Here is a 138,273-nt window from a genome sequence, read left to right on the forward strand (position 1 = left end):
GGCAGCAGGGAAACAAATTCATTTCGTCCAACCTGCCCCGCCCACAAAGAACTCTAGAAATTGCCAGCAACGCCACCAGTAGTTGGATGGAGGAACCTCTGCAAGCATTCATAGAGATTTGGTCATACTCTACGAAGACCAATGGCTTCGGATTAGCATCTCCCACAGGTATTGCATAGGTTTCATAAGTCATCCTAAACCTCAGTTCATCCCACCATCCCTGTCTGCTTCACCTCCCAATATCACTGTAACATCACTGGGACCACACCTTTCTTGGTCTGCAACACTGATTCCACTTCTGTTTGCCCCACTGGCTCTGTGGTCTTTACTTGTTGTAGGAAATAGGTTAACACTATTCTGAGTTCCAGACTGTTCAAGCTTGGCAAATATGCAAAACGGAGGAGGGGGCAGCCCGTTTCCTGAAATACCTATTCCTGCTTTCGTCCACTAGACGTGCAAGTAAGCCCAACCCAGTGATGCTGCACTGGACAAGCAAATCTACCTTTCAGGTAGGTACAATGGTACTTTTAACTCAGAGGAGATCCACTGAAATAAAAGCATGTAAAAAGATAAAGGGACCCCTGACCATTATGTCCAGTCGTGGCTGACTCTGGGGTTGCGGCGCTCATCTCGAGGGAGCCGGCATACAGCTTCCAGGTCATGTAATTTAGTTACATTCACTACTTTCAGTAAGCTTACTCTGAGTAAAACTTAGCCAAATACAACCCTTTATTGATAATAATAAATGACATGCATTATATGCTATCTCAAGTAAGTGGAATGTGTCCACTTGAAAAGGACACTTCTGTCTCTTAATTAAGTGATATCCATTCACTGCTGCAGTCATACATAAGCACAGTATGCTGTTTGAAGTTGCCTAAACAATAGAACTCCCTGCTACATCTGAAATCTCACCAGATTGCCCATTCTTTGATTTTCCTTTTCTGGTGATAACAGCAGAGTATTTCACCAGTAAATGTAGAAAAGGTTTGCAAGATATTTGTCTTCCCTGTATCGGGTATGTGAAGTTCTTCCAGCTTCCAAGGGAATAAGCAGAAAAATGAAATGGCAAGGGCTACAGTATTGGAATCAACAGTCCTGATCAGTATTCTGAAGGAAACTGACTGTAATCTCAAATGCTAAGTATAATTTTAGAATCTGCCTCTTCCTGGTTGAGAGGAGCAACATTACTAGTGTCAGAAAGACTTGACATTGGAAATAACTAGTTAATAATATGCTCTCCACATGTGCTGGTCAGAAGCTTGTTACAGCTATCTCTGCAATAAACATGAATAGATCACTCTTGGTTTCATCAATTTTTAGAGGTGATGTCAATAGTTTGGCAGCAGTTGATCTATGTTTCACACCTGTGCCTCCTCTTTCACACAGTTATTTGCAGGCTGTCTTTGTGGTCCATGCACTGTACAGCACCTGGTTTGTTTGAAAGTCAAAGCCTGATTTGATATATGTGGTTAAAAAACAACAGCCACCAAGTCAGGCCTGAAAGGTCTGAGAAACACCAGTGCTGAGCATATTCATGAAGTCAAATCACTAGTTACCAATGCATTAACACTGGGATGGTTATTAGAGGTTTCTGCAAAAACTGCTGCTTTGTTCCATACCTGATTTCTCCAACAGCTTGGCTGCCATGTCTGAATAAATATTTGCAATCTAAGTGTGACCAGCAAGTGATGGACAGTTTTCACTTCAGAACTCTCACAGCAGTACTCTCTTCTGTTTGGACACAGCACTCTTTCCAAACTGCAGCAAATAGTTATTTGAGAATGCATCAGTAATTTCACTCAGTGTATAAGTCTTGCGTTGCCAAAGCTTCCTGAACTGTGCTCATTCAACATCCTGCACATCGTTGAATGTCTTTGTAGTGTTGCCACCCTGAAGAGCTCTCTCTTCTTCAGTGTCTTCTAGAAAAGGTTTGTGCAGCTCTTCAAACAAAGGCATTACCCTCTTCACACCAGTGAGACAATTTTGTGCCATGAGTCCATTCTGCTTGTGGTGACTGGCATAATCCACAAAGGTTGGACCAGGACATTCAGAGATATCAAAAATCCTAGATATTTCAATCACAGGACTCAACATCTTGGCACCTAGTTCTTTTAATTGAGCTATGTATATACTAAGAATGGACAACTTGGAAACAGACCTTTCATGCTATCTATACAAATAGAGCAATACCACATAATGTGCTATCATTATGTTCCTTTTTCTGAAAGTTTGGCCTTGGAGTTGCACATCTGTATAACTTTGTAAGACCACTTGAGAGAATAACCTGCACCAACTGCAAGTGAATTGCTATCTAATGGCAGTTTTGTAAGACTTTGGAGTCTCTGAACTCTCTCACAATGTTTATCGCTCAGTAGTTAAGGTTGAATGTTGATGCTTTTGTCAGTAGAACCTTTTTACATCTATCACAATAAATACACTGAAGTTGGATTTGTCCATTTGCAGTAGAGTCCAATGATCTTATAGCATCTACAAGGCTTGGTGAACATGTTGGTAGCCCATACTGTCCCTGATATTGTTTCATGTCAGTACTGCCAATGATATCCTTGCATGATTTATTTCAGAATGCTGAATGGGATGCTCCATTTCCTTCAATTTCTAGACCAGGAAACAGCAAAGTACCAAACTTTGGAGCTGCAGTATATGCTGAGAAAATATGTATAACCAGCACCATCAGTCAGATCACACTTTTCCTATATTGCTGGAAGTTTTCTGTTCTCTTACTCTGACAAATCCTATGCTTTGTCCACACAAAATTGGGATGCTATTATCCTTGCATGGTGGTTCTATGATCAAAAACCTTGGCTTTTTTTCTGCAGGTGACATGTTGATTTGAGAATAATGTTCATTAGCAGCACTTGTTTAATTGCAAACCTGACAAGGTAAGCAATAAATAAAATTAATAAACAAATGATTGGAAACCAAACAGTTCAAAATGAATAGTACATAACCTACAATTAGTATGTAATAAATGTTAATACTAAAGCTATTCAAAATTAGAATCGGACCTATGTTGATATGTTGCCAGGAAGCGAAATTACATTTCAGGCAAATGATTTGCTGTTCACAGATTAACCTCCATCCTCAATATGCATGAGATAGTCACATACATCACATTCCCTAAGACCCATACAAAGTGACAATTAGAAGTGCAAAAGAGTCTGTTTTATGCATGAAGTTATATTTAATTAGATTAATGTTTTGGGGAAAGTGCTGCTAGTGGTCATCTTGTACCCATTGAGTGGGAATGTTAATTGGCAAGCAGTATGCAATGTAAAGCAACCATTGGGGGAAACTGCCAAAGAAGGGCAAAAGTGAGTTGGCCCTTTACACCATTTTGATCAGCATGACAAACACTATGTGCTTTGTGATGCTTCTGGCCCAAGTGAATGGTCTTCACCTTAATAGGCCCAGATGTTGATGAGTGAAGCCACACATGGCCTTCTAATTGATGCCCTGGGAGCAGACCAGGTTTCCCTTCGAATCTGGGTGAAATTAAAGAATGAGAGTAAAGCACCCAATCTAAGAGAATTACTGAACTGGGAATTGCTGGCCAACCTAGCCAGAACTGGATTAAGATTATAGCTGCATTGCCTGAGAAACAGGACAGAGCAGAAATTGATACTGCTGCTTCAGCAGTGGCTGGCTGATTGCCAAGCACATTTTGGACAGCATGGTGAGGCATTTGGCCAAATCTCTCCCCACCCCAGCCTTCTGGGTTCATGATTTGCCTTTGCTAATCCAGCCGCTGGCTAATAGAAAGAGTTAGCCAGTCTGCTCTGTAGCATACAGCTGTGCCACACTGGAACCAGCTCCAAGCTGTACTGGGTCTGTAGAGTGGATATCAAAGCCTGGTTGTTACAGGAGAGAAAGGGTCTTGTTGAAGCACTGAAGTTAGCTGGAGGGTATTTGACACACGCCTTTTTCAGCTAAATAAGTTTATCTGGCTCCCTTGGTTCACCATCTTTTGGTTAATGAATATATTTGTTCTGTCAGCAGGGCTCCCACCCTGGGTATTACTCTGGTTTCAAAGCAATTCTTCTTCTTGATGACTATTCTCAGTTATGTACTGAGCGCTGTAATCACAATTTAATTTAAGTTTTCCATTCCCGTCATTTTGGCAAACAATGACAGATCATGCTAGCAGTGGTATAGAACTTAGCAAAACTGAGCAACCAGATCTGTTCTAACTTAAAAACACTTAGACAAAACCATGGGACTGAAAAACAATGAGTGGAAATTAATGGGCAACCAAAACCATTCTCAGGCACTTTTGCATGCATTGCTGCGTTTAATCAAACCTTGCAAATATAGAAGTGTAGCCATTTTGTAATGTTTCTGGCTGCTGTGTGAAAGCTTCAGAATGCATTTCTAAACTAGCTTAATTCAGAATTTTCAGTAGTTTGACATTATGAGCACCTCAAATGAAAGTACTAGGAAAAAGTCACTGCAGATTATTTATGATCAGCTAATGCTGAGTATTTATTTTTCTATTAATGTTAACAGTATATTAATTTTTTAAGAGTGCTAAATTTTAACAGTTTTCAGTTGTAAAATCTTTTTTTAAAATAGAGCCTGGCATCCACAGTCCTAAACATCTTAGCAGTCTACCTGCATTCTAAGGTAAGAAAAACAGACTGGTGACACCTGCACTGCATCTTGTTTTATGACATTGCAATTCTTTTGGTATGACATATGGCTTTGACAATAAATTTGCTGTGACATTCTTCACATTTTGCTGGGGCAATTGGTCTTAGGATCATGCTGAACACTCAAGTTCCATTATACCCTCACATTTCCCCTCAGCGCTGGTATGATGTCACATTTTATAACATTGGGTAGATACGAGCTGGGGAATGTCAAAAGAGCACCAACTGCATCGTTTTGCCTGGTATGCCCCACGGAGGACCTTAAGGTCCACAAATGACAACACCTTGGAGGTCCCAAGTCACAAGGTGGTTAGATTAGTCTCAACTAGGGCCAGGGCCTTTTCAGTACTGGCCCCAACTTGGTGGAACGCTCTGTCACAAGAGACTAGGGCCCTGCAGGACTTGACATCTTTCCGCAGGGCTCACAAGACAGAGCTGTTCCACCTGGCCTTTGGTTTGGACTCAGTCTGACCCTTATGTTTCCCTCCCCTTATGGTTTTGATCTATGGGCTACTATTAAAATGAGGCTGCATTTTAAATTATATTTTAACCTGTATTTTAAATTGGTTATTGATTGATTGATTGATTGATTGTAATTTTACTGGTGTTAGCCGCCCTCTGGCCGGGAAGGGCAGGGTATAAATAAAAATTTATTATATTATTATTATTACCCACAGATCATTCTGTGCATTGCACATGAGGATCTCCCCACCCAAATAATAATAATAATAATAAATAATAATAATAATAATAATAATAATAATAATAATAATAAACAACTGCTATGATCAGCACCTAGACAGCATCTTAAAAAGTAGAGACATCACCTTGCCAACAAAGGTCCGTATAGTAAAAGCTATGGTTTTCCCAGTAGTGATGTATGGAAGTGAAAGCTGGACCATAAAGAAGGCTGATCGCCAAAGAATTGATGCTTTTGAATTATGGTGCTGGAGGAGACTCTTCTTGAGAGTCCCATGGACTGCAAGAAGATAAAACGCATCCATTCTTAAGGAAATCAGCCCTGAGTGCTCACTGGAAGGACAGATCATGAAGCTGAGGCTCCAATACTTTGGCCACCTCATGAGAAGAGAAGACTCCCTGGAAAAGACCCTGATGTTGGGAAAGATTGAGGGCACAAGGAGAAGGGGACGACAGAGGACGAGATGGTTGGACAGTGTTCTCGAAGCTACAAACATGAGTTTGACTAAACTGCGGGAGGCAGTGGAAGACAGAAATGCCTGGCGTGCTCTGGTCCATGGGGTCACAAAGAGTCAGACACGACTAAATGACTACACAACAACAACATGATCAGCACTGTCATCACTTGACATCTCTGATCACTGAGGGGGAAGAAGATAGGTAAGGAGTGCTTGGATTCTGTCCCCACCCCTAAATAAAGATGTTGCTTGAGATTACAATGCTAAACCTAATTTGGCTGGTGCTACTCACAGTTCTCTAACTGGAATGGACATGTTTCAAGATTGTGGTGCCTGCTTTGTTTTCTCTGCCCACCCCGTTGTAGAATACCATGAACACCCAGGAGCTGGGTGCAAGGTTTTATTCCTGGACCCTTTTTGCATGTACATGTTCAGAAGGGTGATGCACACAGCTTGCTTGGAAGTGAATAGCTATGTGAAATTAATGGAGTACTTTAAAAAACCAACAACCAGCAAAGTACTTTGCCAGTAGGACAAGCATTCAAAATCAGCACACAGTGATGTTACTATAAAGCCAGCATGGATCCTGCTTCCTTCTACTGACGTTTTACAGCAGTTATTTATTAAATTTGCCATGTAGTCTATTACTAAGGAGTGGTTTGTGTGCTGTCATTTTCTCTGCCATTGATATATGTGTCCAGAGGGGAATGTTAGCAAAATGTAAATAGGAGCTCCAAAGGTCAAATTTCTCATAAATAACTTCACTGACCTTCCGGAGATAAATGAGGGCTTTGCTGTGGATTTTTAAAGGCCTTTTAACATTTGGTGTCTCTCGAAAGTATGTCCTGGCTCACTTGAGGGCATTATGTTGGGAAAACTTTAAATAGGCGTCAGAGAGAAACCACTTTTGAACCTTAGATGGCAACAAATATAACCCAAGAGAGAGACGCATTATTCACACTTAGCAATAGCTACTCCAGAGGGAGGCCCATAATAGAAGGAAATAGATTGTAGGGGGAAATGAAAGGGAAACTTCCTAGCTCAATGTTTGTGCTATTAGTTATGAAAGAAGAGCAGGAGTGAATATAAATCCTGATCCGTGTTCTCACTTGAAAAGTGAGATTATATTTTATTTGTTGGCTGTGGGAGGTGGGAGTTAGCTAGCTGAAATATTTGTTGTAAATTTGCAGGGTACTTGTTATTTGTAAATGTTTTTATTTATGGACCCAACTTATGTCTCCCACAAACGATTAACACCATAATGGAGAGAAACAACCCACAATTAGGCAAAGGGTCACAGCTTAGCAGTAAACCACCTGCTTTGCATGCAAAAGGTCCCTGATTCAATTCCTGGCATCTCCTGGTAGAGCCTGAAACCCTGGAGAGTTGCTGCCACTCATTGCAGATAATTCTGATCTAGATGTAGCAGCATATGGCATTTTCCTGGGTTGCTATGCATTCTAGGGGCCTTTCATGCAAGAGTGGCTGTGGACATTACAAAATGAATGTGTGGATGAGCAACATCCACAGCTGCTTGAAGGCAGGTGCACAACTTGGAACAATCAAAACCTCTGCACTTAATTAATGGGGGAAAGCCAACATACTCCTTTTTTCTGAATGCAACAACAGAAGTCAAAAGAACTCTTTCCAATCATCCACTAGGATAGAAGCAAAAGAATACATACCAAGCATATGTATTCTCTCTTTCTCTCAATATAATTCTGTGTTTATAGCTTACTGCTTTTTTTAATAGCTTACTGGTAAATAACCTTTACACACAAAAAAGAATGTAACCAATAAGATGCTTAGAGATAATCAAAGGCTGTATTTGCAGAAAATCTGATTTATTGACAGAATTTTTTCAGTTCATTCACCACACACAAATTCCCCGGACTTTCATACCACCATAACACTTCCTCAACAAGCCACATATCTGGCAGTGTGTAGTCTTGTACCTCCTAATAAGAAGACTATAGAGCCTGGCACTCAACTGTGAGGGACACTGAATCATTCACAGTTCAGTGTTGGAGCGTATGTTTTGCATGCAGAAGGTTTCATGTTCAATCCCCAGGTCTCCAGGCATGGCTGAGAATTCCCCCATCTGAAACCCTGGAGAGGTGCTGCCAGTCAGTGCAGACAGTTCTGAGCTAAATGGACCAAAGGCCTAATTTGGAATAAGGCAGCTTCCTGTTCTTCTAGGGAGGCTAGCACTTTAACATCCCACAGTGGCTTGGAGGAGTGGATGTTTCCAAAGAAATTTCCCTCTGCCCACTTGCCTATCTGGATCCAGACTGCCTCAATCTGTGTGGTATGAGCTCCATTTTTACTTCCAGCTATTGTTCTGTTTTGGGCAATGCCTCAGCAATACAGAGGTGAGGCAAGGTTTCAATGATACCCTGGGCAAGGCTCAGGCTGGAGACTCTATAAGAGCAGAGCTCAGTTATTGCTTCAGCAACAGTCATCAGGCTGAGCCTAAAGTCAGCATTGCTACCTCTTCCTTTAAAAGGGGTCAACCTACTTCAGTCTCGCTAGGGCTGGATTCTGACAAGTCAGAGGCATGAAACACAAGATCCTCAGGCTGGAAAAGTACTGGCACAAAGGGTTCTTCTCGTGCAGGTACTTCTGTTTGGTTGGGTACATCTGGGGCTGCCCCTAACTGCAGTTCCCTGTCCTGCTCTGAATCCCCAGGCTCATCCCCTGCAGAGGGAGAGTCTGACCCTAAGTTCATGACTGCTGGGTCTCAACATCTGCGACCAAACTTGCAGTGTCAGTTCCCAGCTTTGTAACTTTGCCTATGGAGAACCTATAATTATTAAGTGAAACGACCCATAGTCATTTTACTGCATGTAAACATTTAAGTGCCTTTCTCTTCTGCCAGTTTTGTAGTAAGGCTGTTATTTTTCTAAGCTAGGCTCTCATCACCTGAAGCACAACTATGCTAATTGATGGAAGCCAGCATTCACAGCTATAGCCAAGAGTAGCATGTTATTCCGGTTGCTAGAATTCATTCAACGTAAATGGATCCTTTAAACAGACTGACTACCGCTTCAGTGCAATTGCAAGTCCATCAGAAAAGCATAATAATACCCATTGCACACCACATTTCTATTCATGCAATACACTTGCTGCAGGAGATTGTAATAGCTTTCTGACCAATGTGTATGTTGAGCTTTTTTTTAAAAAAAACCCACAAACCAAAAGTATCACCATTCTTCACATAATCACTTTCTTTGTTCCAGATTGTTTAACAGCGAACTCAATTCTCCCAGTGCCACTCCTTATATAGCTAACATGGCACCATCCATGCACAAGACAGAGATAGCAGCAGCTTTGGAGGAAACTCAAGGTTTGCAGAAGGACAAAGTAATTTGGGAGGGCTTCCCCATGGGAGCCCATGGCTATGGCTCAGTGGCCACTGAAAGACAGGTAGAACCCAAAGGGGATGGGAACTGGAGTGTCCTGGAAGTGGGCATGGCTTGCTGGAACCTTGAGTGGGAACACTTACTAATTCTTTCTAAGGTTCAACAACTGCTGGAAGTTTTTGCAAAGGATGTCTCACTGGTTTTATTTTCAAGTCATTGCTGTTTCACATGTTACATTTTTACACATGTAAAATTACATGCATGCAATTTGCACTCAATGAATGCATGCAATTGTACTTATTAAGCATGAATCAGTGGGCCAGGGCTGGCTGTAGTTCCCAGCTGCATATGTACACACAGCTGCAAAAACCTTTGCCGCAGTATAATATGGTAAGCAACCGTTATCTCCACTTCTTCCTAAAAGAAGGGCATTTAAAAACTCCTTTTTAAAACAAGGCCCTGCAAATTAACATTTCAAAGAATAGCAGAATATAAACACATCTCTGCTCTGAAACATGAAGATGCTTTTTGAAATGTTTGAAATAATAAAGAAGGTGTATCTCTGAAAGCACAACTGCATTGCACTATGCAGATGAAATAGCTGTGTCTTTTTTTTTACTCTTGTGGTTGTTTTGTCCTTGGCTGTCATGAAAATTCCTCAAGTTATGTTTTGGGGCTGCTGATTTTCCTTTTAGAAAAGAGACACGATTTTGTAAGATTGGCCTTAATATCTGGGTGTGTGAAATTGTGTAGCTTTATTCTGATCCCTTCACAAATTCTTGTGGCTGTCAATGTGCTGATAATTAACAAGTAAGTGTAGAACAAAGCGATACTCTCATGGCCCCATAGTTCCCAAACAATAGTAACTCCAAAGAGGAGACAGAACCAGGACCAGCTGAAGTAGATCTGCTGGCACCAGATTCCTGAGGACACATCTTTGTCTATGGATTCTGAGCAATTGACTACCAACTAAAGGGTTCTAGCCCTTTAACAGTAAGCTGCCTTGAGCCATACTGAGGAGGAGGAGGAGGAGGAGGAGGAGGAGGAGGAGGAGGAGGAGGAGGAGAAAGGCGTAGCACTTAGAAGGCACACCTTCAGTCTTTATCCTAAGCCATACAATAAACCTCTGGCAATTGCTGCAAGCCAAAGCTAAGGTTCGGTAACTTGTTTTCCCTGCTTTCAACGGCAGGATCACTGTCCATGGTACTCTTGCTCCTGTCCAGGGTCCTGATTTCACTTCCGCATGAATCCAGCCTAGGCATACTGTGGATGAGATCTGTTCCTACTTTGGTAGTTCAAAAATTCCACCAACACATAACCAATATATTCCATATGAATTATGTCTATCACTTTGAGCCTGTCTTTTTGGGAAGACTTGTGCCTTTCACTGCTTAAGGAAAGAAGCAACATAATACTGTTACTTTTTGGCAGCAAAATTATTGTGTGGCAGAGTATATGACCACAATAGTAAGATTATAGTTGTACTCACATGTTCAAAGCATGTAGAGTGAATAAATATAGGAGCAGGATCATGGTAGAAGACCCTGATCTATGTGAGTTCCACACTGGGTATCATTAGATTCACTCTAGGTTTATCCTTCACCTCCCAGCCAGAGGATCCTCAGAACATGAAATACTCTTCCTTCGAAGTATACTGGTGGGACCATAGCTACAAGAACTCAGACTCCATTTTCATCACTGAACCCTGGAGTTGTCCTTTATCTTTTAACTTGCTTCCTATTTTAATTTTTGGTTTTAATATCCCACCAATCTCGTTATAGACTCACCACCAGAACTTTTTGTCTCACACCCTGAATACAGTATCTGTTTTTGTTGACTATTATTTACTCAAAGTGTGAGGGCTCCCCGCCTCCAAATCTCCTTTCTCCTCTCACCTTTCTTTAGACGCTGCTTTAGAGAGTTCCACCCTCTTTATCTCTGAGCAAGATGAAACATGCCCCAACAGCTCCCTCCCCTTCTCTCCACTTTCCTCCTTCTCTCAGTATTTCTCTTTCTGATTCTTCATGAAGCCTGCACCTCTCCCTCAGCAGTTCTGCTTTATCATCCTGAAATGAGAGGTGTGACTTACAGGCTGATCTGATTTATTGCTGATGAGACTTCCTGCAAAGACTTACACAGGCAGTGTTGCTTCCTCCTTAAAGGTGTGAACATATAAACTATACATGTGGGTTGTTTGCACACATGGTATAGACAATGTGAGCTTGTAGACATACAGGATATGGTCACATTTACTGAATATGCTTGCTACTGTATATCTTACTCTTCCTTTCATTCCACTGGGCATTCAAGCCTATGAAGCTGCCTATAATGACTGGCAATTGCTGACCTGCTTTTTTCCAACAATCTTTTTAAACACCAGAATGATGTATTTAGCTACTCATTATTATGACACAGAGGTCTCAGTAAAAGAGCCCCTGGAAGTTCTGCTTGTTATGTCCCACTGTTACACAAAATGACTGGACTGTCCATAATCAGCCAAGGTAAAATATTACAATTGTAGGATGAGTTGAATCTGACTCTATGGTCATCAATTTTTTTTTTTAATTTATACCTTATAGCTTATAATGTTTAGCTAACTTATAACTTCATCAATACCAGGATGGGGCCCAACATAAACCACAACAACCAAATCAATAAAACTAACAACAGTTTCATCTAGACCTACATTCTGACTCTTAGCCGCAAACTATTTTCTGCTCCAATCGGCTTTAAATCAGAACTGAGGTTGTCCGGGGAGGGGGGGGGGGGACACAATCTTATTTATAATGTGCTTTGAACTCTTTAGACTTCCAACAAATTAGAATCCTTGGGGGGGGGGGAATAGTTTAAAAATCAATTTCTGACCCTCCTCTTTTACATAGTGTTTGGAATTACAGGCAAAAAGGGCTTGTTGTTTCATCCAATAGAGTGGAATGTGCCTTTGTAAGGTTGTGAACAGCCAGTTCTGTCACCTGCATGTCTGCCTGGCTATTGAGCTGCATTTTGCAAAAGGGATTTTACCACTCCTGCTCTCCCACTGACTGTAGGCTGTTATTTAGAAGGAGCTTCAGTACAAATATTGGCTTGCTTTTAGTTCAGGAAAGGTATGTCCCCAGAGCAGCGTGACCTCAAGTTGGCAGGTAATTGACAGGAGGGCACTGATCTATAATGGGAATAAAGCCGCAATGCTGGGCCTCCCCTGGGATTCTGACAGGGTTATCTAACACATAATTATGTAACTTCAGCAGGAATGTTTTCTTTTTCTGTAGGCCATTGTAGTACCAGAAAGAAACAATTTCACTGCTTAGAACTTGTGGGGTTTTTTTTTCCTCTGGTGTTCTTTGTTTCTAGCTGACAACAGACATTAGCCAATGGTACAACATAATTGGAAGTGAGCAGTGACCACAAAAAAAATAATTCTGCGTGGGAGGGAGTTTCTTTTTAAGATCATGTTAGCAAGGACGATGCTTCTCCATCTGTCTCTGTCATTCCCACCTCAGCTGGCTTTAACTATAGCAAGGGAGCATGATATTGTCATTTAAGGGTGCATGTTCAAGATCAAAAATCAAAGGATTATGGAATGCAGAAGTGGGTCATCATACAAATACAGCAGGAAACTACTTTTTCACGCTGCTTTGGGCTGGCTGCTACTACTTTGTAAAAGGGGCCAGTGTAAAGTTTCTGGCAATGTGCACATACATTGGCAGTGGTGACAGAGAATGGGAACAGAGCAAATAGGTCTTACCATCTTCTCCATAGCATGAAAAACTTTTCCTATGCTGAGTGATCTTCTTGTTCTGCCAAGAGCTGAAGGCCTCAGGTCCAACTGTGGCTATCTTGCCATTAATTGAGTCATACTAGGCCTTTGGTAGATTTTGCAAAGTGTTTGGATGATGCCAACTGATGGAGTAAAGGTTGCTGAAGGGTGTGAGGCATCCAGGGCGGGCAGCCCACATATCATGGTCAAGCAATAAGGCCATGAGTCTTCTGGACAGGCCCAGCACAGGCCTCATCTTGACTACATTTGGAGCCCAGATTAAAATTTTGGCTATGATTCCAAGTGTCCTGAACTGATTCCAGGCTGCATTGGGGTGGAATCTGTTCATCTCAGATTTGACACACAGTACAATCATAAGCATGGTTACTATAAAGTAAATTTCATTGAGCTTATTCTGAAGTAAATATTTCAAAGCCACCCAATTTCAAACTTACGGGGGGTGGGGGTGGAATCAGATGTTCCAAGAAAGCTTATATGCTATATCCTTTTTTTTTTTTTTTTTTTTTTTTGGCGATCTTTCACTTGTGACAGTGGCAACAATAATAAAATACAATATAACAGAAAAGTGACCAAAAAGATATTAAACTTTCTTTTTTAAGTCTTCCCCAACCTGGTGTCTTCCAGTTGTTTTGAACCTCAACTCTCATCTGCAGCCTCAGCTTTTATTCAGCCGGAATTCACCAGAACGCAGTTCCGGCACCTCTCAGGTGGGCACCATTGCCATTGTAAGAGAAAAAGGGAGGCGTTCATGGTGAATTCTGGCACCTCTTTTTCTAGAAAAATAGCACTGCCCAGCTTGCAGAGCCATGTTTGCTGGAGCTGATGTGTGTTGTAATCCAAGCTATCTGAAGGGTATCCAGTTGGGGAAAGCTGCTGTATGCAGTCATCCATGAGGAATAAATGAGCTCTTTATTGTGCCTTTAAGTGAACCTAAGTGTGGGTTTGTCAGTGCTTTTCCACAAGCATTTCAAATTATTGCTGGGGTGTTGTGCTGTGCTTAATGCAACTCAGTGGGGAGCCTATAGAGACAAACTGTGACAATGAGAGCGGAATATTTCTTTAAAAGGGGTTTTCAAAGGCACAACACATTTCATTGATTCTAGATTCTGAATGAGGAGCCCCTTCAGGCTCCTGGATTGGAGCTGGAACTTGTTATGTACTGAGTTGAATAGGATCCAAACTGTAGCAGTCTGATTGGTCCTAGAACAATAGGATCCAAAAGGCAGCAGTCTGATTGGTCCTAGAACAATAGGATTCAGAATGCAGCAGTCTGATTGGTCCTAGAACAATGCAGCAGTATGATTGGTTGGCAGGAACCACCCAATCCTGCTCCAGATAGAAGTGAATCCACAACCTGATTGGCTTACAGTAGAATTCCAGAATTAGCCAATCATGTGCAGCCCATTGTGTAAATAATGTATATAAAGCAGATACTGTGAGGGGACATTTATTCATTCCTCCTCACCACTATGAGCTGAATAAAGAGCATGAAATCACTTTGCGACTCTGAGTATATTTCACTGGCGACGAGGATGGGATCCCGCTGAGCTGACTGCCACAGACAGCACCGCAGCACCGCCAACTGCCGCACCGCTGCCTCGCACCGTGTATCCAGGCTTCAGCTCCGGGGCACAAGGAACTCAGAATGGCAGCCAACAGCAGCTTCTCGCCATTCAACCCAGCATCTGGAGACTGGGAAGCGTACGCCTCCCGTTTCACCTTCCTCCTAGAAGCCAAAGGGGTCACCGACGAAGAAGACGCCAAGAAGAGGGCGATATTCTTCAGCGTCTGCGGAGAGGAGACGTTTGAAATCGCCCGGGCTCTCCTTGCGCCTGAAGACGTCGCTACTGTTCCATACAAAACAATAATGGAACAGCTGAAGGGGCACTTTTCGCCGCAGCCCTCAGTGGTGGCTCGTCGAAATGCCTTCTACGCAAAGCGGCAAGCCCCTGGGGAAACCATAACTGGGTTTGTGACCTCTCTCCGCCAAGCCGCCCGGTTCTGCAACTTCTCAGAGCTGGAGAACATGCTTCGTGACCGCCTCGTCGGTGGCCTGAAGGATGAGAAGCTGCAACGGCGCCTCTACGCTAAGAAGGACCTAACGTTCCAGGTCGCTCTGGAGGAGGCCCTGGCAACAGAAGCTGCCGAGAGGTCGACCCAAGAGGCACGGTCGAGCCTGCCATCCCAACCGAGGGTCCACCATGAAGACCTCACCGACGACTCAGGATCCGACAGGGAGGAGGTGCACCGAGTACAGCAGCGCACTCAAGCAGCGCACAGACCACAGCTGCCTCGACGAGAAGGAGGGAACTGCGCAAGCTGCGGGGAGAGTCACGAGAGGAGGACCTGCCGTTTCCGCAACGCAGAGTGCAGGCAGTGCAGAAAATCGGGACACATCGCCCGGGTGTGTCGGGCTCGGCCCACCCGACACCAGGCATCAGATGACCAATCCAAGAGCCCCAGGTCCCGGGGCCCAACGCACCAAGGCAACTCGACGGAGCTCACGGACTTCCAGGTATACCAGTTGCCCCACCCCAACGTAGAGAAAATTTATGTAGAGGTACAGATAGAGGGGGCCCCATGCCGCATGGAGCTTGACACGGGTTCAACTCTATCCATAATCTCGGCAAGGACCTTAAGGAAACTGTGTCCCACTGGGGGTCCCAAACTCAGGCCGGCCCCATTCACCCTCCGGGACTTCCAGAAACGTAAGGTCCCCACAATGGGGGTGGGGACCTTCAGGGTGCAATACCGAGGGCGGACGCGGCAACTGGACTTGCTTGTGGTCAAGGGCCCCTACATTAGCTTACTGGGATTGGCATGGTTTGGACCACTGGGGCTAGCTGTCACCGGGGTGAACCACACTAGCTTACAAGTGGACGTGGACGCCATATGCAAGGAATTTCCAGGGGTTTTCGATGGGAAATTGGGACAGTATACGGGCCCCCCCATTGCGCTACAGCTTGACCCCGCAGTACGACCGGTCAGGCTCAAGGCCCGCCGGGTCCCGTTCGCCTTGAAACCCCGTATAGACGAGGAATTGGACCGACTCGTAGAGCAAGGAGTGCTGGAGCCGGTGCCTAATGCTCCCTGGGAAACCCCAATCGTCACACCCGTCAAGCCTAATGGTTCGGTCCGCATCTGCGCAGACTACAAATGTACCATAAACAAGGCCCTCACGGCCCACGCATACCCAGTGCCAGTGGTCAGCCATGTCCTTGCCACCCTGGCTGGGTCGAAAATTTTTGGCAAGCTGGACTTGGCCCAAGCATATCAACAGCTGCCAGTAGATGAGGCCACAGCAGAGGCACAGACGATTGTGACGCACAGAGGAGCGTTCAGGGTAAAGCGGCTGCAATTCGGTGTCAGCGTGGCACCAGGCATATTCCAGAATATAATGGACTCTCTCCTTAAAGGGATTCCTGGCGTCACCCCCTTCTTCGATGATGTGTTGATTGCCGGCCCCACACCAGAGGAGTTTGAGGACCGCCTCCGCACCGTTCTGCACCGTTTCCAGACGGCGGGTCTCAAGGTGAAGCGGGAAAAATGTCTACTAGGAGTGCCTCAGGTGGACTTTCTGGGATTTATGGTGGACGCAGAAGGGGTCCACCCGACTGGGGACAAGGTACGGGCCATTTGTGATGCCCCAGCGCCCAAGAGCAAGACTGAACTTCAGGCCTTCTTGGGACTATTGAACTTTTACCATTCCTTCCTTCCCCACAAGGCGGCGGTAGCGGAGCCCCTACACAGACTCCTGGACAAGCGGGCCCCTTGGGTGTGGGGCCAGCGCCAGGAGGCCGCATTCCAGGCAGTCAAGGACTTGCTTGTCTCAAACTCGGTCTTGGCACACTTCGACGAGAGGCTGCCGGTGGTGCTAGCATGCGACGCCTCACCCTATGGCATTGGAGCTGTCCTGGGGCACCAACTCCCGGATGGAAGAGAGGTACCGGTGGCGTACTTTTCCCAGACACTCAACACAACCGAGCGGAACTACTCGCAAATCGACAAGGAGGGTCTGGCAATCGTAAAGGGAGTAAAAAAATTCCATGATTTCTTGTACGGGCGGCCCTTCACCGTGGTGACTGACCACAAGCCGTTGCTTGGCTTGTTTGCCCCCGAAAAGCAGACCCCCCAAGTGCTGTCTCCTCGCGTCCTCAGGTGGTCAATTTTCCTTGCCAGCTACCAGTATGCACTGATTCACCGACCTGGGAAGGCGATGGGCCATGCGGACGCCCTCAGCAGGCTACCACTACCGGAAACAGGCCCTGACCCAGCACCTGCACAAGAGGTTATGAGCCTGGAGCTGCTTCCCGACCGCCCCATTCAGGCACAAGAAGTTGCACACCATTCCAAGAAAGATAGGGTCATCTCCCGGGTCCTGGACTGGGTGTGGAGGGGATGGCCCAGCAGCAGCCCCGGGCCAGAATTCGCCGGCTACACAACCCGCAAACATGAACTGTCGGCCCACAAGGGGTGCCTGTTATGGGGAAGCAGAGTCGTTGTTCCCCAGCCCCTCTGCAAAAGGGTCCTCACAGCCCTACACGAGACACATCCAGGGGTAGTAAGAATGAAGGCCCTTGCCAGGAGTTATGTGTGGTGGCCGGGGATTGATGGAGAGATAGAGGCCTGGGTCAAACACTGCCAGGCCTGCCAAGAATCCCGCCCAGATCCCCCAAGGGCCCCAGTCCAGTCCTGGGAGTCCGCCCGAGCACCATGGTCACGCCTGCATGTGGATTTCGCTGGCCCCTTTCAGGGGAAAACATTCTTCATAGTGGTGGACTCCTACACCAAATGGCTGGAAGTCGCACTGGTACCGTCCACTTCCACGTCCGCAGCCATCCGGGTACTACGCAGGCTGTTTGCAACCCACGGGCTCCCTGACACTCTCGTCTCAGACAACGGGACTGCATTTACGTCAGGAGAATTCCAAACCTTCACAGCGCAGAACGCCATCCGCCACATCCGTTCGGCGCCGTTCCACCCTGCCACCAATGGCCAAGCAGAACGCATGGTGCGGACCACCAAGGACACCCTTCGCCGCATGACGCAAGGGGACTGGGAGTACCGCCTTGCCACATTCCTTCTAGCACAGCACAGCACCCCCAGCTCAACGACTGGCCGGAGCCCCGCTGAACTACTAATGGGTCGGCGCCTTGCAATCAGATTGGACCGCCTTCACCCCGATAGAGCTCAGGATGAGGTAGTGGTGGGGGAAGGCAGGAACCCCCGGACCTTCGAGGCCCAGGACCCAGTGTACGCAAAGAATTTTGGGGCAGGCCCAGCATGGGTACCCGCCACAATCACCAGGGTCACTGGCCCCGTGTCGTACGAGGTGCTAACGGATGGGGGGCAATGCTGGCGCCGCCACTGCGACCAGATACGGCGACGATTCCCGGGAGAAAACCAGGAGGAGGACAGGTCAGAGGAGTCCCAAGGGAACAGCGGGGCAGTGAGGCCCATAGAGCAGGAGGGGCCAGCAGGAGAGGCAGAATCAGTAAATACAGAGAGGACCCGTGAGGCCGAAAGGACACCGGAACCAGAACCACGACTGAGCGAGCCGGTTGCACCAGACCAAACAGCCGCATCACAGCCAGCATCCTTGGAACACGAGCCAGAACCCGGAGCCCGGACCAGGGAACACCCCAGGCCACAACGCACACGTAGGCCGCCGGCATACCTTGAGGACTATGAATGCGACCTCCCGGGCAGGACTGGAACTTAGAGGGGAGGGGTGTTATGTACTGAGTTGAATAGGATCCAAACTGTAGCAGTCTGATTGGTCCTAGAACAATAGGATCCAAAAGGCAGCAGTCTGATTGGTCCTAGAACAATAGGATTCAGAATGCAGCAGTCTGATTGGTCCTAGAACAATGCAGCAGTATGATTGGTTGGCAGGAACCACCCAATCCTGCTCCAGATAGAAGTGAATCCACAACCTGATTGGCTTACAGTAGAATTCCAGAATTAGCCAATCATGTGCAGCCCATTGTGTAAATAATGTATATAAAGCAGATACTGTGAGGGGACATTTATTCATTCCTCCTCACCACTATGAGCTGAATAAAGAGCATGAAATCACTTTGCGACTCTGAGTATATTTCAGAACTGAAATCCATCCTCTCATATCTTCTCTGCCTCTAAAATAGCATACATGACAAACACCTCGCCCCCTGGTGAAAACTCATCTAAGACGGCATCTCTTTACATTTATTTATATTTGGTTCAGATCGGTTCCACAGTCACAGTCAAAGAGAAAAACATTATGAGCATAGCCAGCTACCCAAATCCTTTATGTATTTCAGGGAAGGAGAACCTGCAGCCCTTCAGATGTTGGAGAGTTCATAACCTCTAATGGTTGACTGTGCTGCCTGGCGTTAATGGCAGCTGAAGTCCAACAACATTTGAAGGATCAAGGTTCACCAACCCTGGTAAATTTGGTGCATTCATTATTACCCATATAAAAATATCTATCCTGATTGAAAAAAGTTGTTAGCAACTATTTGAAAGAGCTCACAATACTGTTATTACATATTAAATAGGAAGACAGTCCTCGTCCAGAATGGACCTTTTGTCTCAAACTCCTTAAATAGTTCACCAGGTGAGTACATCAAGAGAACATGTTTTAAATAGCTGAAGTCGTGGCTTCAGCCAGCATCTGCACTGTTAAAATAATAAATCAATATGTCCATTGTGTGCTTCACCTCTACAGTAAGGACAACTGGGAAAAGGCGGGGGACAAGCACCTACCTATAATATATGGCAATTTACCTATTAGTAGAATACCCTCCTGTTCTGTCTTCCTTTCATTTTACAAGAAAATGATGGAGCAGAAGAAAGCACCTCCGGCCAAGAGCAAAGCTCGCTGAGAACAAAATAAAACACATGCTCGCACTGTAGTTTGGGGAAAATTATGTGTACGCAGATTGTCTCTTGTGGTAAACTGCTTTGACAGCCATGTTTCGAAAAGAGCAACATAAAAAAGGTACATAACTAGCAAACTGCCCCAGAGTATGCACTCATGCAGCCATCCTTGATGACCACCTCAATTATTTTCAGGTTGAGAAAGCAGTGCTCTATTAACTCTCTTGGTTTATGGGGCTCTTTATCTTGGAGCATTTTTGAACAAATTCCTTCTGGGATGCTAATTGAAAAGTAAGCCATAAAGGCTCAGTAAATGTAATCTGATCCCTTTCACCAAGGCTGTGTATATGTGTGTGTTTAGTGGAGAAATTAAGCTTCTAAATTCCTTAAGTTTGTACTGAACTAAAAGTTGCATTATTCAAAAAAATCCAGGCACTTCACACGGTTTAATGACAGCTCTGGCAATCTCAGTATCATGGTACAAATGCAAGATTTGTCCTGGTGGGGCACCAAAAAGGCACATGGGGAAGTTTTTGTAGTGCTGCTTGCATTGCTATTCTCCACAAGATGGCTACTGGTGGCCGGAACTGGAGAAGGGAAGAAAAAGAAGAAAGAAGTACTAGAAAAAGAATTCCTGCCCCCTTCAAAATTAAAGTCTCTCTAGAATAAGGTTACCAGATTTTTTTCAATGAATCCAGGGACACTTCATTGAAATGAGTTGGAATGATAGGATTTTGTCAGGGGACTGATTTGTAAATCTGGGGACTTGTAAATCTGGTAACCTTACTCTAGAACAATTGTTTCAGAGAACTGCTAAACAGAGGTAAATAAAAAGTTATGATTGTGAAGGCTCTTGCCAGTGACTTTCTCTGTGCCTGAATGCTCTCTTTTTTCGACCAAATTACATTGCGAAAATTAAGGTGCGCATTAGATTCAATGGCACATTTACATTCACCACCAAATACTTTTTTGGTTTCAAGGTTCTGAAAATTGAGGTGCGCATTAGATTTGATGGTGCATTGGACTCAAGTAAGTACAGTATTTTAGAGATGGTGTCAACATTGTGTCAACTAGATTGAGGAAAGGCCCTAGAGTTCCATAGTGGAACATCTGCTTTGCATGCTGAGGATCCCAGGTTTGATCCCTAGCCTCTTGAGATCCCTGCCTCAAACACTAGGAAGCCACTACTATGTGTAGACAATACTGAGCTAGATGGACTAATAGTTTTATTTGGTATACGCTAGTTGGAAGGAAGACTGCAAAGTAGGTTAGGATTTAAAGGGTCAGACTACCACGCTGGACACCTTTAAAGGAGTTTCACTACTACTTCTTGGGCAAGTGCTCTCTAAGTTTTGTTTTAGAATAGAAAGTCAATTCAGGAATAGAAAATCTTTGTTAGCGTGATCGCCACATTTCTCATGGGCAGACATCCAGGGGCTGCGTGCCAGTTTGCCCAGAGGTGGGGAGAGGAAAAATGGGGAAAGCAATAGATGTGACTCTTTTCTTTGTACAGTGGGCTACATTCCAACCATGCAAGTCAGATGTTTCTACATCTTATACCTGCACACCTTTGCCCACCCTCCACGCAGGATGCAAGAGGCACTAGCACAGTTCAAGGACACATTCCTGCCAGGCAAGAGCACTCAAGGAGGGCACAGAGCAGGGCCACTCATGAGAGTGGCCTGAGGCAAGCAAGTGGCCTTAGACAGTACCAAAAGTCATATAGAAAGGCCTGGAAGGCCACATTTGTCTCCCAAGCCTGAGGTTCCCTAGGTAAAAATAAAGGGACCCCTGACCATTAGGTCCAGTCGTGACCGACTCTGGGGTTGTGGCGCTCATTTTGCTTTATTGGCCGAGGGAGCCGGCGTACAGCTTCCAGGTCATGTGGCCAGCATGACTAAGCTGCTTCTGGCGAACCAGAGCAGCGCAAAGAAATGTCGTTTACCTTCCCACCGGAGCGATACCTATTGATCTACTTGCACTTTGTGCTTTTGAACTGCTAGGTTGGCAGGAGCAGGGACCGAGCAACAGGAGCTCACCCCATCACGGGGATCCGAACCACCGACCTTCTGATCGGCAAGTCCTAGGCTCTGTGGTTTAACCCACAGCATAATTCAACCAACATGCATACCCCTGTAGAATGGTCCAGCCTGGCAACACTCTGCTAACATCTGTAAAGAAGTGTCATGTTAGATCAGTAAAAGAGCTGATGGGATTACTCATAATGTCAGTAGGGCAGCACATAACTGCAGACATAGCCATGCCATCATATCTATGCCACTTCTTTACAAATCTTTATGAAGCAGCATATAACTGGACCATTCAGTTGCTGTAAGAAGAATGTTTAGAGAGTAAAGATTTAGATGCTAAGTTGTCACGTCTATTGATCCATCTGTCCGTCTATCTTTATCCATCTATTTTTCTATCTATTGCTACAGCTGAATACATTTCACCATCCCAAAAAGATATTTTTCTATCAGTACAAATAATTGGGTTTGCACTCAAACACAAGCAAAATTAAAGAATAGTGTAGTGAGAGCTAAAGAGAACTACTCGATACTCGACTTCTGGTAAATGATTCTGACCCCCTGTCAACGCTTGTAAGTGAGAAAGCCATTTCGGAGAAATCTACTAATGACAGCCAGGATTGTGATATGCAGCAAGCCAAGGTTCAGAGTAAGAAACCGAGGAACAAAAGCAAATCATTAGAATAGAAGACAGATGAGTATAAAGCTATACAAATATCTGGTCTTCATGTAAACTTAGCTGTTTTATGGATCTTGGGGTGAAAGATTGAGATTTTAAGAACCAATAACATTCCTTATTTCCTGTTGCAACATCTCTTCTCATTTGGATTTTCTTTTCTTTCTTTTTAAGTTCTGTTTTGCATACATCCATATACATTTCCCATCCTTAATTTGAACCACACCTAGGAATAAACAGTTACATAAGAAAAGAAATAAAGAAAAAATAACATAGCCAGTAAATATCTTTCCCACCACCCGTTCCCCATACTTATTATATTTAATTATCAGACCTTAAACATGCTAATCTTTAGATTTGGCTTCCGTCCACCACCTCAATTTGAGTCAGTTTTTCCTTTTCCTTAACTGCCCTTCTTTAGATGTTTTCCATTTCTTGGTATTAGCTTGTTTGGTTATAATAACTGTTTTGTCTTTTGCAAAAATTAAATTAATCAAAGCATAATAAAGGCTTTATTTGGGAGCAATGTTTTTCTAGATAGTTTTTATAGCACTCCCTTTCCTTAGAGAACTTTTGGCTTGTTCTGTTCCTAATTGTTTCTGTCATTTTAGCCAGCTTAATATAGTCAAATAGCTTTAGTTGCCATTCCTCCTTTGGATTCTCTGAACATTTGACTGCCATGCTACATATTGTATTCACCTGCCTCACACTTAACCTGTGGCTTGAGTTCCACGTCCCCAGCACATCCACTGGAAGCTTCCACTGTGTTCTGGCTGGTGGCCTTCCATACAGAGACGTGTAAATTCAGCTTTATTTTTCTTGTCAGATTGTATGAAAGGGAGAAGGCCCCAACTCAAATAAAATGTATATCACATGCAGCTGTTGCCTCGAGGGCGAGATCTTCCTATGGTTTCTTTCTTCCTGTGTTTTTTTCCATATACTTTCACCAGCAGATGGTATCTAGCTAATACAGAACTGCTGAAGGTAGCCTGGATGTGGGCGTGTCTTCAGCCAGGCAAGTAATTATTTTAGAGAACATCTCCATCTAGGAAGGTTTATGCAAATATTTGATGTGGAGCTGAATTCCCACTGTGAGGTAGTGGGCTTTAATTACTTCTACTGCGAATTTTCCCACATGACAGAAATGGTGGTTTATCAGCATCACTGCAAAGCTCACTTGTTTTGCAGAGTATTGCCCAGCTCTGATGTGAAGGGCTCTCCAGTGCAGATTAGTTTCCTGATCCCTTACGGCTAACCTTTTTGGCCCTGCTGGAATTCCCTGCTGTTCCCAATGAAGTAAAAGCAGCAGGAATTTTGATAAGAATTTATTACAGCTCCTGCCAACAAAACCAAACACACACGCACACACCCTGCTGCCAACAAAACCAACCTGTTGTTCTTTCTCTTGTTCAGCATTAGTAACTTGAAATATGAAATGAGCAAACAATAAGCCCTTTTTATCCAGATAAGGGAGGAGCAGAATCATACGAATAAATGTAGTGGTTACAAAAAGACTCCATATTTTATCTGGTGGTCATACACTTTTTAAAAATACTGTATTTGAAAGAGGCATTTTGAAGCTCTGCAATGTGGGTACAAGTGGGTTTCATAGGGCAAAAACAAACAACAGCCCCCCTAAGCTACTTCTGATTATTCAGTCTAAACACCTGTGCAAAAATCATTAAATATTATAGGAAGTTATCTTGGTAGCACAACACTGCAATCGATTGTCTATAATTTTATGGACAGCCACTGCAGGCAAAGATGGCCTATAAGTAGGAAAGTTGTCTCGACTGTGCAGTAGTTATGAAGCACTCTCAAAATCCATATATTGTTTAAGAACTCAAACAAAAGCATTCATTCTTCAGGGGACAGTATAATGTGTAGTGTATCTTCAGTTGTGTCTTCCCTACATATGCAGAAACATTGTTCCTTTAGGGGTTTAGCATATATACCATGCCTATGACCTGATGACATTGTATAGGATTGTAGACTTGTAAATACTGTTTTCCGTGAATATTACATAAGTTTGTAAAATATGTCTGTGAAAGAGAAATTTATATATATATATATAATTGACACCAAGGAAAAAAAGGATGCTACAAAAACAATCTATACCTGAACAAATGCTCTTAACATGCATATTGTTCTTAAATAACTTATTTATTGCTTCAGGGTCTGCAGTCCTCATAGTGTCCACCAGAAGATCATAATTTAGAATGGAAAAATTCACACTGGTATTATTGCAAGTATTAGAGGTTAACTGTTCAGACAGAATTTTTACTAAAAATCCAACAGTACAGTAATCGAGCAATTGGTTCTGTGCTTTCAATTGGGGGTGGGGTGGCTCCTGTGGATTAATGGGGTTTCCAGCTGTGGGGTCTCTCCTAAAAGTTCTCTTGATCTCTCAAGCGCCTGTAGAGCAGGCGTCAGCAACCTTTTTCAGCCGTGGGCTGGTCCACCGTCCCTCAGACCATGTGGTGGACCGGACTACTTTTTTGGGGGGGGGGAATGAACAAATTCCTATGCCCCACAAATAACCCCGAGATGCATTTTAAATAAAAGCACACATTCTACTCATGTAAAAACACTCTGATTCCCGGACCATCCGTGGGCCAGATTGAGAATACCATTGGGCCACATCCGGTCCACAGGCCTTAGGTTGCCTACCCCTGCTGTAGAGCATCCATCAGAGTCTGGCGGCAGAGGTGACTCTTTGGAGGCTTAAGGGAGGGGAAGGGAGGTGGTCTCTGTGTTCCATGGAGTTACAGAGGACAGATCAGGGAGCAGAGCCACATTTTCATCAGAGCTGCCTTCTCTGCTTCCTAAAACATTTCAACAAGGCCAATTTCTCCCTGAAGCTTCCCATCCCAGCAAAATCACTTCCTGGTGTCAGAAAAGCAGCCGTGAGGGTCTACCCTATAAAGCAGGACTTTAAGCCAATATTCCAGAGCTCGGCAAGAGAGAAAAAGAAGTCTTATTGCATTTTCCCATTCAGCAGGCCACATGCCATTCCGGAGATAGCCTTAAAACCTAGAGGGAAATATTCATGTAATAATACTTGGGTAGGAGCACAATGCTAACTTAGTTTAAAAATTCAGAACCCAAAGTGGATCAATTTTGCAATTTCTCTTTTAACTTTAGACTTGTCAGGCCCCATTATTCTCAATACAATCTGACATTTCTAGGTTAAAAAGACATCAATTACCTTTTGAAATTACCCTCTCTGTGCTATAGGATTAGCTGAATTTCTGCTGACATTGTAAGTTCATTGTGCATAGTAGATTTATGGGGAGAAGGGGGGAAATTCAGCAATGTATAGCACTATCTAATGAACAGAGTCACACATGGTTATGAGGCTTGTGCTTATTGTTAAGACATCTTATTCATTAGCAAAACTAGCTGAATGATTGCAGCAAATAGCTTCTGTTTTGTACAATGAAGGAATTATTCAAAATGAACATATTTCACAGAAACATAGAATTGTGGAGTTGGAAGGAACCACAATTCAGGAATCTTTTGCCCAACATGGGGCTTGAACCCATTATCCTAAGATTAAGAGTCTCATGCTCTACTGACTGAGCTATCCCAGCATTTTTGCTTGTTTGTAAAATTTATCACCTGCATTCCATTATAAAATAATTCCAATTCGTACAATAAACAACAAAACAGGCAAGAGCACCAACAGTCAAACAACTATTTACACAGTACAACGTCACAAATTCAACCCAAAGCCGAGGTGACTCAGTAGGTCTTCAGTTGGCACTGGGTAGACTTGATGTCAACAGGCTCAGAGTTCCACAATCAGGATGCCTACAACAAGAGTGCCCTTTCTTGGGTTGTCACATGTCAAATCCTAGGCAAGTGCGGCACCATCAAGAGGACATCCCTGCTACATCTTAATATTTGGACAGGTCCGTAAGGGAGAAGGTACTCTATCAGATATCCAGGTCCTAGTTAAACCAGTATTGAATAAGTGTGTTTGGAATTTTTTTGCCATCACTTAGACACTGAATACAAGCTACGGAGACTTCTCTTGCACAGTTTTAATTCAAAGGTTGGGCGTTTTATGTTCCCTGACATTCATACATCCTATTTCCAAACTAATATTTTATGTTGGGTTTAGTGATCCATTATAGAGAATGTGGGGTGAGCTGATGGCAGTGGGTGTTAGAAACTGTTTTATCATTAGACAAAGATGACAGAGAACCTGGAAGGACAATATGGCGATAATCTGGCTGGCCTAGATCCTTGTGCCTTTTGTAATTCTGTGACAGTCATAATGCCCAAAGGGAACAAAGTAATCAGTTTGCAGTTCGCTGAGACATTTACTTTTACCAGCTTGTAATTGAGGCAGCTTTGCCCTCTGCTGAATCATAGAAGTGGCTTTTCCCAGTTAAAGGTGAAATGAATCAAGGCTCTTATTACTTAGCTTGAGGTCAAATTCACCTACATTTTAGGAGAGGCCAAGGGAGAAGCAGCATAGTACAACCTTTACATTTTTATTGGGTTCAGATTAATTGCTTTAGCGTTTAGATTTATTATTTTGTTGTTCACACATGGCATTGCCAATTATGATTCTCTGTTTTAAACCACAAGGAACGTAGCAAAAGATAAACATTTTCACATGCCCCTATTTTGCCTCGGGTACATTTACCATAAATTGCCCTTGATACTTATTTTGGAATCATTCTTAGGTGGTTTGCATTTCTACTTCTTGGAGGTGGCAAAAGTTGCTAAGCTCCAGAACACTCTGGGAAAGGCTTGGGTCTTTGGAGCTGGCTGCTCTCCCCTTCTTCATCCTTCCAGCTGCTGTTGTTGTTGCAGCTGAACATGCAGCTGGCCATTGTTGTCATTTCTAACTTAATGTATGTACACACATGGTGAACAGGGAGCACTGTACATAAATATAAGCGATGCCAGCTCCATTAGTTGACAGCATGAACCAGCCATGGCTGCACATGTACAATAAATAAAAATTGCCAAGGGTAGATAATACTTATTACTGCCACCATTAGCTGTCTTATGTCTGACGTTGGGTGATGAGAATGTTCTCTGCCTAAAAACTGAATTATGATAATTGTGAAAATTTGCAAAACATGGCAATCATCACTCAATGTTACAGTTATCACATGATGGACATACTTGTGTTAACTCATGCCAGTCTCATATAGTTGGAGCTTGTTTCCAAGAAAATGTGGCTAGGAATAGGACCATTGCAAGGTAATTTTAAATGAGGGTATGGTGGGGCTGCAGGAGGTCTTCTGCAATTCTTAGGTGTTTCTGCATGGAGGTTTACATGTCAGTGTCAATGTTCTCATCTCAGTCTGGATGATGCCTATATGTTTGCCAATGTACTGTTCTGAATGTTTATGCTTTTTCAAGTCATTATGCTCTCCGGCTGCTCAGTGTTGGATAGATCATTATGAATGAGCTGTACGCCCTGAATCATTTGACCTTGTTATTCCTGCACGGTTCCTGAATTTATCATCCAAGAGAGACAATTATGTCTCAACATATTCTCATGCCTTCACATTATATTTCTTCAGAAAGGAAAAAAAAATTAGGTCTGTTTGATTCTAGTTGCTGCAGAAGCATTCTCTGCTATTTCTCATTACTACTGGAAGCCTGTGCTTAAATGGAGTTTTCCCAACAATTTTAATGTACCTATCACATGCATATTTGAAAATTATACGTTGTTTTTTTAAAAATCTTACAAGACTATGCAAATTATCATGCCAAGGCAGAAATGAAAAGTGATCTAATGTTGCTATCACAGCTACCTTCTGTGTAATATTAAAACAATTATTTTCATTGTAAACTATTATAAGGCAAATTTGCCATGTCAAGGCCTGATGCGTTTCCTGATGCATGTAATGGCCTCTAAATAAGTAATTCAATTAATATGTTTACAGTAGTACAGATCACTGATTATACTGTAGAATCTCATTATCTATACCTCCATTATCCATATTTCCTGTCTAAACTGAGCATGTGTCACACTTGAAAGATACAACCATTTAGCCCCATGCAAACCTTATCAGCGTTATTAATCCAACCATCCATTTTGATCAATATTTTCCCATGCACAATAATGTCCCAGTCACTAGATTAAAAACACCATGGTGCTTCTACGTCCTTATGTATGTGTGTGCTATAAAACTATGTCAATGCCTTAGTATCAAATCTGCACAATTTTCACTTATTGAGTTCGGAAGAGGATTGAGAGCAAACTGATAGTTTAAGCAGAAACTTAATCCAGACCCCAGTGGCTTTCATCTAAAAGTTTAACAAGAATGTGATATGAAACTACAGAACTGCTGACTCTTAATATTTCAACGTCATGGTTAATACTGGTTTCAAGCACAGAGAGATATAAAGATAATGTGTGTGCGCGCACACACAAAACAGTACATTTCAACTGAATCTTTTGTTTCCTCTGGTTAGGAGTTTCCCCTTAGCAGCATGTTGTTTTGGGCATCTTAAGTCAGGACTCCGGGTGATTGGCGGGTCTGAATAACTAAGGAAAAGCAAGGAGCCATGCCCAGGAAGTTGGCTCTGGGTCTGTGGATGGACCGATGCTGAACTTTTTCTTCTCAATTATTTCCCAGTTTCAATACCCAGAGGCCATACTGGGTATCATCAGGCCTAAGTCACTGCCATTCATCTACCAAACTACTAAAGAGTGATGCCTGTTTTCACCCCAATTATGTTTTGTTGGTCTGTTGCTTTCCTTTCTATTCCCACTGCAGGCACACAAATAATACTTCAAGATTTTTTCTGAGCTTTCCCTCCACTGGAGTTTCATTTGATTAGTTTTATACTCTGTCTGAGCCACACTTCACATTTATTAGTGCCACTTGTTCCATTTATTAATGAGCTCTGAAACCTGTTGAATAGCACTTGATTCATTTTTTATGCTTGCAATTCCTCTGATGTGCTTCCATGGCAAAGTTTTCATTTAGGGGCTTCCACAGATAAATAACATCTGTTTTATCATATGACCCAGCTCTTTATCAATTTTCCATGCTCTGGAGCTTCATTCCAAAAGCTCACATTTTATGTAAGACCCTGTCAGAAGGAACAGTCTATCAATGTCTTTCTGCAAATCAAAATAAACGATTATGTATGCGCTGTCATTATCACTGTCTTAAATCCTCTTAAGGAATTCAAGACCATTAGCTAGTTTCTCCATGCTGATCATGCCCTTCTGGAGTTTTAGTATACATGAACTATTCTCATTTTGCTTTCCTGATAGTGTTTCCATTGTTTTAAACACTGGAGCCTAGCAAGCTGTTGAGGCCTGTAAAAATTTCTGGCATAATTTAGCACACAATTTTGAACACAGTTAGTAAATATGCATCTGTAATCTCTCATTTATATACTGACAAAACACCACCTGCATAGTTTTCTGCAGTATCATTCTGCGGCAGCACTGGAATCTATCAAGGTTCTGCTAACTGATTTGAATGAGAAAAATACCTTCCCCCAGTCTTGCCAGGAGCAAAAATATTAACTGCTTAAGGACTTTCTAACATCACTGCATGGTCTTACAGCAGCCTTATGAGCCTGGGTATTGTACACCATCCTTACTTGACTTCATGCACATTTCAAAAAAGTAGAACCCCTAGTCCAGCTGGGAACCACATGGGAGTAGACAATTTGCAAAGTGCAAAGCCCTTGCTAGAACCATTGCTGGTTCATGCCAGTTCCTGCCACACATGGAGTTAAACAAGTTAAACAAGTTGTATGTATTGATGATTTTTGCAGCAAAAAGTGTCTGTTTGGGTGATCTGCTTAGTGAGTGAACTGGGCATAGACCTCTGCGCACCAATGCCTAGTATTAGACTTCTTCATATGTTCCTTTTGCTTGAAGGAACCTTCAGGATTTTCTAATGTTAGGTTTTTATCAACACACACATGGGAGAGAGAGAGAAGAAAGAAAGAAAGAAAGAAAGAAAGAAAGAAAGAAAGAAAGAAAGAAAGAAAGAAAGAAAGTCTTCACTCATGGTCCTACATGAATGTATAAAACCTACAGGACAGATTTCCTACTTGTATTATAAAAGCTTTACTACAGATGCTTCTGAGAATGAGTTGTGGTAAGAGAAACACAGTATATCCAAAGAAAATATTGGGCTTCAGCTGGGATCCTTTTAGATGATGTCATTGGAGCCCTTCAACTGTGTTAGGCAGCCCAATTAATTGTCAAGCCCCTGCTAAAAAAGGAATCGGGCTCGAAGCAGCAAGATGCGAGCAACAAACCGCTTATTATGTGTACTTAATCCAACAAAATCGACTTATTGTTAAGAGCAAGTATGCTGCTTTAAGTGCTTTGTGGGATGCACTGCTAGTTACTGTTATGCACTTTGTATATTGCTCTAAATAAAAGAACACAGATCCAGCAACAGCCAATGGCAAATATAATAGGCTTTTAAAATTATTCACAGCACAAACCCTTATGGGTTGGAAGTGGGAAGATGTGATGGGAAACAGAAGGAGCAACACAGCAAGCACTGGGAGCACAGCTGGGGACTCTAAGCAGTCCCCACTTTAGACACTTGAGCTGTTGCAGAGGCAAGCCTATTTTCAGGTCGCTCTTAAATTCAGAAAGTATCCTGCCTCTTCAGCAACATAAGCAGCCACAGTGGAATCTACAAACTAATCCCCAGTACTTCTCCATTTGGAGAAGGAACTGGCAAACCACTCCAGTATTTTGCCAAGAAAACTCCATGGACATAAAAAAGGAGAAGCTTTGAGAAGAAAGTGAGCGTTTCCAAGGCGTGCTCAGGTTCATGGGGTCATGGAGAGTCGAACACGACTAAGACGACTAAACAACAACAACAACTCCTTTGCCCAGTACTCCATAATTCAGTCTCAATCTATCACTCTGTTTCAGGTTTGCTTGCTTTCTCCCCCATGGTGTACAAACCACAAACAGCAAACCACAAACAAGCCACAAACCCTATTTAACTGCTTCTCACCATTGCTCTATAGGATTAACTATTTCATTCTCCTCTATAACAGAAACAATCTGTTTTCTTATGATGGCTATGACTTTTAAAAACAAGGGCACTGACTATGTATTCCAAGGATACCCGGACAATTCTATCCAGCATCACACATCTGCTGTATAAGTTCAACCTGTAGCATCTTAAGGTTTTGTTCTCCTAACAAGAAAAAAACTGCCTAAGAAGGCAATGTGTACTGTATTCAGGGCAAATTAAAAGCACACACACACAAAAGAAGCTGCATTAATCCATAAGGGAAAAAATCCACAGTTGGACAAGACCTATACTGCCTGTTTTCAGATCATAGCATCCATCTCCTCCAAATGACACCCCCCCCCCCCCGATCTGCTGGTGCTTTTCATCAATTTGTTAATGTTCCATTCCTAGCTGGTCTGCCTCTTTCCAAGTCATGCCTTTTGAGTTCTGGCACTGTTTATTGTTACTGTGGTGCATCATATTCATCACAGTGTGGTTTCATGACCCCTGGATTTCAACTCTTTCTAATTTCCTTGCACTGTTTTGGTCATTAGCTGGAACGAGATCTTAGCATTAACTGCTTCCAATAATGCCTCTGCAACACAATCATTAATTGCAGCTGTCATTTCCACCTTCATCAGGCTGCACATCTCCAGACTTTTCCAATTAATATTATAAAGGTTGATATGCGAAGTTATAATCTCAGTTTTATTGTCTTGCCAGTTCTTGCCTGTCTCCTCTGTTGTAAGAGAATGAAGAACCTCTGAGGCAGCAAAAATATGTTATTCCATTATTGGGGGTTGCTGCCGATACTATAGAAAGTCTCTGTGGTACCGGCTGCCAATATTTTGGCATTTCTCACAATTACTGATTCCAGCAAATTTATCTTACTATGGAGTTTTCATATTGCGAGAACATTATCTTTATTTCACTGATGTGCATAAGAACATACTACACACGCAACATGTAGATCAAAAAGGAAATATGAAAGGGCAAGGAGAGATTGCAATGTAAAAGCCCCATTATATGAAACTTGGTTACACAAGCTTCCTGATTTAACTCTTAGTCCCTCGGGACTTTTCCTATCAATTTGAAACCCATTTGAATTCCCCTCCTTTAATTCAGTTATCTGACTTTAGTAGATCTCTCCCAGATAAATGATTTTACTACAGCAGGGCTATCCAATATGAAGTTGGCTCATGCCCAAGGATGTAATTAGTCCTTTTAAGTGCTGATACATAACAGCACCGGATCTTTCTCCCCCCCCATACCAACAAGATTAGTGATGATGGAGCCAATATCAGAACTAGGGGTTTCAAACTGCTAACTTCCCCGTCCAGACTTTCACATGCACCACTTCAAGGCAGGACCAGATGTCTCCAGGTTCAGCCCCAGCTTGTTATGAAGTTAGCTGCTGCCAGCCAGCCCCCCTTCCCATGATTCTTTCCTCTCACAAACAAAATGGATTCTGTCTTCAATGAGCCTTTCCTGACACTAGTTCCCCCACCCTGTTGCAAGAATAAATTTGCTTGTAAGGAAGAGGTGGTGTCCAGCAGGAGGTTAATTACCCCTCAACTTTAAATGTATTTTTAATCTTTGTTGGAAGCCACCCAGAGTGGCTGTGGAAACCGAACCAGATGGGGTATAAATAATAAATTTATTATTATTATGACTGCTTATGCTGAAGATTTTCAGAATCCCTCTCCCCTGCCAAACCCCACCCCTTTTCACCCTGAGCTTTCTAGGAAGTTTGCAATGTATCCTGAATCTACTTCCAAGTTTGAAGTGAAGTTCAATGCGAGTTTCAGGGTTTTAGTTGTCCATCATTAGAAAAGACAACCCAAATTTCAATGCTAAAAGATCTATTAAGATAAAGGCAGCTTCATATATTATGTGCGCTGCTGCGATCCAGTAATATTACACGAACTTTTCCTTCAACAAATGTATAATGTTTGAGTATTTGCATTTATAAAATTTCTATACCACCCCTCATCCAAGGATCACAGGGCAGTTTACAATAAAAAGACACCAAAATGCATATCTCAGTAGCAAACAAAAATATTACTACACACACAGTTAAAATGGCAACAGACTGGCTAATTAGGCAAAGGCATCAGAGAAGAGAAATGCTTCTGCCTGGCACCTAAAGATATGTAATGAACGGAGAGAACATTCCAGAAGCAGGGAGAGAATTCCACAAACAGCCACAGAAAAGGCCCAGTGTATTTTACATTTGCATCTACACACATTATTAAATACCCATACACACATGGCTCAGTGTAGTCTCTAGATGTCCATACAGGATGTTCAAAGATGCACAATTTGCCCCCCCCCCCCAAGGCTTAGAATTATCAAGTCTCAGGGAACTTACTGGTGGCAGGGAGTCAATCCTAAAAGCACAGCCCAGAGGTGTTCCTGAAGCAGCCAAGCCACCGTCCATCAACAGCAAAAGTTGAGCAAACACAGAGTCTCTGTCTCACTTCTCATGCTTTCCCTCCAAATCTTCCTTGACACACCTGGGCTTGTTCCCACAAGTAGCTGGGTCTCTCCTCTTAACGAAGCATGTGATTCTCACCTGCTTGAGCCAAATCCTACTGAGAGGCCACAAAACTCCTCCCAGACCTAACGCGTCTCATCATCTTCACCTGATCAACTAGTAAGCTGGGCTGAGTTCTATCTCCTGCCTCAGTCTCTTAAAGTGCACACCCCACAGTTCCCGGTGCCTCAGAGCCTGCCGTGTTCACGGAGACGGGGGCATTTCTGGTTCTAGTGATGTGTCCATTTCCGCTGGCTCCCATGAACTCCCATGCCCCTTCAACATCCTCTGATGTCCCTTGAGTACCTCCTGAGTCCCCAACCACCACTTCCCCATCTTTATTTACCTCACCGGGATCCTCTTTCCCTTCCTCAGTGTCCTGCCAGTTCATGACAGTTAGGGTCCATGTGATTTGTAGTTTCTTCTGGCTCCCAGCTCAAGTCATTGAAATGGCAAGCATAGGAAACCACAACTCCCATGTACCTGAGCAGAAATGATCCTCCTAAACTTCCGCATCCAGGGCTCACCTGCCTCAACAGGCCTTCTCTGTCACTGTTTTCTCCACCTGTGCAAAGACAATGCTCTCACAAAGAGCCAGGATGAGATGGCTGGTGATGAATTCATTGTGAATTAGAGTTGAACTTTAGGGGAAGGTTGGGCTCAGTTCACACTGAGGACAGGATTTCTGGGCTAGAAAAGTTAAGTTTCTCAGTTCTCCCTATTCCACCCCCCCAATTATAGTTTACACAAAAGATTTTACCCCCCACCCCCAATTGCCTTCAGGTGGTTCCTAGGAACTGAACACTGAGAAATGGTGAAATGGTTTCCCTGTGTAACCAGGTTATGGGATAGAAAATACTCAAAGGACAATTGAAGAAAAGGAGGACACTGTCTCACTTATTGACACTAGACCACACCTGATGGTATGCATCTTTAGCATTTAGTCACTATTGTTCACTGTCACAGAAAATTTGTACCTATAAAAACAACCGTTCACCTGTAACAAAACAGCAGCCCATTGTTTATTTTTTTAAATAAAAAAACCATCCTGATCTTAGGCAGCTTATTAACAAAATGCAAAACCCTTTTGAGGAGATGCGTATATCTTTGTCTCGTGGGTGTCATATGATGCCTGGCCCCTATTAAAAGCGAAGCCAGCTGAGAGAAGCTGGATACATTGTGCAATTAGTAATTGGATATTGATTCAGTTGCTTCTTGATTGCTAGTCTGAATCCTGTCTGCATGAAATGGAGGAGCTTCGTGATCCAAGGTCATTTGCTGGCCTTGTGGAGCGGCACCCGTGTCACAACATGACACAACAGACAGCGCTAATTAGACATTCAACATCTATCTCTCCGAGTAGGAAGATTTCGAGACTGACTTACTATCCAACCCATAGGGGCCACCTCTCTCAGTCGCAAATGAGCCATACGGAAAGGGTTGCAAGGGGCAGCTCCAGTATTCTCTGCTGACTCGGATTCATGTTTAATTAGGGCTTACTGTTTAATCATTAACATATTTACAAAAGGAGTTGAAGCCTTTGCTAGTTCAGACCAATATTCTACCCAGTTCAGAATTCTGTTAGGCCACAGGTGTCTTTCATGTGCAGGTAATTCCTAAGTAGAAAACACACAAACAAAGTATCATTTATGGCAGACTATAGCAACAGATAGGGCAAGAAGGCTGGTTTCAAAGTACAAACAAAATGCCCAGATTTGGTTGTGTGATATAATACAATGGGATAGCTGAGGTTTTCTTTTTGCATAATATACATATTTAAATATAAAGCACGCACAGAACTGGTGATTTCATGGGCATGCTGTTCATATATCACACTGCTTTGAGTACAAATTGCATCAGACAAGCCAACCTAACCTCAGTATTTAACAATGGCTAGTAGCCACAATAGATCCCATGAAAACAACTGCTTGTATATGTCTAAGACATTGCTTTAATTAATCTGAATATTTAAACTTTTGATGTAGTGTGAACACAATGTGAAGCAATGGAGACTATAAGGTCTGTATTTATTTCTCTTCCACAGTTAATAAGAGAACACAGTTTCTTCAAAAAAGTCTGCTTTCTGTGTTCATGAAAAAGAAATAGTTAGCTTAGCTTAACCATTTCAGCCATTTACTATGAGCTGCATCCACTGCTGCACAACAGACACTCCACTCATATGAAAGAATTCCCCAACCTCTCCTCTATCTGCTCCCCAAAAAATTTGGAGCAGATTTTGAGAGCTGGCAGGGGGTTGCAGGTAAAAGGGAGGGGGGATTCTGGTGCACAGGCAGAACTGTAGCATTGGCTACATTGGCCACATATTCACTGGGACATTTTTTCACAGAATTGTAGATTTTTGTAGATTTTTTTGTGGTGCTACCTTTAGGCAAAGTGAGGCAGCTACCTCTAGTAGCAGATACTAAAAAGTGAGGAGTGGGCAGTATTGTGTGTGTGAATGCAACCTGCCATGTCCCATTGTTATCTTGTCCTTTGCCTGGGGTAGCAAAATGACTTGGGCTGGTACTGGCAAGTATTTTGTGGGCAACAACATAACAATCATCGGCTTATGAGCATAGGGATCTGCCTTGGACCAATTCAGACCACTGCTCTGTCTAGCAATAGCTCTCCATCGGTCTCCGGCAGGGATTCGTATCCTAGCCCTGCCCAGAAGTGCCAAGATTTGGAACTGAGTCTCACAGCCTTGTTCTGTGTTTGTTGTTTCCCTTTAATTTCAGCTTTTGAAACAAGAACTTTCTTTAGATAAAAGAAATGCTTGTTTTTTTCCAAAATCCCCTCTCTTGTTATAGCATTAGCTTGTCATTTGAAATAATCATCTTTTTTTATTTATTTCCAGGCCTCTTTTATATTCTGAGCACTTCACTCAGTCCAGTATTAGGATTCCAATTAAATCAAGCCAGGGTAAAAAAGAGCCGTAGATAAAATATTTAAAACCCGGAATCAATGTACCATGGTAAATGCTTAAGAAAAAAGAAGTCTTAGTGCCCCACATAAAAGATCTCATTTAATTGAGAATAAAGTTTGCATGATTACTAACCTGGGACTAAATTTAATATAGCAAAGCCCACAGACCACATTGCCTAATTTGTCCTTTTATGGCGTTGGACGTATGCGTTTTCCAACTGTCCACACGGCTTACCTTAATTTCCACTTAGCATTCCCTCAGATAGATGAGAAGAGATAGTCTTATTGAGAGTCCTATAATTATAACTCTTCAAGAAATTAATAAAAGTGAGAGCATGATTTGTTCAAAATGTCCAATCCTGAATCAACCAGAATGGGACAGATTCTGAATTTGGCAAGCTGGTCCTCAATTCCTCCAATAGGGGAAGAGAACCTTTCTCAGCTGGAAGGCCACATCCTGCCTTTTAGGCAAATTTCCAGGGCCTGAATGCCAGGGATGGGTCAGAAGTGGGCAGAGCAACAGATGGAACTCTCGCCTGGCAGAATACTGTGTTCCAGCCACATAAAAGTCAGAGGGAGGAATTTATCGCAGCGCTGTGAGACTTGTTCCCTCACCACAAGCATTTCAGCTTTCCAGATGGAACAATCCCCCATCCACTCCCTGCCTTGTACTGTTCTGGGAGTTTCCCAGAGCCAATTTGGGGAGTCTGGGACACATGGGGGAGGAGTGGGGGAACTCCGTTGTGTGAACTTATGCTTGTGGGTCTTAGTTGAATGCGGCCCATGAATGTGCACACACATCTCCCCATTCTCTATCCAAGTGAGCAACAGGCAATGCAAGGCTGCATTCCAGCCAGGCATAAGAAGCCCAGGAGGGCATGGAGCAAAGCCAGTGAGTGCTGGACAGAGAGGCCTTGTGCCCTTGGGGCTTCGGGTTCCATAACTCTGCCCCACAGAGTCTTGCTGCACAGACAAACCTAACTGCAGCAGCATTGAACCATCTCAGAAGTCCAGAACTATCCTGGATGGGTTTTCTCCCCCAACACCCTTCCAAAAATCCAGTATCAGAACCTTGCCATTGGCAGGGTTTTTTGTGTTTTGCTGTCCTCTGTCCTTTGCTTGCTAGTAATACCTTTCCAGCAACCTTGAGCCACACTCCACATGCAGCTGAGGATGACATGTAGCAATGTGACACAGTTATTTCATAGCCAGGTGAGCAGGAGCAAGATGGCTTGGAGAGAAACCAAGAGAGTAAGATACTGCAGTGCCTCATGCCAGAACCATAATGCAAGCCATGGGGAGCATAAACCCCTAAGAGCAGCGGGGAATAAAATCCCAACGTGATGCTGCTTTGGTCCACCGATCTCTGCATCACCTTCATTGTTTGGGTGTGGATCTCCGGGATCATAGAATCATACAGTTGTAGAGTTGGAAGGGATTCCCAGCAATGCAGGGATATGCAGCTGTCCCGTATGGGGATCAAACTTGCAAACTTGGCATTATCAGCAGAATGCTTTAACCAACTGAGCTATTCAGGATTTCCAAGAGAAATCCTTTCCCAGTCCTACCTGGAGATGCTGGGGACTGAACCTGGGCTCTATTGCACAGCTAGCATGTGCTCTACCGCTTCCCCCTAGAGAGGACCAGAAAGTGGTTCCATCTTTTGTGATTGATTTGGCTGGGCCAGCTACTCCATGCTTTACCCCACTACACTCACCTTGTCAGATTTGCAGTGAACCAACCAGGGTCCTTGCTCTGAGCCCCACCGACAGCAGTGAAATGTTCATTTTGTCAGGAGCTCATGGCCCGGACGTCAGGCTCTAAGACTGGTAGCAGCACTGAAGGTGCAAACAATGTGCTCTTGGAAAAGGACACAGAGAAAATTGTCCTTCCCATAGCCAGTATCAGTAGCAGTGATGGAGGAGGTTAAATCTGTATGTGCCCCTTCTTTAGGTTATGCTTGCCTCTCCTTTCTCTGCTCCTTCTTAGCCAAGTGAAATTATATAGAGATATGCTAGAGAAATGGATGAATCTGAAATGGAAATGACTTATCTTATGAAGCATGTAGGTAGATAATATTTACTGATGTATATATCCCATGCCACAAGTATATTTTGTGGTTTATAGAGTGCCAGATCATCGAACGGCTTATGCAAATCCCACAAAATGGACTAAAAGCACCTCAAACAGGCAAACAAATTACCTATCAATGTTACACCTTTAAGCATCTTATTCTCCATATTTAAGCGGTGCTAACAGCATGATCCCAATAATTCCTGTAGCAGTTCTGTTGAGACGGCTTTGCAATAGGAAGTGAGGAGGGAGAGAGAGAGATACAGGCTAGAGGAGCACTCATGACTCCTGCCAATCAACTCCGAAGGAATATGCACTCTTTTATCCTGCAGTTAAGCTGCCTACAGGGTGTGAAGTTTTCTGTGCTAAGCCTAATAGATTCTTAAGTGACCTGTGCTAGCAGAGAAACCCTTCAAATTAATGGCAGAGTTATTGCATAGGAAGTCCCAATTTTATAGTCTTATTCCTATCATCTCTCTCTCTCTCTCTCTCTCTCCCCCACCCCTACATTTGTAATTATAACTGGTTGTGGCAGGTGGAGGTTCCAGATGCAAAGAACATTGGTAGCAGCAGACAAGCTGCTGGGCTAAGCATATGTAGCTAGGTTGGGAATCTTATGTAAGATGTGAAATTCAATGTGTTCCAACATGGTAACTGTTACAGAGACAAGCTTACAGAATGCAGAGTGCCAAGCAGAAGTCTGCATTTTGGCCCTAGGAATCAATGTTGCTATAAATCAGGCAGGGGAAACCCTAAGCACAGGGTGGGGGGCACAAATGCCTCTTGCTTCCCTGGATGGAGGATGGATGTGTGTGTGTTCCCCACTGTACAATGGGGAAATTTACATTTGTTGATTTACGGTACCTAGTTTTACCTCTGGCCTCAATAGCCACAGCTATTGCCACCCCAACCCCACCGCTTAAAAGCTTTGTGGAAGAAAATGTGTCCCTCTGGCTGAAAAGGGCTGCCCACCACTGCTATAAAGGAAAAGGTAAAAGGTAAAGGGACGCAAGTGGTGCTGTGGTCAGCAGTTCGAATCCCCACAACAGGGTGAGCTCCCATTGCTCTGCCCCAGCTCCTGCCAACCTAGCAGTTCGAAAGCATGCCAGTACAAGTAGATAAATAGGTACTGCTGCGGTGGGAAGGTAAATGGTGATCCGTGCGCTCTGGCACTCGTCACGCTCCTCCATGTGCCAGTAGCGGTTTAGTCATGCTGGCCACATGACCCAGGAAACTGTTTGGGGACAAACACCAGCTCCCTTGGCCTAAAAGCAAAATGAGCGTCGCAACTCCATAGTCACCTTTGACTGGACTTAACCATCCAGAGGTCCTTTATCTTTTACCTATATAGGATACTTGGAATCTCCATGCACAGAGATAGTGCATTATATTCAACATAGCGCTAAGGTGAATGACAGAATGTTCTTCCTCCCCTCCCTTCTCTACAAATTCCTCCTGAATCTGTTCTGGGTTTCCTGCCAACCCACCTTAGAAGATTTGGAGATGGCATGGGCATGCACGGTGGACTCCCCATGAGCCAGCACAAAAAGTTAGTTTAATGACACCCAGCTTATCTCTGAATACCAGTTGCTGGGGGTAAATACCTGGGGGAGACCTGCAGCTATTGGAAACACCAGCTGACATAACTGGGAGTATGCATATCTTTGATCCCTTTCTCAACTCAACTAAAAGCCTCCATATCTGTTTTTGGTCACTCAGTTGTCATCCTCCAAACTCACTTCCTAGTCTCTCACTTGCTTCTCTGGCTTCTGCCCTAGCAGGACAGAAGAGGGAGGGAGTCAGAGAATCTCTGCTATGGTCATGCCCTTTCCCCTTGGGCACCTGATGATCCAGGAAATGTAATGTCCCCAGGGCGGGAGTTTGCAGAACATTCCTATCAACATCAGTAGCCCTGGAGAAACCATATTTTCTATACTGGAGCCTAAGAGCCTGCTATAGAAGCTCCCTAAGCACCAGAAGACTGTTGGCGGGAGAGAAAAATACGCCTTCTTACTCCTCTTCCTAAAGCAGATGGTGGGAGGGTAGGGGTTGTTCTTCTCTGGCTTGGATTAAAATCTGAACTGGAGAAAGAGCTCCAGGGTTGTAATGCTATTGACTGCCTCATATTGAAGGTGAGCATGTGAAGCCAAGGAAATACATCCAATGTGACAGTCTTTCATGGCATTTAATGTGGCCTCCTGCTTGTGGTATGCAAGCCAAAACTGCCTGTTCGCTGCATCCCTCTTAAGGCATCTTAGTACAGTACAGCAGGTATGCTGGAATGCACCAATTTCACCAGCTGCAGAGCGGCTGACGTGCCAGGTGGGTCAATTCTGCCACCCTGCCACCTGTCAAACCCTTTCCCCACTATTTTAGTTTTCTATAATGTCATTGCATGCCTCCTCCTCATCCAATTGCACGCCTCTGCACCAATGCAGTATTCCAGGGTGGGCCATGAGGCTGATACAAAGCCATAAGGTGTGATATATTAGGTTTTATTCTTTCTCTCTATTCCTAAATTCTATGCTTGAGAGAAAATGGAGACATATATCTGAATTGTAAGGAGCCCAATGATACACTCTGGAAACATTTTGAAATCTTGTGTTGTGCTTTTGGTGGAAGCAAGATGATCTCTCTTCCTTACTTGCTATGTATATATTTTTTCTACAAGCTGCTTCTGCTTCCATAGCCTTTCCCAGTGCTTTGAAAATTCCCTACTGTATGCTCATTATATGTAGGGCATAAGACACACAGCTGATTTTTGTTCGCAGGATGAGCGTATGCAATTCCCACTGCAGCCAGCTAAAGCTACCAGTGAATGCCAAAGGCAGAAACTGGTGTCAGTTGCTGAATAAAATTCTATCTACCTTTTATTGCATTTCCTTTCATTCCTTGTCATCAAAATATGTGTGTCTGGAGCTAAGCTGTTCCATGTCTGCATTAACAATGTCCAGACTCTTTCAGAAGGCACTCATTGTAGCTCAGAAAATACCAGCTCGCTGGTCACCCTGCAAAACACATTTATCAGTATGCAGAAGCTGTCGGGGTGGTTGTGCAGAGTCAAAAGCAGGCAGGGTGAAAAGTGATTTCACAGAGCCTCTCTGTTTATTTTCCTTTAATAACAATGCTTGACCCATCCTGTGGCATGGTTCCAAAAGGGTGAAGCAGGCTACCCTAAAATAACTCAAATCAAAATCCTCCCTTACTCCATTCCAGTGTGTTTATGCGCATTATGCCAGGAAGTGTGGCAATGCTAAATGATATCATCCCTCATGACTAGGAAGAGAGTTATGAGAGGGAACCATTACTGCCACTTTCTGCTTGATCCATCCCAGAATTATGCCATTTGGGGCCAATCAGAGGAGGAAGCCATCCTCAAAAATTTCAAATGCTCAAGGAGATAGTATACCACAGTACCCTGCCCACAGCTATTGTATTAAGTAGTCAATGGAAGAGCCTTTCTTCCTCCATTCCCTTAAGAAACCCCAAGTAGGAACCATTCTGGAGATTTAGGCTTTAAGGAATGGTTCCTCCATTTAATGTTGGTCTTGGGTATAATATGTAGCAGCTCAAAAGTGCCATGTTCTTTATTGTCTATTTTTATTACTTACTTCATTTATGAATTGCTTCCTATGAGGCATCTCAAAACAATTTACAAGAGAATAAAAACAGTTAAAATAATTGCAGATATAAAAAAGAGCTAAACATTACATATAAAACAATTTTAAAAGGAACAACCTATAGTAAGAGTGTGTGTGTGTGTGTGTGTGTGTGTGTGTGTAATCCACTTCAAATCCAATGCAGATACCAACTGGGATAACAGCCTCTACTTAGAAGTCTTGGTGCACGTGAAAACTAGCACATAAAAGACCATAGAGATGGTACTTGTCTGATATATAATGAGAGGGGTTTTCAAAGGGTGGAGGTACACAATCAACCACATCATCAATGTACCTGGTATTTTGCAGAAAGGTAGTTTCTAGAGATGCAACCCTTAACTTCCAATGCACAGGAGAATACATATCAGCCTATTTTTATGAGCAGTGAGTGCAACATTTTGCATCCTTTATTTGGAGAAAGAAGTATCAGCTGCTCCTTGGACAATGACAGCTGCTATATTTGTTCCTCTGAAACTGGAATGTCCAAATTGGAATTTGGAGCAAATGATTCAGCAGAGGAAACACAGCCCAGAATAACTAAGGAGATAGTACAAGAATACTTGGCTAGTTTAGATGTATTCAAGTCTCCAGGGCCAGATGAACTGCATCCAAGAGTATTAAAAGAACTGGCAGATTTGATCTCAGAACCACTGGCAGTCATCTTTGAGAATTCCTGGAGAACAGGCGAAGTCCCGGCAGACTGGAGGAGGGCAAATGTTGTCCCTATTTTCAAAAAGGGGAAAAGAGAGGACCCAAATAATTACCGCCCAGTCAGTCTGACATCAGTACCAGGGAAGATTCTGGAGCAGATCATTAAGCAAACAGTCTGTGAGCACCTAGAAAGGAATGCTGTGATCACCAATAGTCAGCATGGATTTCTGAAAAATAAGTCATGTCAGACTAACCTGATCTCGTTTTTTGACAGAATTACAAGCCTGGTAGATGAAGGGAACGCAGTGGATGTAGCCTACCTTGATTTCAGCAAGGCATTTGACAAGGTGCCCCATGATATTCTTGTAAAGAAGCTGGTAAAATGCGGTCTTGACTATGCTACCACTCAGTGGATTTGTAACTGGCTGACTGACCGAACCCAAAGGGTGCTCATCAATGGTTCCTCTTCATCCTGGAGAAGAGTGACTAGTGGGGTGCCACAGGGTTCTGTCTTGGGCCCGGTCTTATTCAACATCTTTATCAACGACTTGGATGATGGACTCAAGGGCATCCTGATCAAATTTGCAGATGACACCAAACTGGGAGGGGTGGCTAACACCCCAGAGGACAGGATCACACTTCAAAACGACCTTGACAGATTAGAGAACTGGGCCAAAACAAACAAGATGAATTTTAACAGGGAGAAATGTAAAGTATTGCACTTGGGCAAAAAAAATGAGAGGCACAAATACAAGATGGGTGACACCTGGCTTGAGAGCAGTACATGTGAAAAGGATCTAGGAGTCTTGGTTGAGCACAAACTTGACATGAGCCAACAGTGTGACGCGGCAGCTAAAAAAGCCAATGCAATTCTGGGCTGCATCAATAGGAGTATAGCATCTAGATCAAGGGAAGTAATAGTGCCACTGTATTCTGCTCTGGTCAGACCTCACCTGGAGTACTGTGTCCAGTTCTGGGCACCACAGTTCAAGAAGGACACTGACAAACTGGAACGTGTCCAGAGGAGGGCAACCAAAATGGTCAAAGGCCTGGAAACGATGCCTTATGAGAAACGGCTAAGGGAGCTGGGCATGTTTAGCCTGGAGAAGAGGAGGTTAAGGGGTGATATGATAGCCATGTTCAAATATAGATAGGTAGCCGTGTTGGTCTGCCATAGTCAAAATAAAAAATATTCTTTCTAGTAGCACCTTAAAGACCAACTAAGTTAGTTCTTGGTATTAATACCAAGAACTAACTTAGTTGGTCTTTAAGGTGCTACTAGAAAGAATATTTTTTGTGTTCAAATATTTAAAAGGATGTCACATAGAGGAGGGAGAAAGGTTGTTTTCTGCTGCTCCAGAGAAGCGGACACGGAGCAATGGATCCAAACTACAAGAAAGAAGATTCCACCTAAACATTAGGAAGAACTTCCTGACAGTAAGAGCTGTTCGACAGTGGAATTTGCTGCCAAGGAGTGTGGTGGAGTCTCCTTCTTTGGAGGTCTTTAAGCAGAGGCTTGACAACCATATGTCAGGAGTGCTCTGATAGTGTTTCCTGCTTGGCAGGGGGTTGGACTCGATGGCCCTTGTGGTCTCTTCCAGCTCTATGATTCTATGATTCAAAATGTCAGCTGACATCTCTCACTCTGATACCGTATTTTGATTGAGTTTCCACAACACCATTCTGAATCCTCACACTAACCCAACTGCTATTAAAACTGGTACAGTCATACCTCGGGATGAATACACTTCAGGATAAGCATTTTCAGGTTGCGCTCCGCAGCGACCCGGAGTTTCCCCACTCGCGCATGCACAAATGCTCAAAATGACGTCACGCGCATGCGCGGAAGCGGCAAAACACAACCTGCGCACGCACAGACGCGCAGTCGCGTGTTATGTTCGCTTCAGGATGCGGATGGGGCTCTGGAACGGATCCTGTTCGCATCCAGAGGTACCACTGTACACAACAAGCATTCAGCCTTTGAGGAGTCACTTAGGTCAGAATTTGCTTGACATTTAAAGGTAAATCAAGATGGTGTTTGGAGGGTGAGCAGAGAGCACTGCTGTTGGCTTAGCTTTTGGAGAAGGTGATTTCCCAGTATGGTGAATTGATGCTTCTAATGAATCCTATTTGGTGAACATTTCATTCACAGCCAAGAATAACAGAATTGTAGAATTGGAAGGGACCCCAAGGGTCATCTAGTCCAATCCCCTGAAATGCAGGAATCTCAGCTAAAGCATCCATGATGGACGGCCATCCAACCTCCTTAAGAATTAACATTTCCTTTCAAATTAGCCAGTCCTTTGGCTTACATATCTGTTGCCATGCCTGATCATCTAATAACTTATTTTTTTGTTTTATGTACTTATTATTACACTACGTTTTTGAGTGGATTTCACTCTGGAAGGGTTCCTCCTTCAGTTACGGCATACAGTATATAGGCAACATGATAATCTTGTAACTGAAGACAAATATACACAATATGTCATTTGTAATACTGCAGACAAAAGGGGGAAGTTTCCCAGGCAACAGAAACATCTTCATATTTAGGGAGCTGCTACCTTCTTGCTGGCATAACATGGAAATGAATGTCTTACTTTTGTTGGTGGTAGCGGAGCTTGCCTGATCCCATCACTTAGACTTTGCTCTGCTCAAACCTAAAGGAAATCTTGGCTTGTTGCAATGGGGCTTAAAAGAGCAAAGCAATTAGGGAAAACAGCACTGCACCACTTTTTCTGACTGTGGTGTACATATTCCAATAGATAGATAGATAGATAGATAGATAGATAGATAGATAGACAGACAGATAGATGTAACTCCACAGTAATGTGGTCAGACCTAAGCAGCAAATATGTAGCTCTTGCCCAGACACTGCTTTCCAAAATGATGCTAAAATGTGAACTGTTATTGGGGAATAAGTTCTACCGAACTCAGTTCTGAGTGATAATGTGTAGGACTGACTGCACACTCCATTTCACATGTGGAGTCCCCCCCCCCTTTGTAAAGATCTTCCCTGTGCAGGACAACAGCCACACATCACCATTTCTCAAGTGTCATGTGAATTAATTTAGTCTGATAGCTTGGGCCAGCATGTACAAGGCCTTCTAAAATTAGTATAGCCGATAAAATATGTAATGTTAGAAACAGCAGATTTGCCACCCTTGCAGTGGTCAGCCAGATATCGATGGGAAGCCCACAAGCAATACCTGAGTGCAGCAACTCTCTCCCAAAAATTGGGAATCACAAATATAAGCTCCCCCCTTTAAATAAATTCACACCCCCCCCCCCGAAGTCACTGAATAATCCCCCACATTTTGTGGGTGGGTGTGGGTGTGGGTGGGTAGGTATTCAGCCAAGCACCACTTATACCATATTTTTCGCTCTATAAGACGCACCAGACCATAAGACGCACCTAGTTTTTGGAGGAGGAAAACAAGAAAAAAAAATATTCTGAATTCCAGAAGCCAGAACAGCAAGAGGGATCACTGCGCAGTGAAAGCAGTGATCCCTCTTGCTGTTCTGGCTTCTGGGATAGCTGCACAGCCTGCATTCGCTCCATAAGACGCACACACATTTCCCCTTACTTTTTAGGAGGGAAAAAGTGAGTCTTATAGAGCAAAAAATATGGTAATCACTCGGTTTAATAGAGAAATATGGTTGTGTCTTGCAGGTACGATTCTTTTCAAATCTAGACACCTGACTGGAAGATTCTTTTGTATTAAAGTTGCCATCGCCCCTTGACATAAAGAAGAGGTGTGCCAGTAGTACTAATGATGTTTGACTGTAAAAAACAAGAAAACAAAAAAAAAAGCAGAGCACTTCTATCAACCATAATATGCTCCCCATTATAACGATTTCAGGTTCAGGTGTAGTTTTATAGGCATCTTAGTTCTGCTGTGACCCTTCAAGAAGCAGAATGAGTAGATTTTCTGGGACATTTGTTTCCATCCTTGTTTCCATCTTTAGACTTTAATCACGTATCTCCAACATGAAAAATAAGATTTACAAGTGATTTCATCCTAGAGAGTTGTGAGGAAAATGAATGTAGAGTATGGGATGTATAATTAAGAGCAAACAAATGATTTGTCCAATAACACCTTTATCTTTGTTGACAAAATGCTTCTGAGCGGATTATGAAGTTCTTATCTATGTTTGTTTCTGAAATGACTGTGACATTTTATATTGGCTCTGTCCTATTTATATTATATTATCTTGCATACAGAAGCCGTGTAATGATGTTTCACTCTTCTGACTAGCAGCCTGGTCTAAAGATGTGCTACATAGCAGTTCGAAAGCACATGAAAGTGCAAGTAGATAAATATGTACCACTCTGGCGGGAAGGTAAACGGCGTTTCCGTGTGCTGCTCTGGTTCGCCAGAAGCAGCTTAGTCATGCTGGCCACATGACCCGGAAGCTGTACGCTGGCGCCCTCGGCTGGTAAAGCAAGATGAGCGCCGCAACCCCAGAGTCGGCCATGACTGGACCTAATGGTCAGGGGTCCCTTTACATCAGCGCAGAAGTGCCAAGCATGTGGCATTTCAATCACTGCACCAGTGCAACATCACAAAATGTAATATACATGCATTGTAGTAAATGTTACATTTTGGCATCATCTAAATACTCTCAAGCTTTACATCAGCATTAAGGAGAATAGAAATGATAACAAAGAATAAGAACAAAGTTATATAACAGATAGTGGGTGAAGGGGCCCTTATTAAATAAGTGGCACTAATATGTGAAAACAGCAGAGTAAGGAGCATAGGAAGTGGCCTTACACAGAATTAGACCATTGGTCCATCTAAGCTCAGTAATGTCTGCATGAGTGGTAGGCAGACCTTTCAGGGGTTGGCTTCTCAGATCTACTTTGTTTTTACTTAGACCTCAAATTTACCAGTCAAATTTACCAGAGGTAAGAAAGAAATAAAGAGAGAGAGAGATATTTACCAGAGGTAAGAAAGAGAGAAAGAGAGAGAGAGAGAAGCTCCAAATAAAGTGCAGACCAGGCAGAGGACCTTCTCGGTAGTGGTGCCTGCCCTGTGGAACGCAGTGCCATCAGATGTCAAGGAAATAAACAACTATCTGACTTTTAGAAGACATCTGAAAGCAGCCCTTTTTAGGGAAGTTTTTAATGTTTGAAGTTTTAATCCACTTCTGTTATTTTTATTCTGTTGAAAGCCGCCCAGAGTGGCTGGGGAAACCCATCCACATGGGTGTGGTAGAAATTATTATTATTATTATTATTATTATTATTATTATTATTATTATTTCTGAGCTTTCAGTAGTAGAGCTGAGCTGACAATCCTTTCAGACTGAAGCCTAGTTCTGGTTAACTCACTTCATTTTCAGCAGTCTAATTTAGGCAGGGGAAGTGTTAGAAGTGCTACAGCTGCTACAGCAAGGATCATTCAGTTTGCATCTTAAGGGGTTAATTCTGCCAACTTGCTGAACCTGGGAAATTCCACTGAGCCGCAGCTCTCTCTCGTAGTCATTATTTGCTGAAAGATGTACACATCATACAACAAGATAGCATTCCATCACCTTTGACAAGTGTAAAGGAGAAAGGAAAAATCTTAACATCCCTTGGTATATGATATTCTTGGCTGAGCCTTTTCATTGGATGAGGCTCTGTGGCTTATATTCAGACAAAAGGCATGTCAGGCTGGGCACTGAATTGTACGACAGCAACATTAGCTTTATTCTACACGAGGACCTTTATGCTAGCAATGATAGTCATCAAATAATGATCTGGTGCTGACATTTCTAGCTGTAGTAAAGCTCCTGGCTGTCACTCATCAATTTAACAAAGGGTAGCATCTGATAAGTGACGACTGGAAATGTGTAGGCTTTGTGTTACCTGCTTTCACTCTCTCCTTCCTCACGCACCGGTTTTTGGTGTTCCGTCTCCCGCTTGAAATCCGTGTGCCAAGGCCGATGAAGGATTTGATTTCCACATTTTCAGCAGAAATATATATTTTAAATGCCTTCCCTCTGCTCGCCGGGAAACTTTCCTTGATATTAAGTGGGCACTTGAAACTCCTCAGAGGCATTCTGAACCTTTCATGCTTGCTGCACCCTTTCCATCTCTTTGGGGAAAAATAGCTCCAGGTGCTTTTGCGCTGACTTGGGTAGGGGGTCTCTAAGCGGCAGCGTTGGCTAGCAGTTGGCCTGCTGTGCTAAGTGAGAGGCTGAAAGGATCCATGCAGACTGAAAGGGATGCTGCTGTTGACATTCTCAAGACTCGAGGGAGCTTTTCCATTTCTTTATCACCCTCCTTCGCAAATTGGAGAATCTGCCAAACTATTTCATTGTGCCTCTGAAGAGACAAAGGGACACATTAACCAAGTGTTTCAGCAGTATCTGAGCCCTTGCAGGGGCAGGAGGCCTGAAGCTAAGGAAATGGGCAGAAGTGACATTTGCAGCTCAGACAGGCAGCCAAATCCACAACCACACAGGCCATTCTTCTGAGTGAAAAAGCAGGATGTAGTTGTGCTGAAACCAATAGTCCAGGGGGTCAACAAACTTTTTCCGCAGGGGGCTAGTCCACTGTCCCTCAGACCTTGTGCGGGGCCGGACTATATTTTTTTTGGGGGGGAGAACGAATTCCTATGCCGCACAAATAACCCAAAGATGCATTTTAAATAAAAGCACACATTCTACTCATGTAAAAACATGCTGATTCTTGGACTGTCCACGGGCCAGATTTAGAAGGCGATTGGGCTGGATCAGGCCCCCAGGCCTTAGTTTGCCTACCCATGCAATAGCCTGAGAAACATATTGTTGCACACCACCCCCAAACCCCAAGCAGTGTGAGATTCCATGGGTTTCAGGTGTTTACCCAGGGTTTGTGTTTACTTTGGAATGAGGGACAGCAGAGACTGCGGTATCTTTATGATATATGGTTTATTTACACATATATGCAAGCTGAGCCTACAATGGAGGGGTTCAAAGCATTAACACCCAAGAGGGCCTTGCTTGTCCCATATCCACAGCCTCGGATTCAAGCAAAATCAAACATATATGATATATATGTGCAAACAAACCATATATCATAAAGACATCATAGTCTCCGCTGTGCCTTATTTCCAAAACCCTGGGTAAGCGCCTGGAACCTCTGGAATCTTGCACGGCTCAAAGGTTTGGGGTGGGGGGGATGCAATAAAATAGAGCAGTGGTTCCCAAACTTTTTTGGACTATGCCCCCTCCCTTGATTCCATAAACTCTTCCTCATTCCTCCTTCCTTAAAACATCCTTCAGAATAGCGGTTTGCACAAGCTACCAAGGAAGATAATAACACAATAAAATTCAAAACAGTAACAATTAATTGGACATTTTTTCAAAATCCACTTAAAACTATTTAGTCTAATTGATTCAACAAAGTTGATGAACCAGTGCTTTTCAAAGTCTGATATTCATTTACACCTCCATTGCCGCCCTTTACCTGCTTGCCTCTTAACACCCCCCTAGGTAACCCCACCCTGCTCCAGGTGGCAGTGTTACTGATGCTAGACTAATTTCCCACTGGGTTGAGACTTTCATTTTCAGTATAAGTCTGTTTGGAGCCAAGGAGTTACTCAACATTTGCCTTGGAACAGATGGGGACAGGATGTAATCCAGCATGTAGCAATGCTTGCTTTCGTAATAAGCTTTACTTTGAACGTATTTACCCAAGTTGTTATTTAGGCCTTCTCCAGCACAGTTTTAATAGATGCTTTTTATTGCTTTTTTTGTTGTAGTTCAATCCGGTTTAGCTGAAGTACTTGGATTTAAGTTGATTTAGCACCCATGCCTTCAGTAGGAACAGGATTGGCTTCAACCCTGGCATTTTGGCTTAACTAGTCTGTAGATTCAGCTGTACTGGGATCTCATTTTGCTTCCTTCTGCCAGTATGACAGCAGTTTTTTCTGCCACTGCTTGAAATATTGATTTTCATGGTTGTGCTATGCCGAATTTTCTTGTCATTGTATGGGTACTCATCTTTGCTGTTCCATTCAAAACTGTTTGCCATCATTTCACAGATGACCGATGGGACATCTATTCCTGCCTGACCCTAAATTAAGTTTCAGCATTGACAGGTGTCTTCAACTGGAGGCTGATATCTCCTTCCAAGGTGGCAGTTCCCTTAGTAATCCATATGAGAAGCTTCACCAAGTCTAATTTATATTGACACGCGGGCGGGGAGGGGAGGGGGGAGGAGAACCAAGCAGATATGCTAATCGCTTTTCTCTATGGCTCTCAGATTTGTTGTGTGCCTCTTGCTGCCTGTGTTGTCTTCCATATTAAAATGATACTTTATTATATCAGATAAAAGTGTACCAGCATTTTTGGAATTCCAAAAATAAACAATAAAAATGCACCCAAACCCCAGATCATATTTTGCTTCTGTGGTGTTCAAATCAAGTAGAAACTTTCCTTGTCCGTTGGAATGCTGAAAATATTGATAGCATTTGGGGGTTTAAATGCTTGGTTGTGGTTAAGATTTTTATTTTATTTTAAGAAAATAGGTTATTCTTGCTGTGTGCGAAATGTTATGAATACAGGTTTGGTTGCTTCCACCAATGTCCCTGAGGAAATTGTCTCTTTTTGCAAAAAGGATCAGAAGATGCAGAAGATGCATCACTTAATGTTTATGTCAGTCATGGATTGGGTGCAATGGACATAATTAGCAGTTTCTGCCCAGAGACAGAGCAAAGGCAAACTTGACTCGTATTGTGAGAATTATGCAAAGGAACATATACGTCTTCTTCCCACACTCTTCCTGAATATTTAAAGTATAATGGGATGGGGAAGGAGATGGAAGGAAAAATATACTTACATATTAGGAATTACATTTATAAATAGAGAACTATGACTGAGACACATTAAACAGTATTTTTGCATCTTCTTAAGGCTGGAGCCACAAAACACACCTGGACAAGTAATTTATATTTCTGTCATTCTCAGAGCAGATACTTCGGTAAAAACAGTCATGTCATGGGGTGTACTACTTGCCTGGTTATAATTTAGGAGCAAGATGTTCTGCCTTTGCTGTCAATTGTTGACAATGGAACATTATTATTATTTTGCTGCAAATTGTTGAAATGTCTGACTATAGGCAACACCACTGTCTTGCAACCTCCTGTGCAAGAGGATATATTTATACCTTAGATATGATAAAACTCCCAAAGGGCTAGTTTTAAAAGACACCATGGGGAGACTGAACACCACTGATACATGTTGAGATTATCCTCCCCCAACCTGGTGCTAGCAGAGTACATGGTCACACCCACAAACAAATGCACAATCAAGCCTCCAAACAGCTCAGACAAGCAACCAGCCTTCATCCAAAAGACACAAGCTCACTGTTCTTAGTCTCTTCCACCAATCCCACGCCCCTGTTTACAAGTCCTGGTCACAAGCTCTTGGTCACAAGCTCCCAGAGACTGCAATCAGCTAAGTGGAACTGCTGATCTTCATGTTCCTCAGATGAGGGACTGCTGGCCGCACCATAGCCATTGGATTGCTGTTTAGAAACCACACAAGAATGGGCCTTTCCAGCTATAGCATCAACCTCTGTAATGCCTTACTAGACTAGGTTTGGGAAAGCTCTATACGCATTGGGTGCTTCAAACATCTGTTGAAAACCTATTTGTTTAGGCAAGCCTTTTCTGCTGTTGAGGAAGCTTATCCTGCTGGTGGTGTTGCTTTAAACCATTTTTTTTGACTAAAAGGGAATATACTGTACTCACTGGGGATGATTCATAATAAATAGGCTATTACTATTGTAATGGATATTGTACTAACAGCTGCAGTGCCAGGGCAGAAATGAATTTTCTCTTGTCCTTGGGTATTACCAGATTATATTTTATTTTTTGAATTTCACACCATGAAATATGTAGCTGACTCCTTTCTCTTAGGCTGTGTACACACCATACATGTAAGGTGCCCCCCAGAGAATTGTGGGAACTGTAGTTTAAATGTCTAATTTGCACACAACCTAAGTACAGTGGTACCTCGGGTTATAAACGCTTCAGGTTACAAACACTTTGGGTTACAAACTCCGCCAACCCGGAAGTAGTACCTCGGGTTGCAAACTTTGCCCCAGGATGAGAACAGAAATCGTGCGCCGGTGGCGTGGCGGCAGTGGGAGGCCCCATTAGCAAAAGCGCACCTCAGATTAAGAACGGTTTCGGGTTAAGAACGGACCTCCAAAACAAATTAAGTTCATAACCCGAGGTACCACTGTAAAGTGGTTCTAAATTACAGCAGCAGTTTTAATCCTGTGCTTTTAACCTGGAAGTACAGCCCATCCAATTTTGTTAGGTTTACTTCTGAGTAAGCATGCACAGGATTGAACTGCAAGAGTCTTATCCATCTGAACAATCTCAAGACAAATATATATATATATATATATATATATATATATATATATATATGCAATTGAATATATGCGTTTTTAATACTATGCTTCTTACGAGCATTGACAAGTAACTTCAGTCATGCAAACTGTCAGGAGAATATTTGACTATTTACATATTCAGCAAATCAAGCCTTGTTCAGAGAGTAAATCCTGTCATTTGAAGCCTCGGCAGGTACACTACGTTCAGCCCTAAGAGATAAGCGGATTAACTGGATGGTTCTGGTACAGTGAAAAGTTGTATAGGTTTGAGCCTTCTTTAATAAAGTTTAGCCTTGGTTTTAATTGTATCTGCGTTTACTGAGCTCCATTTTCATGCAAATTAAGGTTGATATCCTCTTCATGAACTCAGCTCTAGCAAGGACTTGAGGGATCAAACAGCAGGAAAGTGTCACAGACTCGTTGTGTGCACTTCACAGTGGATTCCATTCCCCATTTCCGAGGGCATCTGTGAATCCCTTACATCCCATGATCCATGTCCTCCAAAAGTCCTGAGCAAGGGCCTGTAGATTTATGATACAGATAGCGCAATCCTCCTGACACAGCTCAGTGCTGGCCAGCTGTCAAAAATCTGCTGGCACTGCAGCTATTCAGAAACTGTTCTTGATAGGTCATGCACAAACACTTATCCAATTGGTTCCAGCTTGCAACACTGAGTCAGTACTCTGGTCTGAACAAGCAGGTGACCACATGACGCGTTCCTCCTTTTCTTCTCTCCACACTTTCCTTTGCCACCCTATTCTGTCTTAATAGATGAACACGGGGTGGAGGTCCTCAGTCCCAGGGTCTGAATGCGGCCTTCCTGGGTCCTGTGTGGCCCGCAGAACTTTTCCCATTCCACACCCTGCTATGTGCTATGAATGTTTTTGCCTGGCTGAGACGTGTCCTTGGAATCTAATAATGCCTCTCGCTTGTCTGGATAGAGGATAAAGAGGTGTGTGTGTGTGTGTGTGTGTGTGTGTGTGTGTGTAAACTTGCCAACTGTGCACGGGTATTCATTATTCCACCCACTTTAGCCTCTGATGCCACCCACCACTGGCGTTTGGCCCTCCTGAAGGTTGTCAAGAAAGAAATATGGCCATGTGGCCTTCGGTCTCAAAAGGTTTCCCCACCCTTGAACTAACTGCAGCACCATTGGCCATTTTAAGCCTTCTTTGTAATGGCTCCCAGCCACTTCGTTATGTATTTTAAGCACTTATGCATAGTGGCGGAGCTTCGTGCTCCGGCACGGGGCGGGCAGCAGGCGGGGGCGGGGCTGGCACGCGTCCTGGGGGTGTGGTGTGCTGCCCATAGGGGCATGGCATGCATCCTGGGGGCATGGTGCACCGCCCGTAGGTGGGGAGGGGGCAGCTGTGATGGCACCCCACCAGGATTGCGCTGCCAGGGGCAGTGCGCTCCTCCCGCACACCTCTTCCTCCACCACCCTTCCCCATGTCAGATTTCAGAGCAGTGCACACTTCAGTCAACAATGCTTTCTGTGTGTACCTGCTACCACGCTGATCTTCCACAAGTGAGTCGTGCCTTGACTTAAGTTTGATGCATCAGCAAGACCACCTTTTTCTGTTTTGTTTATTGTGGTTAGAAGTTTTTAAAGATAAGAAAGTTGGAGGAAGGGAAGTGTTGTTGCACTTACGTTTCACTTGCAGGTTTCCCATAGGTAGTGTTTGGCCACTGTGAGAACAGAATACTGGACTAGATGGGCCAATGGCCTGATCCATATTTATGTTATTAAATAGTCCATCACATTATCTGTCCCTGCCCCCCCCCCCCCATTTCTGTATCTGACTGTTTCATCTCTTATTGTTATTCTCTCACGGGGCAGAACCTGTTGTTGACTTATGCTTTTTCCTTTGCATTCCCAATGCAAAGTCACTCTAGATCCTGGTTCTTTTCATTCCTGCAATGAAAAAATATCAAAACATGGGAACAAAAAGCTTCCATGGCTATCAACTGTGTGTAGAGCTCTTAAAACGTAATGATCCAAGACACTCAAGTACAAACCTTAGAACTATGGATGGAGGGGGATTTTTGTTGTTGTTTTAACATTATCAGCACTGAAGTCTCAAGGACAATCTATTACTGTGACACCTGTATTTTCTAAAGTTCTAATAGTCACACTAAAAAAAAAGGCTTTGTCAATGTTTCTTTTATTTCTTACATTTCCTCTAAAGCAATTTACTCTCATCTTTTAAAATACACGTTGTCGCTTCCCCCCTACCCATTCTGTGCATCCATTTAAGCTTTACTTGTGTTATTAGACCTTATTCATGGACAAATAAACAGATGGTGCTTGAAACATTATCAAGGAGACATTCTTAACCCATCAGCTAGTAAAAGCTAGAAGACGTTCCACTGAAGTGGTTTAAGCTAATTGTCTCCTAAAGATATCTGTTTTTAATTGCTGGTCACAAAATTAACACCTAGCTAGCACTCTGAATCTAACAGCCAGTTTAAAAGCAAAGGAAAGAGGTAATAGAAAGTGACCTTAGCTACATGTTGCGAAATCCTCCATTGCTCCAGCACTGTATTCTGTATCAGCATCCAGTTGCAGCTGATGGGAGTTGTAGTCCAAGCTGGCTGGAAGGCACCTGTTTGGGAGAAAGGCTGCTCAGTATTCTAGAAGAAGAAGAAGAGTTTGGATTTGATATCCCGCTTTATCACTACCCAAAGAAGTCTCAAAGTGGCTAACATTCTCCTTTCCCTTCCTCCCCCTCAACAAACTCTCTGTGAGGTGAGTGGGGCTGAGAGACTTTAAAGAAGTGTGACTAGCCCAAGGTCACCCAGCAGCTGCATGTGGAGGAGCGGAGACGCGAACCTGGTTCACCAGATTACGAGTCTACCACTCTTAACCACTATACCGCACTGGCTCTCTAGGGGGTGAAGAGTCCAGAAGTTCTGAAACTCTGAGTCCCATCAGCTGCACTCAACATGGCTAATGGAGAGGGGTGAGGTGAGTTGGAATACAGCAACATCTGATTGGTCGCAAGTTCCCCACTCCTGATATATACTAATAATAGCAAAATCACTCCCCAATTACCTATCTTTATCAGCAGGACTGGGTTAACTTTTTCAAAGGTACAAAATATATTTGCTGGTGGAAAACACAGTCATGTAGGTGGGGAGGAGACATGATGAGGACTGAGCATGCCCAGTGAGCTCAGATTCCAAAATATTGCAAAGGAAGAAAACTAGGGAAAGGGCAACAGGAATGCTGTACTCCTTCAGGAATGCATGGCTGGCAGGAAACCAAAATAGGAGCACATCAAAGTGCATAACAGGAAAAACCCCCACTAGGTTTATTTTGATATTAAAGAATGGTGTTCTTGACATTTGCTTTCCAACAACTTCAGTATTTATTGAAATGTCTATCTGCAACTTAGTCATTGAAGGATCACCTGGAGTCTGGTTTGTAAATAGCCCTTTAAATATGGCATATGCAGGGCAGGAGTGAGTAGGGCAGGTGTGGGCACAACGATCAGTCCCAATCTGCTGATTAGTGCTGAGTACAACCATTGCTTGCAACAGAGATTGGCTGCACTTGGGGTTGCTTACTAGGAACACCACAATGCCGCTGATTCCTGCAGGGGTTGAATTTGGCACCAAATGCAAGGCTCACTTGCTAAGGAATAACCAGGACAATCCTGATTTTTCCTTTCTAGTCATGTGCCCCAGACCTCGCAACACCTGTGATGTCGGGGTGGTGCAGGTGGGCATAATTTGGGGGAAATGGCCCCATGGTCAACTGAGAATCCCTGCTGGGTACCATAGGCTGGAGGTTACCCACTTCTAGTATAGAGTGAACAGGTGGGCTGCACTTTTGTCCTACCCCACAAAGTTTCTTTATTTATCAGTGAAGTGATACAGCTGTGTGAGAAGAAGCCCCATGAGCTCCTGCTTGCATGGAGGGGTTCCCTGCAATTGGCTCACCCACATAATAAGCTATGCCAAGTCTGTAGAGTTTCTAGTCATGAGCAAGAGCTTGTCTGTTTGGCTTTCTTCTGAATTTGTCCACAGCCAGAGCACATATAACCTTTGCTCTACTAAAAAACAAACAAACTGATGTGGGTCATCTCACCACACAGCGACATTTGTCTTCCAACATTTGGTTGGAATTGCTGAGTATCTCTGTATAAATATTGCATTGGCTTTCACTGTGCCAAGTTGGCATAAAGACAAGCTTGCTTACTAGTTTTCTGGAATTTGTCGATCGATTTGTTTGGCTTCAGGCCATCACAAGGTGCAAACTAGAAAATGAGCCACCACTGGCAAGTTGCAGTTCTGATTCTCACTCTGTGATAATGGAAATCCCAGCAAGATACAGAAACAACAGAGAAAGACAATTTGAGAAACAGAAGGAGAAGCTTCGTTCTAACCAAGAGCTGGCCGAATGCTCGTGATTAGCAGAAGCGAGTACAGACCTTTATAGTAGGAACATGGCAGATTGTTTAACCTTTGGTGAACCAATCCCTTCTTTCCAAGGGCTCTGTGTCCTTTATGTGACTATGTGTTGCTGTTGTTTAGTTGTTTAGTCGTGTCCGACTCTTCCTGACCCCATGGACCAGAGCACGCCAGGCACTTCTGTCTTCCACTGCCTCCCGCAGTTTGGTCAAACTCATGCTGGTAGCTTCGAGAACACTATCCAACCATCTCGTCCTCTGTCGTCCCCTTCTCCTTGTGCCCTCCATCTTTCCCAACATCAGGGTCTTTTCCAGGGAGTCTTCTCTTCTCATGAGGTGGCCAAAGTATTGGAGCCTCAGCTTCATGATCTGTCCTTCCAGTGAGCACTCAGGGCTGATTTCCTTAAGAATGGATAGGTTTGATCTTCTTGCAATCCATGGGACTCTCAAGAGTCTCCTCCAGCACCATAATTCAAAAGCATCAATTCTTCGGCGATCAGCCTTCTTTATGGTCCAGCTCTCACTTCCATACATCACTACGGGGAAAACCATAGCTTTTACTATACGGACCTTTGTTGGCAAGGTGATGTCTCTACTTTTTAAGATGCTGTCTAGGTGACTATGTGTGTAACAGCAAATTCTGTGCCAATGAAGCCAAGCAGCAAAATTCCTCTCCCTCCCTTGACTCGTTTGACACTGCAACCTGTGAGCATCTTCTGTGGCCAGGCCAGGGTGAAGAAAGAAATAGGGTTGGTGTGTGTGTGCACACACATGGCAAGGCTGGGAGAGGCCCCTGGGATGAACCTGGAATCTTTTGCATGTAAGGTGGGTGCTCTGTCACTTGAGCTACATGCTTCCATCCACATCTGTGAGAGTGCCATTACTGTAGGATTACCTCAGATTGGTCCATGACACACCTGCTAAGCTGACTATCTAAGATCTGACCAGATTTAGTCCCATTCCTATTAAAAATTGTGCACTAGGGAAGTAGGCAAAGTGCTGTGCAAATATAATGTACAAATTTTAAAAATACAACCTGGAATAAAAATTATTTAAAATATTCTTGCTTAATAAATTGGTGTGGGGATTCTCTCCCCCCCTTTTCCCCCTCCCAAGCCTTATATACAACAGGTAGAGCTAATTTAGCATACAGTGTACACCTTTATAAAACAGTGTAGACATTGGACAATTTGTCCCACAGAGACAAAGGCCAGGTGTGAATGATTTTAAATGCCTCGTTAAAATGCCATGCTTTTAATGGCAATGTTGTCAGTTTAGTCACTTGGTATCTCCATGCTGGGAATGAAGCTACCTCCTTGCATCTCCCCACTCCCATTTAACAAGAATAAAGGCCAACCGGTGACCAATTAGTCAGACATAAATGTGATTTGGTGACATTTTTGCTCCTGAACCTTTGGTATAAAATGGTTGTTTAGGAGTAAGATAAGGGGAGTGCTTATACAGCTGTGGATTTCTACTTGCAGCTGAAAGTTTCATAAAATAGAATAGAAGAAATGATCAGGTAAATATATCAGATATATGTTTGGGGGAAATTATAGCATCGTGTATAAAATGCCATTTGTCTTCTGAACGGGTGTTAAACTAATACATGGGGTTTTTCCCGTTTTGGGTGTTTTTTATCCAGTCTCCTCAGGCTAAATGTTCTATTAATTCTCTGGATCTCGGCAATGCAGATATGGAGATGTTACCCTCTTGTCCCTTCTACGGTAAGCAATAAACCTTACTTAGCTAGAGATATACTATGTAATTAATTTTTAAAATATCATATAAAACTCCTTTAAGCACCAACATTATTAAACATACTCAACTTAATTCTGTCAAATGGCATTACATAGGACTTGTTCTGTTAAGCATTTTTGTGCATCTACAAAAGCTGTAACAACTTTCCACTTATTGATTTCCATGAATCCAGACTTTAGTCACTTTATGTGAGGGATGCTGTTCCAGTGATTGAAGCGTGAAACTGAGAATTAATGTGTTCGATGCTATAAACTTGATTTAGTATGGCTTCTTCTCCCCCCCCCCCGCCCAATCACTTTTCTCCAATATATCTATCTAGCAGTGCAATCTGACTTTTATTTATTTATTAAGTAGTAAGTCTCCTTGGATTCCATGGGAGTTTCCCCCAGATCAGTGTGTGTAGGACCTGTATAGGATTGCACTACTTATATCTTTATTAACTTAAAACAGTGATTCTATGATGGAGACCAGTTATAGATTTGAAGAGAACAGAATGGTTTTAATGTTTAGGTGGGGTGAAGGTGCGGGTGGGGGATCACATTTTAACAAATGAGCACAGTACTAATATTTTCTGAAAGTTAAAGCTGTATCTAACAGCGGAAAGACTCTACTTGGTTAAGAAGAGAGAGTGCTAAACCAATTATTTCTCAAAGCTTAAGATGCACAGGTGCAAAACTCATTTAGCAGATATTTGAATAATAATGCAAAGCATCCCACTCATGATTCCTAGGAAGTAGTTTACCTCACACAGAACTACAATGCGCAGCACCTTTAACATACTCCCCCCCCCCCAGCATCTAAGGATTCTTGGCGGGGGTGTGTGTGCTTTGAATATGTTTTAAATGTGTTGTTTGTACATTCAAAACTAACAGTACAATCTCAGTGTTAGACAAAATATTGTTGGAGGGTGGGGAAATCACTTCCATACACGTGGGCAGCTGCTCCATTATTTGTAATAATAAAAACATTTATTATTATTTTTTGTTACTCCACACCTGAGCCTTTAAAAAAATATCTCATTAAAACACCACAACATTCCTATAGGAAACTAAAGATGATATTTCAGCACTTGCTTAATTCTGGGAATTCATTCTCAAAAGCTTCACTGGGATTATTTATGACTTTGGGGAAACGGTGTATTTAATATTGCACGCTGTGTCGTGCAATTTATATTTTATATTCTCCACAACTCTCTGAAGGAACAGCCAGAGACTTTCCTGGGGTTGTGAAGGGATCTGAATGGGGGTTCCCATACTAAATGGACTGCATTAAAAGGTTCCCTGCCCTGGAAGGAAAGTCTTAGACTGACAGAAGAACTCCTTCACAAAAGGCTCTGTCAGATGAAGGGAATGGTTGGATACAAGCCATTGTATCCATCTCCCTACAACTGAGAGACTTTTTGCTGGTGCTGATTTTCTAGTATAAATCATCACCACTCAGCTGCTATTAGCTGAACAGAAGAAAACATAAATGCAGTTGGATTGGACCTATGGTGAACAGCAGCTTCTGGGAAATGAGTTGTATTGGGGAATTAGGCTGGCAAAGCAATTTGGGTCTTTACTCCAATCAAAACTGCCCCATCAGCATCTGCTTTTGGAAAAGGACGAAGACATTAGTAGATCCAGGCACACACATTGCACCACACCATGTGTAGTTTTGCCAGGGCTCCAATTTCAAGTAAAGGTGTTGATACCTTCTAGTCACATTGCTTTTGAAGGGGATGCGTGTCAGCATCTCCTTCCATACTATGGTCACATCCACACCATACTGCTAAAGCCTTTCCTACACTAATTTAACACTTATGACAACTTCCAGCAAAGAGTCCTGGGAACTGTAGTTTGTTAACAGAGCTGGCAGTTGTAGCTCTGTGAGGGCTTTCCTATCAACTCTCAGCATCCTTAACAAACTACAGTTTCCAGGATTCTTTGGGGAAAGTCATGGCTGTTAAAGTGGTACAAAAGTGATTTCAACATAACTGCAACTTGCCATATATTTTTCAAAGCATGACTAGGGGTGGGGTGGGGGACGCGGGTGGTGCTGTGGGTTAAACCACAGAGCCCAGGACTTGCCGATCAGAAGGTTGGCGGTTCGAATCCCCACAACGGGGTGAGCTCCTGTTGCTCGGTCCCTGCTCCTGCCAACCTAGCAGTTCGAAAACATGTCAAAGTTCAAGTAGATAAATAGGTACCGCTCCAGCGGGAAAGTAAATGGCGTTTCCGTGTGCTGCTCTGGTTCACCAGAAGCGGCTTAGTCATGCTGGCCATATGACCCGGAAGCTGTACGCCGGCTCCCTTGGCCAATAAAGCGAGATGAGTGCCACAACCCCAGAGTCGGCCACAACTGGACCTAATGGTCAGGGGTCCCTTTACCTTTACCTTTAGGGGTGGGGTGGGATATGCTGTCCTTGCTCCCATCCCAAAACATGACAGCAGATGCTCTGACTTGTATGTAAGGGGAAGATTTTTATTAAAGCACGAGAATGGTACAGACTTGGCAACAGGAAAAGAGTAAATACAGCCCACAAGGCAGAACAACCTGATCTAGAAGAAAGAGCTATGATTCACGGGTCCAGGATCAGTGACAAACTTTTAAGCCAAGGTGGGGTGTGAATCTCTATTCCAGTGGGAATGTCTAGCCTGCAAGTGGGCACTACGTCTAGGTGGATGGGACTCCTTCCTTTCTAGGAGGTATTGCCTTGTCCTGGGAGAGAGCACCAGACCCACTTTCCCCTCTGAATCATGCTTGGCTACCCCAGGTAGCGACTCATTTCCCTTCCCATAATCTGACAGTGCTCTCTTCCCCAAAGGGTTTCCAGGAGACCCACAAGGTAGGCATCACCACAGGAGTCATGAGGAACATCTGCAGCATGTGGCACAACCAAAAGGGCTTCCTTTTGTTGTAGTCACTAGCATCCTCAAGATCCATAAGAATACATGGAATGAAACAGATTGTGTGGATTTGCAATACCTACCGGGCAGGAGGGAACAGCATCACAGCCAGCTGTAGAGTAAGACCATGAGCAACTGCATTCATTAGCACCAGAGGGTCCCCTTGTGCCCAATCCTCACATACAAGATGCGGTTTATCTCCAAACACACCGTGCGCTGAAAGATCCTGCTGCTCCTAAGTTTCTTTGGACCAAAGCCAAATGACAAGTGAGATAAATTAATTTTCTGTGAATCAAAAGAAATTACCACTGAAAAAGCAGATATATTGTCCAGGATGATCATCGATGCTTTGTAATACTCAATTAGACTGTAGTTTTATTACAGTAATTAAGTCCCGTGTTTCTGTATATCCCACAGCTGTAAAAATATCTTGTAGAATTCTTCGTTCTCCACTTTTCTTCTTCTAGCTATGTGTAATATTGTCAGGAAACCACCACCTGTGGGAATTTGGCCACTCCTTTTACACTGGGTCATATGTAATCTGACTGAAGCTTCCTCCGCTAGACTTTACCATAGTGTTACAGTGCTGCTTCCAGTACCTTCTCCTCCCAAGTTGTGGCATGCCTCTGAAAGATGGCTTAGGAGGAAGGAAGACCCACCATACCTTAGTGGTCCAGCACACACTTTGCTTGCAAAAGATCCCAGGTTCAAGTCCTAGCATCTCCAGGAAGACATGATGTTAAATGTGCATTTAAAATGGCTATATATATGCAAATAGCACCCATGGAGCAGGGATCTGATCATTAGCAGCATCTCAGCAGGTATGGGGAAGGAATGTAACCATTTCCTCCCCAGCTCCAATCCTGAGGAAACTTCATCCTCTGAAGTTGCTATTTGCATAAGGAGGAAATGCCCCATTGCCACCAATGCAAATACACATTTAATCTTGCAACTAGTTTGGCCTTGAAACTGTGCAGTGTCATCGCCAGTCAGTAAAGCAGCAAACACTGGGCAGGATGGACAAATGGTCCAGATTCGTAACTCCACCTAACTTGGGAGTGTTCATTTCAGTGCCCAGTGAACTGTGAACACTGTATATAGGTGGGTATCGCAGAGCTTGAGTCTAGAGCATGTAATTAGAAAATTTAGCTTTATCGTTAAAGCAAATGAAGACAAGCTTTTGAGGAAATGAAATGAGCAAAAATGCTTCTAAATGATATAATCCGTCTCTGCATCGATGGTGGTTTTTACAGAGCCAGCACTAAAACATTAATTGCAAGGATAAATTGGATCCAACTTGGGACAGATAGCATCTTTCAATATGGGTGTTCTCCATCACACACACACCTTATATGGAATGACCAGGGCCATTTCTGGATTTATAGACAACCTGAGAATCAAAATGGATGTAACAGTGCAATCCTATACATTCAAAAATAAGACTCAATGAATTCAAAGAGACTTAGCTACCAAACTTAACTCCCAACTGGGGTGGTCAGTGGTGGAACCCTGCTACATCCAAAGTCCTTCTGCTCAAACTGGCCAGGGCAGATGATGAACACAGTCCCCCCCCCCCCATTTTTCTGCTGTGCCAACTCTAGTCAGTACAGCAGAAGCAAGAGGTAGTCTGTTAACAGCCACTTCTGCCAGGAGGGAGAGCAGGGGGGCTCTATCATGTAGCCTAGCAAAAAAAAAAAAGGGTTGTGCAAAACATCTGGCACATCCTAACCCTCCACCTTCAACAGGTGGGAGTTAGGATTGCTCTGTGCTTATATTTATAGAGCTGTAAACTAAAAGTAGTTTCATATTACAATTATGCAATCACCTTTTAATTAATAAAATGCATTGCCTGTATAAGTGGGACCCATTAGTCTGCCCCTTGTATTGAATTTCAATTAAATATCAATAAGCTTCTGTTTCTGTGCAATAATTATGAGGTTTGTTGTTGGGGTTTGTTTGTTTTTTGGCCAGGATATTGATTAGAGGTCATCCATTTTTAATAGCATTCTTAATGGATCTCATTGCGAGAATATGAATCATTAAATGCATTCATTGTTTCATTACGCACACGCACACACCATATTCATTGTCTATTTGCCTTTAAAATATATTATAAAATATTCCAAACCCTGTGTGGTTATTATTACACCTCTGGAAATTCAAGAGCTTTTGCATTAAGCATGTTGTAAGTGTTGGGTATTTCTGGAAAGCGAGGAAAGCCCACAGATGGTTTGGCCAGTCTCCCTTGAGATTTTTAGCTCTATGATTAGAAATCTCCAGGATTTGGGGGATCCCAGGACCCCACTGGGGGTACAACTTAATTTTTAACCCATGAGTCCAAAACTAGATCTACCTAGTCCAGCCCGAGCCTGGAGGTGCAGGCGGCTCATGCTTCTCAGCTAAAATGAAGTCATCAGGCCGGGCTTAGGCACTCAGCACCCTTGGCCAGCTGCAGGACCTCACTGCCTCAGCCCACTAATGATGCCAGCCTACCTCCTTTAGATGATTTTACTAGTCCTGTCCTTTGGGTAGCACTGGGTGACTGAACCTAGAATCCACTTAAATTTCCAACATTGCCTGCAACACAGTGTTACTCTGGGACATCGTAGGAAATTTAAATAGTGGATAGAAAATGGCAAGGTCTGCTGGTCAGAGTATTTAAATTTCCTCCCCACAAACAGCTTGTGCTGCTTTGGGGCTCATTGAGTCTCCCATGAGTACCTGTCACTGGCAGCTGCATTGCCACAATGTCCTACCTTGCCATGAGAGCCACTGTTTTCGTTTTCCACATGCTGGTTTTGAGGAGGGGCCAGATTGCGTGAACTATGTGATAGGGCAAGGACTCAGGCCTGGGGCCAGCAGTCTACCAGGTCAGACCCTATCCACTGGTCCCATGGCTTGGAAGGGCCACTTAGGAGCCTCACCTGACCATGACACCATTCACTGGCTATGGTGAGTTCAGCAGTGGACAGCAGTGCCACTTTTGAATGGAAGCTTAGCTGCCATTCACAAGTGCTGCCACGCATTCATTGCTGAAGCATGTCTGAGGGCCTGGTCAGCTAAGGCGTATAGCATCTTAACCCTCAAAGCTGTGGTGGACAAAGCATATGGCTGCCTTTAAAGGGAGAAGACCCAGGTTCCAAGCCCTGGTCAGCAATTTCACAGGGCACAAAAAGTTGCAATTTGTCGGCCTACCTGAGTTCAAAGGGTGCTAGTAAGGATTACATGTCAAAAGGGTGTTATTGTGTGTCTCCCTGAGCCCTTAAGACAAAGTTGGGGAAAGATAATACCTCAAAGCCTCATTAAAAAGCATCAGCCGTGCACTCTGAAGTTTGACTATATAAAGGTATTTTTTTTCCTGTCAGCATGTACGGTTAGATGATTAGTCACGCACACAAAAATCAGCAACAGGAAAAGTAGCCCTATCTTAAAAGAAAGCCAGAACAATAGAACATCATTAATGATACAGTAAAATGGCTCGCTTCTGAGCACAGTCTACAATACTAACAATTCTTCCAGGTAAGCTGTGCTTTCATATCCATGGACCTTATGAAAACCTGACATTCTATACCCTTAATCTACAGCTAATACAAATTCATCCATGTCTTTTTAAGCCTAAATGAGTTTGTGTGTATACGTACGTATGTGCCCCTGTCACAAGCATATAAATCCATAACATGGCTTTTCCTTATCTGTTATTTTTTTTAAAAAAACAGACAAACAAACCAAAATCTTCAGAGCAATAATCCTTTTTCTTTGAATTGCCAGCTGTCTGGGAACTCTGATTACTGTCTCCTCCTGCTCAATAGTTGCCTAGCCAAGGTGGATGGGTCCGAAGAACTAGCATTGCTAAAGCCTTTTCTGGAGAAGTCTTATATTAAGAGGTCCTTTCGGAATGGGGTTGGCTCAGGAATTAAAAAAAATTCCTATCAAAGAGCCAAGTCATAAGCAAGTGCTGGAGGAAATACCTACAAATCAGAATGTATAAAGTTAAACTGAATGTGCTTTAAAATTGTTTGTACTGCATTTTTAGATGAGAAATGGAACCAACAGACACAAATGTATCAGCATGTTCATAATGTAAACAGATGTTTATTTGAAATGGTACAAGCCAAGTGAAGCAAATGTGATTGTTCAAAGGCATTTCTTTAAAAAAATAACAGCATACATTTTTGCGTTGATATAAAAAGTGTTTTTGGTTTCATTCCACCTGTTAACAGATGTCTTAACACAAATATGGGCCTTGTGTTTTGTTATTAACCATTTGGAACCTGTTGTGAAGAAACCAATTTAATAATCTGAATGTGCTCATCTCTAGTACACAGAAGTGCTGTTTTGTAATTTTGCTGACACAATGCTCATTTACATGAAACCATTTTAGTACAATCTCATTCATAGAAAGCACTGGGTATTTGGATAAATGGAAGTTGCATGGAACAGAAAGCCAAATTCAATCTGCAGGGGTGTCAGGAAACCAAGCGTTCTTCAATACAGGTTCTACAAGAAAGTGTTTTGAACTATATTTTGGACAAGTTAAGTTTTTAGTCCCTGTATTGACGCCAGTGAAAGTAGATTAATGTGCATGACATATCCTTCCCCTAATCATTATATAGATTATCCTCTATGTACAGAATCATATATTCAGATGAGCCAACTATCAACTAATGGGTGTGCTATAACAGAAACTAGTCTAGTTTCCTCTTTATGTCTATGCATTTATTCCTCTGCTGTACAAAAATAGACCTGGTTAGCTGTGCAGTCTCAAAACATTGTAGATTTTGTCAACAAGAAAAGGTCATCTGCTGAGTTACATTATTTGTGTGACTTTTACCTTGTGGCCATTTCCTCAGAGAAGTGATGTAAGAATTTCTGCATGCTGGAATAAAGATGTTATGAAGGCATTCGATTAGCTGCATTCTGAAAGCAAAGCAAACATATTAATCATTGTATAAGGTAAATTCAAAACTTCCATTTAAGCTTTTCAACAGTAATAATTACATTTGTAAAAGCAGATGTAAAATCTGAATAATAAATTTGAGTTGTCTTAAGTGCATAAAAAGAAACAGCATCATCTATCATTGTTTTCATATGAATAAAAACTATGTACAAGCTGAAGGGTGGACATTTTTTGTGGCACAAATTGTCAACAAGAGTTGGAGATTTCTGATTTATCTGAAGCCACTTGGGAGGAGCATCTTTGGTATATTTTAGAATGCAGACTTCCTTCCAATGCAGGGGTTCCCAAACTGGTCCATGGACCACCAAAGATCTGTGAGCTTCATTCACGTGGTCCGAGGTGTGTCCATAAAAATATAATTTAAAAAATCATTAGGATGTAGCACAGCACATCAAAATAGCTACATCAGGCATTGTGGTCCACCAAGACCCTCAACAAATTTCAAGTGGTCTATGGGGGGGGGGGGGAGTGTGGGCACTCCAACTAACCTATGTTAGCCAGAATTATGTACACTGCATCAAACAATACTACCAACAAAAAATGCACATAATGTTGTTCTTTTGCTCCCAAATCTTTGGATACCAGTGGTTGGGAAGTACAATATACTGGTAGCATAGAAGTACATACACTACTAAGAGCCTTTTTATGTATGGAGAATCCCCATGTCAGCAGGGGAACAGTGCCAATTCAAACTTGGGGGGCAGGTAAGCAAGATGCTACCAGTAGGCCTCTTCCCTCAGTGGGCACACATTCTCTTCTTCCTTACTGCTGCTGCTTTGCACATACCTTTGCTTCTCCCTCCGGTGTCATTTAACAGTACCCTTCAAGACAGGGGACAAGGTGTGCTGAGATTACTGTGCAGAGCCTTCTCCTCGCTTCTCTCAGTGCTTGCTTGGAGAGGGCAAGTGAACAGCAAACATCAATGAGAAGGAAGAGCAGCAGGGCCAGGAGTTGGATGCACAGATTGCAAATGGGCCTCAGCATGCACCCAGTGTTGCCAACTCTGCATGGGAGTCCCTGAGGCCAATATTGTGATGTAAACACAAAGCAGTTTTGGGGACCAGACAGGAATGGGGACATTTACAACACAGAGAAAGGGAAGACTGTGAGCTTTTACCCATTGGATTACACTAGAAACCAGGCACGCCTGAAACCAATTGCAACCATCGATTTATAAGTCTGTCTTCAGAGTGGCTTCCATACACAACAATAGACAAGCACAGAAATTTGTTGGGGTGATTCAAATGGAAGCCTAGAATATCACTTGGTTACCTTTCTTTCTTTCTTTCTTTCTTTCTTTCTTTCTTTCTTTCTTCATGTCAGCTTGAGCAGACTTGAGATCATAATTGCCTGGATGGTTTATTATATTCCCAAGTGCCATCCAGCCTGTAATAATCTTTTCACATTCATCCCTCACTATCAGCTGAATTGCAATCTTTACTTATAGTAAACTGCTCAGATGGCTGGTTTAACACTTATACCTGTGGTTGGGCCAAATTCCACTATTTCAGAAAAGGCTATGAGCCATCATCCTAACTATCTATATTGAGATCAGGTTAGTATTTAGGTACATATTGAATAATTACAATCCATGGTTCTGTACACAGAATCATTAATTTTTGCCACCCAGAAGGAGTGTCCTTCCTATTTTCCTATATTCATTCCTATAATATTTAAATAGTGAGATCACATGGGAGATGCCAAGGACCAGGATGGCTTTATAAGCCAGTGTTGTCCTTCTCTGTTGCAGAGTGGGGAGGGGACACTACTTTGCTGAATACTCCCAGATGTTTTGTAGTTCTAATGTTTTGGAGTAGCATGGAATGTATCCATATGGGAGCAGCAGTTCTCCTGTATCTTAAGAACTGGCCCTAATGTGGGTTAGAAAAACTCTAGTCAACCCATAATCATGCAGTGATGTGACTGGGAAATGTCCAGCTTTTTGTTTCTTTTTATTACTGCTTCACCACTTTGACTCGAAGCATGACAGGATGGTTATGAGCAGAGAAGTCTAGTATGCAGCCAAGGTCGGTGAATCAGACTCCAAGAGGGGATTAATCATACCGGTCTCTTCTGGGCATGAGATTGCTGCTGCAAGCGATTGATCTGCTTCTCTTAGCAGTTCCCTCTGGGTCAGACTTTAGAGGCTGGGTTCTTGTCAGCCACTCCTCTAACAATTTCCCTGCAAGTAATGATACAAATTACAGCGTTGCCCAATATTGAATGACCTTGCCCTGTCATAACCTGCATCAATGCCTCAATCCAAATAGCCTCTTGTTCACAGTAGTGTTTCAAATTGCAACTTATGTGGTTTTTGTGTGCATGTGTGAGAGAACACCAAGCCCGAATATAAAATCTCTGAAACAACAACATGAGAAATGGGGAAAGGGAACATTTTTACTGTTTGCAGCTTACAGGCAAAATAGGTGGTTAGATAACTAGATATATAAAGCACATTATTTAACTTACAAGATTGAAATTTAGTTATTGTAATGGCATACAGCAATTTGATTATTGCCATGCACATTTTGAAAAGGAGGTTCTTTCTGTTTCGATATGGTAATTTGCTTTTATTTGCATATATATGGGTAATTTAGTATCACAAACCACTGTAAGCATAATAGGAAAGAGCCTCCTGCCACTTTTAGATCTAAACGTCATTTTGATTGCAGGAAAGAACAAGACAGATGTGAAAAGGGTATATTAGTTATTATTAGCACAATAAAATACAAATAAAAATCACTGCATGGAAGGAAACTGGCACAGAGTTTCATGAAGAAGAATCTACAGGGGATGGGGGTAGGCCAAGGCTTTGGAAACGGTGTAAGTGCAATTTATTCAGAACAAAAGGCTAAATTAATTGTTAATAACGTGGTGACGGAGGAATTTAAGATAGAAAAAGGGACACGACAAGGTTGCCCAATCTCCCCATTGCTTTTTATATCGGTCCTGGAGGTCCTGCTGAACATGATTAGAAGGGACCAATTGGTTAAAGGTATACAAGTCGGAGCTAAACAGTACAAATTGAGAGCATTTGCAGATGACTTAGTACTGACATTACAGGAGCCAGAATCTAGTACCAAAAGAGTTTTGGAACTGATTCAAGAATTTGGTCAGGTTGCAGGATTTAAACTGAATAAGTCAAAAACAAAGGTCTTAGAGAAAAATTTAACAGCGATTGAGAGAGAGAGGTTTCAGAATGAGACAGGTTTAACAGTGGTTAAGAAAGTGAAATACCTGGGGATTAACATGACAGCTAAAAATGGGAATCTATTTAAAGACAATTATGAAAAATGCTGGACTGAAGTGAAAAAAGATTTAGAAATCTGGTCAAATTTGAAGTTTTCATTGCTAGGCCGTATTGCTGCGATAAAAATGAATGTATTGCCTAGAATGTTGTTTCTGTTTCAAACATTGCAAATTTTGGATAAAATGGATTGCTTCAAGAAGTGGCAGAGAGATATTTCTAGATTTGTCTGGCAGGGCAAGAAGCCTAGAATAAAATTTAAAATACTAACGGATGCAAAGGAAAGAGGTGGATTTGCCCTGCCAGACCTTAAACTTTATTATGAATCAGCAGCTTTTTGCTGGCTGAAAGAGTGGCTACTTCTTGAAAACACAGACATTTTGGATTTAGAAGGTTTTAATAATGTATTTGGATGGCATGCATATTTGTGGTATGATAAGGTCAAAGCACATAAAGCATTTAAAAATCATATTGTCAGGAAAGCATTGTTTAATGTCTGGATAAGATACAAGGACCTACTTGAAAATAAAACCCCAAGGTGGTTGTCACCGATGGAAGCGAAGGCTCAGAAAAAGCTCAATATGGAGGCCAAATGGCCGAAATATTGGGAAATTTTGGAACAAGAGGGAGACAGATTGAAATTGCAGAGTTTTGAAAAACTAAAAAATAAAGTGCGAGATTGGCTTCATTATTATCAGATAATGGAGGCATATAATTTGGACAAGAAAATTGGCTTCCAGGTGGAAAAATCAAAATTGGAAACAGAACTGTTAGAACCCAAAACCAAGATTTTGTCAAAGATGTATAACTTGCTGTTGAAATGGAATACTCAGGATGAAACGCTGAAATCTGCTATGATTAAATGGGCACAAGATGTTGGACATAACATAATGATGGCTGACTGGGAACAGTTATGGACCACAGGTATGAAGTTTACGGCATGTAATGCCTTAAGAGAGAATATTATGAAAATGATATACAGGTGGTACATGACACCAGTCAAGCTTGCAAAAATCTATCATTTGCCCGATAATAAATGTTGGAAATGTAAAGAAACTGAAGGTACATTCTTTCACCTTTGGTGGACGTGCCCAAGGATTAAGGCTTTCTGGGAGATGATTTATAATGAAATGAAAAGGGTATTTAAATATACATTTCTGAAGAAACCAGAGGCCTTTCTCCTGGGCATGGTCGGCCAAATGGTGCCAAAGAAGGACAGAACTTTCTTTATGTATGCCACAACAGCAGCAAGAATACTTATTGCAAAGTATTGGAAGACACAAGATCTACCCACTCTGGAAGAATGGCAGATGAAGATGATGGACTACATGGAATTGGCGGAAATGACTGGCAGAATCCGAGACCAGGGAGAAGAGTCGGTGGAAGAAGATTGGAAGAAATTTAAAGACTATTTACAGAAATACTGTAAAATTAATGAATGTTAGAATGATGTCAGAATGAAGTTAAGTGGTTTTAGCAGCAATGTTATAAAGGTGTATGTAAAAATGGATTGTTAACAGGTGAGAACCTAAAGCTATAATATATTAAGTTAAAGGATTAAGATAAAAACAAAGAGGGAAAGGAATTGCTGAATTAATTAACTGAACTGGAATACAAAAAAGGGAGGCGTGAGGAGGTCAGGGAAACAAGTAAATGAAATGTAAGGCATGGAAAGATTGATTTGTTTTTAAAGTCTCTTTTATTTTTTCTGTATTTTGTATTCTTTCTTTTTTCTATTTTTCTTTTTCTTATATATGTAACTTTTTTTTTGGAAACCTTAATAAATATCATTTAAAAAAAAAAAAAGGAAGGAAACTGGCACATATATTACAAAGCAAATCAACACACCCCACCCCACTGCTAACCCCTTTTGTATTCCAGGACTTAGACGCATGAGCTTTTTAAAGCGAAATGTTTACATGAAGTGTCATGTGGGAATTAGATGATGGATAAACTGCTAGAACCTCAGTTCTAAGGACAGTTACTAGAAGTAAATCCCATTTAATCCCCAGAATTGGTTTCCACGTCACATGCAACCTGATCCTATGGATATGATCTGGGAATTAAGTCTGTTGCAGAAGTCAGTGGGGCTGACTTGTAGGCATCAATGCCTTATCTGTGCATGAAGCCTTGTCTACACATGCAACAGAATGAGGTGATAAGAGTGGGCTGTACTAGTTTAGACTGCAGGTCGAAAGTAATCTTTTTTCTTGCTCACCCTTGGAAAAGAAATAGTTCGTGCAAAAAAGGTTGAGGACAAAGGTACTGGCCAACACACACACACACACACACACACACACACACACACACCACACATGAGTTCCTCTCTATACATGCCCTAATCTTTACTTAGGTTAGCTTTTTCACTCACTAGATTTAATGCCCTATCTTCTTCACTGTTAATGCAGTGTATGGCAGGAATCTCAGCTGCAAAACATCAAGATCTGTGTAGGGAACATACATTTATTTTTAAAAATTATACACCACCCTTCATTGTATAATTCCAGGGTAGTCTACAAGAGGCATTAACACAACAATAAACTAAAATAATAAATACAACAATCCACAGCAGAAAACATATCAATTAAAATAAACCACTTAAAGCTATGTATTAAAAAACCAGCAGGTGCTTGGCAGAATAAATAGGCTTCCAACCTAGAACACAACTAAGATTGGTGTCTGTTGTACTTCAGGGTGACGTTGTTTCCAAAAGCTGGGTGCCACAGCAGCGAAGGTTCTTCCCCTGGCTTGCCACAAGATGTTCAGATGATGGAAAACCCAATGGAGCACCCTCACCAGCCCTGCTTTGTAGAAACTAGCCTACTGTACAATGATAATATTAACATCAATTGCTCCACCTACTTTTGCCCCTGCCCCTGCCCACTACTGGCATGTGGAACCCAGAAGACTGAAGCCTGCAGTACAAAATGACACAAAAGATGACAGCAGCAAAAGAAGTAATAATGTGTGGCTCTAGCCACGGTGGCCTCCTCTGTTCTCTGGCTGTGGGGTCCTGCTCTGTCAGCATAGACCCCTGAAACAATGGATTTGTTTGACAAGTACATTGGTCCCAGTGGGTCTGCTTTGAGGATGGTTAATATTGGGTGCAGTCATACGTGTACAGACAAGCTTCAAACACTGTACACTCCTTCAGAATGCAGTCTGGACCATGCAAAATGGCACATAGAAAGCAAAGGCAATGTTGGTCCATAAAGGGGGGGGGGGCTCCAATAGACAGTCAGGCAATATGTTTATTAGGACTGGCCAAAATGTCACAAATGGATTGAGTTCTGCAGAACTCTATAACAGGCATCAGGCAAGTGGACGAGTAGGAGAAATTAGTCAGAAAGTCAGCTTGTAGACTTGGGGCTCATCCACACTTCTGCTTATTCCACAGCTTTCCTCCAGGGAAACCTGATGATTATTGTTGAATCAGAACAAATGTCAGTTGGGTTTTCTGAGCATTGATTCAATGGTAAACAGTGGGTTTTCCCCAGGAAAGTGAGGCAAACAAAAAGCAACTCAGACCTGTGGCCTAGAAAGCACAGGGCAAGCAGAAATGTGGATGTTTTGCAATGGAGAGTGCAGACTAAATAAACCTTTTGCCCTGCTCTTTCTAGACACAGGTCCATTCTCAAAAGCTCCATGTCCAAGTGTTTGTGTGTGTTTTTGGGGCCTCAGAACTTTATCCCTGCAAAAAAACAAACCCACGCTCTTTAGCTCTCTGTCAGAGCAAACGCCAATTCAGGTTTGTTGCAGATTAAGTTTTAAAGAGTTGGCTTTCGTGGGGAAAGCTCCAAAGCAAAAAAAAGGGGGGGGCACTCAGACCTGGAGCTTTAAAGTGTGGACTGAACCTGGAAAGGCAACTATGGATAAGTCTTTAGTCTTTTAGGTGTTACAGATGTCTGGTGTAAAGAAACAATAGCCGCCGTATTTTGGGGGCATAAACCTGGTTTGTAACCCAGACCTGCCATGTTTCTTTTTTACTTTCTGTCTAAACTGGAATGGGTGAGTTTTATATAAGACATGGTACAGGTCTTGCTTACAACACAAGGTATGTAACCTTTAACACCTAGTACAGGCTTCTACCTGCAAAGTCCATCTGGGAATAGAGTCTACAAGCTGACCCTATGGTTACGACATCTACAGTCCTTTGTTTTATGCTTTATACTTTTGTACTTTGTACAGTTGCTTGGTCCCTGCTCCTGCCAACCTAGCAGTTCGAAAGCACGTCAAAGTGCAAGTAGATAAATAGGTGCTTCTCCAGCGGGAAGGTAAACGGTGTTTCCGTGCACTGCTCTGGTTCACCAGAAGCAGCTTAGTCATGCTGGCCACATGACCTGGAAGCTGTATGCCAGCTCCCTCAGCAAATAAAGCAAGATGAGCGCTGCAACCCCAGAGTCGGCCACGACTGGACCTAATGGTCAGGGGTCCCTTTACCTTTACAGTAAAGAAAGAAACAGAGGAAGAGAAAGTGTGTGTTTCTCATTCACCCAACTTTGTGTAATATCTTGCCCAATGAAGACTTCTGGAGAACCTGCAAGCATGCCATGATTTTGTAAAATGTTGATTGGTCCTCCTCATAAAGGCATTGGCCAATTGTGCCTTTTATAAAATGGCAGTAGCCTTGTCAAGCAAACTCAGGATCCCCAACAGCAGACTATACATTCAATAAAGTGTTGTGCAACATTTTTAGATTTAACAATATTGCTGGTCCTTTATACCTCTTTGACCACAAAGTATTATTTCCTCTTGTCACCATTACAGCCAATTGGACTGAGAGGTCCTCCTCTGTTCTATCTGCCTTAATAAGCAGCTCTCCAGTGTTATGACAAGTGAAGTGTTTTAACAGGCTTTTCCTTTTGGCCTCCTTTGCTTTGTTTGTTCGTTTTAGCTTGCTGTACAAGCTATTCCACTCTCCTGGCAAAATGAATCTTGTTAGCTTCTTGGGCGATGAAAGCACTGCATTCACAAGCATATTTTAACTATTGTTCAACGATGCCCAAAAAGTGTATCCTGTGACCTGCCACTTTATGTTTCACAGTTTTAGGTTCATTTTCATGCTCAAAAATATGGCAACATTTGTGTTGTGCTAGACACAGCATGTCAATAAGAGTGTTAAGTCAGTCACATAATTAGACAGGAATTGGCAGAGAGTCGACTATGCAATGAAACAAAAGAACAGTCAGAAAGAGAGGGGGGACTGGGAAGACAGTGTTTGATTTCTTTCTTTGCTGGCTACATGGCCTTTCCCCCTTGCTTCTTTCTTTCTTTCTTTCTTTCTTTCTTTCTTTCTTTCTTTCTTTCTTTTTTCCTGTTCTTTTTTGCTTTCACATATTTTGCTTTTTTATTAAAAGAATTTCCCAACTCTTACTGGAAGTGCTGGAAACTGAAACTGAGAGCTTTTGCATGCAAAGCATATAAATGTTTAGCTATGGTAAAGCAGCAACTTTGCTTTGGTGCAAAACCGTCAGAGGATGGCTTTGGGCTCTCAAATTCCATTAGCGCCCTGAGCGACACTAAAATTTGCACTTCGCGCCTCTCATGCTCCATTCTACAGTATTGTTGTGGCGCCCGCTGCAGCATGGTGCCCAGTGTGTAGTTATGAGGGATATGGAACAGGTGGAGGCTAACAGTCAGGGGATAGTAACAAGTTCAGGCATTAGTACTGGAGACCAGCACCTACCCCCACGCCCCATTAAAGTAATTGAGGTAAAATTAACAGGAAAGTTAGAAAGTCAGTTCTAAACTACTGTATACTCAATATTAATTTCCCTCCCCACCTCCAAACAAAGCATCAGTAGATTTGACAAGCATTTATTGTGCTTAGCTTTTATAGCCTACAGTAATTTGTGATTCCATGCTAAGGGTGAGTTGGCTGAATTGCCTGCTGCCATTATTGGCCCCAAACTACCATTATATAGTTGTGTACCTACTAAATCATTTGTACTAAAGTGCAGACCAGAATCATTCATGCTTGCCCTCAACATGCTGCTTTCAATCTAAATTGAGTCCTATATCCTGCCATCCACAAGGGTGGCTCTGGTCACTTGATCCATGCTTTTTCCTCCCTGCAGGGGAATGAGGAAGGAAATGGCGATTGTAATCTTGGTATACATTCACCCACAATGTTACTGGGCATGTATGGATTGCTCCCTGCATTGCTGGAACCTCCTACATCTGTTTTCCAATGGACACACTGAGGGTTAAAGTGGAATCACTCTGTGGAATGCGCTTTGGTTTTTGAAACGCAACCAGTTTGTCAATAAGCACTTTTCAGGGGCAAGGAATGTGCAATAGATCTAGCTTTGGGGCAGACTATGTAGAAATACAAGTACTCAGCTTGCATTGATTCTAGAATAAAATGCTGTGGCTTAGTGGGTGGTATTGGTTGCCAGTTGGGTACTTGTAATGGAATGAGGTTCTGCAGTTGTAAGATAGTTTCAGACAGTTGCTTGTACTCTATAAGTCTCTTCCAGCAAACAGAGAAATCGGGGACTTTGGTCCGTCACTTTTGCCACTAACAACTATCCTGCTCTAAAGTAGTGGTGAAGCTGAAACTGATCACAGGATAGGGTACTGTACTATATCCACATGGCCTAAACAACTTGTCTTTTAAGTGCATGGTCTTTAAGTACTGTAATTTCCTGTCATTTTGGAGCTTGAATGAACATGGAAAGCTGTTAACATAACATGTTAAACTGAAAGGGTTTTTGTTGGTGTTAATTGGATGATAAATACAGGTGTTCCTGGAAAACAAAAGATGTGGTCTGAAAAATGAAAGATGTGTGTGTGTGTGTGTGTGTGTGTGTGTGTACACCATGAAAGATACTGAGTTTTAAGGAATTGGGAAGGTGGTTTGTGACTTCCTTTATTTGGTACAGTATAAGATGGAGGTTGTGGGTGTAAAAAATAATAATTAGAGAATCTTTACTTTTGATAGTATGGTTTATTCATACCCACTCTGATGCCAGAATGCCTATGCCTTGTAATATATGATTCAGCTACTTCCTTAAATACAAACATGAACCGAACTCATCCTTTCAATGATTTATTACTGTGTGTGTGTTTTCTCATGTATCTCATACAGTATGTGTTTGTATTTTCTTTCAAGTTTCCTTTTAAAAAGCCCAAACACCAACCACAAGTGCTGCAAAATAGCTGCTATTGCATTAGGATGCTGAGTGATGCACTATTGTCAGATCATCGTACAATGCATTATTCAAAGCCAAGCAGAGAGGGGCATGGAAAGCGGAGGCTTACTGCAGGTTGAGTATGGCTCAGCTTCACTTAAGAATAGATTGCTCCCTTCTCTTCCCTTACAATGTATTGTAGCAGTTGAGATGTTTGGGCATTCCAGCCCCTGCAAATCACTCCCTATGATCAGTAATTAAGGTGTTATTTATATACTTTACTTGGGAAATGAACTACATTTATCTTCACTAGGATGTCAGAATGAAATCAAGTGTATAACACAGTGCAGGTTGCTATCTCTTTTCCTCAGAGAGCAGCCTTCAAATACTGTATTGCTTTCCGGCGCACAGTACCGATCAATGGACAATGGTCTTATGGGATTAAACTCCATACGGGAGGAGGAATTCAGAAGGTTCTTCCCCCCACCCCACCCCACCCCCGCCTTACTTGAACATTATTGCCTACAATATCCCTTGGTTTTCATCCTTGCCTCCGTTGCGAGAACAATTTCAGAAAAGAGCACGCTTCTGCATTCAAAGATATGGAAAGTCTGCTGCATTTGTTGACTTTTATGATGGGCTGAGATGCCTCACTTGACATGATAAGATACTGCGGAGGAACTATTAATTTCACTGATATACTGACCTAGGAAGTGAATGAACTTTAGTATGTAGAGAGATGTTCAAATAAACCACACCTCTTGGACTGCAGAATTATAGTTCCTCTGCGTTTGCTGCAACGCTATTAATCTGTCCCAAAGACACCAGTGAGAATATTTTAAAGGTACTATTCAGCCTGGCCAAGTGTGGCAGTTTCTGGCCCAACTGTTCAGTACTTAGCATGTATTTTCACTTGTTTCCTTCGAACCATCTGTCTCTGCAGATGTTTATTGGCATCTACCTTGGGACTCAACTTCAGTTTGTTAATCTGTTTCAAATTGTCCCCCACCCATCACTCTGTATAGCATGAGAGTCTGGCATTGAAGACCAGAATCTCACTGCGAGTTATGCCAGCTTAGCCACCGCCTAGACAATCTTTGTTATGCCAATCTAGACACAATTGAGCTGCTGATCACCATGGTTTCGTACAATGCCTCTGCTCAGTGTAGGGAGGTAGTTTAGGCTGTGCCACTATTTATGAAGATGTTCATACCCGGGGGGTGGGGGTGGGATACAGAGGATGTGTGAAAGCCTCAGACATGAGAGAGGCTGGTTAGTAGTGCATGGTTTCTGTTCCTCACATGCTGACCTAAAGATATATAATTTTTTGCACTTCCTTAATTTTCTGGAATAAGGCCATAGTTCTTTAAATTTTTGTGCGTTTTTTTCTGAGGAAGGCTGAAGTCACTGCGGTTTAGTATTGCACAATTATTTTTGTCATAAAGATGAATGCCTTCCTTAAAAAAAAAAAAAGTAGAATGCTAAAAGCACCTCAGCACCTTGATATATGAATATTACTCCTTTGAATGTTGGAATGGGATTATAGATGGTTTATGTCTTTTATAGCTATGAGACAGTCTCTGACTCAGGAACACTTTTTTTTTTTTTACCTGCAGATATTTCAGGGCAGCTTTCTGCTTTCTGTTTTGGAATTCATTTCCCCCCCTCTCTCCCTAGATTCTTTTTTTCTTTTTCTTTTTTAAGTTTAGGTTTTTGGAAAAATCATCACACAGCTAAACACAGGCTGCTCACCTTTAGAGACAAGTCTAGTTTAATATTCTGCAATGGAACAAAAGATCCACACTGCATTAATTCACCACATTTTATGTCGGAATCTTTAAATAACCCTTTGTGTTCTTCAGGAAAAAATGGTCTAGGAAACATTTGTAGGATATATACCCGCACAACATCTTTCAAATAACATTACATTGATTTACTCGAACCGTGTGTCCCACCTGTCTTAGCCCTTGGATTATTCATTTCTGTTTGGAAGTACAGTAATCAAAAATAAGACTGCATTCTAAAAACCTACATCTGTTCTCCAAACGTTGATTTTTTAAGCATCCATGCATAAGAAAGCTGGTATGAACTCCTAGATTTGTAGAGGTGCAAAAAATATTTAGGGGGGACACTAAGAAACAAGGGTCCCTAAAACAGCCTACTGAGAACTAGGTAGAAATAGCAGAATTCAGGAGGGCGAATGGAACAGAGTTTTCCATTTGCAGGAAAGTTTTTCCTGGAAATGGCACTTTGGCTGAAGCAATCCACACTGTGACATTTTATTGCTGGTCCTAATTGTAATCATTTCAACACAGTCAAATGAGGCTTTGGAAACTAGTGTAGAAGGATAAAACATGGAGTGGAATAAACAGCATCAATAGCCATTCAACAGACTGATAATGTGGGGCTCTGCTCATTCAGGACATTCCCACATTGCCCAGTCAATTTTTTTCTCATATCCCTCCCCTCACTATTCATGGCTTCCTCACACAACAAGACCTGGGGTTTTATTATATGGGCATCCTGCTGAGCGGGATCAAGATGATAGTGTCAGCTTAAGCCTGAACACAAAATTTTGTGGCGGTAGCAGCAGCTGATACTACTGCAGCAGTTTGAACAAACTGCATTAGACGAAAAGGCAGTGCTAAAGGGGAATTACAGTAATCAAGCTTCATGGCATGATAATTGCATGTGCTGCTGTTTCAAGGTCATTGCCGGATGAAATACTCTTGAATCCAGTGGATGCATTTCCACAGGAAGAAGGAGGTCAGCAGCAAGCCAGAATTATTAACCTGTTTCTGACCTCCAAGTAAGTATTCTTCAGTAAGTGGAACTTGAAGGGAAGGAAAGAATCTCTTCGTAATTATGGTGTCTACTCAGTAACTAGGTTTTCCCTGGGCTGAGTCAGAGAAAAGTCCAGCAGGAACAAGTTGGCAGGATTGTATCCAGATCTTTCCAAGCAGCAGAAACTGAACACGCTGAGTCCATGAAGCGAGTGATAGGGGGGTTCTGAATGCATAATTATCATGTTCAGAAACTGTTGCAAAACATGCCCAGAAAATGCACTGATTTTGTACCGAGCAATAATTTTCTTCAGGGTGTCTAATAATCTGACAGAGGACAACAATAAATTGTAGTGGGAGTTGCACCACCGTGAAAGACAAAGCTTCCAATTTACATGTGCAGAGAAAACAAAGCATGTGAATAGAGGTGAACAAGAGGGTTGTCCGTCATACTCTAAAAAGAGAGTGACAGGGCAGAGTACAAGAATACCATGAGGAAAATAGGATGCTCTGAAGAGATCAGTAACTTGAACCAGTGTGGTGTAGTGGTTAGAGCGTTGGATTAGGACCTTGGAAACTAGGGTTCAAATCCTTGCTCATTTGTGAATCTCACTGGCTGACCACGGGCCACTCACTGTCTCTTAGCTTAGCCTACCTCACTGGGTTGTTTTGAGAATTAAGTGGGAGAGGGAGATCCATGTAGAGCTCCTTGAACTCCCTAGAGAATAAGGTGGAATCTAAATGTAACAAAAAATAAATAAAATAAGAAAGCAGATACTGAGAATGACTTCTTAAAGAGCATGTAAATATCCTTGCCAATTTAGATCAGATCTAAATGTCCATCTAGCAGGGCTGGCCCAAGTCATTTTGGCACCTGAAGCAATTCAAACAACAGCACTCTCACTCCCTACCATGGAAGAAGGGGTGAGTGAAGATCTACGTCATGAACGAGGGAGGAAGAAAGATTGACATTGGGATCTGCTGTCCCTGTGGAGCCTGTCGCCTGAAGCTGTCTCCTCATCTTGTCTCATGGGTGGGCCGGCCCTGGCATCTGGTCTATTATTGTTTTCAGTGGTGACCAGTCAGATCCTTCTAGTAAACTTACAAGCAGGGCATGAAGGCAAGAATTTACTGTGTTTGGCCCCAATGACTGGTACACTGCCACATAAGGGAGGGGCCAAAGACAGTCATAGTGCACATGCTTTGCATGTAGAAGGTTCCAGGTTCAGTCCTCGGTCTCTACAGTTTTAAAACTATCAATTAAAAAAGCATGGGACAAACTTTTGCTGGTGACACCAGACAGCTGCTGCCAGTCAGGACTGGCAGTGCTGGTCTACATGGGTAAGTAACTTGACCTGGTCTTATGTTCCCTAAACATGGAAACTGCACTGGTGGCTAATAGCTGTTGACAGATTTATGTTGCATAAATGTGTCTCTTCTTCTCATTGAAGGCATCAAAGTTAATGGCTATCACCAAATCTTGTGGTGCATCTTCTGCACAGAAAGACAGAAAATCAGATCGGTTTCTCATCAGGCTTCTGTACTGCTCATCAGTGGACTGAAGAATCAAATGGTTTTGGAGAGATGTCATTAATATAGCACTGAAGTGGAGACGACCAGTTCACACATCTATGGACAAAAAAGGCTATTTGTCCTCAATGTAGCTCAGGTGGAGTAGTTTTGCACAAACAAGATGCGGAATGTGAACCAGGTGACATAGTTGTTAATAGTGTCCTGGCTAAAGGCCAGCCCTGCCATTAGGTAGTTGCTGTGAGGCAGGGAGCAGTGATAAGGTGCTAGGACTCAGCTGTGTTTCTCTCCCCACTGTTCCTTCATCAGTGTTGAAGTAACATTTAACTGTCATCCTGATTGGTTTCTGTGCATGAAATGGAAAGGTACCATTTGCCCTTTGCTTCAGGCAGCAAAATGTCTTGGGCTGACCCTGTCCACACCCCACATCTGAAGGACATGGACCTGAGTTTTCTGCTCTTAGGTGGGGTTGAAGATTCCTTTTATCCAATATATGGTTCATTTTCAAACAGCGGAGATGAATGTGTATGAGTAGCACTGATGTCTGTATAATATCAGTGACTGTACAAAAGGTACTACTAATTTGCTTCATGCTTGAGAGAGAATAGAAAAGACCTTTCCTGAAGGCTTACAATCAAAGCAGCAACAAGACAGAAGGGAAGGTAGAAAGAAAGGTGTTGCAAGCAAGCAATTACCAGGTAAGTTCCATAAATTGTGCCCAAACTCACAGGCGCTTTTGCAGCATGGTATCTGACACTGGTAGAAAAGAGGCGAAGCCAAGACCTAAAACAAATTATTAGTCCTTGCTGGGGAAAGAAGGGAACCGATAAATCAGTGTTTCCCAACCTGGTGCTCTCCAGATATTTTGGATTGTGACCTATCAACCCCAGTGGTCAGGGATGGTGGGAGTTGTAGTCTGGTTGGATAAGGCTGCTATAGAACATTTTTGTTAGAGGAACCCATCTGGGCATTTCAAGCAGGACTAGGCTAATGTAGTCCAAGCACTTCATTGTCCTCTTCAGCTGTGGTGACATTTCTGTGATGATGAGCCAGGGCAAGTATAGTCAGCAATAATGGGCATCAAAGCAGAATCCTACATCTAAGCAAAAGATTCCCAGAAGAAGAGGATGCAGATGGTATGGCTATGCGTTTGTTGCTTCGTAGCAAGTGCAGGATGGTCTCCAATAAAGAGATCAAAATGTTTTTCAGGGTTCTTTCTTCTGCAGCCTAGCAGGAGGTTCATGTGTTGTTGTTCAGGAATGAGTGAGGATTACATTGTGAGACAGTTTTATTAATGTATTTTGGATTGGCTCTTTTAATAATTTGTGATGAATGCCTAGAACTGTCATTCTTCCTTATTCGATACCATAAATAAAGCATCCCCTCCCCTCCCCTTTCTCTCTCTCTGCCGTTGCCTTTCATTTTATCCTCATTATGTGAGTTAGGTAGGTAATGGAAACCATTGTGAATGTGTGGGAATGAGAAGTAAGTGTTCCAGTGCTTCCTACCCCCCAAAACAGCAACCCCCCCTTAAAACTCAGTGCACAGTAGTGGCTGGAAAACCGTATTAAATCTGTCATGCTTTTATATTGCTTTTAACGTCTCCCTTCCAAATCTAAACTAGCTTACACAGGCAGACTAAGAATCCTTCCAATCAGGCAGCATCCTGTCAGAACAAACAACGGAAAACAAGGACACCCCAGCTTGGAAGAAATAGCCTCTTTTCTCCGTTCTCTTTCCCGCTATTATATAACTCTTCAAAACAGTGGCAGTCTTACAAATGGGGGCGGGAGGGAGAGAAGCTTTTGCTCCTTGTAAGAATTTGCCTGAAATTTTAGGGAGGAGGAATAAAAGAACGGAGAGATCCTTTCACTTTAAAATGTTCAGAAGCTGTTATGAGAGGAATGAAGGCAATATTCCATATAAAAAAAACTTTTCCTAAAGAAAACACTGCCACCAGCTGGTTAATAAATGGCTTTGACTGGAAATTCACATGGAAATGAGCAAAACAAAATTCGAGAGAAGCTGCTGTGTTGGTCCCTTGCAACAAAAACAAATGTGTCTTCTGGCACTTTAAAGGCTGACACATTTATTACGGCATAAACTTGCGTGGATTAGAACCCACTTCATCAGATACATGAAAGCTGATCCTATAATAATTGTGTTAGGCTTTGAGGTGCCACAAGAGTCTTCCTTGTTTCAGCAAAGTTACATTTTATGAATGGCTACTTGGCTGTGAGAAATATATTTTCCTTCTTTAGGGGGGTCTGAATTTACTTTGTGAATACCTGGCACATTGTGATAAACATTTGTATTTGTCATTTATCAGGTTTTCTGAACCCAAGCATGCAGAGGGAAAATCAATTAAACGTTTTGGCCAGTCTCTTTGCAACACAAGGCTGCATACACCATGCAGCTAATGGTTCCCACCTCCTCCTCTGTGCCACAACTTCTGGCCCCTGGAATAGCAGAGCAGCCTCAAAAGATGTAAATAATTAACTGCGAGAGTGAATCGGGAATGTAGCACAGCCACTTAAGACTGTGCTTTTGTATGTTAAATCCATTTTTTAAAACTGTCTTGCGATGAGGCCAGTGGAACCTAAAGTCACCTGCCTGGAAGTGCTCCCCACTCCTTGTTGGAAGTTTGTGGGGGAGACATAATATGTTCGAAAGGGCCATAGCTGGAGAAGAGCTGTAGCTCAGTGGCAAAGCATCTGCCTTGCAAGCAGACGGTCCCAGGTTCAATCCCCGGTGTCTTCAGGTAGGGCTGGGAATAGATCCCTGTTAAAATCTGTCACTAGTCAGTGTAGACAATACTGAGCTTGTCGGACCAGTGATCTGACTTGAGTATGAAGCAACATCCTATGCTCTGTGTTCATAACAGCTTCCAAAACAGCCAAAAGCAAAGCCAGTGCAGGACATATTTGCCTGGTCTAGGTTTAGTATAGGGACGTGGGTGGCACTGTGGTCTAAACCAGAGCCTAGGGCTTGCTGATCAGAAGGCTGGTGATTTGAATCCCTGTGACGGGGTGAGCTCCCATTTTTTCAGTCCCAGCTCCTGCCCACTTAGCAGTTCGAAAGCACGTCAAAGTGCAAATAGATAAATAGGTACTGCTCTGGTGGGAAGGTAAACGGCGTTTCCGTGCGCTGCTCTGGTTTGCCAGAAGTGGCTTAGTCATGCTGGCCACATGACCCGGAAGCTGTCTGTGGACAAACGCTGGCTCCCTCGGCTTATAGAACGAAATGAGCGTGCAACCCCAGAGTCATCCGCCACTGGACCTAACGGTCAGGGGTACCTTTACCTTTAGGATTAGTATAAACTAGTGATGAGTCTAATTGGCTGGTAAATTCCTGACAGGTAAGTGGGTTCTGTTCACAATGATTTCTGGAAGAATCCACAACATTTAGATGCTTCTGCAGCTGAAGGGTGGTAGAACCAAAGAAGACTTTCCCTTGCCAATGAATAGTTTACCTGTCCCACACGTGACATCACATATGAGCAGGTGTGCCTGGTTGAGGAAAACAGCCTCATGGGCCAAATTAAAATCCCTGGTGGGCCAAGTTCCCCACCCCTAGCTTGAGTTTAGAGGGGGGACACATAATGTTCTGGGTTTCGGATCAACTTACTTTGTGCTGAAATGTTCTGGGACAGCTCTAGGATGTGAAAGGAAGATTAAAGGACTGGGCAAACCGACAGCTTCTGAGCTTAGGTCTTGTTAGGACTGGAATGTGAAATTCATCTATATCTCAGGAATCACATCATCTATTGGAATTCCTCAGCCAAAGTGTCATGGGGTAAATGAGACAGACAGAAAAATTGTGACAGAAAGACTCTGCATACTTCAATGTGAAGGGTCCTTCTCACATATGAGTGATACTGCCTATATAAGACCAGTCAATCTGTTGTAGGAAAGAATTCACAGGAAGAAACTTCCTTCATAGATATTGCTGCAGCCTTACCCACTGCGTTCAATGAACTTACATACAACAAAATGAGCATAATATTGCAGGCTCCATCACATATAGGCACTGTGTCTGTTGCAGTGCATTACAGCACAATCCCAACCACGTCTACTCAGAAGCCCTGTTTAAATTCAGTTGTCCTTTTCCCTAGGTGAGTTTAGGGATACAGCCTAAGTAGTCTGGAAACCTAAAGAAAAGCTTTGGACCTTAAGAAATTCTTGGATTTCACGCCTGTAGAGCTGTTTGTGAGATCAGCAATTCAAGTGATTGGATTTAAAACAATGACAGAAGTTATCAAAATAACAGCATTATATGTACGGTTTAATTAATCATCTTTAAAACCCTAACAGATTAGTTCTGAAATATCAACACATTTCAGAGCAGTGTCCGCTAAGGTTGCTGATCCCACTCCAGAGGCCATATGTAACTGATCATGTACACTGTTCCTATCTGATCCTGCGGAAGCAAAGCCACTTAGTGTGGATAATTAAGCTAATTAATCAGAAAGACAACTGACACAGAGCAATGTGACAAGAACTTAGCAGCTTCATGTTTTAAAAAGACTGCAATATTTGATGTCTAAGAGTGCCTAAAGAACGTAAGTGTGATATTGTTGATCGTCTAACAAAAATATGAAGCTTGTCACTAAAATCAGACTCTCTACTGGAGAACCGGTAGGTACTCAGTATAAGATAATTAAGAAAGAGATGAGGGAGGAATAAAGGAAATAACAGACTATCTAGCATCTGTTCCATTAAACTAGTGGAAACATGATTAAATCTGAAATTATTTCAGATGCAGCAACAGCAGGCACTGCAACCTTCCAACAGTTTAACTTCACCCCCAAAGGTCAATTCCTCCATTGTTTCAAAAGGCAGATGGATGCCAACAATTGAAGGGTGGAAGAACAAGCCTTGCTATGAAAGAAGCAGCTTGGCTTTTAGAAGACTGGGCTAATCTGGTAGACTTGTTAGGCTTCGGCTTCCAAAAAGCTTTCAACAGTGTTCCTCACTAAAGAGTCGTGAGTCATGATGGTAGAAGAGGACAGGCCTTTTATGGATCAGTAACTGGTTAAAGAACAGGAAATTGAAGTAGAAATAAAAGAAGAGTTTTCACATTGGAGGGAGGGAGGAATAAGTGCCCTGCAAGGATCGGCTTTGGGACTTGTGCTACTGAAATCATTAATAAATTATCCGGAGCAATTTGAAATAGAGATGGGCAAGCTCCCCTCAAACCTGATTCAGATTGAGACTGCCAAATTTGAGAAAAAGTGGAGAATGCATGGGCGGCAGATGAAAGTGTGGGAGACTCTTTTAACTTATGCATTCTACTTTTACTCAAATTGTGGTCTTCCAGATGTGCTTCTTTCTGAGCTCTCAACACCCCTTCCCCCTCCAGCTCCTCTTTATTTGTAGGGTGGAACTGTATAGCCAGTTTCCTTAGCTAGGAAATTCTGGTGGTAGACAAAGCTCAAGAGACAGGCTGCAGTGAAGCAAACTGGCACTGACTCCATTTACTTTAGTTATGCTGAAGTTTTCTTTTCTCATAGGTACTTTTAATCTTTCATATTGCTTAAATGGCCACTCAGTGCTGCCTCTAGCTTTTAGTTTATTTTCCTGCCTATCACATTTTCAATATAGTCCACTGAGCAGATTTACAGAGAGAGAGAGAAAGAGAGAGCGCAGTTCTATATGTTAAAGGAAAATGCTTTCTTCTATACCAAGATGTATTCTGGGAAAGAGATGCTGCATTAAACTTATATAATAGATACCCCCACCACCACTTCAAAAAGGATAATCGGTGTTTACTTGCTTCAGAGAAGGAGTACTGGTAGCACACACAGAACGAATGTTAGCGCACCATTCTGAGCAGCTCTAGCTGAAATGCGTGAGATCAGCCTTGGCAAGGCATCCCTGAGGAAAGATTATATCAGGCAGGTGTGAAACCCGGTCACTGATAAATTCAGATGAACTTTCCTTTCCCCTGTGTCTTTTCTAGTCAGCTTTGCTATGCAGTGAGATCTTCCACAATTCTACAAGTAGGGGAGAAAAGGCAAAGTAGATAAACGTTCTCCGCTTAACAGATATTTTCCTGTCTCAGAGGCTTCACTCAAGTCATTCTTGTCATTCTTCTGTAGATTACAGAGGCCTTAACAAGGACACTAGAAATGAAACTGGTTCTATCATGGCCCAGACAAGAGGCTGTAACTGCTCCAAATCTGCAAAAGCAACCCATAATCATAGAAGGAGGGTCGTCCCCCCCGCACAAGAATTAATGCTATATGAATGATGAAGTGCTGCTTTTCACAACAAAAGTGCTGTGGAGCTGATTGATAATAAGGACAGAAGTCAGTGGAGACTAGGGCTATGAAGATCTCTCTTCTTTCACGTACATCTGATCAAGGACACAATGCTAAGTTTTAAGAGGTCCACTTAGCAGCTTTGTTGCTCTCCTAATGAAAGAATCTGAGCCCCCTTGCCTCTGCCAGTTGCAGAACTCCAATATGTGGTCTACACTTGCAGTAGAATGAGGAGCTGGAAGAGTGGACTGCACCACTTCAGGATGCAGGAAGGACATACCACAAACTTTGCCCTGTAGAAAAAGAAAAACCCTGCACATCAAAATTAGCATGTGAGGAAGAAAGGTTGTAGACCAGCCAGTTATATGCTTCTATATACATAGGAGAGAAAAGTGTGGTTGTTCACCTGTTGCCTGTAGTAGTGTGGAAAACTTAAGCCTGGCCCTAGATTTGAATAATGCACGAAGTAAAAAAAAACCTGGTCTTAGTTGGTGTGTCGTGCTGCCTTAGAAAGCCCAGAGAGGAGCAAAGTGGTTGCGATCTTCCTTCCATGAGTCAGCATTTTTGCACAGTCATGGTGGGTGATACTCGGGCTTCCTGTGATGCGCAAACCAGGCCAAAGACAGATCAATGCATGGGAGAGGCTTCTCAATTGGGGGATTGCAGGGTAGGAGAGCAGTATGCAGATTCTCCAGGCCCCTCTACCTGTTGAGGTTGTTGGCACGTTAACAAGTCATTTGTTTCCTTAATTAGAATTACAAAACAGGTTGAGGAGCCATGCATTCTGAGATTAAAATAGCTTTGTTTCTTTTCTCTTCTCTTTCTCTCCCGCCCCCCACAGTCCAGTTTGGCCACCATAAGGCCGTAAGGTGTTTATTAGCTGAACTATGGAGTACATTGTCACAAGAGGTAGTTTATGGTCACCAATTTGATTGGCTTTACATATATGGGATTTAGACAGATTTGTGGAGGATAAGGTTATAAATAATTATGATTGTTAATATTAATTAAATTAATATACCTCCCTTCATCCAAAGATTTCAGAACTGTTCACAAGATAAAAATACAAGATAAAAGCACAACTGGCTACTAGTCATGATAGCTACATACTATTTCCACAGTTAGAGGCAGTCTGCCCCAGAGTGCCCCAAGTGCTGTTGCTGACCCCACAAAGGTCCTACTTTTGGAGTTCCCAAAGGCATCTGCTTCAGTGCTCGTTTAGCTGGACCTTTGGCCTGATCCAACAAAGCAGAGTTCTTCTTACAGTGGCTTACAGTTAAATTATAAAATAGTGTTGTGGGTTCGGGGAGGTCAGTCTGGATGATGGCCATGGGTTTGTTCCAGAGCTGTGATCCTGTATATGTGAGGCTAGAATCTGTAAGAGGAAACCAGTCCAATTATGCTTTTCGTTGACGTAATAATAGCTTTGGTTGGCCAGTTAAGTCCAAAAAGGCAGCCATGGAGACAAATGGGTGGGCCTTTCCCACCACACTTGGATGGATGCTATTTCATACTAGGCTGGAAAACATTAGGCCAAGGGACTGTGTGAGAGTGGGTTTTGGCTGATCTTGGAAACTGGAGACACAGACATGTCTGCTCACTGATACTCTAGAATAGACATCATAGACCTCATGTAAACAAAAGGTTAAAATTATTGTGGCATGTCACCCAGTGAGCAATTTATCATCAGAATAAGTAGGAAAATGTGGAAGATTGCAGGCAAAAAAGAAGTTTAAAAGTTATTTTTTTAAAAAATACTACAGTTCCACAGTACCCATTGTGATCTAGTAAATTTCAGCACCTCAGCTGCTGGCTTGGGATCTGGGGAAGTAGCTGCATAAGGAAAAACAGAGTCAACAAGTTTTTTTCTCCACAGATAGTATCACCTTCATTAAGCCACAAATACTGTGTCGGGCTTTGTGCCTCAGAAGCACTCCAGAGGAAGCGGCTCTTGTAGCCCTATAGAAATCTGTATATCGTTCAACATTAAATTAATTGCTCTTGTTCTACCTGGAATGCTAGCAATCCTCTAATAGTCTCTCAGCTCATTAAGAAACACTAAAATATTGTTTCCCCCACCAGAGATCACTTTGCCGAGCTTGGAGCCTTTTTGGAAACTAATTTTTCATAAAACAACATTGGACACTGGACCTTACAGCATGTGAAAATTAAAACCATTTCTTTCATTGACCTTACAAACATTTAGCATGTTTTTGTTCTTATCTACCGCGGTAGGGTTTTGTTGTTCCGTGTTGGCAGTAAAATCCATACTTATAACTGTGATATAATTGCTGCTCCAGGCTGGAACTTTGGGTATGCAATGAGTCAAGATTTTTGTTTGTTTGCTCAAAAGTACTTCACTCCTGATTTACTCATTTTCCACCCTACACATGAACCAGAAGAACAGAAACCAAATCTCCCAGGTTTCCTTTGATTCATATTACTGCTAGGACATTGGGAGGGGGGCTCCTAATCTGACTGAGGAAGCAGTGCTAGAGAAAGGGGGTATGCAATCCTTTCTGAGGTTAAACCATTTCCTCAGGCTAAATCTAAAGGCTGCTATTATCCCTGCTGGGGAGAATTAAAATGTGTAATGCTGGTACAGTGATACCTCAGGTTACATAAGCTTCAGGTTACATACGCTTCAGGTTACAGACTCCGCTAACCCAGAAATAGTGCTTCAGGTTAAGAACTTTGCTTCAGGATGAGAACAGAAATCGTGCTCCGGCAGCGCGGCAGCAGCGGGAGGCCCCATTAGCTAAAGTGGTGCTTCAGGTTAAGAACAGTTTCAGGTTAAGTACGGACCTCCGGAACGAATTAAGTACTTAACCTGAGGTACCACTGTGCTTGTCTCCCCTCCCCTCCCCCCACTGGAGTCTTGGACAGTGCCTACTTTGAACTGAGAAATGGTGCAGAAGTAAAGGGTTAAACACCTTCTCTTTCACTGCCCTACAGGTGATTTTGTGCCTTAAGAAAGGCATTGGGAGAGGGGATTCCAGATCTCTTGCACTATATGCATTTTGACCCTACTATGACCGTTTGTGGTCCAGAAATCCCAGCAGTACATCTCAGTGCAATCAAGGTGGCTAGACCATTAAGCATTTCTCATAAGTAACTCCTGAAATCAGGGGGATTATCTTTCCAAATACATTCACCAGAAACAATCAATTTCCATCCCTAAATGAAACTTCAGATGCACCACAAGTTTAAGGGAAGTTTCCAGCACCGGAGTTGAAGGGTCTGAACCAGCCTAGGCAAATGTTTTTTTCCAGAATGAGTAATATGGACATGTGGTTCAAAACTAAGCCTGTGAACTGCTGATCCCTTCCCAAAGTGTTGTTATTCACAAGTGTGGTTGGCAGAGAAACGTGTGCATTATCCTCTCCAACACGAGTCTTTTTGAAACACTGATTGAACAATAGGGTGTGTGCCTGTGGAGGGGCAGGGAGAGTACTAATATGTACAATAGTAGCCCTCGTATTGTACACCCAGTTAACTACATAGCGGTGCTAGGCAGCTACATTGAACTCTTCATTACAGACAGAGAGGCTGTTATAGTATTAAGGTGCTGCCCCCTGTTGGTGTCAGCTTTTTATATTTCTATGAAGCCTTGAGTTGACTGCATCAGGTAATGCCACATACTTGTAGCAATTATAAGAAATTCCATCCCCCTTCAAATACACCACTGCAGTGGTCAGTAGTTCCTGCTAGAGAAATATTTCATTGGTGCCCTTTCACATATAATACCAGAAGTACAAAGAGAGAAGTGCAGCTCACATCTCTCTCCTCGCATAGTATGACTCCTCTTCCCTCTTTCTCATATTTTCTCTCCCTCATTCTGATCTTGTTTTTGTTTTTTTATTCTGCACACATTTCAGAGTGGCTGTTGCTAACTGTAATCTATCTGGCAGATTTCTGCTAAGGAGGGCTGTAAAGAACGGGGATCCTTTTATGAGCTGGTGTAAATAAGCCTACATTTCTCATTCCCCTTTGATAAGCGAATTAATGGAATAAAAGATGAAGCCATCTCTTTAAAAAATATTTACATACATCATCACAGCGTTATGAAGCCCTTGTCAAGGTTAGCGATGCAAAATATATATAAGTTGGCATGTTTATAGCTTTGTTAGCAGATTCACGAAGGATTGAAGAGAAAGTCAGTCATTACAGCGCTGGATAACAGGGCACAGCACACACACACACTCCACTTGCTGAAATACTAGTAGAATGTTTTTAAAAATAACCCAGCTAATTTCATAAAAATTAGCAAATATCAATGTTGGCAAGAATATTTCTGTTAGATGAAGGCGGCACTAGTGTTCAGCAACTACTGCAGTACAAAGCCTTCTGCAAACAAGGCACCTGCATTAATTTTACAATAGATATCTGGGAATTCTAGAATAAATACTCTGACAGCTGATTGATTTTCACTGGATTGCACAAGCCATTTCTTAAAGAGAAGAAAAAACCCTGACTATTGACTCAATCACCACTCTTTGTTGCCGCATAAACAAAGCAGGCTTTTAAATAAACTCTGCAAAATAACTAGAATTTACCTGGCCTTTTGTGTCATGCATTCAGTATGTTTCTGTCTTGGATATGCATAAATGAAAGTAAGATTTCCTACAGAACTGCAGTTAGAACTTCAAGAAATATATATAATAATGAAAACCATCTAGACCAGTCAGGTGCATGCAGAAGGTCCCTAGTCCAGGTTGACCTGGGAGTGACCTGTACAGGTGGTGTGTGTTTTGTTTTTTGAACAGTTAGGTAAAGGTAAAGGGACCCCTGACCATTAGGTCCAGTCATGACCAACTCTGGGGTTGTGCGCTCATCTCGCTCTATAGGCCGAGGGAGCCGACGTTTGTCCGCAGACAGCTTCCGGGTCATGTGGCCAGCATGACTAAGCCGCTTTTGGCGAAACCAGAGCAGCACACGGAAATGCCGTTTACCTTCCCGCCAGAGCGGTACCTATTTATCTACTTGCACTTTGACATGCTTTCGTACTGCTAGGTTGGCAGGAGCAGGGACCGAGCAATGGGAGCTCCCCCCATCACAGGGATTCAAACCGCCGACCCTCTGATTGGCAAGTCCTAGGCTCTGTGGTTTAACCCACAGTGCCACCCGTGTCCCTTATTTGAACAGTTAACACATACATTAATAAATGAGGCTAGGAAAGCTGGCTGGGGAAGCCTTTCTTGTCTGGATAGCTCAGTTGGTTAGAGCGTGGTGCTGATAACACCAAGGCTGCAGGTTTGGTCCCCAGAAGGGACAGCTGCATATTCCTGCATTGCAGGGGGTTGGAGTAGATGGTCCTCACAGTCCTTCCCAACTCTAGGATTCTAGCAGTCAAGGAGCTTGGTAACCAAGCTATTTGTGTTTCTTCCTTTCTTGTCAGTTACCACTCTTCCTGGCAATCTGGAGACATGATAAAGCGAGAGAGAGAGCTTTGAGGCAGTAAGAGTCACACTGCTCTGACCTCCTTGCTTGTCACAGGTTGCCAAAGGAGCTGATACATCACCATAGGATCCTGCTGCTTGTGATCTGCGTTAGCATTTTGGATTCATTCCACCTCCCCTGTTCCTGGCATATATCCAAAATGCAAACCTGCTCATGCTGTATTTAAATGCCTTTTGCTGGGGCAGGGGAAACCAATGCTATTTGGACAACTCTGTATAAGAGCTAGCATGAATGTATTCAGCTGCTGAGGTCAGCATAACATTAGTTTCTATTATTTTTGTGGGGGTTTTTTAACTTCCAGGGGAGGACACAATGTGCCAAATTAGCATTACTCATTTTGAAGTAATGGTAGGCCTGCATTAGCATAAGAAAAAGGCCAAGCTGTAACAAGGAACTGCAGCACAAATGTACTGAGATGTATTTATGACTGCACTAAGGGAGAGGTTTGTTCTCAGGAGGTGGTGGGATTTTTATAGAAGACACAGCCATGCAACCATTTGAAAGAAATGCATAGAACCCAGCCATGTAAAAATAGAATAGTATCATAAGATTATGGAGTCTCTTGAACGCTCCAGCACATGTCAAGTTTGGGAGCCTTAATGGGCCAGATTTTACATGAATTTGCTGCAGGGCATGCATTGGACTGCAATGGTGCAATGCCAGTGAAAGCACTGAAAGTGGTTGATGTAGCCAATGGGACCCATAGAATTGATCTGACTCTATTCCTGTTGTCTGAAGATTCCAACAGACAATGAAGCTTGTCTAAGGAATTCAAATGCGTATCAGAGCTGTATCTGCCATTTTAAGTTTTAACAGACTTGCAACAACAATATCCACCCTCTGTATCTGGTTTGTGACTACAACACTTTATTTATGGTAAAAAGTCAAGTATTTTGGGAAAGTGGGTTTGTTGCAAAAGGCAACCGTATTTGTGCAAGCTGAATTTGCAATTCCCCTGTGCCAAGCTGTATGAAGTCCGCATACATATCTGGTGTTCATTTTTCAGCATTTCCATGGCTGCTTCCAGATAGGAACTTACTGTGGGACTGGTGCTCCTCATCCATGCAAGTTTGTTTTTTTGCCACATCCATACAAGGTCACTGTTAGCCAAATGCTAGGCTGTATTCCCCCTTGCGCCCACCACCATTCAGTCTGGATTTCCAGCGGAAATCCAATAAGTTAAAAAAATGCCAATGCTCCATTTGTGATATTTCATGCTCTGCTACCCCCTGTCTGAAAGCACCCCATATTACCTAGAGAAGCACAAAAAGACAAAACATGACTCACTTGTGAATCTGCTATCGAAGGCACCTTCAAACATAACCGGTGCCTTTTGTGTTGCTTTTACAAGTCAATCTTTTCTCTAGCACTCTTTGAGAGTGAGCACTTTCCGTTGATATCTTAGATATAGAAAGGAGAGGGGAAAACAAGTGAGTCAATTACTTCTCCAAATCTTTCTCTTGCCATCATTATTCTGACAATGGAAGAAGATGCATTAGTGTGGACAATAAAGTGGTGTGATTTCCTGTATGCCTTGCTCTTTACAGATTTTATGTGAAGATTTTGTACCAAAAAAAGAAGCTGCAAAAGTTCAGTTTCTTTTTGTTGGAAGGAGGGAGGAAGAGAGAGAGAGAGAGAGCAAGGAGTGAACAGAAAACCTAGCTTGCACAATGAAAGGCGTTGTGTATCTTTCCCCAAAGAAGTAAAGCTGCTGTAAACAAGGAATTAGGGAGAAATTTGATTCGGTTTGTGTTTAAAGGTGAATCTACCAAATCTGCACTTTCCAGAATAATGCATGAACAGAAACACAGCCATCCTTTGAAAGTCTCTGAATTCTCTGAATTTTGCAATGAAGTTTTCCAGTCAAGTAAGGAGTATAAGAAAGGCACCTAGCAGAGTAAAGTGTGCATGAAAATGTGTATGTTAATGAAAACAACTTATAGAAATGCATTCAAATGTTAAGGGGACATTGCTTTGCAAAAATGTGTACATTAAGCAAAATAATTAAGTGACTGAACAGTACAACCCAGGTAGATGCTGAAAGGAAACACCTGCTGCAGAGCTGGTGCTAAATTTGGGCAGTTATAAAACAGTAAGAAAACTGAAAGTACACTACCAGCAGGAAGGCACATAACCTGTTGGGCTACTCTCATTATTGAAAGGGTCCTTTAGCTGACTCACGGTTTTAACTGCTTATTTTCCCTCTGCTAGGTTAAAGCTACCTCAGCTGACATTAGCCCACTGGCAGAGTAAGGGGGAGTGTGGTGGGTGTGGTCCACCTTGGGTGTCATCCCTGGGGGGGGGTGACATCGCCACGCTGCCCCCCCGGGATGCTCACCCCACCCCCATGGGCAGTTAGCCCTGCCCCCAAGTGCACAGCATGTGTGCCACTCCGGGTGCCGAAGCAGTTAGCTCCACCTCTGCATTAGCCCCTCCCAGTGGCTGCTGAATGGGATTTGGAATAGGACTTCTGGGTTGGCGCCTCTGGCAATGGCGGATTTCCTCCGATCGGGAGGAATCCGCTCCGTGGAAAACAGGGTCTGAACCGCCACGGCGAGGCAGAGACCCATCAAAAACCACAGGCGGGAGAAGCCTGTGGACGTGGGATTCGGCCGGCACCTTTGCGCCCCCCCTACTCGCGGGGAAACCCGATTTCGGGGTTCCGGAGCGACGTGGGGTGAGTGGCGCGGTGCCTTGAATCGACTGCTTCTTTCACGGAGTGAAGCCGCATTGCTGTTGCTGGAGAGCGCTGACTTTTTCCTGTGGACAATTGGAGCTTAAATAACTGTCCGTGAGTAGAACGGAAAATTGGAATAAGAAATTTCTTTTAATTTGGCACTGAAGCGGGAAGGTCTAAACAGGAAGTCTGCCTTCCACTTTTTGTAAATAGATTGAAGCAAAGACACGGCAAGCTAGAGCTTAGAAAATCGTCTGTAAAGGATCAATTTTCATCATTTAAAATTACTGAACCCCACTTGGAAGCAGGAGAAGAGGGGGGAACTTTTTCTGGACTGATTAAACTTGCAGAAGACAAGTAAAGAAAAGCAATTCTCCACCGTCCTGAACCTGGGAGCGGGGTGTCAGGACAGACGTCTTCGGGAAGTTCATTGACTATAGACAAACGTTTTTGACAGATAGTTAAAAGAAGAGAAACATATTGATTCCATTGTTCCCCTTCGCATCTAAAAGGAACAAAATATTGACAAAATATCTGAAAAAGGAAACTTTGTTGTTAGATTTGCTTTATTAAAAAAAAGAGAGAGAGATGGATACAAATAGAAGCTTTTTCCCCTAGAGGGAGCTTGTGAAACTGTTATTAAATCCGAACTGGGGAGCTTTGCAGCTGCAATAGATTAAGATCGTGGGACCAGACTTTGATCTTCAACAAGAATGTACTCGGAGGCTCTGGTGTTGGCCTTCTGTAAGACAAGTGCTTTATTGGAACAGTTACATGAGAAGATGGATTTGATGACTGTTGGGATCGGAAAGTTTGGACAGGCAGTGGGTACCTATATAGAACCCACTCAGGAATTAATTCAGGAGTGTGCTTTGACAGATCAGATGAGGGAGGAGGTTGTTGCTGGACCTAGTGAGGCAGAGATGGAGGGAACTGTGGCCCAGCAGGAACATGAGTTGTTGGACTTGACGAATGAACCTGGAAAAAGCCAGATTTGGAGAGACAGAGTTCTGTTTGGCTTGGAGATGGGGGGCTGGATAGACCCCCCTATGCAGGGATGTTTTGATCTTCCAAGTCTGGCTTTGGGCCGGGAGGCGTTCGGAATTGTGCGGGCCCTTAACTTTGGAGGGACTTTGAAACATGCTTTTAAATACCACATGGAGTTCAGTGTTGACTTTGGAAAAGGGGCTGATCTGTCGAGAAAGGACAAAAACATTGTCAAGATGAGTCTGTCCGAGTGAAAGGAGCAGAAGACAAAGTAAAGCACAGGTATAAATATGAAGAAGATCTGCGGATGGGACATGGAAGAGATCCAAGGGCCTCGGATATAAGGTTACCAGGTTGATGGACTAGATGGATGGGATAGAAAGGACTGACAAAACCCGAGACCAGGAGAAAGAGACGTTGGATGAAGATTGGAAGAAAGTTTTAAACAATTTATTTAGGAAAATCTTGTAAAAGTAAAGAGTATTAGAAAAATGTTGGAATGAAATTATTTGGCTTTAGCAGAAATGTTAAAAAGAATTATGTAAGAATATGTCATGGTTAAGAGAATTTGGTATAAATAAGATTTAAGTTTTAAGTTTTAGGGCCTTTTATGGTAAGATAAGGTTAAAATAGATTAAGGTAATTTAATGACAGAATATTATGAAAGATGGAAAGGATTTGCTGAGATAATTAACAACTAGAATACAAAAAAGGGAGGTGTGAGGAGGTCGATGAAACAAGGTAATGACAGTTAATGATTTGGGAATATTGGATTTGTTTTTAAATTTTTTGTCTATTTTTGCTTTTTGATTTTGATGTATTATGTGTTTTGTTTTTTTCTCTTTTTGATCTTTTTTTTTATTGATTCGTATTGTTTAAATGTTACTTGTTTTTTCCTTCTTTTTTTTCTTTGTTTCTTTGTAATCTTAAAATTCACAATAAATATTATTTTTTTAAAAAATGGAATAGGGATGTTACCCCTGGCATTAATTTATCCAGAGGTAAATTATGATGGCTTCCTGTGGTTTTGATTGCTCAGTCCAAGAAAATATCCGCTTTGAACTTTCCTTCTCACCTGCCTCCTCAGATGTGTCCCTCCAACCACTCTGAGGTGGGGTGTTGTTGTTTTTTATCATTCAAGCAGTACCTTAATTTTATGACATTAATTAATTAATTAGATTACTTCTCAAATGATTTTTCAAGCCCACTTATTCTACACTATTCCTCAATCCAAGGATTGAGGTGTCATTTTGTAATGAAGATCACTTCATTTTCTGGTGGGTTTTAAAAACTGAAGTGACTAGAAACTTCTGTTTTGCGGAAACACCCCCCCCCCCAAATATTCTTTTTCAGGCATAGTATAGTTTTGGTTTTTTATTTTTTTCCATCACAAAATAAGAAAAATATTTTTTTTAAAAAAAGACTCCATGCTAAACAGCAGAGGTCTATTGTTCCTCAACAGAAGTACATGCCATGGAGAGAAAATTACTTGGTGTCTATTCAACAGCTAGTTTTTTAAAACTCGCCATGAGCCACCCCTTCTTTTTTGTCTTATATTTCTCTTGGCATCAAAATAAAACATGTGTAGAAGAAGAAAGCCAGGATGTTTTCCTACCTAGAAGAAAAATAATTACACTAGTGCTTAAAAGCTTTTGTTCCACATGTCTGGAACTGTCCGTTAGCTGCCTGCTGACAAGAAAATCTTCTGAATACATCAATTTCAGAGTGAATTTTAACAATCTGTTTATTACACTTCAGAAGGCCCTGAATCAGAATGTCTAATTCATTGTGGTATTTAGATCATTTAACAATGCTCATGTTGTTCCACCCACAACCACAAAAGGATTCATTCTTCATTTTCTTATTTATTTCTGATAATTGAAAGCTGGGGGTGGGGCTTTCTGTCATATGACAGTCATTCTTCATCTCTACTGTCAAATATCTTCAACTCTGAACAGATTAATTCAGAGGGTCTCAGACTGTGCATTATTGAGTCCTCCGAAATCAATGTGGGAAGCAAAAGGAGGAGGAGGAGGAGGAGGAGGAGGTTGGGAATCAGGAATTCCTAAGTAAAACAAATAAATTATAAATAAAACAAAAATGCTTACCAGATGGTGTTAATAACTGTCCTTGGCATAAGTAATGCTATTTTCAAAAATTAGTGATTGTGACCACGTGTAATCTTGTTGCAGGCTGTTTGAGATCACTCTAGGAAGATATATAGATGCAACAAAACTTACTGATGTTTGTTCTGATCACGGTTGTGGATCACAGCTGGACCCAAGACCTTTTGTAATTAGCAACCCATGGAGGGGGGGGGAATGTGGTTTAATAAAGTAAAAAAATATTTCAGAAGAAATTGAATGGATTCTTGTCACTCTTTGCTGAGTGACTCCTGAAACCAAAAGGGTTGGGGGTATACACAATGAAGACAATGAAATATTTCTGACTTTACTTTCACTCTTTTGATTCTCTGTCTAATACTGTTTGTTCAATTCAGCACTCACTTGGCAAACTATTGGATTCCTTGACTCAAAATTACTGTTCGTCCACTTTAACTCTCATTTGTTCAATGACCCATCATGTATCCATTCACCATACAATTTGATAAATGGTTGAATGGAAGAAATAAAATGGTCACTGTAAGGGAAGTGGGATTGGAGACAGGACAGGACAGTGTTGCAGGAAAATCAACGAAGAGTTTTGTGACACCTTAAAGACTAATAAACGTCTTGTGGTTGTGGTATAAGCTTTCATGGACTACTGTCCACCATCAAGTATTTCTAGGTTACTGAGATTACCTTGGTATGAAAACTTGATTACTGAAATAAAAATAGGCATTGGGACAGTTCTGAGTCCACCATTCCAGGAGTTACTACAGCCTGCTATGAATTCTATCCCAAGATGCCACAAGCACATATAAGTTATCAAGTCATCAAATAAGGGACAACTTAGCTGGAATGGTTAAAAGCCTGGATGAATTGCCTGTATCTCATATGACACCAGGACAGAAAGAGGGTGTCAGCTGATATTGTCTGATATGGATTTACAAATAACATTTGTGACTAGTAATTACATAGTTGGATAGTATTAAAACATTGCTCTATGACACCAGACAATCTGTTCATGGCGGCGGGGGGGGGGGCAGGGAGAGCGTTTCAGGAAGTTGCTTTGCATGCACAGTTGTCCTTTTTAAAAATTAAGAATGTTAGCTGTTTAGTTATTTAAATACCATATGGACCTAGCTTGCATAAGTTTTTAGGGACCTGAAACGTTTTATTTTGCATTCCTTAAGAAGAGCAGAATAAACTGAACATTTCAGAGTAGCTCAGTATACAGGCAACCTTCCCTCCTTCCTTTGTAACTAAAACTATATATTTTCAAATTAACATATAGCAAACCCTCTTTAGAATTATGTTTAGAGATGATGCCTAATAAAACATGACTTAGATAGCTGCATTGTGATTTGAAAGCTGGATTTCAACACAGAAGCTTCAACACACTTCCTTTAAAAATCAGTATTTATGCTACTGACAATAACTTAGGCAGTCTAATCTAGTGGTTCTGCTATGCCAAGCGACTAATGTACTCCTGGCAGAAATGTCGGCAGCAAAACAATGCCACTAGAAACAGGAGATAACATATAACACTAACAGACAGACTCATAGCATCTATACCAGGGGTAGGCAACCTAAGGCTCATGGGCCACAAGAAGAAGAAGAAGAGTTTGGATTTGATATCCCGCCTTTCACTCCCTTTAAGGAGTCTCAAAGCGGCTAACATTCTCCTTTCCCTTCCTCCCCCACAACAAACACTCTGTGAGGTGAGTGGGGCTGAGAGACTTCAAAGAAGTGTGACTGGCCCAAGGTCACCCAGCAGCTGCATGTGGAGGAGCGGAGACTCAAACCCGGTTCCCCAGATTATGAGACTACCGCTCTTAACCACTACACCACACTGGCTCTCTAGAGTGGTCCACGGGGGTCGTTTAAGTGTCCCACGTGCTGCCCCCTAACTGAGCCACCCGCTCAGAGAGTCCCCTTGCGCTGCGCTAAACCGGCGCAGTGCGGTGCGGGGACTCGCTTCCGCGGCGTCGGAAATCACTTCTGCGCAGACGCAGATGCCGGAAATTGCGGGGGCGCGCTCACACACGCACGCAATCCACCCCACAGAGGGATCTCCGCTGGAGTGAACCGACCCAGGCAAGGTAGACCTTGCCAACCCCTGATCTATACAACTGCAGAGCCCACCAATCATGGTGTTGAAATGCCAGCAATGATCCTATATTAGCCATGTGCAGAAGGAGCCAATCCACACATAGCAACAATGAAACACCTCAATGACATCACCTTACCTTAGCCCACATACAAAGCACAACTAGAAGGCCACAAAGACACGACATTGTCTTTTATTTTTTTTAATGATATTTATTAAGAATTTTAGAATTACAGAAAGAAAAACAAAAAAGAAAAAGAGAGAGAAAAAGACAAAAGAAAAACAAACCACAATCGAACAATACAAATTGATAAAAATCAAAATCAAAAAATAACACGACACAATCAAAAGACAAAAATATGCCACAAACATTTAAAAACAAATCCAATATTCTCAAATCCTTAACTGTCATTGCCTTCTTTCTTTGACCTCCTCACTCCTCCCTTTTTTTGTATCCTAGTTGTTAATTGTCACAGCAAATCCTTTCCATATTTCATAATATTCTGTCATTACATTACCTTAATCTATTTCAATCTTATCTTACTATAAAAGACCTTAAAACTTAAAACTTAGATCTTATTTATACCAATTTCTCCTAACCATAATATTCTTACATAATTCTTTAAACATTTTTGCTAAAGCCAAATAATTTCATTCCAACATTTTTCTAACGTTCATCAATTTTATAAAACAATCCTAATAAAAAAAAATTTTTTTCTTCCAATCTTCATCCAGCGTCTCTTCCTCCTGGTCCCGGGTTTTGTCAGTCCTTTCTATCCCATCAATCTAGCGCATTAACCTGGTAATCTTATGTCCGAGGCCCTTAAGTCCCTTCCATGTCCCATCCGCAGTTCTTCTTCATATTTATACCTGTACTTTACTTTGTCTCCTGCTCCTTTCACTCGTGGGAACTCCAACTTAACAGTGTTTTTGACCCTTCTCGACAAATCAGCCCCTTTTCCATAGTCCACACTAAACTCCATGTGGTATTTAAAAACATGTTTCAAAGTCCCTCCAGAATTAAGAGCCCCCACAACCCCAAACATCTCACTTGCCAGACTTGAAAAGTCCAAACATCCCTGCATAGGGGGGTCTATCCAACCCCCCATTTCCAAACCAAACCAAACTTTATCTTTCCAAATCTGGCTTTTTCCAAGTTCATTTGTCAAATCCAAGAACTCATGTTCCTGCTGGGCCACAGCTCCCTCCATCTCTGGCGCCCAAGGTTCAGCAGCATCCTCTTCCCTCATCTGTTCTGTCAGAGCACACTCCTGATTTGATTCCTGGGTGGGCTCTATATAGTTTCCCACTACCTGTCCAAAATTTCTGATCGCAACAGTCATCAAGTCCGTCTTCTCATGTAGCTGTTCCAGTAGGGCACTTGTTTTACAGAAAGCACGCAGCAGAGCTTCTGAGTACATTGTTCTGCAAGGTCAGAAGTGTATTCCCATGATCGTAATCTATTGCAGCTGCAAGCTCCCCGGTTCAGAATTAGTAACAGTTTCACAGGCTCCCGCTAGGGGAAGAGCTTCTATTTGTTCTTTTCTTTTAAAGGCAGATCTAACAACAAAGTTTCCTTTTTCAGATATTTTGTCAATATTTGTTCCTTTAAAATGCGAAGGGGAACAATGGAATCACTATGATTCTCTTCTTTTAACTATCTGTCAAAGACGCTTGTCTCTGGTCAATGAGCTTCCCAAAGAACATCAGTCCTGACACCCCGCTCCAGGATCAAGACGGTGGAAAGTTACTCTGCGTTACACTGTCTTCTGCAGGTTTAAACAGTCCGGAAAAAATCCCCCCTCTTCTCCTGCTTCCGAAGGGGGTTCAACAATTTTAAATGATGAAAGTTAATCCTTTACAGGCGATTTTCTGAACTCTAGTTTGCCATGTCTTTGCTTTAATCTATCTACAAGAAACGGAAGGCTGACTTCCTGTTTAGACCGTCCCGAATCAGTGCCAAATTGAGGTAAATTTCTTAGTCCAATTTTCCTTTCTGCTCGCAAATCATTATTTGAAGTCCATTTGTCCAAAATTTAAGTACTCACGGGTAATTGTTTTAAAAGCCAAATTGTCCCAGGAAAAAGGCAGCGCTCTCCGGCAACGGCTGTGCAGCTTTGCTCCACGGAAGAAGCAGCTGACTCTCAGCACCACACCACTTCCCCCTCTTCACTCCGGAGCCCGTTAGTGGGTTCCTTTGCGGGTTGGGGGGGCGCTAAAGGTGCCCGCCGAGTCCCATGGTCACAGGCTTCATCCGCCTGTGATTTTTGAAAGGGTCCCCGCTTCACCGTAGCGGGAAAGACCAGTTTCCCATGGAGCTGGTCCCTCCAGATCAGAGGGAGTCCGCCATTACCGATGGCGCCACCCCGGAAGTCCCCGGCATTGTCCTCACTAGCACACATCACAGGATAACAGGCCCATTAACTTCCACTGGTAGCTATGCACTCTTTATTTATTGTGGCATATAAGCCAACGTCTTCTGGCACACTCGCATCCCTGGTGCACGTTGGAGGATATTACTTCACATCCATTTTCTGTGACATGATGGAGCAATCGCTTGAATGTACTCCTAAGCCTTCCCATAAAAAAGTGCTGTAAAAAAGGTAAGTTTATTGTTATTAATAATCATTTGGATGTGAAATCCCTTGCACAGCACTAAGCAGTGACATTTAGAATTTTCAACAGGAATAAATTGACTTTGTAGATATTTATATTGCTCTAGATGAATTTCCTTCCTTCTAGCCTGAAGGTTCTTTCATAGTGAGAAGAGAAGGATTATTGTCTCAGTATGATGTTTGTTTTAGTTATTGTAATTTGTAATTGCTGATGGATTTTGGTCATTGCATTGAGATTCTCGGCAAGTTATTATAAAACAATGTGAAGTTGTGGAAGAAGGCCAAAGAAGATTTATGTAGCCCTATATTTTCTAATAACTACAGAATATTAGGGGGAAAACAGGATAGTGATTGCACAAATACTTCTACAATGCATCACACACATATTATCCTATATTAGCTGGATTCATAATTCATAACGTTAATAAACTCTCTACCTTTTTATCCCCAAATATGCAATCAATTTCTTTTCTATTAGGTATCATACGTGAATAATTGTTATGCAAAAATGATAGCACTATATAAACAAACTTCTAATCACTGTTAAGAAATAATTTATGAGTGTGGAAGAAGGAAAGGGGAGGGGATCCTCATGAAATCTCACACTGAGATTACTTAGCTCAGCCTCAATTATACTGGTATAAAATGAAATGGAATTGCCTTAGCATATCACCATAGCACACAGATAAATAAGTAGCATATGCCATCTGGCAAAGAGATGTCACATTGTTAAGAGTGGGGGAGAAATGGGAAGCTATTTGAAAGACCCCAAAATTACCATTATCACAATGGTATGCATGGTTACTCAGAAGTAAATTTTACTGTCGCTATGTTCAAGAGGGCTGACTCCCAACTAATTGTGATTAGAATTGCAAGCAATCATATACATTATTGCCTGGGTGTATGCCCTACAAAACACATAGGTGGACTAACTTGTGAATGAACATGCATGGGACTGTGCTACTAAAGGATGAATACTGTCCCTTGAAAATTACAGTCACATCACTGAGAATCTGCTGATTCTCAACAAGTAACTGAAACCCAAAGCTTTGCATTATATTCCCTTAGTCATTCACAAGGGCACACAATGAGCAAACAGCATTTTGAAATATCAACTTCATATTGGATGATTGATTGTCCCTATTGGATTGGATCCAGATTCGATCATGACTAATGTAAATCCCATTGATTCCAATGGGTCTCTTCTAAGCATGACTAAGTTTGAATCCAACCCCTTGACTTTTACTTAGCCATTCAATGCTTTGTCTTTGTGGGGTGGAGATCAGTTGCATAAGTGTTCAAAAAGAGCCTGTTGTGAGAATCAATACTAATCCTGCCTTACAATCTGCAGAGGGGTTAGCTTGCTGCTGAGATGTGTATCTCACGGATATTTGTATCTTATTTCCCTTTCTAATTATATTGTAGAGCAGTTCGATACTATTGCTTGTTCTTTAATTGACCTCTAATTCCTTTCTACTGAAGCCCGTTCTGCTGGAATCCAGCTTATTTCAATTTACTCTCCTTTTCACATTCCATTTCACACATTACTGGGTTACAGACTTGGGTTGACAGCTGAGTGGAAACCTGACAAGGCACTGCAGTCCATTGCAGCTCTCAGGTGTGTGTACCCCAACAATAATTTTAAAACATGTGTGTGTGTGTGTATCTCTTGCACGCATTACACTTTAAGATTCGCCATTGGTAAAATTGTACATGCACACTGTCAGGGAACTGCCATCAGTGCCGGAAGAGAGAGCAAAAGCCAGAGGGATTCCAGAGAGCGTCCAGGGATTGGGAGAAGCAGCCCATCTTCTGGGGAAGAGAATCAGCATAGCACCAGTGGAGAAGGGGGGCAGATGGGGGAAGCGGCGAGGTGGTCCCATGACTCCTTGCCTGGGACCAGCGGGGAGAGTAGGGGTCCTCCGTTGCCCACGCCCTCCTTGCGCAGAAGGCTTTCGCGCAGAGAGAGTAGGAGGAGACTAGGCGTCAAAGAGCTTCTTTGCTGGAAGAAGTTTAAGAAACGCCCACTGACGGATTCTGCCAGCGATTGAGACAGCCACGGGTGAGTGGCTGTCCGTACAGAAAAGGTTCACTCAGGCAACCCAGCCAGATGTTTGCACCGGCTTACGCACGAGCAACCCCTAGAACCATTACACACACATAAAGTGTGCATGCACACGAAAGCTCATACCAATAACAAACATAGTTTGTCTCTAAGGTGCTACTGGAAGGAATTTTGTTTGTTTCAACTATGGCAGACCAACACGGCTACCTACCTGTAACATAAAAACAATATGCACCAAGAGGTTCTGTGTCAGTTTGTTAGCAGCTGTATCATACACAAAGCTATACTTGCTATTTACTATGTGAGACAATGTAGTGTAGAGGTTGGGAACTGGGACTAGGACTGAGTTTGATTCCCCACTCAGCCATGAAGCTCATTGGGTGGCCTTGGGACAATCACAACCTACTGACCCAGCCTACTTTGCAAGGTGACAGTGAGGACAAAGTTAGGGTCAGAGGCTCCTTAGAAGAACGTGGCATGAAAAATTGTAAAATCAGATTCACTTTTAAGAGAATTCAAAGCTGCCAGCCCTGCCCCAATTCTTAGCAGAACAGTGTAGCACTTTTTCTTCCCCCCAACCCTACCTAAGAGAAGGAGAAGGAGGTCATTTTAGGTCAGAGAGGTATTGCCTCTCTTTCCCTCCTGAGAAGGCATCAAACAGCAGCAACTCATTGTGTCCTTGCCTGTAGAGGGAAATTTCTGGAACACGATATGGGATTAAGGTTATTTTAAAGGAATAGGAGGGGTGTGTTAGCATCCGTTTCAGCAACAAAGGAGAATTTGATTTAAGTGGCAGCCTCGGGCACAACATCGAACCAAGCAGAAAGCAAGCTAGGTTGACGAAATCACAGCTATCCGCTTAGGGCTAGCAGGTAGCACCAGCGTAACTGTACAGCAACAGGCAACACAGAGGGATAAAAATAAAAGGACATCATCTATTAGAACAGAAGTTTAGGCTCCCTGAGTACCACTTTCATTTGTAGGGGTTCTAGAGATGTTTGACTCTGTTCGTTTCAGTTTCTCATCTTTCCAATATGAAGTTTAGAGCTCCACATTTTGTCATTAGTTTGGGATTTGTTTATTTATTCATTCAAAGTTTGTTTATTTCTTTAAATTTGATCTTCCGCTTTTCATCATGTAACATATGAAGTGGTCCTAGTCTCTAAAAAATAACTACAGCCTGATTTGGGTCAAGGGAAGCATTCTGTATATTAGAATGTGAAATATACTCAGAGTCGCAAAGTGATTTCATGTTCTTTATTCAGCTCATAGTGGTGAGGAGGAATGAATGAAAGTCCCCTCACAGTATCTGCTTTATATACATTATTTACACAATGGGCTGCACATGATTGGCTAATTCTGGAATTCTACTGTAAGCCAATCAGGTTGTGGATTCACTTCTATCTGGAGCAGGATTGGGTGGTTCCTGCCAACCAATCATACTGCTGCATTGTTCTAGGACCAATCAGACTGCTGCATTCTGAATCCTATTGTTCTAGGACCAATCAGACTGCTGCATTTTGGATCCTATTGTTCTAGGACCAATCAGACTGCTGCAGTTTGAATCCTATTCAACTCAGTACATAACAGAATGCAATTTAAGAAAGCACGGGTCAGCTTTGCAGATGTGATCTTCATGATGTTGTGGTGGGATTCTGGAGTTTTAATTCACTCCAGTGGACACAGAGAGCAATGTTGCATTGTAATGGGCTCTTTAGCCACAGAATTTGCCTGTGCCTTCTGAACAAGATGTAATTTAAACTTGCCAAAGCTTGCTTTGGAGGGAGTAGATGTCAACATGTGGTGCTGGAAAAGTATTAATGAAGTGTTACGAAACTCAGAACGGTGGTGACAATTTAGTCTACAGGTATAGTAATTTGCACAGACCCATCATGTCATTTTTGCTGCTTCTATATCTCAAACCACCACTGTGCATCAGCCCACATATAGCAGCAGCTAGATTTGGTATCAGATGACTAGCCCATAATCTGCAGAAACTTTGCTCTCAAGCTTCCCCCCTCTCTTTTTTAAACAGATTTTTATGTTGTCAGTGTTTTAGCAGGATGCAACATGCCCTTTGAAACCAGGCTGCCAGAACTCTCTCTCACACACACACATACACAGACATACCAGTTACGAACCTTAGCTGCGGCCTGCAGTGACATGCCGCAGAACAAATTATTGAAGACCAATTAAACTGTTATTTCATGAAGCAGAGTTTACATATTTGCAAAAGAAGCATGGTGACTATTTATAACTGCAGTAACTGGTGATAATAACGGAATCATTTTAGGATTGCTATAAGGAAATTAATGCCTATAGTGGGAAAACAAATCACTGTTTTTGTTCAAGCCCAAATAACCAGAGTCAACTTTGTAATTTCTAACTCTGGCATTCCACTCTGAAGTCTGCCTTTTAAATTCCTCAGTTACAGATTGGTAACTTTCAGGATAGCTACAGAAAATGTTATCATGAGAGACTGAAATGTTCGCCTTCCGGTTTTTTTAATATTGCCCTTTCTGATATCAGATTTGTTTCTATTCATTCCATGCATAAAGTTTAGTCTTTATAGAAAGCAGAGAAGCAATGCTGGCATTGATTACCTTAGAAGATGAGCAGGTGAATGAGTCCCTGATGTTATTAGGTCTTGTGATAATAATGAAATAGCGACACCTCTCTCCATTGTATGGAATTGTTTCTAGGTAGTGCATTATAGAGCTGCACACACACCATACATTTAAAGCCCACCCCTCCACAAAGAATCTTGGGAACTGTGGTTTGTTAAGGATGCCAGAAATAGTAGCTCTGTAAGGGGTAAACTACAGTTCCCATGATTCTTTGTACATAGCATACACCACCCATTATTGTTTATTTCAGGTTTGATTGTTTGCATTCATAGATTATGGCCTGCAAATACATTTTCAGTCAATATTAGCCAGTGGTCCTTTGCACGCAAAGTCAGAATTATATTCTGTCACAGCCTTCACAAGACTGGGAAACCCTCAGACTGACTGAGAGCTATCTCCCCAGAAGACTCCTTTGCAATACAATGTTGCACAGTACTTATTATACACAAGATTGGGGTGGGCATCCTAGATTTATCAGAGGGAGCTGTTGCTCTAAAGTTGTATTAGACTAATCCATCACTACAGTTAGCTGTTGCTCTAATGATATATTAGTGTAATAATCTGAGCAAGGCACACTGATGATATATTGCTGAAAATATGGCACCATTTATGGAAGTAAGGTTCCAGGAAACTATTCAGCATAATTACAAGCCGTTGGCTGACTTTTACTGGAAATAAAGTCAGCCAATACACACAGCATAATGGCAGCTGCTTGCCTAAAATGGTTTTTGTGACAATAGGATGACAAATTTTCAGTACTGTTTAACTTCGGTTGCAAGAGGCTACGCTGTTATTCTTCTACAGAAACAGACTGGGTCATTGGTCAAGAGACAAACTAGATAAGAGCAGCTTCTAGCTGTGACTCTCACACAAACAATTCTCCTTTATCTCCTTTATCATTTCTCTCTGTTATGCCCATCTCAGAAGTGGTTAATGCTAAGAAATATGTTGCCTAGTATTAAGCCCTTATCATCTTATGCTTCAGGGCAGGGAAAGCATGTGAAGTCATTGCATAGACAACATGGTGACTTGTCCAAAGCAATTGCCTGCAAAGTGGAACCCACATGAATGAATGTTGCACCGCAGCTTTCCCCCCACCAACAGAATATGAACTTGTGCAGTTAACTTATAATGAGTCAGACCATTGGGTCCACCTAGCTCAGTACTGACTAGCAGCAGCTCTTCAGCATCCAGGGCAGCAGTCTCTTCCAGCCCAATCTGGGGATCCCAGGGATTGAGCTACAACCTCTTCCTATGCTTCTCTTATGTGAGGGACCAGTACTAGTCTAAGCTCTCTCCCCTTTATGCTTAACCCAGTTGCACTGAGATCTGGTCAAAACTACAAGTGCACTGGCAGAATGAGATTAATCAGTGGTAATGAAAATGTAACGCCACACTGACCTTGCGTTGTCTGATGTGCAGCACTGATGCAGCAAGCCTTGCTAAATGTTGAACTGGGGGTTGTACAACCAGCAGACTTTCAGCACTGGTGCTAATGGCAGCGCTACGGATATTCTCAAGTCACTCAAAGGCGTAGAGGTAGGTCTGTATTAAAGAACATGAACCAAGGTCAAATTCCTATTTACTCCAGAGACAGCCCCTCATTCAGGGATCACAGATGATCTCCAGGTGTTAGCCAAGCACCTTCTAAGACACCTCCTATCCCAGGCTTCCTCAACCTTGGCCCTCCAGATGTTTTTGGCCTGCAACTCCCATGATCCCTAGCTAGCAGGACCAGTGGTCAGGGATGATGGGAATTGTAGTCTCAAAACATCTGGAGGGCCGAGGTTGAGGAAGCCTGTCATATCCAGCATTCAAAATTCAGGCTTGTTGTTGTTGGTTTTTTTAATGGATTAAATAGGAACCAATGCCCATTATTAAAATCCAATCCTGAGCTTTGCACAGCTGCTTAAGAATGTAAGATAATATTTGGAAAAGGGCAAGTGTTGAATAACTGCATGTCTCAAAAACTGATTATACAGCAGGACTGAATCTAGACATAAATAAAAATGATGAAACATATATAAAAATGCTGTGAAAAATGCTTTTAAAAATGTTTTAAAATATATATTGAATTTGACATTCGCTCACCATCGCCATCTAAGGGCATTTGTTTAATGCACTTAAAACGTTATATTTGCAGCTGTGTAGCTGTCTCCCCAGTTTTACAGTACAAGCCACCTTCCCTGTTTGACCAAGAATTCGAGGGAGAATATGTTGTACTTCCTCCATGGATGAAACGTATTGCGAACAGTCAGGCATCATACGGTAGCATTCAATTCCTATTGAGAGTTTCTAGGATTGTGTTATGTACTGAAGTTCTCACCCTGGCCACCAGGGGGTATTGTGTATGCAGTGGTACCTCAGGTTAAGTACTTAATTCATTCCAAAGGTCTGTTCTTAACCTGAAACTGTTCTTAACCTGAAGCCCCACTTTAGCTAATGGGGCCTCCTGCTGCTGCCGCGCCCCTGGAGCACGATTTCTGTTCTCATCCTGAAGCAAAGTTCTTAACCTGAAGCACTATTTCTGGGTTAGCGGAGTCTGTCACCTGAAGCATATGTAACCTGAAGTGTATGTAACCCGAGGTTTACATACATATAGTTTTCACATAAGTTAATTTAGGCGGGAAACCCTGGGCTGTTGTTGTTGCAATGTTGATAGCCGGCTGCCTATAAAAGCAGGCCGGCTAAGCTGTTTGCTGTTCAGTTCAGTTCAGTTCAGTTCCAGCTACTTATAAAGAACTACTTGGAGAAATCTCTGTGTCGTCTGCTATGTCCACCCACTACTTAATAAATTGCCTTCATTTCTTTTGCCTGAACACTAAAAAAAAGGGGGGGGGAATATCAGTGCAGAAAAACATTCCTTTCTTTCCCTTCCCACCCTCCTTCAGGTGTAGAGTGCAGAAGTACATTCGATCGATCATCAAGTAAAATTTAAAATGTGAGTTTAAAAACCAATAAAACAAAACACTAAGGTGAAAAGATATTTCAGGAGGCCTAAAATGATTAGCTGCAGAATGAGGTAGAAATCAAAATCATATCAATAGGCAAGAGACAGGTGCTATAGTGAAGGGGAATATTGGAGACCTAAGTGCTTGGACAGAAAGCAACTGACCTCTGGTAGTTAGTAAATCAGTGCTGCTCAGGTCTGGCCTCAATAGCTGACATCCTAGAGCGGTTGTTGGGCTCCAGTACCTTCTTGGGGCCAACCACTAACACCTTCCCCAGGCTTTCCACATCGGGAAGGTGGGTATGTAAGCCATCGTAATAATTTCTCACAATGCTCTGCAGTGACACTATGTCAGACACTCCAGGGCATTGTGGGAAATTAAACTGGAAGCTCTCGGCTACCTTTTAGGGTGCTGCTGCCATTGCCAGGTAAGTCTGAGGTAACACACCAAAGGAACGGAGGGCAGCCCTGAGTGCACATTACTCAGAGCTCGGATGCAACTCGCTTACAGCAATTTCCTGTTCATTTTTTCTTCTTCCCATAGTTCTTGGCTATTGTATCTTTATTTACTTTATAAACTATTTCAGCTATGATTTTGATAGAAAAGCGTGGCTATAAGTTTTCCACTTTAACAAAACAGGTCTTTGTTTTAGTACCTCACATGGTTGGCTGCCAGATAACAAAGCATGGATGGGATTTTAAGGTGAAGCTACCTGATTTGCACTTTCTGGAACAAAATCTGAACTGAAACACAGCTATCCTTCAAAAGTCGCAGTTCTCCAACCAGACAACATGTACAAAAATGGACTTATCAAGAATGAGTCTGCATAAAAACGCCTATACTCGTGAATATGAAGTGTGTTGTATAAGGAGAACAGAACTCTCCAGAACTGTGTTCTGACACCTCTCAGCTGGCCCCGGAAGTGTGGGGAGAAACTTGACCAGCTTCAGCAAAGCCCCGCTGTGCCTTCAGCTCATGAGGAGACCCTCCTCAGAACCTGAAGGGAACATCTTCTATGGGCTCCTCCCCAGCCAGAGGCAGAGTGGGGCTTTACGGAGGCTTTTCAGCCTCCCAGCTAACAGCTGGCATGCAGGAAAGCCACACCTCAGCTGAGCAAGCCCCACACTGACCTGGCTTGCAGGAGGAGGGGGGGTGGGGCTCATTAAGCCTCTCGAAGCCTCAGCTGAGGAGTCTCTAGAAGTCTCTGGCTCATGAGGAGACACTCCCCTGCAGCCTGAAGAGATCCTCTTTGGCCTCTGGGGTAGCTCTTCTGAGGGAGGTGTGTTCTGGCACCTTTTTCTTTAGGGGAAAAAGTATACATACATAGATACACACAGTGCTTTTTTCAATTAAAAAAGTGTTTAGGGGTACTCTCATTTTGACTCAAGAAAATCATCATTTTATAGTTCAAATCGGGGGGAAATAAATACAGTAAATGGACAAAAGTACAAAGAACATACATTTTTTTAAAAAGGTAAAGGGCCCCTGACAGTTAAGCGAAGTCACAAACGACTGTGGGGTTGCAGCGCTCATCTCGCTTTACTGGCCGAGGGAGCCAACGTTTGTCCACAGACAGTTTTTCCAGGTCATGTGGCCAGCATGACTAAGCCGCTTCTGGCAAACCAGAGCAGCGCACAGAAACGCTGTTTACCTTCCTGCCGGAGCAGTACCTATTTATCTACTTGCACTTTGACGTGCTTTTGAACTGCTAGGTTGGCAGGAGTTGGGACCGAGCAAGGGGAGCTCACCCCGTTGCGAGGATTCGAACTGCCGACCTTCTGATCAGCAAGTCCAAGGCTCAGTGGTTTACACCACAGCACCCTGAACATACATTACTCATACTGAAATACTGCCCCTCAATGAGGCCAAACTTTCATCAGTAAAACACCACACATCCACATGCCACACTGCTTCACACATTAAACACTTGCTTCCATCTGAGACTCAGAAAACACCGTGACAGGAAATGAGGCCGCCATGGGGGGTAGCAAAGGAACTGACGATTCACCGTGCTAGAGAAGAAACTAAAAAATGTAATTTTTTTAGTTTCTTCTCCCATTAGTTTCACAAAATGTTTAGGGGTATGCGTACCCTTTCATACCCCCAGAAAAAAGCACTGGATGCATACATATATATATACTTATTGTGGAAAAGTATGTATCAGGTGAAATTGCATATAAATATATATATATTAGGAGACATTTGCACTAAAATGCTGAATGGTTTTCATGAAGACTTTAAAAAACAACAACCAATAAATCACAAACTGCTTCAGAAATGTGGCCATCTGAACTTGACTGGAAAAAAAGAGAGAGAAACTGAAAGAAACCAAACTGACAGATTTGGTCATCTCTAGTCAAGGAAAGCATGGGCAAAGAAGATATGTCTTTACAAGAAGTCTGAAGCAACTGATGGATGATGCTTCAAGTATGGCAGAGGGAAAGATGATGAATGGGCTCTGAGGCTGTAACACACATTCAACAGAAATCCCACCCACTGAGTCATGAGAAGAGCAACGGCTGCAGTCCATCTCCTTTTGCGCATCATATACCGCACAACATAACTGCCCTTTGGGGCAGATTCCTGACATGGAATGAGAGGTGGGCCCATTCTGTCCTTCACCTCAGGATCAGCTTTCCCTGAGCTCATTGGAGGGAAGTTGGGATACAAATGCAACAGATAAAAAAATAAATATTACCACAACAGTAGAAAGAATAAAGGGTGGTAACTGAGGTTCTTTTTGTGATGGCTCATGATTCAACAGTCTTAAAAGATTATTTTCTTCTTTTCACACAAATCTAGGGATCGAACTGGGACTTCCTCTTTCCAAGTCTGAATCTACTTGTACTCTGTGCTGAAAGCCACTCCAGTGACAGGTTTTCCCCTCAAGGAACAAATTATTCAAGCATGATATGACCTAACACATTTGTACGAATAATATGAGCACAAATTCTGATAGAAAGAATGTGGTTTTAGGGAGGAAAATGTGGCACATGATTTGTGTTGTTTTAAAGGAACGAAATGATTCTTTAGAGAGGTGGGTTAATCTTTTAGTTCCCTAAATAATTGTTTTGTTCCTTGAAACACCAGGATTGAAGGCTCATCCAAAATATATTTTGCTGTGTGTTTTTCTTTCTTTCTGGGAAGCAATGCATTTGAGTCTTTTTCTCCCCCTGCATAGTATCTCACCAGTCTAAAGCTTGCTACTGACTACAGTATTCCGTAATATATGAGCTAAGCAGCATATGCTTCAACATCAATTCATGTACTCGGTGAATGTGTGAGATAAGTTTTCAAGTTCATTCTGTATTGCAGTGTTCATGGTGAGAATTGCAAATTGCAAGATGCATCAAATTAAAGTGCTATCTCAAACTGGGTTATATATGTTTCACAGTGAAGTATCTAATGAGAAGCCTTGAGACTTAATGTTGGAACAAGTTTTAGATTTATTTTATTGATTTTATAGGGAAATGGGAAGTTACAAAATACTTAGTGTAATGAACAATAAAAAGACAAGAAATTAGTTTGATAACCACACTCATTGCAAAATGTAGTCTGTAAAGTCAACCGTGGTGTAATCTCAAATAACAAAAAAAAAAAAAAAAAAAAAAAGCACAAAAGAGTGTATGAGGAAATCTGCGGGGAAAAGGCAGGGCTAAAGTCAACCCCTGACATCCCCAGGCTCCAGTCTTAGCAGGACCCACTGCTCATGCCTTCCCTGGATGCACACACACACACCCTTTTTTTTTTTTTTAGTCTATGAGCATCATAGAGCCACCATTTACATTTTCTACAATGCTCCATAATGGCCTTGGTGTAGCATCACTCCAGGGTATTGTGGGAAATTCAAAATGGTAGCATTTCAGTGTGGGACCAGCAGTTTGATTTCCCACAATGCTATGGGGCCATGCTATGTTGGGGAGGGGGGCACTCATGGCCATGTCAGACATTTAAATGACAGCTCCAAGGCATCCTGGCACTCATTCGACCACCGCTCCCATTGCCAGATAAGCTGTCCTATGAAGGAGAGGGTGCTTAAGAAAGCTTTGTGCCAATGAACTCTCATACCTGGGCGCAGGAAAACCAAGAGGTGACTGCCCCCCCAAAAAACACAACCAATTTGCTTCTCAAAACAGGTATATCTTAAGACAGGTATAGGGAAATAGGGAGGTTCCCTATGAGATGGAACCAATAATGGAGGCACAGTGCTCTGGTTTATTTTGTATTCTGCCTGCTTTCCCCTTACCCTCTATTCCTCATGAAGCTTCATGATTTGACCATGGAAGTGTCTGCAATTGCCAACATCAGGATTCTAGAATATCCATATGCTGGTAATTCATACTGAAAATTTAAGATCAGAGTCATAAGAGACCAGCACATTCTTCTGAGCTCTGGGAAAGACCTGGGGAGTGTGGGCTGCCTTCACACTCCAAGCACACCATAGGAAACTGTCTAGGGAACCTGGGTGTGTTTGTCTCAGAGTTCCCGTTCTTTAGTAAGGTGAGGGTGGGTCTGCCAGGGAAATGAGCATGCTGCTTTGATGTTGAGGGTGGGATAAGGCAGCTGGGAGCTGGCCTTGCTTCAAGGTGCACTGCCTCAGGGCCTTTTCTTTTTCTAAGTAATTGCTTTGGTGCATACCAGGGCTCCTTCCATTTGGGCTGCAAGCGTGAGTGGGAGGGTGGTAGCAGCAACTACTGGATCGTAAGGCCCAGCTGGCAGCGCTGCATGGCTGTTGTGCAGCAGTTGAACAAGAAAAAGGGGCGTGAGGGGCTTTCCTAAACACCCCCGCCTTCTCCACACCAAGCAGTGCACAATCTGCCACATTCAACACTGCAGATGCCTACCAAGGGAACTGTTGCTAACATAACATATGCCCTGTGGAACTCCCTGCTTGTGGAGGTTTGGCAGGAACCATCTATGCCTTCTTTCAGACATCTCTTACAAGTTTTTAGACAGGCCTTTACAATATGCATTTTTCCCCCTCAGCCAACCAGTATCTATTTTCTTTTCTGTTGATGTTTCTCATTATGCTATACAGATATTGATTGATTTTATTGAATTTATGTTGTAAGCCACCTCATTATATATTGTGAAAGTGTGGGTCATATGTATTCAAATAAATAAATAAATAAATAAATATGTAGAAGAATTATCAGGGGGTTTTTCTCTCTTTAACCAAAAGAACAAACACCATCTTCATTTTTATTTTAGTGGAGCAGACTGTTGTAGACTAAATGAACACAGCATGCAAGATGCAGCCTTCAGCAATTTACAGTTGCAAAAGGAGTAAGGGTCACAAAGTGACCTTCTGTATAAAAATAGGGGTGTTCCCAGCATCTCTCCTCTTTGGAATGTTGGATGTGATAGTGGTCAATGAAGGACATCAGAATTGAGGTGACAGTGGCTTTGTGCCATGGTGATAGCAGTATGGTTGCAGAACAGCTTGTAATGGAAGCCAGAGCGGTCTTAACAGCTGCCCAAATTCATCTGACTACAACAGGAAAATCAGGATTTCTGTTTGAAAGCAAATTTATAAAAGAGAGAGCTGTATTTAAATAGGATGGCTCAGTCAAAGAACATGCACATTGGAGATAGCTGGCAGGATTTCATGGTGTAGCCTTCAGGAATATGTCATTTTCAAAAACCTGCTCCAAGAAATCAGCATACTGAGGACCTGCAGGAATACTGTGAACTTTGCAATGGCATTACTGAAACATTGTGCCTGGAAAGAGATAACGAAAGTGTCTTTTGTGTGTTGCATATATATATATTTTGAAGCGATTGTTCTTAGAAGGCATGTAACGAGAAAGAGAATACCAAAATCCAGACAGATACTGTATGCTAATATTTTTATTCTGTGGAAGCTGACCTGGGGATTCAAAGCTACTTTATACCTGAAAAAATATAAAATTATCCCTGCACTTTTTAGGGGCAGGGTATGGTCCATCACATTTCTAGTGTTCAGACTAATAGTTGGTTGCATTTTTCCCAAAGAAGTTGAATTTTCTGTGATTTAAAAAGAGGCAGAAGAAACATGGGAAAATCACAGGATGACAACTTATTTAAGACACTGTCATGTAGATAACATAAAAGTGAGTGATTGAAGTGTGGCTATTGTGGAGTAAATACTCCGTATGGAAGCACCCCCAACATTACCCCAGTTTCTAGACATCTGGTGCTGGTGTGGGGTGGAGAAGCAGTATTCCTTCATTGTGGTCCCAGGCTTCCTGTGTTATCTTGGTGGTACAGGAACAAGTGGCATTCAATGGCTTTCACGCTGCTGGAATAACGTAAGAGCTGGCTCTTACATGCTTAAAATGGGTGTTTTGTAACTGATACACCCACAAAACATTACTGAACACAGGCTGATATACCAATTTTGAGACGATGTTTGCAGGCACACAAGGCTGGCTCTACCATTAGGCAAAGTGAGGCGACTGCCTCATGTGGCAGACACTAGTCCCCTGACTAATCTCCTCTTTAGAGGACAGAGCTTTGTATGCCACATCACTAGTCCTGCAGCCCTAAACTGGCCTGCTGCCCTAATGTATGAGGAAGGATGCTACCCCATCACCAGCACCAAAGGAATATTCAGCTGCCTTTCTAATCGGGAGAGGGGAGTACCATCTTGTCCTTTGCCTTTGGCAGCAAAATATCTTGGGCTGGCTCTGCAGGAAGGTCTCATCTACATCTGACAGATTCAGATTTATTCCATTGACGAATCACTTCACACAAAAGGAGTCTCAACGTGATTTACAAGGGAAACATATAATAGAAATCCATTGAAATAAAACATATACTGTATACCAAAAGTGGGCATCCTCAGAAATCACCTAGCAGCATAAAATAACCACCCCAGCCAAAAGCCAAACTATTAGTGCTGCCCAAATGCCTGGAAGAATAAAAACATTTTTGTCTCACACAGGAAGGATGGCAAAGACAGCAACAGGAGAGTCTCCCTAGAGAGAGAATTCCACAATGTTCAGAAGAGAGAGGTTTACATTAAATTCAGTGATGGGGCTGAAGCTTTTGGCTGTGGATATGGTATGCAGAATTCATAAGGTACCCCATATATTTTTGCACTATACTGTTTCTTTCAAATTCTAGCATATCATAAGTCACAGCTGCCTCAATAAGAGATTACACTGATAAAAGCCATTTTCTTTCATTTTTATGAGTCTCGTAAAACAGATCTCTTTCCTACAATTTGACTTTTACTCTCATTTTGCAAAACAAACCTGCCTAGGTTTATAGATTCATAGGCCTAAAATGCTAGCAGTAATATCTGGAAATGCTTTTTTAAAATAAAAATAATAAGTCAATGATTTCTTGAGCAGGGATCACACCGTATCGATTTTGCTATGAGAGCATTACTTTTTGAATCAGTAGCAGCTAATCTGAAAGAAATGATAATTTATGTGTAGGGCTTAACATACTTGTTGCTGCAGGAAATTGTGCGCTTTTTGTGGTTATGTATCAGGAGTGGAGAGAAGCCACAGGATTTGGATGTGCAATACTTGTTTTGGGAGGTGGAGACAGCTCTTTCTGACCCAGCTGACTAGGGTATGGCTGGTAACAGCCTGGTGTGTTTGCATTACCACTGCTCCTGTCAAGAAACTGTTGAGGAATCTCTAGGAGGAGAAAGTTATTCTACAATTTAAAATGTAACAAGGGCCAAACCACACATGACCAGGCAGGTAACTGCAGTTCCCAATGTCTTTACTTCTGGTGGGTGGGTGGGTGCAAGCAGTCACAGGGGTGACCACTTTGGATCAGGTGTGTGAACATAAAATCGTAGAAACAGAGAGTCAGAAGGGATCCCAAGGGTCATCTAGTCCAATCCTCTGCAATGTAGGAATCTCAAGTAAAGCATCCAAGACAGAGGGCCACAAAGTGACAGCTCTTGCTGCAGTTCATCTTTTGTTCCTGTTCCTGCTGTGATTACTTGATGCAAATAATGGACTTTCCCATCTTCCCTGATGCTGTTATTACACTGAGGTCCAGTGCCGAGGGCCTTCTGGCAGTTCCCTCACTGCGAGAAATGAAGTTACAAGGTACCAGGCAGAGGGCCTTCTCAGTAGTGATACCTGCCCTGTGGATGTCAAGGAAATAAGCAACTATCTTACTTTTAAAATACATCTGAAGGCAGCCCTGGTTAGGGAAGTTTTTAATGTTTAATGCTGTATTGTGTTTTTAACATTTGGTTGGGAGCCGCTCAGAGTGGCTGGGGAAACGCAGCCAGATGGGCGGGGTATAATAATAATAATAATAATAATAATAATAATAATAATAATTGATTCAATGGAATTTATCTCCAAGTAGGCCTTACTTAACCTGTGTTCACTTGGAAATATCTGTTCTAAACCTTGCTGCACCACAGAACTTGGTTTCCCCTTTATACCACCAGCACCACACACCTGAATTTCTGGATCTAGATGGGAGTTTGGTGGTAGGTTTGAATATCGGTCAAACACATGCTTAGCTTAGGACAAGGGTTCAAGAGTAATGTTTTGTTCTTGTAGCTAGCCCTGGATTCTTCTGTTGTAGCACAGTTTCACAGGCTTCGAACTGGAACTTATTTGTGACATGCTTACTGACATAATTGTTGGGAATAGCGATATCATTTTCCTCGTCTTTAGCTTAATTGAGCTTCTTGTTTCCTTCTTAAGCAGCCTAGGTGATTAATCATAACAATGTGATACCCCACAGTCTCAGAACTGACAGAAATCCTGTCAGCCAACTGTGGTTGTTAGGAGCATCCGTGTGTTTGAACTTTGCAAAGTGTTGACACCCTTTCCTGGCTCAGACCAAATGTTTGATCAATTACAGGGGTTGGAAGATAGAGTTACACCGTGATGGAGAGAGCCGCATGCCACAAGACTTCTGTCCCTTTATGCAAGATGTCCTTTATCGCTTGCATTATTCTTCAGCTGCTTGGTTTCGCCAAGAGCTCAGTAAGTTGTCCCACCTGATCCCTCAAGGCAGAGAAGGTGTCAGTTCATTTTTTCTCTCTTTCTTTGCCCTCCAGCAGCATTACCTTGGGAAGCTTTTGCAAAAGCTCTCCACCTCACTAGGGAGATTATTTTTCTTCGCATTTCCACTTCTGATGACACTCCAGTGCCTGAGAATTACAGCACCTTCTAGCAGTCTGTCACAGATACTTGGCTGAACACATATTTTGCTTTTACACAAATGATTCCCTTGTTATTCAATCTTGTAAAACAATCCTCAAGACTGCAGATGCTGGACGGCCTTTGATTTAAAGCTCACTCCTGATGAACTACAAGGAGCCATCCCTAGGAAAGGCTTTCCTGGATACAATTATTGCTCCATAAAATATCTTTAATTACTTACATGTGCTCAAATAATTGGACCATGGTTTATCATTTGTTACCAGCTTCTACTCAAACTTTCTGTAATTAACTTAGGTTAGGGAGGGAAATTGTCTAAGATGGAGGGGGGGTTAGTTAATTGCTTACTTCAGATCCCTGTTCCAGTCCCTGCTGCTTATCTGTGGGCAACAGATACATTGATTGACTAAAATATTCAAATTAAACATGGAATGTTGTTCAAATTCCTCACAGTTTTGAGAAAGAAGTATATTTAAGTGTTGTAGATTTTAAGAAAAGCCTCAAAAATAATTATTAGAGAAACAGATTTAGAAAGACAATTAACTGAAGTAAATTAAGGAGCTACCTATTGAAAGCTAAATTAAATGGGGACCACTAACCTTTTTGGGCCCAGGGACCCATTTGTAATTTTAAGAGAGTCCCATGGGCACCACTCCCAGTGTTTTTTTTCTGTCCTCTAATGGGTCACTCTTCCACTCCCAGACAGACAGAAAGCTAGAAAGCACTAACATACATTTTGCTTTTCCAAAAGGTCAAATCCAAGAGAATTAAAATTATCATTATAATTATTTAAATTTCTATGCCACCCTTCATCTGAAGATCCTCTTGAATTTGCATGATTTTGCATGGGGTTCCCGCCTCTCAAAAGTACAGCTTACAGTGGCAGATTGTACGTAAAAATCACAGACCCAGGGCTTGCCAACACTGCCCCCCCAAAAAAGAAAATGCTCTTCAACAACAAAAACACCTCTGTGAACACAGGGCAGATTTGTTCTGTGTTGGTGGGTTTGCAGGGATCCCTTTAAAATTTATGAGGATATAAATCTGTGTGTCAGATCCATGTTTCTGAGCCATGGTTTTTATAATTAAGTCATTAGAGACAGATGTAATCTGCAATTTGATTGTGTTTGGACCTGCTGAAAATCTATGTACAGTAGTTTCAAGAGGATCCATTTCACTTGTGTGTGTACCTTCTCTTGCAATTTGTACTTTATTCTCCCTCTTTATTCTGTCACCCCACTCTCTCTCTCTCTTCCAAGCTCTCAATCTCCTGATTCCTACGACACCTGACGTTCTCAACGGCCCAGCCCAACTCGGCTGCTCCCCTTTGCGTCCTCGCTCTCTCATATCACTCTCCTTTCCATCCTACCCTCTTGGTCACTTAGCTTTCTGTTCAGCACTCCTTAAAATCCCTCTGTTGTAGTTTTGGTCTGTGAATGAGACAAATTTGTAACTAATAATAAGAATAATAATACATGCATGTGTACTGCAGCCTAAAGAACAGTGTCCCAACAAGCTAGCCTCAGGTGTAGGGGGCGTTTGGCCTCCTGAGGTTGTTGGACTACAACTCCCATCCATAGGCCTCCAAGTGGGGCTGAGCAGAACAAAACACTGAAATATGAAAACAGGCTAAGTTCTCACAAACAAAATGGGAAGAATAGTACCTGTACAGCTCAGGTCCCACAAATTGTAGAAACCCTTAAACAAAAAAAATATTAAAGATTTTTTTAGGTTAGAAAAGTACGTGTATTTTCTGTCTCTCTTTTAGAAACCTTAAGAGCACTGGAGTACCCTGCAAGAGCTCCTCTCCCTCTGCTTTGAATGACAGAGCCATGCAGTGTCCAAGCTCCTTTTGAAAGGTCCTTTCCAGGTTGCATAGGGGCTGCTGTTTGAGACACACTAGTCTGAAGCCTTCTGAGTGGGCAGGACTAATTTTTTTTTTCCTGGGATTCCGGCTACTGTGTTAAATTAATCTTGACTAATGCAAAGTCCACTAGGTGGCAGCCTAATCAAACAATTAGAGAAAATATGGCTAGTTTCCTCCCACATAGGTGCCGGGTACTCTTTTAAAACACAAAATCTGACAGATGGATAGATGGATAGATGGTTAGATAGATAGATGATAGCTAGATAGATAGATAGATAGATAGATAGATAGATATTCCTGTAAAGTATCCTGGCAAATAAAATGCAAAAAACAAACAGCAGCAATCATATTGCCTTAACCAAAACACAACAGGGGATGGGTGTCCACTGGCAAACTTAGGAATCAAACTGAAAACTACAGAGTTGGGGATCATTCTACAGACTCAAAATAAAGAAATGATAGCACATTTTGTGCCTAGTGTGGCGCTTTTTGACTTATTATTGGTGTTTTTCAAATGATTGACCCATAGTGCTTAGGAAATATATCCAGCCAAACAGATTTAGAAGCAGCAGGTGGGAGACTCTGACCAGAAGCAGATTTAGGGGGAAATGGCTGGTTTGCCCACACTGGGCATCAAGCCGAACAGGTGCTGCAGGGGGCATCACAACAGTGATGTAGAATGGAAGGCAAGGGGATGTTGGCATTGCACAAGACTTTGCTGAAATTTGAAAGCCCAAACTCTGCCACTGCTCTGATCCCATTGCTGGGCCACAGGAGCAGTGCCTGCTGCTGCCGCCCATGTAGAAGAGTCCTGCTGGACCGGGTCAGTGGCCCATCTGTTCCACCATCTAGTCCTTACAGCGGTCAACCAGGTGCCCTTGGGAAGTCCACAAGTAGGCAGCAGTAGCAGCACTCTCCCCATTTGTGATTCCCAGAAACTGCCATACAGAGACACATTGCCTCAAGCATCAGAGGTGCTCTGTATTTTGATGCTGTGAACCTCCTTGTGATCTTCAGATGAAGGGCAGTACAGTGGTACCTCTGGTTACGTACTTAATTCGTTCCGGAGGTCTGTTCTTAACCTGAAACTGTTCTTAACCTGAAGCACCACTTTAGCTAATGGGGCCTCCTGCTGCCTCTGCGCCATCAGAGCACGATTTCTGTTCTCATCCTGAAGCAAAGTTCTTAACCCGAGGTACTATTTCTGGGTTAGAGGAGTCTGTAACCTGAAGCGTATGTAACCCAAGGTACCACTGTATATAAACTTAATAAATAAAATAAATAGCTGTCATCTGTGTTAGCCTTTCCTTCTTTTAATGATCTTTCTCTTTTCAGAAATGGGAATGTAAGAGCTGGGCAAGACAGCAGCCTCTACACATGCATTTTGAGCATAAAACAGTCTTATTTAACTCCACAAATGTTAAGATTTGATCGCTAGTCATGTTACATATTTTTGTGCCAGCAGATGGCACTCTAAAGAAATGCATATACAAAAGTATTCAACAGTATACCCGGATCCTGATCTTTCTTTCGTTGACACATACATAAAGGTATTTGGTTCATCCAAGGCATCCTTTGACATGCATAAATTGTCTAACAAAGGACAGTGATCAAGAACGATATTCTCAGATGTTCCAGGATAATGTGGGCAGGGATTTTCACCCACCATTCTGTTTTTTAAAAGTAAAGACAAATGACTGCACAGCCAGAGTAAACACAGAAAGGAATGTGAAGATTCATTTGACATCTGGTTGGAAATATCCAGTATCAAAGTTGAACAAAGAATATACCTTTCTTTCCACTGTTCTGTGGTGTTCAAAGAAAAGGTTCTCAAGGGGGACTAATACTGCAATCCTATACATGTCAACTCAGAATTAAGGCACATTGAGTTAAGCAGGCTTGTTAGCAGGTTAGTGGGTATAGAATCACACCCTAAAGTCTCTTCTTCACATAAGAAGTTTGTGCATTTTGAGGACTTTTGCACATGTCACTCAAGTTCTTTGCCACGGGAACATCGCCACATGTGAGTAGTGCACCTGCCTCATTGCAAAGCATAATTAATAAATGGTTGGTTATTTAGAAAAGAAGGAAGGAAAACCCCATGAGGTGAACTGAAACTTCTGGCAGCTGCATCATAAAGCTAACTCCTGCATATTGTCTTTATGTGACTGACATTAGACATTTCCAAACTTCACTAGGTGGAAGGCCACGTCTAGGAACAGAGACATCTCAAAGACGGAGATCTGCTATGTCCTCAGCAGCCCCTCGCCATGTGGCCTTTTGGTAAAGAGGAGGTGCTGCTGGTCTCCCCTCACTCCTAGGGAGGAAATGGCAGGGGCTCCCTCTGGGGTCGCCTGAGGTCTGCACCTGCCCGGCAAGATTCAGAGAGTGTCCCCTCGACATTGCAATGGCCTTTGATTCCCACTTCAATCGTCTGCTAATGCTGATTTGATTTCACCATCACCCTCCCTGTTCCTAATGAAGATTTTCATTCACTTTTATCACTGGGACACACCCAAATGAGTGATTTGAATTACAGGGACAGGCACAGTGGAGACAAAGCCTTCTCTTTTATTAAAAGCAGGGTATTAGCTCATATGATTATGTTCCCTGCCCTCTGATGCACCCTGTAAATCCATATACATGCCAATGAAAAATTTAATGATTTAGATGTAGTTCTTCTATGGAGGAAAGTCCTTAGATGAGGTTGCCCACATACCTGCAAATGCATAGCAGGAAATGAAGCTCTGGATGTTTTGCCTCCTCTACCCTCTACTTTCCAATTTATTATTATTTATTTATTATTATTATTATTATTATTATTATTATTCCAGGACTTGGGGGCATGCTGCTCAGACCTGGCTACCTATCAGCTTAACTTACCTGGAGACTAAATTTGTATTCAAAGATTAAAAATGCAAATTTGTGTTATAGGACTGTGCCCTGCATCTTTTAAATTCCTAGCAATTCCCCTGTGTACATGAAAATGTCCTACTAGGCTTACTCAAAGATAATCAAGCATAGCATTGTAACTTTAATTCCAGGAAATTTTTATGCCTTCATTTCCCCCCCTCTCTCCACACACACAGAGAATGTGTATAAGACTGAAGATTTATTTTTTACTTTAATTTTGAAAAACTCCAATGAAGAAGAAAAACAGAAGCCTCTTTTGCAGGAGAAGAAGCCTTCTGAGAAATTGGTGAACGGAGTCCATACTTCAGCACCAGTTCATACTTCTGGTGACATCCCTGCAGTGACAATTCTGCACAGATTGTGCAGAAGATTGTGCACAGATCATGTCATGCAAGGAGGGCAGAGAAATTAAGCTCAGTTTGCATTTAAAGGCAAACTTACCTAACATACACTTTCTAAAACAAGATGTGATCAGAAACACAGCCACCCTTCGAAATTTCAACTTTTCCAAATTTTGCAATGCAGTTCTCAAGCCAAGCAATGCATACAAAAATGCATATACTAGAGCGATGTATATATTAGGAGAAATTTGCACGAAAATGCTGCTAAATATTCATCACTTTAAAAAAAACTGATGTGGAAATGTGGGAAACTGGATTTAAAACTGAAAATGTAAGAAACCAAAATTGACAGCAATAATGGCAGTGGCCAAGCAAAGCTGATAGAGGGATAGGAAGAGGGGTTGGTTTTTAAAACACTCTGATCATTGTAGCTCTGTTGGGAGAATAAGGGTCTCTTAACAACTCTTATCACCTTTAACAAACTGCAGCTTCCACAATTCTTTGGGGAAAGCCATGCCTGTTTAAGGTAGTATCATTGTGCTTTAAATATATGGTTTAAATGTGGCTTATATTAGCAATTGTTTCCTTTTGGAGAAGTGTTAAAAGAGCCTTCTGGGTTTTGGTTTTGGTTTTGCTTGGGAGGAAAGATATAGTAGAACCCTGCTTGTCTGCAGAAGCATATCTGCTTCCTCCAAGTAGAAAAAAGAATAGGATTGTGAACCGTAACAAGAGTCCTGATGGATCAGACCAAAGGCCCATCCAGCTCACCATCTTATCCTCACAGTGAACAAGCAGATGCCTATGAAAAGCATCACCAACTACTGGGATGCAAAAGTGACTATGGAGTAAAGTGCAGCTTAGTAAATGCTGTGCTTGGCACTCTTTCTCAATGAAAGGCTCCCACTGGGGAAAGAAAGGCAGCTGGGCTGGGAGAGGGAAAACGGTGGAAAAGGAAGGTGGGCTGACAATGGAAGGAAGGCAAAAACAGTGGCTGTTTGGGGAAATGGCTACTAATGGGCACAAAGGGCTTTGGCACTCATAGTTGCAAAGGAGACAAGAAATTCCATTTGGGAGGGACAGGTTTGATGTGGAACATGCAACACAGGAACAAGTCAGTCCATTGGTCCATCCAGATCAGCACTGTGTACACCAGGGGTGTGGAAACTGATGCACAGGCCACACCTGACTCCCCAAACCACACCTTCCTGCTACACACCTGGCATCATATGTTACATCAGGTGTATGGTAGAAGTGACACAGCTACAAAAAGCAGAATTGAGTTCCATCTTGTTTGGTTTGGGGAAACTGGCCAGTGCACTTGAAGCCTGCAAAAAGTAGGGTATATACACAGAGGGAGAGAGAGACAAACACACATCTGCTAATGCATGGTGAATTCAATTTTGTATGGACTTTGTTTCCCCCACTCCAGTGCAGTGCTATTTTTCTAGGAAAAGAGTTGCTGGAACTCACCATGAACGTCTCCCCTGTTCCCTTAGAATGGCAATGGTGCCCACCTGAGAGGTGCCGGAACTGAGGTCCCGTGAGTTCCAACTGAAAAGAAAGCTCTGCTCCAGTGTGTCAACTTAACACAAAAATATACGGTACAGTGGTACCTCTGGTTGCGAACGGGATCCATTCCGGAGGCCCATTCACAACATGAGCAAAGCACAACCCGCGTCTGTACATCTGCATGTGTGTGGGTCGTGATTTGCCGCTTCTGTGCATGCGAGTGACGTCATTTTGCGCGTCTGCGCATGTGTGAACGGCGAAACCCAGAAGTAATCGTTTCCGGTACTTTCGGGTTGCTGCAGGACACAACCTGAAAACGCTCAACCTGAAGCAAACGTAATATGAGGTATGACTGTATAGCATAATAACAAACAAAAACAATTACCCCCCCAACACAGTTTAAAGGCCATAGATTCTTAAATTAGCCAAAGTCCTGGGAGAAGAGGAATGTTTCTGCCTGGTGCCTAAAGATATGCAACAAAGACACCAGGTGAGCCTCCTTGGGGAGAGTATTCCACAAATGGAGAGCCACCTCAGAATAGGAGATCAGGTTAGTTCATATGGGGAGAGGCAGTCCTGGAATTATTGCAGTCCTGAGCCGTTTAAGGTTTTATGGGTCAAAACCAGCACTTTGAATTGGGCCCAGAAATTAACTGGCAGCCACTGCAGTCAGGCCAGGATTCATTATGCTCAGACTCTCTTGCCCCAGTGAACAACCTAGCCATTGATTTCTGCATCAACTGAAGTTTCCAAGCAGTCTTTGGAGGCAGCCCCACTTATAATGCATTGCAGTAATCTAACTTAGAGGTTATCAGAGCATAGACAACAGAAGTTAAGTTATCCCTGTCCAGATGGCCTGAAGCTGATAGAAGCTCCATGCCACTGAGACCACCCTGGGCTGGGCCTCAAGCAACAGCAATGGATCCAGGAGTTCCACCAATTTGTGTACCTGCTCCTTCAGAGGGAGGGTAACCCCATCAAGAGCAGGCAACCTCCCATCCATCTGGTCAAGGGAACCACCCACAAATAGTGCCTCCGTCTTATCTGGATTGAGCTTCAGTTTGTTGGCTCTCATCCAGTCCATTACCAAGGCAAGTCACTGGTCCAGCACTTCCACTGCCTCACCTGCAGATGTAAAGGAGCTGTGTGTCATCAGCACTTTACTGACAAAGCACTCCAAACCTCCACTCAGCGGTTTCATGTAGATGTTAAACAGCATAGAGGATAAAACTGATCCCAGAGTAACCCTGTTTTGAAGGCTCCACGGGGCCAAAAGAAAAAAGAAAAAACACTCCCCAGGCATCATGCTCTGGAAAAACAGAAAAATTCTACCAATGAATATTATCCAGACTAGTTAAATGGAGCCTCCATATACAGTGAGAGTATACCATTGAATGAGGGACACGGGTGGCCACAGGACTTGCTGATCAGAAGGTCAGTGGTTCGAATCCCCGTGACGAGGTGAGCTCCCGTTTCTCGGTCCCTGCTCCTGTCAACCTAGCAGTTCGAAAGCACGTCAAAGTGCAAGTAGATAAATAGGTACCGCTCCCGCGGGAAGTTTCCGTGCGCTGCTCTGGTTAGGCAGAAGTGGTTTAGTCCTGCTGGCCACATGACCCGGAAGCTGTACGCCGGCTCCCTCAGCCAGTAAAGCGAGATGAGCGCCGCAACCCCAGAGTCGATCCTAATGGTCAGGGGTCCCTTTACCTTTATACCATTGAATAACAGGGTGCTGGGACAAACACAGCAGGGAAATGCCACCACCTTCCTGCGTATGAGGGCAAACTTGAGAATTAAAGGAGGAGGGGGATTGCATTGTTGCAGCCAGCCTCTAGCAGAGAGATCTGTCAACTCCCTTCTAATGTGGACCGATGTTGCCGTTCCTTGGATTCTCGGAAGGAGGGAGGGGGAGGCTGAGCTGAAGGGGCGGACGGGATGTTAGGAGGACAATCGATGCCAGGGAGGAGGAGTGTGTGTGTGGGGGGGAAGGGGCTGCAGTTTGGGGACGGGGCAGTGTGGAGCGTGGCGCCGCTCGGCTGGAGGAGGGGGAGGGAGGGAGGGGGAGGTCGAGGGCCGGTGGGGGGCGGCGAGCAGTAGTAGATCTGCGCCTTGGACGGGCAAGGTGGGGGTGCGCGATCTGGACTGGTAGAGAGTGGGCGGCGCTGCCCCGCTCCCTTCGCCGTCCCCTGGCTCTCGGGCCATGGCTCCTGCGCCTCCGCTGGCGGGAGCGTCTCGGGCGAGCCGTCGGTGCGAGGCTGCCTAGGATGAACGCTCTGGAGGGGCAGCAGCCCCCCAGCGCCCACGACCTGCTGGACGTGGCCGCCGTCTACTGCGACAACCTGAGCCTCTTCCCGCCCCCTCAGAGACCCCCGGGGGCCCACCCCGCCGGCTACAGCCTGGGCGAAGCGGCAGGCGGCAGCCCGTACCTGTGGCTCAACGGCTCGGCCGTGCCGTCCAGCCCTTACCTGGCCGCCGGGCCCAATGGAGCCGCCGCCGCCGCCGCCTCCTTCCTGCCCTCGGCCTACGGCGCGGCCGGCGCCCGGCAGCTGCTGGGCGCGCCGTCGGCGGGGCCCGAGCTCAGCTGGCTGTCTCTGGCCGGCCAGCAGGACTTCTTCAAGCTGGTGCGCCCGCCCTACTCCTACTCGGCGCTCATCGCCATGGCCATCCAGAGCGCGCCCGACAAGAAGCTCACCTTGAGCCAGATCTACCAGTACGTGGCCGGCAACTTCCCCTTCTACAAGAGGAGCAAAGCCGGCTGGCAGAACTCCATCCGACACAACCTCTCGCTCAACGACTGCTTCAAGAAGGTGCCCAGGAACGAGGACGACCCAGGTAAGGGCTGCCCTCCCTCGCAGGACCCACCGCGGCTCTCGCCCGGTTATTCCACAGAGAACCGTGGCTATTTGGTTCCTTATTTCCTTGATACTCCGCCTTTTCCTCCAAGGAGCTCAAGGCGGCGTACATGGGTCTCGTTTAATTCCCGCAGCAACCCTGCGAGTTGCTTCGGCTGAGAGGCGCTGACTGGCCCCAGGTCGCCCAGTGGGTGGATTCGAACCAGGGTCTCCCAAGTCCTAGTCTGACCACACTGGCTTTCATCTTCCGGATTGCTGGCCGCGGGTTAGTCGCCGTGTGAGTCACAGGCGGGAGGTGCGTGACTCCAGCGCGGGGAAGCGTGGGTTGTCTCCCCAGCCTTTCGAAGCAAGTTTCTAAGAAATTGGGAGGAGAGGTTCCTACATTTTTGTTTTAGTGTGGAATCAGAGGGTGAGAGTAACTCTAGAAGTGGCGGTGTGAAATGTTAGGAGGCACGTTCAAGACGAATTAATGTGGATAAGATCGCCCATAATGACAAATTTCACAGCACAAGCCACAGCAAGTGTATTTAAAAGAAACGTCCGCCGAGTTCAATAGAACTTGCTCCTGAGCCAACTCGCGTGCTGCAGGTACCGCCACGCAAGTTGGCTCAGGAGTTACTATCAAGTCCATTGGACTTGTCGAGGGAAGGCGTGTTTAGCATAGCAGCCTTCCGCACTCTGTGCTGTTGTCAGTCAGCTCGATTCAAGGACCTGTCCTTCCCCAAATTTTCATGCGAAGGTTTTGTTTTTGTTTTTTGAGCGCTTTAAATACATGTTTAAAATATCCTGCCCTATTCACAAACAGGGCAGTTTAAAAGGTTCCCCCTGCCTTTTACACGTGCAGAGCAGGACTCTAAAAATGATTAGACATACAGGGTTAAGGACATTATATTCTGGATTAATTAATACAGAGCACAGAGTATAATATATTTAAAGATGTTTAAACCGTCCTTCATCAGCTCTCAGTTTGCATTAGTCTATGCTGAACAAGTGTCTCCTGGTGGCTCTTTACTCATAGTCATTGTTTGAATCTAAAACCACCTGTTCACCCTGGCTTATCACAAATCATTCTCCTTCCTCTTCTTTTAGATGGTATGCCTGTGAACAGGACCTATTTTTTTATTTGGTTGTTTGTTTTTAACATCTAACAATTTCAGTTGCTTTATAAGTACTACTACTAATAATAATCTTTACATTTCTTGATAAGTTTTCATTGAAGGGGGGGCAGGGTTGTGTGTGTGTGTGTGTGTGTGTGTGTGTACGTACACCCCCCAAACATTTATTGGTTTAGACATTTCCTTTAGGGGATGCATGGAGACAACCCAAGGGAGAGGAGCCTATGGTTCCATCTGTGCATTGCTCTAAAACATGCTGTTGCATGGATGAATGTAGCAGTGGGAAAGATCCAGCTCCCATTGAAGCCAATGGCCACATTCTTGCTAAGCATAGTGGAGCAGGACTGCACCCAACTTGTTTGCAGCCACCTTGACATCATTCCACCCAGTTTCTCCAAATCCACTCCCACTCTGATTTGCCCCATTGCTGAGATAATAGTAGTGGCTTAATTATCATGTTCCCTTGATTTGACTAATGGAAATCAAAGGCTACTGCTTTCAAACCGGGTGTTTTACCCAGTGTTTTAGTGATCAGCAGACTAAAAGTAGTTGCTCTTCACATGAGTCTGAAAGCACCTACGAGGCTCTCTGTCTTTATTTGTGTGCATGGGGTGTGCATTTGTTTGGTAAAGGAAGTGGGAAGGGAACATCTTTGAAGGCAAGTGTACACTTTTAGCCAATGAAACTTTTGCATTTCTCCAGACATGGGAAAAGTCATAAGCATTTTTACAGCGAAATCCTATGCCTGTTTACATGAAGTAAGCCCCTATGGCTGTTTACACAAAGTAAGCATCATAAGTGGGTCTTATTTCCAGATAAGTGTGCAGAGGGTTGAAACTACAGGTGGATCTTCTAAGGGTAGGTTAACATCAAACCGTACTGTTGGTGTAAAGTGTGCAGTCACAGAAGCATGTATGGTGGTTGTCATGTAGTAGCTGAAGCTGCAATCCTATGCACACTTGCCTGGGGGTAGGGGGGAGTCCCATTAAACATAACAGGAGTAAACATGCATAGCATTGCACTTAAAGAAACTGATCTGTGAATCAAGACATCCTTAGCTCAAATCTTGCCTCTGCCATGAACTCACTAGGTAGCCTTCGACAAGCCACTCTTAGTTTCAGTCTAAAAGTGCTATACAGGAGACAATATTGCTTGACCTACATGACTATTTTAAAGATTGCAAATAGATAATGCCTATGATGCATTCTGAACCTTTGAAACCACTGTACAAAGGATCATTTGTTATCATAATTATTATTATTATCATACAAAGAAAAGACTGCTAGCATGAACACATCAGATGTGCTTTGTCCCATTAGCAATATTGCTTTGAAATGATTATCTAATAGATCATTATCCATATGACATATGCCTCAATGCATATGGTGTCTGAAGGTGCTTATTGAGGATGACATGGTCTGGTAACGTCATATTAAGTGTGTGACCTGAAATGTCCCAATTAAGATCAAGGCACCTAGAAATATCAATGGCTTGTTTTAGCAGAATCATCCTACAGCACAATCCTCTGCACACCTACTTAGAAGGAACTTGGTAGTTCAGCAGAACTTGTTCCCTGGGAACTGTGAGCATGACTGCAGTCTTAGATACTGTTGCCAGCATTGAGGAAAGTTTTAATTCACTTTGAACCATTATAATAGGAAAGAATAATCAAACTAATCCAGTTAAACATTGGAATAAAAGATGGGCATTGTATTATTTAATAATGTCTATAATGAACAGCCATCTCCACAGGGGACAATATTTATGTATTTATTTATTCTAATTTATAATATATTCATTATTATTATTATTATTATTATTATTGGAAATAAAGTCCCACAGATTGCAGTATGAATTACTTCCATATTTGTGTACAGTGCCAGACTATTATTTCCAAACCACACATTCCAGGTTGATATCCCTGAGGCCCACCATTTACTTTCTCTAAAGTAAATCTGTTGACCCAACTGAACTGTGTTGAAAGACAATTGGTAATTTAGGAAGAACAGCTTTACAACCATCACACTTACCATATTGGGTTATAGCCAACTAAGACATACTCAGAGTAGAACCAGTGAACTCAATAGACCTAAGTCAAGTATGACTTGGTTAGATATCACCCATTACAAGGTGGGGAGAGGAGAGCTTCTGTCAGCATATTTAAAATACTGGAGAGTCATGCAGGAACATGAATTTGCATTCACCTGATGACGGCTGCTTGCTTTACTGCTTCTGTTTTGACCCATTGGCCTGGGCTGTCCAGAAATGTCTCACTTTCAAAATGTTCTTTGCCTGCCTGTTTAATTCACATGTGTTTGGTTGGTTCATAGGTAAAGGCAATTATTGGACCTTGGATCCTAACTGTGAGAAGATGTTTGATAATGGCAACTTCAGGCGGAAGAGGAAAAGGCGATCTGACCTAGTGAATGGGCCTGGAGTCCCTAACAAAGTGGAAGACAAAAGCAAGAGCTGTCTTGCCCAACAAGCCCCCGACTTGGGCTCTGCTGAACTGCCCTGCTCTCCAAGTCCTATGAACCACTGCAAATCCTCCAGCCTGAATTCCAGCCGTTGTTTGTCTACGTTCGTCTCCACCATGAATGCTGTGGCCCATGGCAGAAACGGCTTCCCCAGGCAGCTTTCCGGGGGGTTGGGGGGCGAACTCACATCTGAGAGGCAGAATGGGCCTGGGTTGAGCTCTTGCTCCGCCTCCAACAGCAGCCCAGTTTCAGGATTCGAACTCAGTCCTCAGTCCCACTCCAAGATGAATTACTATGCAAGTACAGGTGGACAGTCAAACTGGTTCGGCACCCCTGTCCTGGGCACCTTCAGTGTGAACAATCTGATTTATAGCAGAGAAGGGACAGAAGTTTAGAATGATGGTCAAATAGCCTTTGTTTGAAGTAAACACCATAAGCAGCCTTTTGGGGGGGGGTGCCTAGTCAGATAGTCTTCAGAATTTTCAGTCCTGGAGCCCACATTTAGCCCCAAGATGCAACCTAAGGCCTACTTTTAAACTGTATTAATTCTGTCATTTCTTCCCTCTCCCTCTCATTTTTTCCTTGCCTCTCTTCCCTTCTGTATCTCTCTTTTTAAAACACAAACAAACAAAACAGAACAAAATGTGGGCAGTACTGCTTCTACAGCTCAATTTAGACCAGAGATCAACAACTCAGTTGTGCATTGTGATGCAACCAAGTGGCACTAGTAAGAGTGACTCTTTAGTTGAGGCTAAATGGGGTGCAAGAAGATCGACCCACAAGATACAATTCACTGTACTTTGCACATGCCACATGGGCTTCAATCAGCTTACACAGGGAAACATCCTAGTGGATTGATTCTGCCACCTGTCAGTTAGAAGCAGGAGTTGCCATTTGTTTGTGGTTTTTCCCACCTCCTGTACCAAATTAGGACAGTGTGTTTCTGTGCCTAACAGCAGCAGCTTTACAAATTAAACAACAAAATGATGATAAAATGTACTTCTAACCAGGTGGTACAAACCAGAATACACCCTCCACCCCACATTTTTACAATGTAATCCTTAGCATGTTTGCTTGAAAGCAAGTCCCATTGGCTTCACTTGCTTTCAAGGAACTGTGCTAAGATCCATGGTTTTCAGTTAAGGATCCTTCTCTACTCTCATGTAGTAGCTTTGTTTACAATCTTGATACTATGCATCGTGGCCTTAGATCCTTGATTCTAACAAATGCACTAATCCACAGCATAGGGCTATTTTGGAATGTGTATATAATAGTTGTGTTTGGTAGAATTAAATCAGTTTTAACTGTATTTTGAAAAACATCAGTCTTTCTTTAGAGTTTTCTAATTAAGTGTACCCTGCTGCCATGTTACTGATCTATGCAATGAACAAAATAAAATGCTGCCTCTTAAATTGCCTCACATCCTAACTCAGCACACAAGTGTTGTTGTTTATGTTTTATTTAAGTTTCAGGGATTAAGTTGAAGCTGGGCTCCTCACTGGAGCCTCAGCAGTGTCAGGGTTCTGTCTTGGAATCTGCCAAGTAACAACAAAAGGGCTGTCACATAGATGATTGAGCAAACTTGTCTTTTGCTGCTGCAGAGGGGTAGGATCCAAAGAAGTGGGTTCAAGTTACAAGTAAAACGAAGGATGAGACTCTGAAAGTGGTGGATTCTCCTTCATTAGAGGTTTTTTCAGCAAAGGGCTGTATAGCTACTTATCAAGGATTCCGTAGCAGTGAGTTTCCAGTAGGTTTTACTTCCAAGTTCTGGCAATTGCATTACCACTGAATAACCACATTCAATTCTTGTATGTCTAGGATTAGAGATAAAGATGACCAGTTCAAAAGGTGTGATTTCAAGTAAGCTTTAAGCCTAAAACCTCTTGACTGAGAAATAAGCCCTAAGTGGGGATGAGCAGAGAATTTTTTGGGGGGAGGGGGTGTCAAATAATTGACAAACTATCCTGGATTTCACAAGCACCAGTTTCTGTAAAACACACACACAACCCAATCTTCTTACCCTGCTCATAAGCAAATTCTGTTTAAATCTGTGGAACTTGCTGTAGATGAAATGCTAGGCATGAAATAAGTATACGTATATAACAAATATTTTGATGGCTTTTACCCATTTGCAAGCTGCAGTTTTTGGCATTTGTCAGAAGAGTTTTATTTGTGATTTAAAAAACAACCAGAAATGAAGTAAAGACTTCTTAAGTGGGTTTAAGCAAACTTTGCCCTTCAAGGAAGTTAGAATAATTTGCGTAAATGGATGTGCTTCTTTGCAGGACAGAGGGGTAAATAAATACAATATGGAGATTAATAAAAAGGTGACAATCTTCTACAGGGATTTAGCTTGAGCAAATCAATGAAATGATACTGCTACAACAACAACTGATAGTGCCCATGTCTACCCAAAACTAAAACCCACTCAGTTAAATGGGTCTTATTCCCAGGAGTGTAAAAGGTTGCAGTCAAACAGCCTCACAGCACCTTAAAGATGAACAAATATATTAAAGCTTTTGTGGTCTTGGGTGCAGTGGAATATAATGCCTTTATACAACTGAAAACTTTTTCCAAGTCCTTCAAGGGAGCCACACTGAAGTACACAGCACACCTAATGTGCATCTCAAAAGCTTTTGCTTTGTATAACCTGTGCTACAGTTACAGCCATCAACATCATCGTTGCCGAACATGGACAGCAGTTTAATAATATCTTCAGAAACTGACTGAAAGTAGAAGTCCCTTAAAAGATATGATCTTGCAGGGAGAGCCCATGCATGTTACTTAGAAGTAAACCCCACTGAGTTAAATGTTGTTTCCTTCAAAACAAGTGTCAAGGATGGTAGCCAAGTAAATGTGCAAGTGTAAGCGAACTTACTCAGAAGTAAATCTTACTAGTCTCAATGAGACTTAATAGCAATAGTGCCTACAACTGCAGCTTTACGGGCTTCCTAGATGTGTTTCCTCAGGTACAGTATTGAATTCCACTTCAATAAGATTTTACTCCCCGGTATGAATATAGGAGATTTACGCCTTAATTTGTTGCCCACACGCTTGAAATTTGTTATCAGATCCACTGATACAGTACATTATTGCTATTATTAAACATCCCCATTCTCTAGAAAGCGCAAAGCCTATTCCATTCATTTAAAGGGAATTTCGGTTCCCTTCCAACTCTCAGTTGGTGAAGCCCCTGATTTTTCACTGCGCTTTCCTTTGGGTAACGCGATCAGGGTCCTACGGCAAAGTAGAGGGCCCTGAAATAGCGATATTACTTCGGAGAAAGTGAACAAATCTCGCCGATCTCACTGGGCTCCACTCCCCAAAACAAGCGCTAAGGATCCCTTTCATCCGTTCGAGAGAGTTACATCGCAATTCACGGCCATCGGCACAGCAAAGGGGGGACGAGCCCGCTTGTTTACGCGCCGGCAGCTCTGCGGCTCCTGTTTTTTCACACTATGCGACCAGGGGGCAGGTTCGCGTGTCGAGCACCCAAATAAATCCCCGCCGGTCGGCAAGTTTGTAAATAAAAACTCTTTTCTTTGGACAAACACAAAAGATCATCTTTGTGTCCGCCCAGGGAGCTGGGACAATAATTTATAGGAAGAATTTTGGGGATTTAATCGAGCGTCCAAAATTAATCCGCATCCCCGCTGAGGAGCCCTTTAATTGCTCGCTTCCTGAATGCTAACCTCTTTTGTGGGAGAGAAATGTAGAGAACAAGCCCTTGGCCGTCCAAGTGGCGAAACCGCATCGGAGGTGGGGCC

At 42.8% G+C, this 138,273-nt stretch overlaps 2 protein-coding genes and 1 long non-coding RNA gene across 4 annotated transcripts; 2 read left to right on the forward strand and 1 right to left on the reverse strand.

The window, feature by feature from the left end:
- Window positions 1-55,970: 55,970 nt before the first annotated feature.
- Window positions 55,971-110,892, reverse strand: LOC308477091. Of its 2 annotated transcripts, XR_013986362.1 has the most exons (5): window positions 95,458-95,564; window positions 69,820-69,937; window positions 67,630-67,715; window positions 62,882-63,041; window positions 55,971-56,340 (listed from the first exon to the last, which is right to left on the reverse strand). It is a non-coding gene; the product is annotated as an uncharacterized lncRNA (long non-coding RNA). The 2 variants fall into 2 exon arrangements; XR_013986363.1 differs by lacking the exons at window positions 55,971-56,340; window positions 62,882-63,041; window positions 95,458-95,564 and adding an exon at window positions 110,755-110,892 and having other exon boundaries at window positions 67,633-67,715.
- On the forward strand, window positions 59,569-66,751 carry NPS (neuropeptide S). The gene is made up of 3 exons (XM_081005346.1): window positions 59,569-59,671; window positions 59,795-59,876; window positions 66,567-66,751. Exons 1-3 carry the CDS (start codon window positions 59,664-59,666, stop codon window positions 66,744-66,746), a joined length of 270 nt encoding a protein of 89 aa, XP_080861472.1. The 5' UTR covers window positions 59,569-59,663; the 3' UTR covers window positions 66,747-66,751.
- Window positions 110,893-130,171: 19,279 nt separating the features above from the next.
- On the forward strand, window positions 130,172-135,918 carry FOXI2 (forkhead box I2). The gene is made up of 2 exons (XM_081005312.1): window positions 130,172-130,894; window positions 134,360-135,918. The coding sequence occupies exons 1-2, from the start codon at window positions 130,327-130,329 to the stop codon at window positions 134,899-134,901; spliced, it is 1,110 nt and encodes a 369-aa protein (XP_080861438.1). The 5' UTR covers window positions 130,172-130,326; the 3' UTR covers window positions 134,902-135,918.
- The last annotated feature ends 2,355 nt before the right edge of the window (window positions 135,919-138,273 follow it).

Source organism: Podarcis pityusensis, assembly GCF_964106645.2.
Source record: "Podarcis pityusensis genome assembly, chromosome: 5".
NCBI classification, from domain to species: domain Eukaryota; kingdom Metazoa; phylum Chordata; class Lepidosauria; order Squamata; family Lacertidae; genus Podarcis; species Podarcis pityusensis.

Coding starts and splice junctions, on each gene's coding strand:
- NPS (XM_081005346.1), top strand. Junction 59,877..66,566: donor ACCCTCTTGTCCCTTCTACG/GTAAGCAATAAA, acceptor TTGAATTGCCAG/CTGTCTGGGAACTCTGATTA.
- FOXI2 (XM_081005312.1), top strand. CDS start 130,327: ATGAACGCTCTGGAGGGGCAGCAGCCCCCCAGCGCCCACGACCTGCTG. Junction 130,895..134,359: donor CAGGAACGAGGACGACCCAG/GTAAGGGCTGCC, acceptor GTTGGTTCATAG/GTAAAGGCAATTATTGGACC.